The 144,179-nt window shown below is 43.5% G+C and overlaps 8 protein-coding genes and 1 long non-coding RNA gene across 9 annotated transcripts; 1 reads left to right on the plus strand and 8 right to left on the minus strand.

Moving 5' to 3' along the window:
* Positions 1-4,874: 4,874 nt before the first annotated feature.
* LOC310771234 (WD repeat-containing protein 76-like) lies at positions 4,875-10,037 on the minus strand (the record flags this gene model as incomplete). Its single annotated transcript, XM_083663890.1, has 4 exons — positions 9,053-10,037; positions 7,686-7,796; positions 5,216-5,331; positions 4,875-4,982 (listed from the first exon to the last, which is right to left on the minus strand). Coding segments are annotated over exons 1-4 (467 nt in total), but the record flags the coding sequence as incomplete, so codon positions are not given.
* Positions 10,038-14,683: 4,646 nt separating this feature from the next.
* On the minus strand, positions 14,684-28,747 carry LOC310771231 (WD repeat-containing protein 76-like). Its single transcript, XM_083663887.1, has 9 exons — positions 27,919-28,747; positions 26,552-26,713; positions 24,085-24,200; positions 23,744-23,851; positions 23,427-23,579; positions 23,278-23,331; positions 19,792-20,062; positions 18,490-18,652; positions 14,684-14,766 (listed from the first exon to the last, which is right to left on the minus strand). Exons 1-7 carry the CDS (start codon positions 28,048-28,050, stop codon positions 19,807-19,809), a joined length of 981 nt encoding a protein of 326 aa, XP_083520013.1. The 5' UTR covers positions 28,051-28,747; the 3' UTR covers positions 14,684-14,766; positions 18,490-18,652; positions 19,792-19,806.
* LOC310771236 (WD repeat-containing protein 76-like) lies at positions 28,078-38,784 on the minus strand (the record flags this gene model as incomplete). The annotated part of the gene is made up of 6 exons (XM_083663891.1): positions 38,656-38,784; positions 37,351-37,513; positions 35,984-36,094; positions 33,517-33,632; positions 33,176-33,283; positions 28,078-28,081 (listed from the first exon to the last, which is right to left on the minus strand). Exons 2-6 carry the CDS (start codon positions 37,480-37,482, stop codon positions 28,078-28,080), a joined length of 471 nt encoding a protein of 156 aa, XP_083520017.1. The 5' UTR covers positions 37,483-37,513; positions 38,656-38,784.
* A 4,201-nt stretch (positions 38,785-42,985) lies between these two features.
* LOC310771232 (WD repeat-containing protein 76-like) lies at positions 42,986-57,091 on the minus strand. The gene is made up of 9 exons (XM_083663888.1): positions 56,224-57,091; positions 54,855-55,016; positions 52,387-52,502; positions 52,046-52,153; positions 51,729-51,881; positions 51,580-51,633; positions 48,089-48,359; positions 46,787-46,949; positions 42,986-43,068 (listed from the first exon to the last, which is right to left on the minus strand). The coding sequence occupies exons 1-7, from the start codon at positions 56,353-56,355 to the stop codon at positions 48,104-48,106; spliced, it is 981 nt and encodes a 326-aa protein (XP_083520014.1). The 5' UTR covers positions 56,356-57,091; the 3' UTR covers positions 42,986-43,068; positions 46,787-46,949; positions 48,089-48,103.
* On the minus strand, positions 56,383-67,097 carry LOC310771237 (WD repeat-containing protein 76-like; the record flags this gene model as incomplete). The annotated part of the gene is made up of 6 exons (XM_083663892.1): positions 66,969-67,097; positions 65,664-65,826; positions 64,297-64,407; positions 61,827-61,942; positions 61,486-61,593; positions 56,383-56,386 (listed from the first exon to the last, which is right to left on the minus strand). The coding sequence occupies exons 2-6, from the start codon at positions 65,793-65,795 to the stop codon at positions 56,383-56,385; spliced, it is 471 nt and encodes a 156-aa protein (XP_083520018.1). The 5' UTR covers positions 65,796-65,826; positions 66,969-67,097.
* A 4,201-nt stretch (positions 67,098-71,298) lies between these two features.
* LOC310771233 (WD repeat-containing protein 76-like) lies at positions 71,299-85,535 on the minus strand. Its single transcript, XM_083663889.1, has 9 exons — positions 84,540-85,535; positions 83,173-83,334; positions 80,706-80,821; positions 80,365-80,472; positions 80,048-80,200; positions 79,899-79,952; positions 76,414-76,684; positions 75,109-75,271; positions 71,299-71,381 (listed from the first exon to the last, which is right to left on the minus strand). The coding sequence occupies exons 1-7, from the start codon at positions 84,669-84,671 to the stop codon at positions 76,429-76,431; spliced, it is 981 nt and encodes a 326-aa protein (XP_083520015.1). The 5' UTR covers positions 84,672-85,535; the 3' UTR covers positions 71,299-71,381; positions 75,109-75,271; positions 76,414-76,428.
* On the minus strand, positions 84,699-95,402 carry LOC310771238 (WD repeat-containing protein 76-like; the record flags this gene model as incomplete). Its single annotated transcript, XM_083663893.1, has 6 exons — positions 95,274-95,402; positions 93,969-94,131; positions 92,602-92,712; positions 90,137-90,252; positions 89,796-89,903; positions 84,699-84,702 (listed from the first exon to the last, which is right to left on the minus strand). Exons 2-6 carry the CDS (start codon positions 94,098-94,100, stop codon positions 84,699-84,701), a joined length of 471 nt encoding a protein of 156 aa, XP_083520019.1. The 5' UTR covers positions 94,101-94,131; positions 95,274-95,402.
* A 4,197-nt stretch (positions 95,403-99,599) lies between these two features.
* On the minus strand, positions 99,600-121,827 carry LOC310771239 (WD repeat-containing protein 76-like; the record flags this gene model as incomplete). Its single annotated transcript, XM_083663894.1, has 11 exons — positions 99,600-99,682; positions 103,419-103,581; positions 104,697-104,967; positions 108,182-108,235; positions 108,331-108,483; positions 108,648-108,755; positions 108,989-109,104; positions 111,510-111,671; positions 111,924-112,077; positions 117,749-117,789; positions 121,735-121,827. The coding sequence occupies 9 exons, from the start codon at positions 121,825-121,827 to the stop codon at positions 104,712-104,714; spliced, it is 1,137 nt and encodes a 378-aa protein (XP_083520020.1). The 3' UTR covers positions 99,600-99,682; positions 103,419-103,581; positions 104,697-104,711.
* A 16,138-nt stretch (positions 121,828-137,965) lies between these two features.
* LOC310771240 lies at positions 137,966-139,942 on the plus strand. Its single transcript, XR_014552398.1, has 3 exons — positions 137,966-138,168; positions 139,345-139,455; positions 139,802-139,942. It is a non-coding gene; the product is annotated as an uncharacterized lncRNA (long non-coding RNA).
* The last annotated feature ends 4,237 nt before the right edge of the window (positions 139,943-144,179 follow it).

Raw genomic sequence — 144,179 nt, forward strand, 5'->3', positions numbered from 1 at the left:
AGTCTCTAGTCGACTAGTCAACGGTGGGACTGTGAGCCGGGTCCCGCCTGCTCTCTGCAGCCCTGTGCAGGTGTTGCTCTCTGGTACAACACACAATCTCCAGCTCTTTCTACGGGTGCTGGTACTGTTCTTTATCAGCCAGCTGGTTGTTATCCAGCCAGGCGATGGCCTGGTGGCACCTCTCCGCACCTTCCTCTGGTCCTCCTCGCTAATCTTGCCCTTCACGTTGAAGGCGTATGACTCCAGGGATTTTTTTTTATTATTTTTTGTGCATTCGTGCAGGACTTCACCTGGGAGGATCGACAGGCAAGGGAACAACTGTGGCCGAAAATCAAGCAAGCCAGATCGCTGGGTAAGGTGGCTTTCTACAAAGGCCACGTCGCAGTAATTGATGGACGTACAGTAAAGGCTTAATGTATTAAATGCAAACAGCAGTCAAAAGAAACAAGAAAAAAAACATATAGACAATATTCCAAGGTTTGGCCTGCCATTAAGAGAACAGTATAAAACTCAATCAATTGCGACTCCAAGAATGAACAGTCTAAATTCTTCGCCATACGGTGCATTACGCAAAACAGCCAGAAGATGGCGATGTTGCCCAAGGCAAACAGCCTGGCAGATAGCTAAAACGTCTAAAACAAGCAGCTATTGACAGCTGTCTATTTTTGAAAGAGCAGTTGGAGTATCAGGATGTTGGAAATAGTCCTGAAAGTGAGACAAATAGTAAAGGGAGAAACTAGGTTTTCTGAAGCTTTGAACCAATTGTGAACCTGGGGACATCTGCTGGTCAAATTTGAAACAGGATGCCCCCTAAAAACAATGATTTAGTAGCCTAGTCTACATTATCCTGAAACAAATCCAATTTGTGGGACTTCATAATAGACATATGTAGGCATTTATAAATGGTGGCGTTGTTCGTGCACGTTTTGGTCCTGGTCTCAGTTGGTGAAGACATGCAGGCGTCCTGAGTTGTTGCCGCCCAGCAAAGCATTCCTTGTAGGATGGAAGGCTGTGATGGACAGCACCGTGCTGAGGTGGTGGTCGTCTCTGAAGGAGTGCTGCAGCTGGCCGCTTTTGTGGAAGACCTGCACCTGGCGAGGCCGCTCCATGCTTCCCACCACAAAGCAGTCCTCTTGTTTAGGGTCCCACACTGCTGATAGCTTCGTCAGCCATCGGCCTGTGTTCAGGTTATGTCTGAAAATAAATTTCAGACAACTTAGCATACAGTATAGTCTGATGAAGAATGTGTTACCCACTTCTAGTAAAATCTGACTGGACTCACTGTAGCAGGAGTAATGGCATGTAAACAATTGCATTGCCTTTTCATGTGGTTTTTTCTACCAAAGAAAAAGAAAAGGAAATCCGCACTGTTTTTTAAGCTCCCACGTGAGTTTTTTAATTACAAAAAAGCAACGGGTCTTCATCAGGCAGTACAGAGAACAAGCTCTCTGTGCATGGGCATATATATAACCTCACATGGGGTGGTGGTGCCCCAATCAGGTGACGACAGACACCTGTGATCATTACAAAATACATAATTGTTGAAAGAGTCCACAAGAATACAACTTTTTTTAAAGATCATATAATAACAGAGGTAAACAAATTCTAAAATACCCGATACAAAAGAAATACAAGAAGTAAAACATGCAGGTGAATATTATTATCCCTATCTATACCAATAAGAAACCAAAGAAATGTAAAAGTATAGTACGGTAGGCCAAGGTAGGTTCAGGCAGGGTTTGAACCCAGGACTCCCAGGTGAGAGTCGTACGTGCTACCCACATGACCGAAGAGCCAGGCACATGTCTACAATGGCCAAGGTGTATACATATAACAACAGAATATAATAAAGTTAAAACATCACAGCAATGGCTTGACGTCTAGTTCTTCATTGAGGCCATACGGTGCCAACGTGTTGAGTGTATATATGTGAAAAGCCACACGTTGTAAAAGTCATTGTTCGTGGTCACCTCCTCTAGGGGGCTTTTCAACCTTCTCTATCCCCATGTACCGGAGTGAGGAGATGCTGTGTCCTGCTTGTTTGAAGTGGACTGCAACAGGGTTACGTTCATCACCGCATCTGATGTTGCTGCAATGCTCGCTAATCCTAGTGCGGAGGGCTCTAGACATTTTCCCCACATAAGCTAATCCACAAGGACATTTTATCTTTAAAAAAGTTGTATTCTTGTGGAAAGACCTACTCTTTCAACAATTATGTATTTTGTAATGATCACAGGTGTCTGTCATCACCTGATTGGGGCACCACCACCCCATGTGAGGTTATATATATGCCCATGCACAGAGAGCTTGTTCTCTGTACTGCCTGATGAAGACCCGTGAGGGTCAAAATGTTGCTTTTTTGTAATTAAAAAACTAACCGTGGGAGCTTAAAAAACAGTGTGCGGATTTCCTTTTCTTTTTCTATACGCGTATTTTTTCCAGCACCTGTTGAAATAATCTTGGATGTGCGTGCACTCTACTCTTCTGCATATTTCTACCAAAGACACACAATTGTTAATTTTGGTTTGACATTTTTTTTATGTACGGTAATTTAAGTGCCGAGTTGGAAAGGCTTGTTGTCGCTGTGATACTGGCTTATAATAAAACTGTAATAAAAATAGAAACAGTGATAAGTATTATGATGACCTGAGATAAACCTTCTACTACCCAAAACTCAAATGTATCAATCACTGTGGCACTGATGAAGATCCGCCATTAGGCCCTCTCTGCACTTTCACACAGAACCAAGCAGCCCTGCCATACAGGAGTGTGCTTTAGATAGCATCCACCCCTCCCGGATTGAAATTAGGCGTGAACCATGGGCGTTAAGCTTATTATGTCTGAGGAGTCTATTTATTTAATTTTATTTTGCCTTTATATAAACAGGTAAATCAGTGCGACCTGAATTTAACGAGCAACTTTCAATATTCGTCTGATCGACTTTATGGATCACAAAGGCAGCATCATGTATTACAAGCTACACGTAACGGAAGGCTTTCTTACCTTTGGTTCCAGTTTTTTTATAAAGCATATACCCATGTTGTGAAGTAGCCTAATTAAGTCCGTTCTGAAAGCGTGTTGACTGGAAGAAAAAAAGTGTGAAACAGCTGCAGTCTGATTTTAATAACGTTATCGACGGCGTCATTATAGACCACTTGGTTTCTACTTCTGGTTATGTCACTTTCAGAAGAACAGAGCGAATCTCAGGCACAGTGGGCAACGCAAGGCACACACCTGCTCAAGTGACTCGGGCTATAGTAGGAGCACAGTCTGAATGCTAACATTAGTTGTTTTTCGTAAGGGAACGCACAACAGGCGAGACAGCCTGCAGATATGCTTCGGTTAACTTATTTCTGATCGGAGAACTTCAATCTGGAGGTTGTTTTCCCTCAGTCCTCCTGTCATTTCTTTATGAATGAGCCGAGATTGCCGTCTTCCCGCGGCTTAGCCTTTTAGACAGACGTCGATTCTGCGCTGATACTACCTCTACCGGGGGAACGAAAGGCGTAACAAAATGACACGCCATTCCGTTCTTGCGACTTTTATACAGGAGGCATCATTCTACAGGCGGCGCCCCCGCCAGGCCAGTAAAATAATTGCAATTTGTTTTTTTGTTTTTCTGCTCTCCCCAAAATTTAAATATACCTTTATGGCATATTATTACAATTACAATATAGCAATAATGGTGTTGACAGTAATAGAAGATGCCAAATCATTCAAAACAATCAGCATTTTGCTTTTAGGAGCATTGTGCCAGCGTGCGGCGCTGTTCCAAAACATGTAAACGTGTCGTTGCCTGCGAAACGCTCATCCCATAATACAAATGTTCGCATCGCATCCCATAATAGTATGATGATACTTGGGATGCCATTGCGAACATAGATGCGAACAGGTTAGCTAAAAGTTTAGCGTCACCAGCGAGGGGCCCCACCGTTGCGGTCGAGGTACATTTCGAAATCCCTCCAGGCCTGAAAATCTTTCTAGGGGAAACACTGCAGGAGGCGAGACATAACGCTGCAACGAACGCGGCTTTCACAGTCTGTGTTAAAGGGGCTATAGATTGAGACAGCTTTCCTGATTTCCCCTCCCCTGATCAGGTAACATAATGACTTTGGAAAAACAGTTAGCAAGCACGACTCCCATAAAGATATATAAAAAGTATACAGGTGCCTGGGTCGGAGGATACTAGTAGGTGACAGATGTCCCGGCACACGCGGTTTAAGAAAAAATATCTTATTTATTGTGGGCAAGCAAGGTGATGAACGTTTCGCCTAGAAGCCTTCTAGGCGAAACGTTCATCACCTTGCTTGTATAATAAGATATTTTTTCTTAAACCGTGTGTGCCGGGACATCTGTAACATAATGACTTTCCCACACTGAGAGGCTATGTTCAAGTGAGTGGATGTACCCGATGGAAGTCAGCAAAGGAGCTGTGGTGGTCATTGCTGAGGTGTCATATATCCTATGGAAAAAGAAAAGAAAATGCACATTCAATTTAGAGATGTAATTCCAAAACAAGTAGTGCAGTGCAAGTGCTTTAAGCTGTGTCAGCCCCACCTAATCGTGTTGTCCATACAGGAGCTGAGCACTCTGTTCCCTGTACTAGGGGAGAAATAAGCACTGGTTATGCTTAAAGAGTGGCCGTGCAGCTGGCAGACCGCCTGGCTCTCGGTCTTCTTCAGACAGCGGCTATCGTAAATACTCACAAGCCTGCAGAGAAGAAGGAAAATTAGTTTGGACTATTTATAGACTGGACAGACTACAGCTGAACTGACTACAAGCAGGCAATCCAATTTAACAACTTTAGAAAACAAATGATCAAAGTGATTACTGCTCTGGAGAAAATATAAATTAATCAAAGATATGAGTCATACCTGCTCTCGGCCACTGCAAAGTACTGCTTGTTTAGTGGATGGACGCTAACACAGTGAAGGCTCTTGGGGTTGAGGGTGTAGAGGGTGTGGAGGGACTCATGGGAGTTGCTGCAGAGAAATTAAAAACATTAAGAGATTAGAAGCAGCTTTGTACCAGTCTGGAAAACATTATGCATGTTTCTGACAATGTTGTTTATGATTAATAAAAAAAGAGAGCAGGCGGTTAGCACTCTTCATGCTTACTGACATTCAACATGATGAAGAGAGATGGTAAAGAATAGAGAAGTGCTGCATTTTTTAAATCATTAATACAACAGTTGAAGAAGATGGCAGTATGTTACCCTGGGGTGCGCCTATCCACAATGGCAACATCTCCACCAAATTGCCCGACAACTAGTGTCATACAGTCATGTGACAGGAAGTCAAAGGTTTTCAGGCCATCTTCAATAGAATACACCTGGTAGGAAGTAGAAAATGATTCAGATCAGCTGGTGAAGTAGGAATATCTTAAAACTGGAGTGGGTTTACAATTCATGCACGATTTTACATCAACTTAATGAGGACATGGAATGTTTTTTTAAACATCTCCACTGATTTATAAGTTTGTTGCAAAGCAGTAATGAGTAAGTCCAGAATATTTCAGCAAAATTAACAGATGTTGTGCTTGAGGGCGGCTGTTCCAACTACAGATTGTTTATTTTTTCTATATGCACACATCCAGGGAGAATCGAATTGAAAACCTTAACAAGCGTTAATGACCCATGCCAGCAGGCGGGGGAGGATTTCTCAATGCAGAAAATATATAGAGAATATATAGAGAAGGTAAACACTGTCCATCTGCTTATATTACGGAGATTGTAAACTGATGCAAAGTGGGTTGAAAATCGGCAAAGCCTTCCTTTAATTACACATAGCTGCATCAAGACTTGTTTGTGTAAAAACTGTTCCTGAAATGGAACTGTACACCTGTGATGTCAGCCCCAGCAGAATGTCCAGCAACAAGTGATGTCACAGGTGTTTAACACCCATTTAGAATCCTACCCTTTTCTCCATACTGTATTTCTGCCCTGGGGGCCTGTATCTTATTATAATATATATAGGGGGGGGGGGGGGTTCATAATGATCATGAGCCCAAAATGTAAATTCATTACCCCCGCCCCCCCCAAAAATAAAATAATAATAACACCGCGCTCTTCAAGTTAAAAGGTATTGGTTCAAACTGTACTTACTGGCTGAAATTATGATTATTATTATCATTATATATACAGTATATATATATTGTTACAGAGTGATATGTGATTGACATGTGATTGTCAGGGACCCCCTTGTTTAACTCATTGAGTGCCAATGACGTCGATCGACGTCAAATGCGTTTTTTGACGGTGGGACGTGGATCAAAGCCTCCTGCATCTCCTGTACAAATATTGTAGCTATTGGATGTGTATAACCTATTTTACGGACTCATTAGGTGGCGACAGTGCTCTCCAGATTAGAGAAAGGTCAGGAAAACAGTAGGAAAAAGCCCCGTGATGAAAGTGAAACCGCTCATGCTGCAGGCGGAGCCATATAGATTGCTCTGGCTGCAGCTGACGTTGGCTGCGAACAGCAGTCAATCCGCTCCCACAACTGAGCCCCTCTGCCTCTGTCTGTCTGTCTGCATAGTTTCTCCACACGATTAGCCGCCAGAAAAGCAGCACCCGACACTGAAAAGCCAAACAATTCTCAGCAGTCCGGTTTGGCTTTTCCGTGTCGCGCTGGGAGCCGGCGCACAAAAACGGAGCACTCCGAAAATAGACGCTGGGTGCGTGAGGCTGTGTGTTAGTGTGGGGAGGAGTTTGCAGCTGAGGGGGGGGGAGAGGGGGGTGGGGCACGCAGGGCACCACACAACTACACCACGTCACTACATCAGAAAATATTAGCTAGAGTCAGTGAATGTGCTTGAAATGCTTCATTTCACAAAAGGCTGAATAACTCAGCTTCTAATTTGAAACGCCTGAAAACGCTGAAAACAACCTATCTTCTCCGGCTCATAACTAAAGAACGGAAAATGGTATCAATAAACTTTTTTTTGCTGATGATACAATAGAGTCTCCTTGTTCTTTGTGCGTGTTCGGTGTTTACATAGTAATATCACACAATATTCTGTGGGCCTCGAGAAATCACTGAAAACGCTCTGAAACTCTGGCACTGGGAGCGTCCGTTCTCCAAAAGTGGCTGGCACTCAATGAGTTAATTATAATATGTCAATTTACGTCTTTGCATCAGAGGATCAAACAGGAAGTGGGAGTGGCTTAGAGATTATATCCGTGGCATTTCAGGTGCGCAGGCCCCCCCCCCCCCCTCTCTGCCATGTTGGTCTGCTAGTCTGATCAGGAAGCCATGTATCGCTCCTGTTCCCCAGTGCTCTATTGATCCCTCCGTTTCCACGTGTATGGGTGTGACTGTGTGTGTGAGATATTATTTTGAATTAGCGTCCCCAATCTACTGAACGGGAGCTGCTGATGGCCCGCTCCACACTACCGACTGAGCTGTCCACACAAGCCGGGCTGTCTAGGTGTCATCGCCCCATGCTGATAGCAGGTGAGCTGCTCCCATTCACTTTGTGACTTCTTGTTTGATATTTCTGTGCAAAGACGTTCTGTGTTGTTGTGGCAGGTGTGGACTGACTAGACACGAGCTTGATCCTATTTTGAGAGCCAGATCTGTCACAATATATATATATATATATATATATATAGTAAATTCGTAGATAGATGCCACTGGGGAAGGGGGGGTGATCAATAAAACTACATTTTATGGAACAAAATTTACATCTTCAAAGAGGGCCTTCTCTACATCCATGCAGCGTAGAGATCCATCGTAGCTGAGGGTCAGCAGGTGGCTAGGATGAGTCCTGGAGAACATCATGCAGCTCACTGGACGCTGAGAGTGGGGCTCAAAAAGCAGCACGCCATCATCACCGTAATCACCACCCTTAACTCATTGAATGCCATGGACGTCCTTCGACGTCCAATTAAATAGTGACGTAGAGTGCCACGGACGTCCTTCGACGTCCAATGCGTTTTTTGACGGTGGGACGTCGATCAAAGCCTTCCGCAGCTCCTGTACAACTATAGTAGCTATTGGAGGTCTATAACCTATTTTACAGAAGCCTTAGGTGGCGACAGTGCTCTCCAGATTACAGAAATGTCAGGAATACACAGCCTGAAATAGCCTTGATGAAAGAGAACCCGCTCATGCTGCAGTCCAGAGCCATGTAGATTGTTCTGGCTGCAACTGACGGTGCGTGCGAACACAGTCAATCCGCGCACACAACTGAGTCCTTCTGCCTCTGTCTGTCTGTCAGCATAGTTTCTCCACATGATTAGCCGCTAGAAAAGCAGCAGCGCGACACTGAAAAGCCAAACCTTTCACTGCAGTCCGCGTGTGGCTTCTCCATGTTGCGCTGCCTGGGAGGCGGCGCTTCCCAGGCTTCCTAGACGCTTGGTGCGAGGCTGTGTGTTACTAGTGTGGGGAGGAGTTTTCAGCTGAGGGGGGGGAGGGGGGGAGGGGGGGTGGGGCACGCAGGGCAGGACACAACTACACCACATCACTACATCAGAAAATATTACCGTATCTAGAGTCAGTGAATGTGCTTGAAATGCTGCATTTCACAAAAGGCTGAATATCTCAGCTTATAATTTGAAATGCCTGAAAACGCTGAAAACAACCTATCTTCTCCGGCTCATAACTAAAGAACGGAAAATGGTATCAATAAACTTTTTTTTGCTGATGATACAATAGAGTCTCCTTGTTCTTTTTGCGTGTTCGGTGTTTACATAGTAATATCACACAATATTCTGTGGGCCTCGAGAAATCACTGAAAACGCTCTGAAAACTCTGGCACTGGGAGCGTCCGTTCTCCAAAAGTGGCTGGCACTCAATGAGTTAAAGAGTAAATAATAAATCAATCAAGTTGTACTGTAACACTGTACTTTTCCCCTAAGTGTCCAGTCATTGATGTTTTACTTCAGGAACTAATTTCCTTGTCATTTTAGCGGACATCCACAGGCTGGCAAAAGTAGGAACCAAATTTATGTATTTTTTGTGTCACTGGAATACGATTCAGAACATCCAAACTCCCAAATTCTAAAAAGATGGTGTTAGCAAATGGTTATGATCAAAGCAAAGAAACTCACCAAGTTCCAGAGTCCTACATGCCCCCATTTATCTCCTGCAGCCATGAGCAGACTGCTAGTGCAGGGGTGGAAGGCAGCAGAGTATATGCGTTGTTGAACCACTTTGGCCACTTGATCTTCAGTTATCCTCATGGTCTTAAGGGAAGAGCGATACCTGCATCACCTGCAACCACAAAGATGAACTGTAAAAGACCACACAAAAATATATTGTATAGTCAATTCTATTTAAACGCCCAGCGATGCATCAACATTTTTTTTTTTTTACAAATGTCAGATGTCTAAATATTCAGACTTAAACATCATAAACAGTCAGGACACAAAGTGACAAACAGGAGTCATGAGGTAAAGTTGTTTGAAGCCACTGTAGTTATCATAGTCTGAAGTCTCTAGTCGACTTCCTCAACGGTGGGACTGTGAGCCGGCTCCCGCCTGCTCTCTGCAGCCCTGTGCAGGTGTTGCTCTCTGGTACAACACACAATCTCCAGCTCTTTCTACGGGTGCTGGTACTGTTCTTTATCAGCCAGCTGGTTGTTATCCAGCCAGGCGATGGCCTGGTGGCACCTCTCCGCACCTTCCTCTGGTCCTCCTCGCTAATCTTGCCCTTCACGTTGAAGGCGTATGACTCCAGGGATTTTTTTTTATTATTTTTTGTGCATTCGTGCAGGACTTCACCTGGGAGGATCGACAGGCAAGGGAACAACTGTGGCCGAAAATCAAGCAAGCCAGATCGCTGGGTAAGGTGGCTTTCTACAAAGGCCACGTCGCAGTAATTGATGGACGTACAGTAAAGGCTTAATGTATTAAATGCAAACAGCAGTCAAAAGAAACAAGAAAAAAAACATATAGACAATATTCCAAGGTTTGGCCTGCCATTAAGAGAACAGTATAAAACTCAATCAATTGCGACTCCAAGAATGAACAGTCTAAATTCTTCGCCATACGGTGCATTACGCAAAACAGCCAGAAGATGGCGATGTTGCCCAAGGCAAACAGCCTGGCAGATAGCTAAAACGTCTAAAACAAGCAGCTATTGACAGCTGTCTATTTTTGAAAGAGCAGTTGGAGTATCAGGATGTTGGAAATAGTCCTGAAAGTGAGACAAATAGTAAAGGGAGAAACTAGGTTTTCTGAAGCTTTGAACCAATTGTGAACCTGGGGACATCTGCTGGTCAAATTTGAAACAGGATGCCCCCTAAAAACAATGATTTAGTAGCCTAGTCTACATTATCCTGAAACAAATCCAATTTGTGGGACTTCATAATAGACATATGTAGGCATTTATAAATGGTGGCGTTGTTCGTGCACGTTTTGGTCCTGGTCTCAGTTGGTGAAGACATGCAGGCGTCCTGAGTTGTTGCCGCCCAGCAAAGCATTCCTTGTAGGATGGAAGGCTGTGATGGACAGCACCGTGCTGAGGTGGTGGTCGTCTCTGAAGGAGTGCTGCAGCTGGCCGCTTTCGTGGAAGACCTGCACCTGGCGAGGCCGCTCCATGCTTCCCACCACAAAGCAGTCCTCTTGTTTAGGGTCCCACACTGCTGATAGCTTCGTCAGCCATCGGCCTGTGTTCAGGTTATGTCTGAAAATAAATTTCAGACAACTTAGCATACAGTATAGTCTGATGAAGAATGTGTTACCCACTTCTAGTAAAATCTGACTGGACTCACTGTAGCAGGAGTAATGGCATGTAAACAATTGCATTGCCTTTTCATGTGGTTTTTTCTACCAAAGAAAAAGAAAAGGAAATCCGCACTGTTTTTTAAGCTCCCACGTGAGTTTTTTAATTACAAAAAAGCAACGGGTCTTCATCAGGCAGTACAGAGAACAAGCTCTCTGTGCATGGGCATATATATAACCTCACATGGGGTGGTGGTGCCCCAATCAGGTGACGACAGACACCTGTGATCATTACAAAATACATAATTGTTGAAAGAGTCCACAAGAATACAACTTTTTTTAAAGATCATATAATAACAGAGGTAAACAAATTCTAAAATACCCGATACAAAAGAAATACAAGAAGTAAAACATGCAGGTGAATATTATTATCCCTATCTATACCAATAAGAAACCAAAGAAATGTAAAAGTATAGTACGGTAGGCCAAGGTAGGTTCAGGCAGGGTTTGAACCCAGGACTCCCAGGTGAGAGTCGTACGTGCTACCCACATGACCGAAGAGCCAGGCACATGTCTACAATGGCCAAGGTGTATACATATAACAACAGAATATAATAAAGTTAAAACATCACAGCAATGGCTTGACGTCTAGTTCTTCATTGAGGCCATACGGTGCCAACGTGTTGAGTGTATATATGTGAAAAGCCACACGTTGTAAAAGTCATTGTTCGTGGTCACCTCCTCTAGGGGGCTTTTCAACCTTCTCTATCCCCATGTACCGGAGTGAGGAGATGCTGTGTCCTGCTTGTTTGAAGTGGACTGCAACAGGGTTACGTTCATCACCGCATCTGATGTTGCTGCAATGCTCGCTAATCCTAGTGCGGAGGGCTCTAGACATTTTCCCCACATAAGCTAATCCACAAGGACATTTTATCTTTAAAAAAGTTGTATTCTTGTGGAAAGACCTACTCTTTCAACAATTATGTATTTTGTAATGATCACAGGTGTCTGTCATCACCTGATTGGGGCACCACCACCCCATGTGAGGTTATATATATGCCCATGCACAGAGAGCTTGTTCTCTGTACTGCCTGATGAAGACCCGTGAGGGTCAAAATGTTGCTTTTTTGTAATTAAAAAACTAACCGTGGGAGCTTAAAAAACAGTGTGCGGATTTCCTTTTCTTTTTCTATACGCGTATTTTTTCCAGCACCTGTTGAAATAATCTTGGATGTGCGTGCACTCTACTCTTCTGCATATTTCTACCAAAGACACACGATTGTTAATTTTGGTTTGACATTTTTTTTATGTACGGTAATTTAAGTGCCGAGTTGGAAAGGCTTGTTGTCGCTGTGATACTGGCTTATAATAAAACTGTAATAAAAATAGAAACAGTGATAAGTATTATGATGACCTGAGATAAACCTTCTACTACCCAAAACTCAAATGTATCAATCACTGTGGCACTGATGAAGATCCGCCATTAGGCCCTCTCTGCACTTTCACACAGAACCAAGCAGCCCTGCCATACAGGAGTGTGCTTTAGATAGCATCCACCCCTCCCGGATTGAAATTAGGCGTGAACCATGGGCGTTAAGCTTATTATGTCTGAGGAGTCTATTTATTTAATTTTATTTTGCCTTTATATAAACAGGTAAATCAGTGCGACCTGAATTTAACGAGCAACTTTCAATATTCGTCTGATCGACTTTATGGATCACAAAGGCAGCATCATGTATTACAAGCTACACGTAACGGAAGGCTTTCTTACCTTTGGTTCCAGTTTTTTTTATAAAGTATATACCCATGTTGTGAAGTAGCCTAATTAAGTCCGTTCTGAAAGCGTGTTGACTGGAAGAAAAAAAGTGTGAAACAGCTGCAGTCTGATTTTAATAACGTTATCGACGGCGTCATTATAGACCACTTGGTTTCTACTTCTGGTTATGTCACTTTCAGAAGAACAGAGCAAATCTCAGGCACAGTGGGCAACGCAAGGCACACACCTGCTCAAGTGACTCGGGCTATAGTAGGAGCACAGTCTGAATGCTAACATTAGTTGTTTTTCGTAAGGGAACGCACAACAGGCGAGACAGCCTGCAGATATGCTTCGGTTAACTTATTTCTGATCGGAGAACTTCAATCTGGAGGTTGTTTTCCCTCAGTCCTCCTGTCATTTCTTTATGAATGAGCCGAGATTCCCGTCTTCCCGCGGATTAGCCTTTTAGACAGACGTCGATTCTGCGCTGATACTACCTCTACCGGGGGAACGAAAGGCGTAACAAAATGACACGCCATTCCGTTCTTGCGACTTTTATACAGGAGGCATCATTCTACAGGCGGCGCCCCCGCCAGGCCAGTAAAAGAATTGCAATTTGTTTTTTTGTTTTTCTGCTCTCCCCAAAATTTAAATATACCTTTATGGCATATTATTACAATTACAATATAGCAATAATGGTGTTGACAGTAATAGAAGATTCCAAATCATTCAAAACAATCAGCATTTTGCTTTTAGGAGCATTGTGCCAGCGTGCGGCGCTGTTCCAAAACATGTAAACGTGTCGTTGCCTGCGAAACGCTCATCCCATAATACAAATGTTCGCATCGCATCCCATAATAGTATGATGATACTTGGGATGCCATTGCGAACATAGATGCGAACAGGTTAGCTAAAAGTTTAGCGTCACCAGCGAGGGGCCCCACCGTTGCGGTCGAGGTACATTTCGAAATCCCTCCAGGCCTGAAAATCTTTCTAGGGGAAACACTGCAGGAGGCGAGACATAACGCTGCAACGAACGCGGCTTTCACAGTCTGTGTTAAAGGGGCTATAGATTGAGACAGCTTTCCTGATTTTCCCTCCCCTGATCAGGTAACATAATGACTTTGGAAAAACAGTTAGCAAGCACGACTCCCATAAAGATATATAAAAAGTATACGGGTGCCTGGGTCGGAGGATACTAGTAGGTGACAGATGTCCCGGCACACGCGGTTTAAGAAAAAATATCTTATTTATTGTGGGCAAGCAAGGTGATGAACGTTTCGCCTAGAAGCCTTCTAGGCGAAACGTTCATCACCTTGCTTGTATAATAAGATATTTTTTCTTAAACCGTGTGTGCCGGGACATCTGTAACATAATGACTTTCCCACACTGAGAGGCTATGTTCAAGTGAGTGGATGTACCCGATGGAAGTCAGCAAAGGAGCTGTGGTGGTCATTGCTGAGGTGTCATATATCCTATGGAAAAAGAAAAGAAAATGCACATTCAATTTAGAGATGTAATTCCAAAACAAGTAGTGCAGTGCAAGTGCTTTAAGCTGTGTCAGCCCCACCTAATCGTGTTGTCCATACAGGAGCTGAGCACTCTGTTCCCTGTACTAGGGGAGAAATAAGCACTGGTTATGCTTAAAGAGTGGCCGTGCAGCTGGCAGACCGCCTGGCTCTCGGTCTTCTTCAGACAGCGGCTATCGTAAATACTCACAAGCCTGCAGAGAAGAAGGAAAATTAGTTTGGACTATTTATAGACTGGACAGACTACAGCTGAACTGACTACAAGCAGGCAATCCAATTTAACAACTTTAGAAAACAAATGATCAAAGTGATTACTGCTCTGGAGAAAATATAAATTAATCAAAGATATGAGTCATACCTGCTCTCGGCCACTGCAAAGTACTGCTTGTTTAGTGGATGGACGCTAACACAGTGAAGGCTCTTGGGGTTGAGGGTGTAGAGGGTGTGGAGGGACTCATGGGAGTTGCTGCAGAGAAATTAAAAACATTAAGAGATTAGAAGCAGCTTTGTACCAGTCTGGAAAACATTATGCATGTTTCTGACAATGTTGTTTATGATTAATAAAAAAAGAGAGCAGGCGGTTAGCACTCTTCATGCTTACTGACATTCAACATGATGAAGAGAGATGGTAAAGAATAGAGAAGTGCTGCATTTTTTAAATCATTAATACAACAGTTGAAGAAGATGGCAGTATGTTACCCTGGGGTGCGCCTATCCACAATGGCAACATCTCCACCAAATTGCCCGACAACTAGTGTCATACAGTCATGTGACAGGAAGTCAAAGGTTTTCAGGCCATCTTCAATAGAATACACCTGGTAGGAAGTAGAAAATGATTCAGATCAGCTGGTGAAGTAGGAATATCTTAAAACTGGAGTGGGTTTACAATTCATGCACGATTTTACATCAACTTAATGAGGACATGGAATGTTTTTTTAAACATCTCCACTGATTTATAAGTTTGTTGCAAAGCAGTAATGAGTAAGTCCAGAATATTTCAGCAAAATTAACAGATGTTGTGCTTGAGGGCGGCTGTTCCAACTACAGATTGTTTATTTTTTCTATATGCACACATCCAGGGAGAATCGAATTGAAAACCTTAACAAGCGTTAATGACCCATGCCAGCAGGCGGGGGAGGATTTCTCAATGCAGAAAATATATAGAGAATATATAGAGAAGGTAAACACTGTCCATCTGCTTATATTACGGAGATTGTAAACTGATGCAAAGTGGGTTGAAAATCGGCAAAGCCTTCCTTTAATTACACATAGCTGCATCAAGACTTGTTTGTGTAAAAACTGTTCCTGAAATGGAACTGTACACCTGTGATGTCAGCCCCAGCAGAATGTCCAGCAACAAGTGATGTCACAGGTGTTTAACACCCATTTAGAATCCTACCCTTTTCTCCATACTGTATTTCTGCCCTGGGGGCCTGTATCTTATTATAATATATATAGGGGGGGGGGGGGGTTCATAATGATCATGAGCCCAAAATGTAAATTCATTACCCCCGCCCCCCCCAAAAATAAAATAATAATAACACCGCGCTCTTCAAGTTAAAAGGTATTGGTTCAAACTGTACTTACTGGCTGAAATTATGATTATTATTATCATTATATATACAGTATATATATATTGTTACAGAGTGATATGTGATTGACATGTGATTGTCAGGGACCCCCTTGTTTAACTCATTGAGTGCCAATGACGTCGATCGACGTCAAATGCGTTTTTTGACGGTGGGACGTGGATCAAAGCCTCCTGCATCTCCTGTACAAATATTGTAGCTATTGGATGTGTATAACCTATTTTACGGACTCATTAGGTGGCGACAGTGCTCTCCAGATTAGAGAAAGGTCAGGAAAACAGTAGGAAAAAGCCCCGTGATGAAAGTGAAACCGCTCATGCTGCAGGCGGAGCCATATAGATTGCTCTGGCTGCAGCTGACGTTGGCTGCGAACAGCAGTCAATCCGCTCCCACAACTGAGCCCCTCTGCCTCTGTCTGTCTGTCTGCATAGTTTCTCCACACGATTAGCCGCCAGAAAAGCAGCACCCGACACTGAAAAGCCAAACAATTCTCAGCAGTCCGGTTTGGCTTTTCCGTGTCGCGCTGGGAGCCGGCGCACAAAAACGGAGCACTCCGAAAATAGACGCTGGGTGCGTGAGGCTGTGTGTTAGTGTGGGGAGGAGTTTGCAGCTGAGGGGGGGGAGAGGGGGGTGGGGCACGCAGGGCACCACACAACTACACCACGTCACTACATCAGAAAATATTAGCTAGAGTCAGTGAATGTGCTTGAAATGCTTCATTTCACAAAAGGCTGAATAACTCAGCTTCTAATTTGAAACGCCTGAAAACGCTGAAAACAACCTATCTTCTCCGGCTCATAACTAAAGAACGGAAAATGGTATCAATAAACTTTTTTTTGCTGATGATACAATAGAGTCTCCTTGTTCTTTGTGCGTGTTCGGTGTTTACATAGTAATATCACACAATATTCTGTGGGCCTCGAGAAATCACTGAAAACGCTCTGAAACTCTGGCACTGGGAGCGTCCGTTCTCCAAAAGTGGCTGGCACTCAATGAGTTAATTATAATATGTCAATTTACGTCTTTGCATCAGAGGATCAAACAGGAAGTGGGAGTGGCTTAGAGATTATATCCGTGGCATTTCAGGTGCGCAGCCCCCCCCCCCCCCTCTCTGCCATGTTGGTCTGCTAGTCTGATCAGGAAGCCATGTATCGCTCCTGTTCCCCAGTGCTCTATTGATCCCTCCGTTTCCACGTGTATGGGTGTGACTGTGTGTGTGAGATATTATTTTGAATTAGCGTCCCCAATCTACTGAACGGGAGCTGCTGATGGCCCGCTCCACACTACCGACTGAGCTGTCCACACAAGCCGGGCTGTCTAGGTGTCATCGCCCCATGCTGATAGCAGGTGAGCTGCTCCCATTCACTTTGTGACTTCTTGTTTGATATTTCTGTGCAAAGACGTTCTGTGTTGTTGTGGCAGGTGTGGACTGACTAGACACGAGCTTGATCCTATTTTGAGAGCCAGATCTGTCACAATATATATATATATATATATATATATATATAGTAAATTCCTAGATAGATGCCACTGGGGAAGGGGGGGTGATCAATAAAACTACATTTTATGGAACAAAATTTACATCTTCAAAGAGGGCCTTCTCTACATCCATGCAGCGTAGAGATCCATCGTAGCTGAGGGTCAGCAGGTGGCTAGGATGAGTCCTGGAGAACATCATGCAGCTCACTGGACGCTGAGAGTGGGGCTCAAAAAGCAGCACGCCATCATCACCGTAATCACCACCCTTAACTCATTGAATGCCATGGACGTCCTTCGACGTCCAATTAAATAGTGACGTAGAGTGCCACGGACGTCCTTCGACGTCCAATGCGTTTTTTGACGGTGGGACGTCGATCAAAGCCTTCCGCAGCTCCTGTACAACTATAGTAGCTATTGGAGGTCTATAACCTATTTTACAGAAGCCTTAGGTGGCGACAGTGCTCTCCAGATTACAGAAATGTCAGGAATACACAGCCTGAAATAGCCTTGATGAAAGAGAACCCGCTCATGCTGCAGTCCAGAGCCATGTAGATTGTTCTGGCTGCAACTGACGGTGCGTGCGAACACAGTCAATCCGCGCACACAACTGAGTCCTTCTGCCTCTGTCTGTCTGTCAGCATAGTTTCTCCACATGATTAGCCGCTAGAAAAGCAGCAGCGCGACACTGAAAAGCCAAACCTTTCACTGCAGTCCGCGTGTGGCTTCTCCATGTTGCGCTGCCTGGGAGGCGGCGCTTCCCAGGCTTCCTAGACGCTTGGTGCGAGGCTGTGTGTTACTAGTGTGGGGAGGAGTTTTCAGCTGAGGGGGGGGAGGGGGGGAGGGGGGGTGGGGCACGCAGGGCAGGACACAACTACACCACATCACTACATCAGAAAATATTACCGTATCTAGAGTCAGTGAATGTGCTTGAAATGCTGCATTTCACAAAAGGCTGAATATCTCAGCTTATAATTTGAAATGCCTGAAAACGCTGAAAACAACCTATCTTCTCCGGCTCATAACTAAAGAACGGAAAATGGTATCAATAAACTTTTTTTTGCTGATGATACAATAGAGTCTCCTTGTTCTTTTTGCGTGTTCGGTGTTTACATAGTAATATCACACAATATTCTGTGGGCCTCGAGAAATCACTGAAAACGCTCTGAAAACTCTGGCACTGGGAGCGTCCGTTCTCCAAAAGTGGCTGGCACTCAATGAGTTAAAGAGTAAATAATAAATCAATCAAGTTGTACTGTAACACTGTACTTTTCCCCTAAGTGTCCAGTCATTGATGTTTTACTTCAGGAACTCATTTCCTTGTCATTTTAGCGGACATCCACAGGCTGGCAAAAGTAGGAACCAAATTTATGTATTTTTTGTGTCACTGGAATACGATTCAGAACATCCAAACTCCCAAATTCTAAAAAGATGGTGTTAGCAAATGGTTATGATCAAAGCAAAGAAACTCACCAAGTTCCAGAGTCCTACATGCCCCCATTTATCTCCTGCAGCCATGAGCAGACTGCTAGTGCAGGGGTGGAAGGCAGCAGAGTATATGCGTTGTTGAACCACTTTGGCCACTTGATCTTCAGTTATCCTCATGGTCTTAAGGGAAGAGCGATACCTGCATCACCTGCAACCACAAAGATGAACTGTAAAAGACCACACAAAAATATATTGTATAGTCAATTCTATTTAAACGCCCAGCGATGCATCAACATTTTTTTTTTTTTACAAATGTCAGATGTCTAAATATTCAGACTTAAACATCATAAACAGTCAGGACACAAAGTGACAAACAGGAGTCATGAGGTAAAGTTGTTTGAAGCCACTGTAGTTATCATAGTCTGAAGTCTGTCGACTTCCTCAACGGTGGGACTGTGAGCCGGCTCCCGCCTGCTCTCTGCAGCCCTGTGCAGGTGTTGCTCTCTGGTACAACACACAATCTCCAGCTCTTTCTACGGGTGCTGGTACTGTTCTTTATCAGCCAGCTGGTTGTTATCCAGCCAGGCGATGGCCTGGTGGCACCTCTCCGCACCTTCCTCTGGTCCTCCTCGCTAATCTTGCCCTTCACGTTGAAGGCGTATGACTCCAGGGATTTTTTTTTATTATTTTTTGTGCATTCGTGCAGGACTTCACCTGGGAGGATCGACAGGCAAGGGAACAACTGTGGCCGAAAATCAAGCAAGCCAGATCGCTGGGTAAGGTGGCTTTCTACAAAGGCCACGTCGCAGTAATTGATGGACGTACAGTAAAGGCTTAATGTATTAAATGCAAACAGCAGTCAAAAGAAACAAGAAAAAAAACATATAGACAATATTCCAAGGTTTTGCCTGCCATTAAGAGAACAGTATAAAACTCAATCAATTGTGACTCCAAGAATGAACAGTCTAAATTCTTCGCCATACGGTGCATTACGCAAAACAGCCAGAAGATGGCGATGTTGCCCAAGGCAAACAGCCTGGCAGATAGCTAAAACGTCTAAAACAAGCAGCTATTGACAGCTGTCTATTTTTGAAAGAGCAGTTGGAGTATCAGGATGTTGGAAATAGTCCTGAAAGTGAGACAAATAGTAAAGGGAGAAACTAGGTTTTCTGAAGCTTTGAACCAATTGTGAACCTGGGGACATCTGCTGGTCAAATTTGAAACAGGATGCCCCCTAAAAACAATGATTTAGTAGCCTAGTCTACATTATCCTGAAACAAATCCAATTTGTGGGACTTCATAATAGACATATGTAGGCATTTATAAATGGTGGCGTTGTTCGTGCACGTTTTGGTCCTGGTCTCAGTTGGTGAAGACATGCAGGCGTCCTGAGTTGTTGCCGCCCAGCAAAGCATTCCTTGTAGGATGGAAGGCTGTGATGGACAGCACCGTGCTGAGGTGGTGGTCGTCTCTGAAGGAGTGCTGCAGCTGGCCGCTTTCGTGGAAGACCTGCACCTGGCGAGGCCGCTCCATGCTTCCCACCACAAAGCAGTCCTCTTGTTTAGGGTCCCACACTGCTGATAGCTTCGTCAGCCATCGGCCTGTGTTCAGGTTATGTCTGAAAATAAATTTCAGACAACTTAGCATACAGTATAGTCTGATGAAGAATGTGTTACCCACTTCTAGTAAAATCTGACTGGACTCACTGTAGCAGGAGTAATGGCATGTAAACAATTGCATTGCCTTTTCATGTGGTTTTTTCTACCAAAGAAAAAGAAAAGGAAATCCGCACTGTTTTTTAAGCTCCCACGTGAGTTTTTTAATTACAAAAAAGCAACGGGTCTTCATCAGGCAGTACAGAGAACAAGCTCTCTGTGCATGGGCATATATATAACCTCACATGGGGTGGTGGTGCCCCAATCAGGTGACGACAGACACCTGTGATCATTACAAAATACATAATTGTTGAAAGAGTCCACAAGAATACAACTTTTTTTAAAGATCATATAATAACAGAGGTAAACAAATTCTAAAATACCCGATACAAAAGAAATACAAGAAGTAAAACATGCAGGTGAATATTATTATCCCTATCTATACCAATAAGAAACCAAAGAAATGTAAAAGTATAGTACGGTAGGCCAAGGTAGGTTCAGGCAGGGTTTGAACCCAGGACTCCCAGGTGAGAGTCGTACGTGCTACCCACATGACCGAAGAGCCAGGCACATGTCTACAATGGCCAAGGTGTATACATATAACAAGAGAATATAATAAAGTTAAAACATCACAGCAATGGCTTGATGTCTAGTTCTTCATTGAGGCCATACGGTGCCAACGTGTTGAGTGTATATATGTGAAAAGCCACACGTTGTAAAAGTCATTGTTCGTGGTCACCTCCTCTAGGGGGCTTTTCAACCTTCTCTATCCCCATGTACCGGAGTGAGGAGATGCTGTGTCCTGCTTGTTTGAAGTGGACTGCAACAGGGTTACGTTCATCACCGCATCTGATGTTGCTGCAATGCTCGCTAATCCTAGTGCGGAGGGCTCTAGACATTTTCCCCACATAAGCTAATCCACAAGGACATTTTATCTTTAAAAAAGTTGTATTCTTGTGGAAAGACCTACTCTTTCAACAATTATGTATTTTGTAATGATCACAGGTGTCTGTCATCACCTGATTGGGGCACCACCACCCCATGTGAGGTTATATATATGCCCATGCACAGAGAGCTTGTTCTCTGTACTGCCTGATGAAGACCCGTGAGGGTCAAAATGTTGCTTTTTTGTAATTAAAAAACTAACCGTGGGAGCTTAAAAAACAGTGTGCGGATTTCCTTTTCTTTTTCTATACGCGTATTTTTTCCAGCACCTGTTGAAATAATCTTGGATGTGCGTGCACTCTACTCTTCTGCATATTTCTACCAAAGACACACGATTGTTAATTTTGGTTTGACATTTTTTTTATGTACGGTAATTTAAGTGCCGAGTTGGAAAGGCTTGTTGTCGCTGTGATACTGGCTTATAATAAAACTGTAATAAAAATAGAAACAGTGATAAGTATTATAATGACCTGAGATAAACCTTCTACTACCCAAAACTCAAATGTATCAATCACTGTGGCACTGATGAAGATCCGCCATTAGGCCCTCTCTGCACTTTCACACAGAACCAAGCAGCCCTGCCATACAGGAGTGTGCTTTAGATAGCATCCACCCCTCCCGGATTGAAATTAGGCGTGAACCATGGGCGTTAAGCTTATTATGTCTGAGGAGTCTATTTATTTAATTTTATTTTGCCTTTATATAAACAGGTAAATCAGTGCGACCTGAATTTAACGAGCAACTTTCAATATTCGTCTGATCGACTTTATGGATCACAAAGGCAGCATCATGTATTACAAGCTACACGTAACGGAAGGCTTTCTTACCTTTGGTTCCAGTTTTTTTTATAAAGTATATACCCATGTTGTGAAGTAGCCTAATTAAGTCCGTTCTGAAAGCGTGTTGACTGGAAGAAAAAAAGTGTGAAACAGCTGCAGTCTGATTTTAATAACGTTATCGACGGCGTCATTATAGACCACTTGGTTTCTACTTCTGGTTATGTCACTTTCAGAAGAACAGAGCAAATCTCAGCCACAGTGGGCAACGCAAGGCACACACCTGCTCAAGTGACTCGGGCTATAGTAGGAGCACAGTCTGAATGCTAACATTAGTTGTTTTTCGTAAGGGAACGCACAACAGGCGAGACAGCCTGCAGATATGCTTCGGTTAACTTATTTCTGATCGGAGAACTTCAATCTGGAGGTTGTTTTCCCTCAGTCCTCCTGTCATTTCTTTATGAATGAGCCGAGATTCCCGTCTTCCCGCGGATTAGCCTTTTAGACAGACGTCGATTCTGCGCTGATACTACCTCTACCGGGGGAACGAAAGGCGTAACAAAATGACACGCCATTCCGTTCTTGCGACTTTTATACAGGAGGCATCATTCTACAGGCGGCGCCCCCGCCAGGCCAGTAAAAGAATTGCAATTTGTTTTTTTGTTTTTCTGCTCTCCCCAAAATTTAAATATACCTTTATGGCATATTATTACAATTACAATATAGCAATAATGGTGTTGACAGTAATAGAAGATTCCAAATCATTCAAAACAATCAGCATTTTGCTTTTAGGAGCATTGTGCCAGCGTGCGGCGCTGTTCCAAAACATGTAAACGTGTCGTTGCCTGCGAAACGCTCATCCCATAATACAAATGTTCGCATCGCATCCCATAATAGTATGATGATACTTGGGATGCCATTGCGAACATAGATGCGAACAGGTTAGCTAAAAGTTTAGCGTCACCAGCGAGGGGCCCCACCGTTGCGGTCGAGGTACATTTCGAAATCCCTCCAGGCCTGAAAATCTTTCTAGGGGAAACACTGCAGGAGGCGAGACATAACGCTGCAACGAACGCGGCTTTCACAGTCTGTGTTAAAGGGGCTATAGATTGAGACAGCTTTCCTGATTTTCCCTCCCCTGATCAGGTAACATAATGACTTTGGAAAAACAGTTAGCAAGCACGACTCCCATAAAGATATATAAAAAGTATACGGGTGCCTGGGTCGGAGGATACTAGTAGGTGACAGATGTCCCGGCACACGCGGTTTAAGAAAAAATATCTTATTTATTGTGGGCAAGCAAGGTGATGAACGTTTCGCCTAGAAGCCTTCTAGGCGAAACGTTCATCACCTTGCTTGTATAATAAGATATTTTTTCTTAAACCGTGTGTGCCGGGACATCTGTAACATAATGACTTTCCCACACTGAGAGGCTATGTTCAAGTGAGTGGATGTACCCGATGGAAGTCAGCAAAGGAGCTGTGGTGGTCATTGCTGAGGTGTCATATATCCTATGGAAAAAGAAAAGAAAATGCACATTCAATTTAGAGATGTAATTCCAAAACAAGTAGTGCAGTGCAAGTGCTTTAAGCTGTGTCAGCCCCACCTAATCGTGTTGTCCATACAGGAGCTGAGCACTCTGTTCCCTGTACTAGGGGAGAAATAAGCACTGGTTATGCTTAAAGAGTGGCCGTGCAGCTGGCAGACCGCCTGGCTCTCGGTCTTCTTCAGACAGCGGCTATCGTAAATACTCACAAGCCTGCAGAGAAGAAGGAAAATTAGTTTGGACTATTTATAGACTGGACAGACTACAGCTGAACTGACTACAAGCAGGCAATCCAATTTAACAACTTTAGAAAACAAATGATCAAAGTGATTACTGCTCTGGAGAAAATATAAATTAATCAAAGATATGAGTCATACCTGCTCTCGGCCACTGCAAAGTACTGCTTGTTTAGTGGATGGACGCTAACACAGTGAAGGCTCTTGGGGTTGAGGGTGTAGAGGGTGTGGAGGGACTCATGGGAGTTGCTGCAGAGAAATTAAAAACATTAAGAGATTAGAAGCAGCTTTGTACCAGTCTGGAAAACATTATGCATGTTTCTGACAATGTTGTTTATGATTAATAAAAAAAGAGAGCAGGCGGTTAGCACTCTTCATGCTTACTGACATTCAACATGATGAAGAGAGATGGTAAAGAATAGAGAAGTGCTGCATTTTTTAAATCATTAATACAACAGTTGAAGAAGATGGCAGTATGTTACCCTGGGGTGCGCCTATCCACAATGGCAACATCTCCACCAAATTGCCCGACAACTAGTGTCATACAGTCATGTGACAGGAAGTCAAAGGTTTTCAGGCCATCTTCAATAGAATACACCTGGTAGGAAGTAGAAAATGATTCAGATCAGCTGGTGAAGTAGGAATATCTTAAAACTGGAGTGGGTTTACAATTCATGCACGATTTTACATCAACTTAATGAGGACATGGAATGTTTTTTTAAACATCTCCACTGATTTATAAGTTTGTTGCAAAGCAGTAATGAGTAAGTCCAGAATATTTCAGCAAAATTAACAGATGTTGTGCTTGAGGGCGGCTGTTCCAACTACAGATTGTTTATTTTTTCTATATGCACACATCCAGGGAGAATCGAATTGAAAACCTTAACAAGCGTTAATGACCCATGCCAGCAGGCGGGGGAGGATTTCTCAATGCAGAAAATATATAGAGAATATATAGAGAAGGTAAACACTGTCCATCTGCTTATATTACGGAGATTGTAAACTGATGCAAAGTGGGTTGAAAATCGGCAAAGCCTTCCTTTAATTACACATAGCTGCATCAAGACTTGTTTGTGTAAAAACTGTTCCTGAAATGGAACTGTACACCTGTGATGTCAGCCCCAGCAGAATGTCCAGCAACAAGTGATGTCACAGGTGTTTAACACCCATTTAGAATCCTACCCTTTTCTCCATACTGTATTTCTGCCCTGGGGGCCTGTATCTTATTATAATATATATAGGGGGGGGGGGGGGTTCATAATGATCATGAGCCCAAAATGTAAATTCATTACCCCCGCCCCCCCCAAAAATAAAATAATAATAACACCGCGCTCTTCAAGTTAAAAGGTATTGGTTCAAACTGTACTTACTGGCTGAAATTATGATTATTATTATCATTATATATACAGTATATATATATTGTTACAGAGTGATATGTGATTGACATGTGATTGTCAGGGACCCCCTTGTTTAACTCATTGAGTGCCAATGACGTCGATCGACGTCAAATGCGTTTTTTGACGGTGGGACGTGGATCAAAGCCTCCTGCATCTCCTGTACAAATATTGTAGCTATTGGATGTGTATAACCTATTTTACGGACTAATTAGGTGGCGACAGTGCTCTCCAGATTAGAGAAAGGTCAGGAAAACAGTAGGAAAAAGCCCCGTGATGAAAGTGAAACCGCTCATGCTGCAGGCGGAGCCATATAGATTGCTCTGGCTGCAGCTGACGTTGGCTGCGAACAGCAGTCAATCCGCTCCCACAACTGAGCCCCTCTGCCTCTGTCTGTCTGTCTGCATAGTTTCTCCACACGATTAGCCGCCAGAAAAGCAGCACCCGACACTGAAAAGCCAAACAATTCTCAGCAGTCCGGTTTGGCTTTTCCATGTCGCGCTGGGAGCCGGCGCACAAAAACGGAGCACTCCGAAAATAGACGCTGGGTGCGTGAGGCTGTGTGTTAGTGTGGGGAGGAGTTTGCAGCTGAGGGGGGGGGAGAGGGGGGTGGGGCACGCAGGGCACCACACAACTACACCACGTCACTACATCAGAAAATATTAGCTAGAGTCAGTGAATGTGCTTGAAATGCTTCATTTCACAAAAGGCTGAATAACTCAGCTTCTAATTTGAAACGCCTGAAAACGCTGAAAACAACCTATCTTCTCCGGCTCATAACTAAAGAACGGAAAATGGTATCAATAAACTTTTTTTTGCTGATGATACAATAGAGTCTCCTTGTTCTTTGTGCGTGTTCGGTGTTTACATAGTAATATCACACAATATTCTGTGGGCCTCGAGAAATCACTGAAAACGCTCTGAAACTCTGGCACTGGGAGCGTCCGTTCTCCAAAAGTGGCTGGCACTCAATGAGTTAATTATAATATGTCAATTTACGTCTTTGCATCAGAGGATCAAACAGGAAGTGGGAGTGGCTTAGAGATTATATCCGTGGCATTTCAGGTGCGCAGGCCCCCCCCCCCCCTCTCTGCCATGTTGGTCTGCTAGTCTGATCAGGAAGCCATGTATCGCTCCTGTTCCCCAGTGCTCTATTGATCCCTCCGTTTCCACGTGTATGGGTGTGACTGTGTGTGTGAGATATTATTTTGAATTAGCGTCCCCAATCTACTGAACGGGAGCTGCTGATGGCCCGCTCCACACTACCGACTGAGCTGTCCACACAAGCCGGGCTGTCTAGGTGTCATCGCCCCATGCTGATAGCAGGTGAGCTGCTCCCATTCACTTTGTGACTTCTTGTTTGATATTTCTGTGCAAAGACGTTCTGTGTTGTTGTGGCAGGTGTGGACTGACTAGACACGAGCTTGATCCTATTTTGAGAGCCAGATCTGTCACAATATATATATATATATATATATATAGTAAATTCGTAGATAGATGCCACTGGGGAAGGGGGGGTGATCAATAAAACTACATTTTATGGAACAAAATTTACATCTTCAAAGAGGGCCTTCTCTACATCCATGCAGCGTAGAGATCCATCGTAGCTGAGGGTCAGCAGGTGGCTAGGATGAGTCCTGGAGAACATCATGCAGCTCACTGGACGCTGAGAGTGGGGCTCAAAAAGCAGCACGCCATCATCACCGTAATCACCACCCTTAACTCATTGAATGCCATGGACGTCCTTCGACGTCCAATTAAATAGTGACGTAGAGTGCCACGGACGTCCTTCGACGTCCAATGCGTTTTTTGACGGTGGGACGTCGATCAAAGCCTTCCGCAGCTCCTGTACAACTATAGTAGCTATTGGAGGTCTATAACCTATTTTACAGAAGCCTTAGGTGGCGACAGTGCTCTCCAGATTACAGAAATGTCAGGAATACACAGCCTGAAATAGCCTTGATGAAAGAGAACCCGCTCATGCTGCAGTCCAGAGCCATGTAGATTGTTCTGGCTGCAACTGACGGTGCGTGCGAACACAGTCAATCCGCGCACACAACTGAGTCCTTCTGCCTCTGTCTGTCTGTCAGCATAGTTTCTCCACATGATTAGCCGCTAGAAAAGCAGCAGCGCGACACTGAAAAGCCAAACCTTTCACTGCAGTCCGCGTGTGGCTTCTCCATGTTGCGCTGCCTGGGAGGCGGCGCTTCCCAGGCTTCCTAGACGCTTGGTGCGAGGCTGTGTGTTACTAGTGTGGGGAGGAGTTTTCAGCTGAGGGGGGGGAGGGGGGGAGGGGGGGTGGGGCACGCAGGGCAGGACACAACTACACCACATCACTACATCAGAAAATATTACCGTATCTAGAGTCAGTGAATGTGCTTGAAATGCTGCATTTCACAAAAGGCTGAATATCTCAGCTTATAATTTGAAATGCCTGAAAACGCTGAAAACAACCTATCTTCTCCGGCTCATAACTAAAGAACGGAAAATGGTATCAATAAACTTTTTTTTGCTGATGATACAATAGAGTCTCCTTGTTCTTTTTGCGTGTTCGGTGTTTACATAGTAATATCACACAATATTCTGTGGGCCTCGAGAAATCACTGAAAACGCTCTGAAAACTCTGGCACTGGGAGCGTCCGTTCTCCAAAAGTGGCTGGCACTCAATGAGTTAAAGAGTAAATAATAAATCAATCAAGTTGTACTGTAACACTGTACTTTTCCCCTAAGTGTCCAGTCATTGATGTTTTACTTCAGGAACTAATTTCCTTGTCATTTTAGCGGACATCCACAGGCTGGCAAAAGTAGGAACCAAATTTATGTATTTTTTGTGTCACTGGAATACGATTCAGAACATCCAAACTCCCAAATTCTAAAAAGATGGTGTTAGCAAATGGTTATGATCAAAGCAAAGAAACTCACCAAGTTCCAGAGTCCTACATGCCCCCATTTATCTCCTGCAGCCATGAGCAGACTGCTAGTGCAGGGGTGGAAGGCAGCAGAGTATATGCGTTGTTGAACCACTTTGGCCACTTGATCTTCAGTTATCCTCATGGTCTTAAGGGAAGAGCGATACCTGCATCACCTGCAACCACAAAGATGAACTGTAAAAGACCACACAAAAATATATTGTATAGTCAATTCTATTTAAACGCCCAGCGATGCATCAACATTTTTTTTTTTTTACAAATGTCAGATGTCTAAATATTCAGACTTAAACATCATAAACAGTCAGGACACAAAGTGACAAACAGGAGTCATGAGGTAAAGTTGTTTGAAGCCACTGTAGTTATCATAGTCTGAAGTCTCTAGTCGACTTCCTCAACGGTGGGACTGTGAGCCGGCTCCCGCCTGCTCTCTGCAGCCCTGTGCAGGTGTTGCTCTCTGGTACAACACACAATCTCCAGCTCTTTCTACGGGTGCTGGTACTGTTCTTTATCAGCCAGCTGGTTGTTATCCAGCCAGGCGATGGCCTGGTGGCACCTCTCCGCACCTTCCTCTGGTCCTCCTCGCTAATCTTGCCCTTCACGTTGAAGGCGTATGACTCCAGGGATTTTTTTTTATTATTTTTTGTGCATTCGTGCAGGACTTCACCTGGGAGGATCGACAGGCAAGGGAACAACTGTGGCCGAAAATCAAGCAAGCCAGATCGCTGGGTAAGGTGGCTTTCTACAAAGGCCACGTCGCAGTAATTGATGGACGTACAGTAAAGGCTTAATGTATTAAATGCAAACAGCAGTCAAAAGAAACAAGAAAAAAAACATATAGACAATATTCCAAGGTTTGGCCTGCCATTAAGAGAACAGTATAAAACTCAATCAATTGCGACTCCAAGAATGAACAGTCTAAATTCTTCGCCATACGGTGCATTACGCAAAACAGCCAGAAGATGGCGATGTTGCCCAAGGCAAACAGCCTGGCAGATAGCTAAAACGTCTAAAACAAGCAGCTATTGACAGCTGTCTATTTTTGAAAGAGCAGTTGGAGTATCAGGATGTTGGAAATAGTCCTGAAAGTGAGACAAATAGTAAAGGGAGAAACTAGGTTTTCTGAAGCTTTGAACCAATTGTGAACCTGGGGACATCTGCTGGTCAAATTTGAAACAGGATGCCCCCTAAAAACAATGATTTAGTAGCCTAGTCTACATTATCCTGAAACAAATCCAATTTGTGGGACTTCATAATAGACATATGTAGGCATTTATAAATGGTGGCGTTGTTCGTGCACGTTTTGGTCCTGGTCTCAGTTGGTGAAGACATGCAGGCGTCCTGAGTTGTTGCCGCCCAGCAAAGCATTCCTTGTAGGATGGAAGGCTGTGATGGACAGCACCGTGCTGAGGTGGTGGTCGTCTCTGAAGGAGTGCTGCAGCTGGCCGCTTTCGTGGAAGACCTGCACCTGGCGAGGCCGCTCCATGCTTCCCACCACAAAGCAGTCCTCTTGTTTAGGGTCCCACACTGCTGATAGCTTCGTCAGCCATCGGCCTGTGTTCAGGTTATGTCTGAAAATAAATTTCAGACAACTTAGCATACAGTATAGTCTGATGAAGAATGTGTTACCCACTTCTAGTAAAATCTGACTGGACTCACTGTAGCAGGAGTAATGGCATGTAAACAATTGCATTGCCTTTTCATGTGGTTTTTTCTACCAAAGAAAAAGAAAAGGAAATCCGCACTGTTTTTTAAGCTCCCACGTGAGTTTTTTAATTACAAAAAAGCAACGGGTCTTCATCAGGCAGTACAGAGAACAAGCTCTCTGTGCATGGGCATATATATAACCTCACATGGGGTGGTGGTGCCCCAATCAGGTGACGACAGACACCTGTGATCATTACAAAATACATAATTGTTGAAAGAGTCCACAAGAATACAACTTTTTTTAAAGATCATATAATAACAGAGGTAAACAAATTCTAAAATACCCGATACAAAAGAAATACAAGAAGTAAAACATGCAGGTGAATATTATTATCCCTATCTATACCAATAAGAAACCAAAGAAATGTAAAAGTATAGTACGGTAGGCCAAGGTAGGTTCAGGCAGGGTTTGAACCCAGGACTCCCAGGTGAGAGTCGTACGTGCTACCCACATGACCGAAGAGCCAGGCACATGTCTACAATGGCCAAGGTGTATACATATAACAACAGAATATAATAAAGTTAAAACATCACAGCAATGGCTTGACGTCTAGTTCTTCATTGAGGCCATACGGTGCCAACGTGTTGAGTGTATATATGTGAAAAGCCACACGTTGTAAAAGTCATTGTTCGTGGTCACCTCCTCTAGGGGGCTTTTCAACCTTCTCTATCCCCATGTACCGGAGTGAGGAGATGCTGTGTCCTGCTTGTTTGAAGTGGACTGCAACAGGGTTACGTTCATCACCGCATCTGATGTTGCTGCAATGCTCGCTAATCCTAGTGCGGAGGGCTCTAGACATTTTCCCCACATAAGCTAATCCACAAGGACATTTTATCTTTAAAAAAGTTGTATTCTTGTGGAAAGACCTACTCTTTCAACAATTATGTATTTTGTAATGATCACAGGTGTCTGTCATCACCTGATTGGGGCACCACCACCCCATGTGAGGTTATATATATGCCCATGCACAGAGAGCTTGTTCTCTGTACTGCCTGATGAAGACCCGTGAGGGTCAAAATGTTGCTTTTTTGTAATTAAAAAACTAACCGTGGGAGCTTAAAAAACAGTGTGCGGATTTCCTTTTCTTTTTCTATACGCGTATTTTTTCCAGCACCTGTTGAAATAATCTTGGATGTGCGTGCACTCTACTCTTCTGCATATTTCTACCAAAGACACACGATTGTTAATTTTGGTTTGACATTTTTTTTATGTACGGTAATTTAAGTGCCGAGTTGGAAAGGCTTGTTGTCGCTGTGATACTGGCTTATAATAAAACTGTAATAAAAATAGAAACAGTGATAAGTATTATGATGACCTGAGATAAACCTTCTACTACCCAAAACTCAAATGTATCAATCACTGTGGCACTGATGAAGATCCGCCATTAGGCCCTCTCTGCACTTTCACACAGAACCAAGCAGCCCTGCCATACAGGAGTGTGCTTTAGATAGCATCCACCCCTCCCGGATTGAAATTAGGCGTGAACCATGGGCGTTAAGCTTATTATGTCTGAGGAGTCTATTTATTTAATTTTATTTTGCCTTTATATAAACAGGTAAATCAGTGCGACCTGAATTTAACGAGCAACTTTCAATATTCGTCTGATCGACTTTATGGATCACAAAGGCAGCATCATGTATTACAAGCTACACGTAACGGAAGGCTTTCTTACCTTTGGTTCCAGTTTTTTTTATAAAGTATATACCCATGTTGTGAAGTAGCCTAATTAAGTCCGTTCTGAAAGCGTGTTGACTGGAAGAAAAAAAGTGTGAAACAGCTGCAGTCTGATTTTAATAACGTTATCGACGGCGTCATTATAGACCACTTGGTTTCTACTTCTGGTTATGTCACTTTCAGAAGAACAGAGCAAATCTCAGGCACAGTGGGCAACGCAAGGCACACACCTGCTCAAGTGACTCGGGCTATAGTAGGAGCACAGTCTGAATGCTAACATTAGTTGTTTTTCGTAAGGGAACGCACAACAGGCGAGACAGCCTGCAGATATGCTTCGGTTAACTTATTTCTGATCGGAGAACTTCAATCTGGAGGTTGTTTTCCCTCAGTCCTCCTGTCATTTCTTTATGAATGAGCCGAGATTCCCGTCTTCCCGCGGATTAGCCTTTTAGACAGACGTCGATTCTGCGCTGATACTACCTCTACCGGGGGAACGAAAGGCGTAACAAAATGACACGCCATTCCGTTCTTGCGACTTTTATACAGGAGGCATCATTCTACAGGCGGCGCCCCCGCCAGGCCAGTAAAAGAATTGCAATTTGTTTTTTTGTTTTTCTGCTCTCCCCAAAATTTAAATATACCTTTATGGCATATTATTACAATTACAATATAGCAATAATGGTGTTGACAGTAATAGAAGATTCCAAATCATTCAAAACAATCAGCATTTTGCTTTTAGGAGCATTGTGCCAGCGTGCGGTGCTGTTCCAAAACATGTAAACGTGTCGTTGCCTGCGAAACGCTCATCCCATAATACAAATGTTCGCATCGCATCCCATAATAGTATGATGATACTTGGGATGCCATTGCGAACATAGATGCGAACAGGTTAGCTAAAAGTTTAGCGTCACCAGCGAGGGGCCCCACCGTTGCAGTCGAGGTACATTTCGAAATCCCTCCAGGCCTGAAAATCTTTCTAGGGGAAACACTGCAGGAGGCGAGACATAACGCTGCAACGAACGCGGCTTTCACAGTCTGTGTTAAAGGGGCTATAGATTGAGACAGCTTTCCTGATTTTCCCTCCCCTGATCAGGTAACATAATGACTTTGGAAAAACAGTTAGCAAGCACGACTCCCATAAAGATATATAAAAAGTATACGGGTGCCTGGGTCGGAGGATACTAGTAGGTGACAGATGTCCCGGCACACGCGGTTTAAGAAAAAATATCTTATTTATTGTGGGCAAGCAAGGTGATGAACGTTTCGCCTAGAAGCCTTCTAGGCGAAACGTTCATCACCTTGCTTGTATAATAAGATATTTTTTCTTAAACCGTGTGTGCCGGGACATCTGTAACATAATGACTTTCCCACACTGAGAGGCTATGTTCAAGTGAGTGGATGTACCCGATGGAAGTCAGCAAAGGAGCTGTGGTGGTCATTGCTGAGGTGTCATATATCCTATGGAAAAAGAAAAGAAAATGCACATTCAATTTAGAGATGTAATTCCAAAACAAGTAGTGCAGTGCAAGTGCTTTAAGCTGTGTCAGCCCCACCTAATCGTGTTGTCCATACAGGAGCTGAGCACTCTGTTCCCTGTACTAGGGGAGAAATAAGCACTGGTTATGCTTAAAGAGTGGCCGTGCAGCTGGCAGACCGCCTGGCTCTCGGTCTTCTTCAGACAGCGGCTATCGTAAATACTCACAAGCCTGCAGAGAAGAAGGAAAATTAGTTTGGACTATTTATAGACTGGACAGACTACAGCTGAACTGACTACAAGCAGGCAATCCAATTTAACAACTTTAGAAAACAAATGATCAAAGTGATTACTGCTCTGGAGAAAATATAAATTAATCAAAGATATGAGTCATACCTGCTCTCGGCCACTGCAAAGTACTGCTTGTTTAGTGGATGGACGCTAACACAGTGAAGGCTCTTGGGGTTGAGGGTGTAGAGGGTGTGGAGGGACTCATGGGAGTTGCTGCAGAGAAATTAAAAACATTAAGAGATTAGAAGCAGCTTTGTACCAGTCTGGAAAACATTATGCATGTTTCTGACAATGTTGTTTATGATTAATAAAAAAAGAGAGCAGGCGGTTAGCACTCTTCATGCTTACTGACATTCAACATGATGAAGAGAGATGGTAAAGAATAGAGAAGTGCTGCATTTTTTAAATCATTAATACAACAGTTGAAGAAGATGGCAGTATGTTACCCTGGGGTGCGCCTATCCACAATGGCAACATCTCCACCAAATTGCCCGACAACTAGTGTCATACAGTCATGTGACAGGAAGTCAAAGGTTTTCAGGCCATCTTCAATAGAATACACCTGGTAGGAAGTAGAAAATGATTCAGATCAGCTGGTGAAGTAGGAATATCTTAAAACTGGAGTGGGTTTACAATTCATGCACGATTTTACATCAACTTAATGAGGACATGGAATGTTTTTTTAAACATCTCCACTGATTTATAAGTTTGTTGCAAAGCAGTAATGAGTAAGTCCAGAATATTTCAGCAAAATTAACAGATGTTGTGCTTGAGGGCGGCTGTTCCAACTACAGATTGTTTATTTTTTCTATATGCACACATCCAGGGAGAATCGAATTGAAAACCTTAACAAGCGTTAATGACCCATGCCAGCAGGCGGGGGAGGATTTCTCAATGCAGAAAATATATAGAGAATATATAGAGAAGGTAAACACTGTCCATCTGCTTATATTACGGAGATTGTAAACTGATGCAAAGTGGGTTGAAAATCGGCAAAGCCTTCCTTTAATTACACATAGCTGCATCAAGACTTGTTTGTGTAAAAACTGTTCCTGAAATGGAACTGTACACCTGTGATGTCAGCCCCAGCAGAATGTCCAGCAACAAGTGATGTCACAGGTGTTTAACACCCATTTAGAATCCTACCCTTTTCTCCATACTGTATTTCTGCCCTGGGGGCCTGTATCTTATTATAATATATATAGGGGGGGGGGGGGGGTTCATAATGATCATGAGCCCAAAATGTAAATTCATTACCCCCGCCCCCCCCAAAAATAAAATAATAATAACACCGCGCTCTTCAAGTTAAAAGGTATTGGTTCAAACTGTACTTACTGGCTGAAATTATGATTATTATTATCATTATATATACAGTATATATATATTGTTACAGAGTGATATGTGATTGACATGTGATTGTCAGGGACCCCCTTGTTTAACTCATTGAGTGCCAATGACGTCGATCGACGTCAAATGCGTTTTTTGACGGTGGGACGTGGATCAAAGCCTCCTGCATCTCCTGTACAAATATTGTAGCTATTGGATGTGTATAACCTATTTTACGGACTCATTAGGTGGCGACAGTGCTCTCCAGATTAGAGAAAGGTCAGGAAAACAGTAGGAAAAAGCCCCGTGATGAAAGTGAAACCGCTCATGCTGCAGGCGGAGCCATATAGATTGCTCTGGCTGCAGCTGACGTTGGCTGCGAACAGCAGTCAATCCGCTCCCACAACTGAGCCCCTCTGCCTCTGTCTGTCTGTCTGCATAGTTTCTCCACACGATTAGCCGCCAGAAAAGCAGCACCCGACACTGAAAAGCCAAACAATTCTCAGCAGTCCGGTTTGGCTTTTCCGTGTCGCGCTGGGAGCCGGCGCACAAAAACGGAGCACTCCGAAAATAGACGCTGGGTGCGTGAGGCTGTGTGTTAGTGTGGGGAGGAGTTTGCAGCTGAGGGGGGGGGAGAGGGGGGTGGGGCACGCAGGGCACCACACAACTACACCACGTCACTACATCAGAAAATATTAGCTAGAGTCAGTGAATGTGCTTGAAATGCTTCATTTCACAAAAGGCTGAATAACTCAGCTTCTAATTTGAAACGCCTGAAAACGCTGAAAACAACCTATCTTCTCCGGCTCATAACTAAAGAACGGAAAATGGTATCAATAAACTTTTTTTTGCTGATGATACAATAGAGTCTCCTTGTTCTTTGTGCGTGTTCGGTGTTTACATAGTAATATCACACAATATTCTGTGGGCCTCGAGAAATCACTGAAAACGCTCTGAAACTCTGGCACTGGGAGCGTCCGTTCTCCAAAAGTGGCTGGCACTCAATGAGTTAATTATAATATGTCAATTTACGTCTTTGCATCAGAGGATCAAACAGGAAGTGGGAGTGGCTTAGAGATTATATCCGTGGCATTTCAGGTGCGCAGGCCCCCCCCCCCCTCTCTGCCATGTTGGTCTGCTAGTCTGATCAGGAAGCCATGTATCGCTCCTGTTCCCCAGTGCTCTATTGATCCCTCCGTTTCCACGTGTATGGGTGTGACTGTGTGTGTGAGATATTATTTTGAATTAGCGTCCCCAATCTACTGAACGGGAGCTGCTGATGGCCCGCTCCACACTACCGACTGAGCTGTCCACACAAGCCGGGCTGTCTAGGTGTCATCGCCCCATGCTGATAGCAGGTGAGCTGCTCCCATTCACTTTGTGACTTCTTGTTTGATATTTCTGTGCAAAGACGTTCTGTGTTGTTGTGGCAGGTGTGGACTGACTAGACACGAGCTTGATCCTATTTTGAGAGCCAGATCTGTCACAATATATATATATATATATATATATAGTAAATTCGTAGATAGATGCCACTGGGGAAGGGGGGGTGATCAATAAAACTACATTTTATGGAACAAAATTTACATCTTCAAAGAGGGCCTTCTCTACATCCATGCAGCGTAGAGATCCATCGTAGCTGAGGGTCAGCAGGTGGCTAGGATGAGTCCTGGAGAACATCATGCAGCTCACTGGACGCTGAGAGTGGGGCTCAAAAAGCAGCACGCCATCATCACCGTAATCACCACCCTTAACTCATTGAATGCCATGGACGTCCTTCGACGTCCAATTAAATAGTGACGTAGAGTGCCACGGACGTCCTTCGACGTCCAATGCGTTTTTTGACGGTGGGACGTCGATCAAAGCCTTCCGCAGCTCCTGTACAACTATAGTAGCTATTGGAGGTCTATAACCTATTTTACAGAAGCCTTAGGTGGCGACAGTGCTCTCCAGATTACAGAAATGTCAGGAATACACAGCCTGAAATAGCCTTGATGAAAGAGAACCCGCTCATGCTGCAGTCCAGAGCCATGTAGATTGTTCTGGCTGCAACTGACGGTGCGTGCGAACACAGTCAATCCGCGCACACAACTGAGTCCTTCTGCCTCTGTCTGTCTGTCAGCATAGTTTCTCCACATGATTAGCCGCTAGAAAAGCAGCAGCGCGACACTGAAAAGCCAAACCTTTCACTGCAGTCCGCGTGTGGCTTCTCCATGTTGCGCTGCCTGGGAGGCGGCGCTTCCCAGGCTTCCTAGACGCTTGGTGCGAGGCTGTGTGTTACTAGTGTGGGGAGGAGTTTTCAGCTGAGGGGGGGGAGGGGGGGAGGGGGGGTGGGGCACGCAGGGCAGGACACAACTACACCACATCACTACATCAGAAAATATTACCGTATCTAGAGTCAGTGAATGTGCTTGAAATGCTGCATTTCACAAAAGGCTGAATATCTCAGCTTATAATTTGAAATGCCTGAAAACGCTGAAAACAACCTATCTTCTCCGGCTCATAACTAAAGAACGGAAAATGGTATCAATAAACTTTTTTTTGCTGATGATACAATAGAGTCTCCTTGTTCTTTTTGCGTGTTCGGTGTTTACATAGTAATATCACACAATATTCTGTGGGCCTCGAGAAATCACTGAAAACGCTCTGAAAACTCTAGCACTGGGAGCGTCCGTTCTCCAAAAGTGGCTGGCACTCAATGAGTTAAAGAGTAAATAATAAATCAATCAAGTTGTACTGTAACACTGTACTTTTCCCCTAAGTGTCCAGTCATTGATGTTTTACTTCAGGAACTCATTTCCTTGTCATTTTAGCGGACATCCACAGGCTGGCAAAAGTAGGAACCAAATTTATGTATTTTTTGTGTCACTGGAATACGATTCAGAACATCCAAACTCCCAAATTCTAAAAAGATGGTGTTAGCAAATGGTTATGATCAAAGCAAAGAAACTCACCAAGTTCCAGAGTCCTACATGCCCCCATTTATCTCCTGCAGCCATGAGCAGACTGCTAGTGCAGGGGTGGAAGGCAGCAGAGTATATGCGTTGTTGAACCACTTTGGCCACTTGATCTTCAGTTATCCTCATGGTCTTAAGGGAAGAGCGATACCTGCATCACCTGCAACCACAAAGATGAACTGTAAAAGACCACACAAAAATATATTGTATAGTCAATTCTATTTAAACGCCCAGCGATGCATCAACATTTTTTTTTTTTTACAAATGTCAGATGTCTAAATATTCAGACTTAAACATCATAAACAGTCAGGACACAAAGTGACAAACAGGAGTCATGAGGTAAAGTTGTTTGAAGCCACTGTAGTTATCATAGTCTGAAGTCTCTAGTCGACTTCCTCAACGGTGGGACTGTGAGCCGGCTCCCGCCTGCTCTCTGCAGCCCTGTGCAGGTGTTGCTCTCTGGTACAACACACAATCTCCAGCTCTTTCTACGGGTGCTGGTACTGTTCTTTATCAGCCAGCTGGTTGTTATCCAGCCAGGCGATGGCCTGGTGGCACCTCTCCGCACCTTCCTCTGGTCCTCCTCGCTAATCTTGCCCTTCACGTTGAAGGCGTATGACTCCAGGGATTTTTTTTTATTATTTTTTGTGCATTCGTGCAGGACTTCACCTGGGAGGATCGACAGGCAAGGGAACAACTGTGGCCGAAAATCAAGCAAGCCAGATCGCTGGGTAAGGTGGCTTTCTACAAAGGCCACGTCGCAGTAATTGATGGACGTACAGTAAAGGCTTAATGTATTAAATGCAAACAGCAGTCAAAAGAAACAAGAAAAAAAACATATAGACAATATTCCAACGTTTGGCCTGCCATTAAGAGAACAGTATAAAACTCAATCAATTGCGACTCCAAGAATGAACAGTCTAAATTCTTCGCCATACGGTGCATTACGCAAAACAGCCAGAAGATGGCGATGTTGCCCAAGGCAAACAGCCTGGCAGATAGCTAAAACGTCTAAAACAAGCAGCTATTGACAGCTGTCTATTTTTGAAAGAGCAGTTGGAGTATCAGGATGTTGGAAATAGTCCTGAAAGTGAGACAAATAGTAAAGGGAGAAACTAGGTTTTCTGAAGCTTTGAACCAATTGTGAACCTGGGGACATCTGCTGGTCAAATTTGAAACAGGATGCCCCCTAAAAACAATGATTTAGTAGCCTAGTCTACATTATCCTGAAACAAATCCAATTTGTGGGACTTCATAATAGACATATGTAGGCATTTATAAATGGTGGCGTTGTTCGTGCACGTTTTGGTCCTGGTCTCAGTTGGTGAAGACATGCAGGCGTCCTGAGTTGTTGCCGCCCAGCAAAGCATTCCTTGTAGGATGGAAGGCTGTGATGGACAGCACCGTGCTGAGGTGGTGGTCGTCTCTGAAGGAGTGCTGCAGCTGGCCGCTTTCGTGGAAGACCTGCACCTGGCGAGGCCGCTCCATGCTTCCCACCACAAAGCAGTCCTCTTGTTTAGGGTCCCACACTGCTGATAGCTTCGTCAGCCATCGGCCTGTGTTCAGGTTATGTCTGAAAATAAATTTCAGACAACTTAGCATACAGTATAGTCTGATGAAGAATGTGTTACCCACTTCTACAGTAGTAAAATCTGACTGGACTCACTGTAGCAGGAGTAATGGCATGTAAACAATTGCATTGCCTTTTCATGTGGTTTTTTCTACCAAAGAAAAAGAAAAGGAAATCCGCACTGTTTTTTAAGCTCCCACGTGAGTTTTTTAATTACAAAAAAGCAACGGGTCTTCATCAGGCAGTACAGAGAACAAGCTCTCTGTGCATGGGCATATATATAACCTCACATGGGGTGGTGGTGCCCCAATCAGGTGACGACAGACACCTGTGATCATTACAAAATACATAATTGTTGAAAGAGTCCACAAGAATACAACTTTTTTTAAAGATCATATAATAACAGAGGTAAACAAATTCTAAAATACCCGATACAAAAGAAATACAAGAAGTAAAACATGCAGGTGAATATTATTATCCCTATCTATACCAATAAGAAACCAAAGAAATGTAAAAGTATAGTACGGTAGGCCAAGGTAGGTTCAGGCAGGGTTTGAACCCAGGACTCCCAGGTGAGAGTCGTACGTGCTACCCACATGACCGAAGAGCCAGGCACATGTCTACAATGGCCAAGGTGTATACATATAACAACAGAATATAATAAAGTTAAAACATCACAGCAATGGCTTGACGTCTAGTTCTTCATTGAGGCCATACGGTGCCAACGTGTTGAGTGTATATATGTGAAAAGCCACACGTTGTAAAAGTCATTGTTCGTGGTCACCTCCTCTAGGGGGCTTTTCAACCTTCTCTATCCCCATGTACCGGAGTGAGGAGATGCTGTGTCCTGCTTGTTTGAAGTGGACTGCAACAGGGTTACGTTCATCACCGCATCTGATGTTGCTGCAATGCTCGCTAATCCTAGTGCGGAGGGCTCTAGACATTTTCCCCACATAAGCTAATCCACAAGGACATTTTATCTTTAAAAAAGTTGTATTCTTGTGGAAAGACCTACTCTTTCAACAATTATGTATTTTGTAATGATCACAGGTGTCTGTCATCACCTGATTGGGGCACCACCACCCCATGTGAGGTTATATATATGCCCATGCACAGAGAGCTTGTTCTCTGTACTGCCTGATGAAGACCCGTGAGGGTCAAAATGTTGCTTTTTTGTAATTAAAAAACTAACCGTGGGAGCTTAAAAAACAGTGTGCGGATTTCCTTTTCTTTTTCTATACGCGTATTTTTTCCAGCACCTGTTGAAATAATCTTGGATGTGCGTGCACTCTACTCTTCTGCATATTTCTACCAAAGACACACAATTGTTAATTTTGGTTTGACATTTTTTTTATGTACGGTAATTTAAGTGCCGAGTTGGAAAGGCTTGTTGTCGCTGTGATACTGGCTTATAATAAAACTGTAATAAAAATAGAAACAGTGATAAGTATTATGATGACCTGAGATAAACCTTCTACTACCCAAAACTCAAATGTATCAATCACTGTGGCACTGATGAAGATCCGCCATTAGGCCCTCTCTGCACTTTCACACAGAACCAAGCAGCCCTGCCATACAGGAGTGTGCTTTAGATAGCATCCACCCCTCCCGGATTGAAATTAGGCGTGAACCATGGGCGTTAAGCTTATTATGTCTGAGGAGTCTATTTATTTAATTTTATTTTGCCTTTATATAAACAGGTAAATCAGTGCGACCTGAATTTAACGAGCAACTTTCAATATTCGTCTGATCGACTTTATGGATCACAAAGGCAGCATCATGTATTACAAGCTACACGTAACGGAAGGCTTTCTTACCTTTGGTTCCAGTTTTTTTATAAAGCATATACCCATGTTGTGAAGTAGCCTAATTAAGTCCGTTCTGAAAGCGTGTTGACTGGAAGAAAAAAAGTGTGAAACAGCTGCAGTCTGATTTTAATAACGTTATCGACGGCGTCATTATAGACCACTTGGTTTCTACTTCTGGTTATGTCACTTTCAGAAGAACAGAGCGAATCTCAGGCACAGTGGGCAACGCAAGGCACACACCTGCTCAAGTGACTCGGGCTATAGTAGGAGCACAGTCTGAATGCTAACATTAGTTGTTTTTCGTAAGGGAACGCACAACAGGCGAGACAGCCTGCAGATATGCTTCGGTTAACTTATTTCTGATCGGAGAACTTCAATCTGGAGGTTGTTTTCCCTCAGTCCTCCTGTCATTTCTTTATGAATGAGCCGAGATTGCCGTCTTCCCGCAGCTTAGCCTTTTAGACAGACGTCGATTCTGCGCTGATACTACCTCTACCGGGGGAACGAAAGGCGTAACAAAATGACACGCCATTCCGTTCTTGCGACTTTTATACAGGAGGCATCATTCTACAGGCGGCGCCCCCGCCAGGCCAGTAAAATAATTGCAATTTGTTTTTTTGTTTTTCTGCTCTCCCCAAAATTTAAATATACCTTTATGGCATATTATTACAATTACAATATAGCAATAATGGTGTTGACAGTAATAGAAGATGCCAAATCATTCAAAACAATCAGCATTTTGCTTTTAGGAGCATTGTGCCAGCGTGCGGCGCTGTTCCAAAACATGTAAACGTGTCGTTGCCTGCGAAACGCTCATCCCATAATACAAATGTTCGCATCGCATCCCATAATAGTATGATGATACTTGGGATGCCATTGCGAACATAGATGCGAACAGGTTAGCTAAAAGTTTAGCGTCACCAGCGAGGGGCCCCACCGTTGCGGTCGAGGTACATTTCGAAATCCCTCCAGGCCTGAAAATCTTTCTAGGGGAAACACTGCAGGAGGCGAGACATAACGCTGCAACGAACGCGGCTTTCACAGTCTGTGTTAAAGGGGCTATAGATTGAGACAGCTTTCCTGATTTCCCCTCCCCTGATCAGGTAACATAATGACTTTGGAAAAACAGTTAGCAAGCACGACTCCCATAAAGATATATAAAAAGTATACAGGTGCCTGGGTCGGAGGATACTAGTAGGTGACAGATGTCCCGGCACACGCGGTTTAAGAAAAAATATCTTATTTATTGTGGGCAAGCAAGGTGATGAACGTTTCGCCTAGAAGCCTTCTAGGCGAAACGTTCATCACCTTGCTTGTATAATAAGATATTTTTTCTTAAACCGTGTGTGCCGGGACATCTGTAACATAATGACTTTCCCACACTGAGAGGCTATGTTCAAGTGAGTGGATGTACCCGATGGAAGTCAGCAAAGGAGCTGTGGTGGTCATTGCTGAGGTGTCATATATCCTATGGAAAAAGAAAAGAAAATGCACATTCAATTTAGAGATGTAATTCCAAAACAAGTAGTGCAGTGCAAGTGCTTTAAGCTGTGTCAGCCCCACCTAATCGTGTTGTCCATACAGGAGCTGAGCACTCTGTTCCCTGTACTAGGGGAGAAATAAGCACTGGTTATGCTTAAAGAGTGGCCGTGCAGCTGGCAGACCGCCTGGCTCTCGGTCTTCTTCAGACAGCGGCTATCGTAAATACTCACAAGCCTGCAGAGAAGAAGGAAAATTAGTTTGGACTATTTATAGACTGGACAGACTACAGCTGAACTGACTACAAGCAGGCAATCCAATTTAACAACTTTAGAAAACAAATGATCAAAGTGATTACTGCTCTGGAGAAAATATAAATTAATCAAAGATATGAGTCATACCTGCTCTCGGCCACTGCAAAGTACTGCTTGTTTAGTGGATGGACGCTAACACAGTGAAGGCTCTTGGGGTTGAGGGTGTAGAGGGTGTGGAGGGACTCATGGGAGTTGCTGCAGAGAAATTAAAAACATTAAGAGATTAGAAGCAGCTTTGTACCAGTCTGGAAAACATTATGCATGTTTCTAACAATGTTGTTTATGATTAATAAAAAAAGAGAGCAGGCGGTTAGCACTCTTCATGCTTACTGACATTCAACATGATGAAGAGAGATGGTAAAGAATAGAGAAGTGCTGCATTTTTTAAATCATTAATACAACAGTTGAAGAAGATGGCAGTATGTTACCCTGGGGTGCGCCTATCCACAATGGCAACATCTCCACCAAATTGCCCGACAACTAGTGTCATACAGTCATGTGACAGGAAGTCAAAGGTTTTCAGGCCATCTTCAATAGAATACACCTGGTAGGAAGTAGAAAATGATTCAGATCAGCTGGTGAAGTAGGAATATCTTAAAACTGGAGTGGGTTTACAATTCATGCACGATTTTACATCAACTTAATGAGGACATGGAATGTTTTTTTAAACATCTCCACTGATTTATAAGTTTGTTGCAAAGCAGTAATGAGTAAGTCCAGAATATTTCAGCAAAATTAACAGATGTTGTGCTTGAGGGCGGCTGTTCCAACTACAGATTGTTTATTTTTTCTATATGCACACATCCAGGGAGAATCGAATTGAAAACCTTAACAAGCGTTAATGACCCATGCCAGCAGGCGGGGGAGGATTTCTCAATGCAGAAAATATATAGAGAATATATAGAGAAGGTAAACACTGTCCATCTGCTTATATTACGGAGATTGTAAACTGATGCAAAGTGGGTTGAAAATCGGCAAAGCCTTCCTTTAATTACACATAGCTGCATCAAGACTTGTTTGTGTAAAAACTGTTCCTGAAATGGAACTGTACACCTGTGATGTCAGCCCCAGCAGAATGTCCAGCAACAAGTGATGTCACAGGTGTTTAACACCCATTTAGAATCCTACCCTTTTCTCCATACTGTATTTCTGCCCTGGGGGCCTGTATCTTATTATAATATATATAGGGGGGGGGGGGGTTCATAATGATCATGAGCCCAAAATGTAAATTCATTACCCCCGCCCCCCCCAAAAATAAAATAATAATAACACCGCGCTCTTCAAGTTAAAAGGTATTGGTTCAAACTGTACTTACTGGCTGAAATTATGATTATTATTATCATTATATATACAGTATATATATATTGTTACAGAGTGATATGTGATTGACATGTGATTGTCAGGGACCCCCTTGTTTAACTCATTGAGTGCCAATGACGTCGATCGACGTCAAATGCGTTTTTTGACGGTGGGACGTGGATCAAAGCCTCCTGCATCTCCTGTACAAATATTGTAGCTATTGGATGTGTATAACCTATTTTACGGACTCATTAGGTGGCGACAGTGCTCTCCAGATTAGAGAAAGGTCAGGAAAACAGTAGGAAAAAGCCCCGTGATGAAAGTGAAACCGCTCATGCTGCAGGCGGAGCCATATAGATTGCTCTGGCTGCAGCTGACGTTGGCTGCGAACAGCAGTCAATCCGCTCCCACAACTGAGCCCCTCTGCCTCTGTCTGTCTGTCTGCATAGTTTCTCCACACGATTAGCCGCCAGAAAAGCAGCACCCGACACTGAAAAGCCAAACAATTCTCAGCAGTCCGGTTTGGCTTTTCCGTGTCGCGCTGGGAGCCGGCGCATAAAAACGGAGCACTCCGAAAATAGACGCTGGGTGCGTGAGGCTGTGTGTTAGTGTGGGGAGGAGTTTGCAGCTGAGGGGGGGGGAGAGGGGGGTGGGGCACGCAGGGCACCACACAACTACACCACGTCACTACATCAGAAAATATTAGCTAGAGTCAGTGAATGTGCTTGAAATGCTTCATTTCACAAAAGGCTGAATAACTCAGCTTCTAATTTGAAACGCCTGAAAACGCTGAAAACAACCTATCTTCTCCGGCTCATAACTAAAGAACGGAAAATGGTATCAATAAACTTTTTTTTGCTGATGATACAATAGAGTCTCCTTGTTCTTTGTGCGTGTTCGGTGTTTACATAGTAATATCACACAATATTCTGTGGGCCTCGAGAAATCACTGAAAACGCTCTGAAACTCTGGCACTGGGAGCGTCCGTTCTCCAAAAGTGGCTGGCACTCAATGAGTTAATTATAATATGTCAATTTACGTCTTTGCATCAGAGGATCAAACAGGAAGTGGGAGTGGCTTAGAGATTATATCCGTGGCATTTCAGGTGCGCAGGCCCCCCCCCCCCCCTCTCTGCCATGTTGGTCTGCTAGTCTGATCAGGAAGCCATGTATCGCTCCTGTTCCCCAGTGCTCTATTGATCCCTCCGTTTCCACGTGTATGGGTGTGACTGTGTGTGTGAGATATTATTTTGAATTAGCGTCCCCAATCTACTGAACGGGAGCTGCTGATGGCCCGCTCCACACTACCGACTGAGCTGTCCACACAAGCCGGGCTGTCTAGGTGTCATCGCCCCATGCTGATAGCAGGTGAGCTGCTCCCATTCACTTTGTGACTTCTTGTTTGATATTTCTGTGCAAAGACGTTCTGTGTTGTTGTGGCAGGTGTGGACTGACTAGACACGAGCTTGATCCTATTTTGAGAGCCAGATCTGTCACAATATATATATATATATATATATATAGTAAATTCGTAGATAGATGCCACTGGGGAAGGGGGGGTGATCAATAAAACTACATTTTATGGAACAAAATTTACATCTTCAAAGAGGGCCTTCTCTACATCCATGCAGCGTAGAGATCCATCGTAGCTGAGGGTCAGCAGGTGGCTAGGATGAGTCCTGGAGAACATCATGCAGCTCACTGGACGCTGAGAGTGGGGCTCAAAAAGCAGCACGCCATCATCACCGTAATCACCACCCTTAACTCATTGAATGCCATGGACGTCCTTCGACGTCCAATTAAATAGTGACGTAGAGTGCCACGGACGTCCTTCGACGTCCAATGCGTTTTTTGACGGTGGGACGTCGATCAAAGCCTTCCGCAGCTCCTGTACAACTATAGTAGCTATTGGAGGTCTATAACCTATTTTACAGAAGCCTTAGGTGGCGACAGTGCTCTCCAGATTACAGAAATGTCAGGAATACACAGCCTGAAATAGCCTTGATGAAAGAGAACCCGCTCATGCTGCAGTCCAGAGCCATGTAGATTGTTCTGGCTGCAACTGACGGTGCGTGCGAACACAGTCAATCCGCGCACACAACTGAGTCCTTCTGCCTCTGTCTGTCTGTCAGCATAGTTTCTCCACATGATTAGCCGCTAGAAAAGCAGCAGCGCGACACTGAAAAGCCAAACCTTTCACTGCAGTCCGCGTGTGGCTTCTCCATGTTGCGCTGCCTGGGAGGCGGCGCTTCCCAGGCTTCCTAGACGCTTGGTGCGAGGCTGTGTGTTACTAGTGTGGGGAGGAGTTTTCAGCTGAGGGGGGGGAGGGGGGGAGGGGGGGTGGGGCACGCAGGGCAGGACACAACTACACCACATCACTACATCAGAAAATATTACCGTATCTAGAGTCAGTGAATGTGCTTGAAATGCTGCATTTCACAAAAGGCTGAATATCTCAGCTTATAATTTGAAATGCCTGAAAACGCTGAAAACAACCTATCTTCTCCGGCTCATAACTAAAGAACGGAAAATGGTATCAATAAACTTTTTTTTGCTGATGATACAATAGAGTCTCCTTGTTCTTTTTGCGTGTTCGGTGTTTACATAGTAATATCACACAATATTCTGTGGGCCTCGAGAAATCACTGAAAACGCTCTGAAAACTCTGGCACTGGGAGCGTCCGTTCTCCAAAAGTGGCTGGCACTCAATGAGTTAAAGAGTAAATAATAAATCAATCAAGTTGTACTGTAACACTGTACTTTTCCCCTAAGTGTCCAGTCATTGATGTTTTACTTCAGGAACTCATTTCCTTGTCATTTTAGCGGACATCCACAGGCTGGCAAAAGTAGGAACCAAATTTATGTATTTTTTGTGTCACTGGAATACGATTCAGAACATCCAAACTCCCAAATTCTAAAAAGATGGTGTTAGCAAATGGTTATGATCAAAGCAAAGAAACTCACCAAGTTCCAGAGTCCTACATGCCCCCATTTATCTCCTGCAGCCATGAGCAGACTGCTAGTGCAGGGGTGGAAGGCAGCAGAGTATATGCGTTGTTGAACCACTTTGGCCACTTGATCTTCAGTTATCCTCATGGTCTTAAGGGAAGAGCGATACCTGCATCACCTGCAACCACAAAGATGAACTGTAAAAGACCACACAAAAATATATTGTATAGTCAATTCTATTTAAACGCCCAGCGATGCATCAACATTTTTTTTTTTTTACAAATGTCAGATGTCTAAATATTCAGACTTAAACATCATAAACAGTCAGGACACAAAGTGACAAACAGGAGTCATGAGGTAAAGTTGTTTGAAGCCACTGTAGTTATCATAGTCTGAAGTCTGTCGACTTCCTCAACGGTGGGACTGTGAGCCGGCTCCCGCCTGCTCTCTGCAGCCCTGTGCAGGTGTTGCTCTCTGGTACAACACACAATCTCCAGCTCTTTCTACGGGTGCTGGTACTGTTCTTTATCAGCCAGCTGGTTGTTATCCAGCCAGGCGATGGCCTGGTGGCACCTCTCCGCACCTTCCTCTGGTCCTCCTCGCTAATCTTGCCCTTCACGTTGAAGGCGTATGACTCCAGGGATTTTTTTTTATTATTTTTTGTGCATTCGTGCAGGACTTCACCTGGGAGGATCGACAGGCAAGGGAACAACTGTGGCCGAAAATCAAGCAAGCCAGATCGCTGGGTAAGGTGGCTTTCTACAAAGGCCACGTCGCAGTAATTGATGGACGTACAGTAAAGGCTTAATGTATTAAATGCAAACAGCAGTCAAAAGAAACAAGAAAAAAAACATATAGACAATATTCCAAGGTTTGGCCTGCCATTAAGAGAACAGTATAAAACTCAATCAATTGCGACTCCAAGAATGAACAGTCTAAATTCTTCGCCATACGGTGCATTACGCAAAACAGCCAGAAGATGGCGATGTTGCCCAAGGCAAACAGCCTGGCAGATAGCTAAAACGTCTAAAACAAGCAGCTATTGACAGCTGTCTATTTTTGAAAGAGCAGTTGGAGTATCAGGATGTTGGAAATAGTCCTGAAAGTGAGACAAATAGTAAAGGGAGAAACTAGGTTTTCTGAAGCTTTGAACCAATTGTGAACCTGGGGACATCTGCTGGTCAAATTTGAAACAGGATGCCCCCTAAAAACAATGATTTAGTAGCCTAGTCTACATTATCCTGAAACAAATCCAATTTGTGGGACTTCATAATAGACATATGTAGGCATTTATAAATGGTGGCGTTGTTCGTGCACGTTTTGGTCCTGGTCTCAGTTGGTGAAGACATGCAGGCGTCCTGAGTTGTTGCCGCCCAGCAAAGCATTCCTTGTAGGATGGAAGGCTGTGATGGACAGCACCGTGCTGAGGTGGTGGTCGTCTCTGAAGGAGTGCTGCAGCTGGCCGCTTTCGTGGAAGACCTGCACCTGGCGAGGCCGCTCCATGCTTCCCACCACAAAGCAGTCCTCTTGTTTAGGGTCCCACACTGCTGATAGCTTCGTCAGCCATCGGCCTGTGTTCAGGTTATGTCTGAAAATAAATTTCAGACAACTTAGCATACAGTATAGTCTGATGAAGAATGTGTTACCCACTTCTACAGTAGTAAAATCTGACTGGACTCACTGTAGCAGGAGTAATGGCATGTAAACAATTGCATTGCCTTTTCATGTGGTTTTTTCTACCAAAGAAAAAGAAAAGGAAATCCGCACTGTTTTTTAAGCTCCCACGTGAGTTTTTTAATTACAAAAAAGCAACGGGTCTTCATCAGGCAGTACAGAGAACAAGCTCTCTGTGCATGGGCATATATATAACCTCACATGGGGTGGTGGTGCCCCAATCAGGTGACGACAGACACCTGTGATCATTACAAAATACATAATTGTTGAAAGAGTCCACAAGAATACAACTTTTTTTAAAGATCATATAATAACAGAGGTAAACAAATTCTAAAATACCCGATACAAAAGAAATACAAGAAGTAAAACATGCAGGTGAATATTATTATCCCTATCTATACCAATAAGAAACCAAAGAAATGTAAAAGTATAGTACGGTAGGCCAAGGTAGGTTCAGGCAGGGTTTGAACCCAGGACTCCCAGGTGAGAGTCGTACGTGCTACCCACATGACCGAAGAGCCAGGCACATGTCTACAATGGCCAAGGTGTATACATATAACAACAGAATATAATAAAGTTAAAACATCACAGCAATGGCTTGACGTCTAGTTCTTCATTGAGGCCATACGGTGCCAACGTGTTGAGTGTATATATGTGAAAAGCCACACGTTGTAAAAGTCATTGTTCGTGGTCACCTCCTCTAGGGGGCTTTTCAACCTTCTCTATCCCCATGTACCGGAGTGAGGAGATGCTGTGTCCTGCTTGTTTGAAGTGGACTGCAACAGGGTTACGTTCATCACCGCATCTGATGTTGCTGCAATGCTCGCTAATCCTAGTGCGGAGGGCTCTAGACATTTTCCCCACATAAGCTAATCCACAAGGACATTTTATCTTTAAAAAAGTTGTATTCTTGTGGAAAGACCTACTCTTTCAACAATTATGTATTTTGTAATGATCACAGGTGTCTGTCATCACCTGATTGGGGCACCACCACCCCATGTGAGGTTATATATATGCCCATGCACAGAGAGCTTGTTCTCTGTACTGCCTGATGAAGACCCGTGAGGGTCAAAATGTTGCTTTTTTGTAATTAAAAAACTAACCGTGGGAGCTTAAAAAACAGTGTGCGGATTTCCTTTTCTTTTTCTATACGCGTATTTTTTCCAGCACCTGTTGAAATAATCTTGGATGTGCGTGCACTCTACTCTTCTGCATATTTCTACCAAAGACACACGATTGTTAATTTTGGTTTGACATTTTTTTTATGTACGGTAATTTAAGTGCCGAGTTGGAAAGGCTTGTTGTCGCTGTGATACTGGCTTATAATAAAACTGTAATAAAAATAGAAACAGTGATAAGTATTATGATGACCTGAGATAAACCTTCTACTACCCAAAACTCAAATGTATCAATCACTGTGGCACTGATGAAGATCCGCCATTAGGCCCTCTCTGCACTTTCACACAGAACCAAGCAGCCCTGCCATACAGGAGTGTGCTTTAGATAGCATCCACCCATCCCGGATTGAAATTAGGCGTGAACCATGGGCGTTAAGCTTATTATGTCTGAGGAGTCTATTTATTTAATTTTATTTTGCCTTTATATAAACAGGTAAATCAGTGCGACCTGAATTTAACGAGCAACTTTCAATATTCGTCTGATCGACTTTATGGATCACAAAGGCAGCATCATGTATTACAAGCTACACGTAACGGAAGGCTTTCTTACCTTTGGTTCCAGTTTTTTTTATAAAGTATATACCCATGTTGTGAAGTAGCCTAATTAAGTCCGTTCTGAAAGCGTGTTGACTGGAAGAAAAAAAGTGTGAAACAGCTGCAGTCTGATTTTAATAACGTTATCGACGGCGTCATTATAGACCACTTGGTTTCTACTTCTGGTTATGTCACTTTCAGAAGAACAGAGCAAATCTCAGGCACAGTGGGCAACGCAAGGCACACACCTGCTCAAGTGACTCGGGCTATAGTAGGAGCACAGTCTGAATGCTAACATTAGTTGTTTTTCGTAAGGGAACGCACAACAGGCGAGACAGCCTGCAGATATGCTTCGGTTAACTTATTTCTGATCGGAGAACTTCAATCTGGAGGTTGTTTTCCCTCAGTCCTCCTGTCATTTCTTTATGAATGAGCCGAGATTCCCGTCTTCCCGCGGATTAGCCTTTTAGACAGACGTCGATTCTGCGCTGATACTACCTCTACCGGGGGAACGAAAGGCGTAACAAAATGACACGCCATTCCGTTCTTGCGACTTTTATACAGGAGGCATCATTCTACAGGCGGCGCCCCCGCCAGGCCAGTAAAAGAATTGCAATTTGTTTTTTTGTTTTTCTGCTCTCCCCAAAATTTAAATATACCTTTATGGCATATTATTACAATTACAATATAGCAATAATGGTGTTGACAGTAATAGAAGATTCCAAATCATTCAAAACAATCAGCATTTTGCTTTTAGGAGCATTGTGCCAGCGTGCGGCGCTGTTCCAAAACATGTAAACGTGTCGTTGCCTGCGAAACGCTCATCCCATAATACAAATGTTCGCATCGCATCCCATAATAGTATGATGATACTTGGGATGCCATTGCGAACATAGATGCGAACAGGTTAGCTAAAAGTTTAGCGTCACCAGCGAGGGGCCCCACCGTTGCGGTCGAGGTACATTTCGAAATCCCTCCAGGCCTGAAAATCTTTCTAGGGGAAACACTGCAGGAGGCGAGACATAACGCTGCAACGAACGCGGCTTTCACAGTCTGTGTTAAAGGGGCTATAGATTGAGACAGCTTTCCTGATTTTCCCTCCCCTGATCAGGTAACATAATGACTTTGGAAAAACAGTTAGCAAGCACGACTCCCATAAAGATATATAAAAAGTATACGGGTGCCTGGGTCGGAGGATACTAGTAGGTGACAGATGTCCCGGCACACGCGGTTTAAGAAAAAATATCTTATTTATTGTGGGCAAGCAAGGTGATGAACGTTTCGCCTAGAAGCCTTCTAGGCGAAACGTTCATCACCTTGCTTGTATAATAAGATATTTTTTCTTAAACCGTGTGTGCCGGGACATCTGTAACATAATGACTTTCCCACACTGAGAGGCTATGTTCAAGTGAGTGGATGTACCCGATGGAAGTCAGCAAAGGAGCTGTGGTGGTCATTGCTGAGGTGTCATATATCCTATGGAAAAAGAAAAGAAAATGCACATTCAATTTAGAGATGTAATTCCAAAACAAGTAGTGCAGTGCAAGTGCTTTAAGCTGTGTCAGCCCCACCTAATCGTGTTGTCCATACAGGAGCTGAGCACTCTGTTCCCTGTACTAGGGGAGAAATAAGCACTGGTTATGCTTAAAGAGTGGCCGTGCAGCTGGCAGACCGCCTGGCTCTCGGTCTTCTTCAGACAGCGGCTATCGTAAATACTCACAAGCCTGCAGAGAAGAAGGAAAATTAGTTTGGACTATTTATAGACTGGACAGACTACAGCTGAACTGACTACAAGCAGGCAATCCAATTTAACAACTTTAGAAAACAAATGATCAAAGTGATTACTGCTCTGGAGAAAATATAAATTAATCAAAGATATGAGTCATACCTGCTCTCGGCCACTGCAAAGTACTGCTTGTTTAGTGGATGGACGCTAACACAGTGAAGGCTCTTGGGGTTGAGGGTGTAGAGGGTGTGGAGGGACTCATGGGAGTTGCTGCAGAGAAATTAAAAACATTAAGAGATTAGAAGCAGCTTTGTACCAGTCTGGAAAACATTATGCATGTTTCTGACAATGTTGTTTATGATTAATAAAAAAAGAGAGCAGGCGGTTAGCACTCTTCATGCTTACTGACATTCAACATGATGAAGAGAGATGGTAAAGAATAGAGAAGTGCTGCATTTTTTAAATCATTAATACAACAGTTGAAGAAGATGGCAGTATGTTACCCTGGGGTGCGCCTATCCACAATGGCAACATCTCCACCAAATTGCCCGACAACTAGTGTCATACAGTCATGTGACAGGAAGTCAAAGGTTTTCAGGCCATCTTCAATAGAATACACCTGGTAGGAAGTAGAAAATGATTCAGATCAGCTGGTGAAGTAGGAATATCTTAAAACTGGAGTGGGTTTACAATTCATGCACGATTTTACATCAACTTAATGAGGACATGGAATGTTTTTTTAAACATCTCCACTGATTTATAAGTTTGTTGCAAAGCAGTAATGAGTAAGTCCAGAATATTTCAGCAAAATTAACAGATGTTGTGCTTGAGGGCGGCTGTTCCAACTACAGATTGTTTATTTTTTCTATATGCACACATCCAGGGAGAATCGAATTGAAAACCTTAACAAGCGTTAATGACCCATGCCAGCAGGCGGGGGAGGATTTCTCAATGCAGAAAATATATAGAGAATATATAGAGAAGGTAAACACTGTCCATCTGCTTATATTACGGAGATTGTAAACTGATGCAAAGTGGGTTGAAAATCGGCAAAGCCTTCCTTTAATTACACATAGCTGCATCAAGACTTGTTTGTGTAAAAACTGTTCCTGAAATGGAACTGTACACCTGTGATGTCAGCCCCAGCAGAATGTCCAGCAACAAGTGATGTCACAGGTGTTTAACACCCATTTAGAATCCTACCCTTTTCTCCATACTGTATTTCTGCCCTGGGGGCCTGTATCTTATTATAATATATATAGGGGGGGGGGGGGGTTCATAATGATCATGAGCCCAAAATGTAAATTCATTACCCCCGCCCCCCCCAAAAATAAAATAATAATAACACCGCGCTCTTCAAGTTAAAAGGTATTGGTTCAAACTGTACTTACTGGCTGAAATTATGATTATTATTATCATTATATATACAGTATATATATATTGTTACAGAGTGATATGTGATTGACATGTGATTGTCAGGGACCCCCTTGTTTAACTCATTGAGTGCCAATGACGTCGATCGACGTCAAATGCGTTTTTTGACGGTGGGACGTGGATCAAAGCCTCCTGCATCTCCTGTACAAATATTGTAGCTATTGGATGTGTATAACCTATTTTACGGACTAATTAGGTGGCGACAGTGCTCTCCAGATTAGAGAAAGGTCAGGAAAACAGTAGGAAAAAGCCCCGTGATGAAAGTGAAACCGCTCATGCTGCAGGCGGAGCCATATAGATTGCTCTGGCTGCAGCTGACGTTGGCTGCGAACAGCAGTCAATCCGCTCCCACAACTGAGCCCCTCTGCCTCTGTCTGTCTGTCTGCATAGTTTCTCCACACGATTAGCCGCCAGAAAAGCAGCACCCGACACTGAAAAGCCAAACAATTCTCAGCAGTCCGGTTTGGCTTTTCCATGTCGCGCTGGGAGCCGGCGCACAAAAACGGAGCACTCCGAAAATAGACGCTGGGTGCGTGAGGCTGTGTGTTAGTGTGGGGAGGAGTTTGCAGCTGAGGGGGGGGGAGAGGGGGGTGGGGCACGCAGGGCACCACACAACTACACCACGTCACTACATCAGAAAATATTAGCTAGAGTCAGTGAATGTGCTTGAAATGCTTCATTTCACAAAAGGCTGAATAACTCAGCTTCTAATTTGAAACGCCTGAAAACGCTGAAAACAACCTATCTTCTCCGGCTCATAACTAAAGAACGGAAAATGGTATCAATAAACTTTTTTTTGCTGATGATACAATAGAGTCTCCTTGTTCTTTGTGCGTGTTCGGTGTTTACATAGTAATATCACACAATATTCTGTGGGCCTCGAGAAATCACTGAAAACGCTCTGAAACTCTGGCACTGGGAGCGTCCGTTCTCCAAAAGTGGCTGGCACTCAATGAGTTAATTATAATATGTCAATTTACGTCTTTGCATCAGAGGATCAAACAGGAAGTGGGAGTGGCTTAGAGATTATATCCGTGGCATTTCAGGTGCGCAGGCCCCCCCCCCCCCCTCTCTGCCATGTTGGTCTGCTAGTCTGATCAGGAAGCCATGTATCGCTCCTGTTCCCCAGTGCTCTATTGATCCCTCCGTTTCCACGTGTATGGGTGTGACTGTGTGTGTGAGATATTATTTTGAATTAGCGTCCCCAATCTACTGAACGGGAGCTGCTGATGGCCCGCTCCACACTACCGACTGAGCTGTCCACACAAGCCGGGCTGTCTAGGTGTCATCGCCCCATGCTGATAGCAGGTGAGCTGCTCCCATTCACTTTGTGACTTCTTGTTTGATATTTCTGTGCAAAGACGTTCTGTGTTGTTGTGGCAGGTGTGGACTGACTAGACACGAGCTTGATCCTATTTTGAGAGCCAGATCTGTCACAATATATATATATATATATATATATAGTAAATTCGTAGATAGATGCCACTGGGGAAGGGGGGGTGATCAATAAAACTACATTTTATGGAACAAAATTTACATCTTCAAAGAGGGCCTTCTCTACATCCATGCAGCGTAGAGATCCATCGTAGCTGAGGGTCAGCAGGTGGCTAGGATGAGTCCTGGAGAACATCATGCAGCTCACTGGACGCTGAGAGTGGGGCTCAAAAAGCAGCACGCCATCATCACCGTAATCACCACCCTTAACTCATTGAATGCCATGGACGTCCTTCGACGTCCAATTAAATAGTGACGTAGAGTGCCACGGACGTCCTTCGACGTCCAATGCGTTTTTTGACGGTGGGACGTCGATCAAAGCCTTCCGCAGCTCCTGTACAACTATAGTAGCTATTGGAGGTCTATAACCTATTTTACAGAAGCCTTAGGTGGCGACAGTGCTCTCCAGATTACAGAAATGTCAGGAATACACAGCCTGAAATAGCCTTGATGAAAGAGAACCCGCTCATGCTGCAGTCCAGAGCCATGTAGATTGTTCTGGCTGCAACTGACGGTGCGTGCGAACACAGTCAATCCGCGCACACAACTGAGTCCTTCTGCCTCTGTCTGTCTGTCAGCATAGTTTCTCCACATGATTAGCCGCTAGAAAAGCAGCAGCGCGACACTGAAAAGCCAAACCTTTCACTGCAGTCCGCGTGTGGCTTCTCCATGTTGCGCTGCCTGGGAGGCGGCGCTTCCCAGGCTTCCTAGACGCTTGGTGCGAGGCTGTGTGTTACTAGTGTGGGGAGGAGTTTTCAGCTGAGGGGGGGGGAGGGGGGGGAGGGGGGGTGGGGCACGCAGGGCAGGACACAACTACACCACATCACTACATCAGAAAATATTACCGTATCTAGAGTCAGTGAATGTGCTTGAAATGCTGCATTTCACAAAAGGCTGAATATCTCAGCTTATAATTTGAAATGCCTGAAAACGCTGAAAACAACCTATCTTCTCCGGCTCATAACTAAAGAACGGAAAATGGTATCAATAAACTTTTTTTTGCTGATGATACAATAGAGTCTCCTTGTTCTTTTTGCGTGTTCGGTGTTTACATAGTAATATCACACAATATTCTGTGGGCCTCGAGAAATCACTGAAAACGCTCTGAAAACTCTGGCACTGGGAGCGTCCGTTCTCCAAAAGTGGCTGGCACTCAATGAGTTAAAGAGTAAATAATAAATCAATCAAGTTGTACTGTAACACTGTACTTTTCCCCTAAGTGTCCAGTCATTGATGTTTTACTTCAGGAACTAATTTCCTTGTCATTTTAGCGGACATCCACAGGCTGGCAAAAGTAGGAACCAAATTTATGTATTTTTTGTGTCACTGGAATACGATTCAGAACATCCAAACTCCCAAATTCTAAAAAGATGGTGTTAGCAAATGGTTATGATCAAAGCAAAGAAACTCACCAAGTTCCAGAGTCCTACATGCCCCCATTTATCTCCTGCAGCCATGAGCAGACTGCTAGTGCAGGGGTGGAAGGCAGCAGAGTATATGCGTTGTTGAACCACTTTGGCCACTTGATCTTCAGTTATCCTCATGGTCTTAAGGGAAGAGCGATACCTGCATCACCTGCAACCACAAAGATGAACTGTAAAAGACCACACAAAAATATATTGTATAGTCAATTCTATTTAAACGCCCAGCGATGCATCAACATTTTTTTTTTTTTACAAATGTCAGATGTCTAAATATTCAGACTTAAACATCATAAACAGTCAGGACACAAAGTGACAAACAGGAGTCATGAGGTAAAGTTGTTTGAAGCCACTGTAGTTATCATAGTCTGAAGTCTCTAGTCGACTTCCTCAACGGTGGGACTGTGAGCCGGCTCCCGCCTGCTCTCTGCAGCCCTGTGCAGGTGTTGCTCTCTGGTACAACACACAATCTCCAGCTCTTTCTACGGGTGCTGGTACTGTTCTTTATCAGCCAGCTGGTTGTTATCCAGCCAGGCGATGGCCTGGTGGCACCTCTCCGCACCTTCCTCTGGTCCTCCTCGCTAATCTTGCCCTTCACGTTGAAGGCGTATGACTCCAGGGATTTTTTTTTATTATTTTTTGTGCATTCGTGCAGGACTTCACCTGGGAGGATCGACAGGCAAGGGAACAACTGTGGCCGAAAATCAAGCAAGCCAGATCGCTGGGTAAGGTGGCTTTCTACAAAGGCCACGTCGCAGTAATTGATGGACGTACAGTAAAGGCTTAATGTATTAAATGCAAACAGCAGTCAAAAGAAACAAGAAAAAAAACATATAGACAATATTCCAAGGTTTGGCCTGCCATTAAGAGAACAGTATAAAACTCAATCAATTGCGACTCCAAGAATGAACAGTCTAAATTCTTCGCCATACGGTGCATTACGCAAAACAGCCAGAATATGGCGATGTTGCCCAAGGCAAACAGCCTGGCAGATAGCTAAAACGTCTAAAACAAGCAGCTATTGACAGCTGTCTATTTTTGAAAGAGCAGTTGGAGTATCAGGATGTTGGAAATAGTCCTGAAAGTGAGACAAATAGTAAAGGGAGAAACTAGGTTTTCTGAAGCTTTGAACCAATTGTGAACCTGGGGACATCTGCTGGTCAAATTTGAAACAGGATGCCCCCTAAAAACAATGATTTAGTAGCCTAGTCTACATTATCCTGAAACAAATCCAATTTGTGGGACTTCATAATAGACATATGTAGGCATTTATAAATGGTGGCGTTGTTCGTGCACGTTTTGGTCCTGGTCTCAGTTGGTGAAGACATGCAGGCGTCCTGAGTTGTTGCCGCCCAGCAAAGCATTCCTTGTAGGATGGAAGGCTGTGATGGACAGCACCGTGCTGAGGTGGTGGTCGTCTCTGAAGGAGTGCTGCAGCTGGCCGCTTTCGTGGAAGACCTGCACCTGGCGAGGCCGCTCCATGCTTCCCACCACAAAGCAGTCCTCTTGTTTAGGGTCCCACACTGCTGATAGCTTCGTCAGCCATCGGCCTGTGTTCAGGTTATGTCTGAAAATAAATTTCAGACAACTTAGCATACAGTATAGTCTGATGAAGAATGTGTTACCCACTTCTACAGTAGTAAAATCTGACTGGACTCACTGTAGCAGGAGTAATGGCATGTAAACAATTGCATTGCCTTTTCATGTGGTTTTTTCTACCAAAGAAAAAGAAAAGGAAATCCGCACTGTTTTTTAAGCTCCCACGTGAGTTTTTTAATTACAAAAAAGCAACGGGTCTTCATCAGGCAGTACAGAGAACAAGCTCTCTGTGCATGGGCATATATATAACCTCACATGGGGTGGTGGTGCCCCAATCAGGTGACGACAGACACCTGTGATCATTACAAAATACATAATTGTTGAAAGAGTCCACAAGAATACAACTTTTTTTAAAGATCATATAATAACAGAGGTAAACAAATTCTAAAATACCCGATACAAAAGAAATACAAGAAGTAAAACATGCAGGTGAATATTATTATCCCTATCTATACCAATAAGAAACCAAAGAAATGTAAAAGTATAGTACGGTAGGCCAAGGTAGGTTCAGGCAGGGTTTGAACCCAGGACTCCCAGGTGAGAGTCGTACGTGCTACCCACATGACCGAAGAGCCAGGCACATGTCTACAATGGCCAAGGTGTATACATATAACAACAGAATATAATAAAGTTAAAACATCACAGCAATGGCTTGACGTCTAGTTCTTCATTGAGGCCATACGGTGCCAACGTGTTGAGTGTATATATGTGAAAAGCCACACGTTGTAAAAGTCATTGTTCGTGGTCACCTCCTCTAGGGGGCTTTTCAACCTTCTCTATCCCCATGTACCGGAGTGAGGAGATGCTGTGTCCTGCTTGTTTGAAGTGGACTGCAACAGGGTTACGTTCATCACCGCATCTGATGTTGCTGCAATGCTCGCTAATCCTAGTGCGGAGGGCTCTAGACATTTTCCCCACATAAACTAATCCACAAGGACATTTTATCTTTAAAAAAGTTGTATTCTTGTGGAAAGACCTACTCTTTCAACAATTATGTATTTTGTAATGATCACAGGTGTCTGTCATCACCTGATTGGGGCACCACCACCCCATGTGAGGTTATATATATGCCCATGCACAGAGAGCTTGTTCTCTGTACTGCCTGATGAAGACCCGTGAGGGTCAAAATGTTGCTTTTTTGTAATTAAAAAACTAACCGTGGGAGCTTAAAAAACAGTGTGCGGATTTCCTTTTCTTTTTCTATACGCGTATTTTTTCCAGCACCTGTTGAAATAATCTTGGATGTGCGTGCACTCTACTCTTCTGCATATTTCTACCAAAGACACACGATTGTTAATTTTGGTTTGACATTTTTTTTATGTACGGTAATTTAAGTGCCGAGTTGGAAAGGCTTGTTGTCGCTGTGATACTGGCTTATAATAAAACTGTAATAAAAATAGAAACAGTGATAAGTATTATGATGACCTGAGATAAACCTTCTACTACCCAAAACTCAAATGTATCAATCACTGTGGCACTGATGAAGATCCGCCATTAGGCCCTCTCTGCACTTTCACACAGAACCAAGCAGCCCTGCCATACAGGAGTGTGCTTTAGATAGCATCCACCCCTCCCGGATTGAAATTAGGCGTGAACCATGGGCGTTAAGCTTATTATGTCTGAGGAGTCTATTTATTTAATTTTATTTTGCCTTTATATAAACAGGTAAATCAGTGCGACCTGAATTTAACGAGCAACTTTCAATATTCGTCTGATCGACTTTATGGATCACAAAGGCAGCATCATGTATTACAAGCTACACGTAACGGAAGGCTTTCTTACCTTTGGTTCCAGTTTTTTTTATAAAGTATATACCCATGTTGTGAAGTAGCCTAATTAAGTCCGTTCTGAAAGCGTGTTGACTGGAAGAAAAAAAGTGTGAAACAGCTGCAGTCTGATTTTAATAACGTTATCGACGGCGTCATTATAGACCACTTGGTTTCTACTTCTGGTTATGTCACTTTCAGAAGAACAGAGCAAATCTCAGGCACAGTGGGCAACGCAAGGCACACACCTGCTCAAGTGACTCGGGCTATAGTAGGAGCACAGTCTGAATGCTAACATTAGTTGTTTTTCGTAAGGGAACGCACAACAGGCGAGACAGCCTGCAGATATGCTTCGGTTAACTTATTTCTGATCGGAGAACTTCAATCTGGAGGTTGTTTTCCCTCAGTCCTCCTGTCATTTCTTTATGAATGAGCCGAGATTCCCGTCTTCCCGCGGATTAGCCTTTTAGACAGACGTCGATTCTGCGCTGATACTACCTCTACCGGGGGAACGAAAGGCGTAACAAAATGACACGCCATTCCGTTCTTGCGACTTTTATACAGGAGGCATCATTCTACAGGCGGCGCCCCCGCCAGGCCAGTAAAAGAATTGCAATTTGTTTTTTTGTTTTTCTGCTCTCCCCAAAATTTAAATATACCTTTATGGCATATTATTACAATTACAATATAGCAATAATGGTGTTGACAGTAATAGAAGATTCCAAATCATTCAAAACAATCAGCATTTTGCTTTTAGGAGCATTGTGCCAGCGTGCGGCGCTGTTCCAAAACATGTAAACGTGTCGTTGCCTGCGAAACGCTCATCCCATAATACAAATGTTCGCATCGCATCCCATAATAGTATGATGATACTTGGGATGCCATTGCGAACATAGATGCGAACAGGTTAGCTAAAAGTTTAGCGTCACCAGCGAGGGGCCCCACCGTTGCGGTCGAGGTACATTTCGAAATCCCTCCAGGCCTGAAAATCTTTCTAGGGGAAACACTGCAGGAGGCGAGACATAACGCTGCAACGAACGCGGCTTTCACAGTCTGTGTTAAAGGGGCTATAGATTGAGACAGCTTTCCTGATTTTCCCTCCCCTGATCAGGTAACATAATGACTTTGGAAAAACAGTTAGCAAGCACGACTCCCATAAAGATATATAAAAAGTATACGGGTGCCTGGGTCGGAGGATACTAGTAGGTGACAGATGTCCCGGCACACGCGGTTTAAGAAAAAATATCTTATTTATTGTGGGCAAGCAAGGTGATGAACGTTTCGCCTAGAAGCCTTCTAGGCGAAACGTTCATCACCTTGCTTGTATAATAAGATATTTTTTCTTAAACCGTGTGTGCCGGGACATCTGTAACATAATGACTTTCCCACACTGAGAGGCTATGTTCAAGTGAGTGGATGTACCCGATGGAAGTCAGCAAAGGAGCTGTGGTGGTCATTGCTGAGGTGTCATATATCCTATGGAAAAAGAAAAGAAAATGCACATTCAATTTAGAGATGTAATTCCAAAACAAGTAGTGCAGTGCAAGTGCTTTAAGCTGTGTCAGCCCCACCTAATCGTGTTGTCCATACAGGAGCTGAGCACTCTGTTCCCTGTACTAGGGGAGAAATAAGCACTGGTTATGCTTAAAGAGTGGCCGTGCAGCTGGCAGACCGCCTGGCTCTCGGTCTTCTTCAGACAGCGGCTATCGTAAATACTCACAAGCCTGCAGAGAAGAAGGAAAATTAGTTTGGACTATTTATAGACTGGACAGACTACAGCTGAACTGACTACAAGCAGGCAATCCAATTTAACAACTTTAGAAAACAAATGATCAAAGTGATTACTGCTCTGGAGAAAATATAAATTAATCAAAGATATGAGTCATACCTGCTCTCGGCCACTGCAAAGTACTGCTTGTTTAGTGGATGGACGCTAACACAGTGAAGGCTCTTGGGGTTGAGGGTGTAGAGGGTGTGGAGGGACTCATGGGAGTTGCTGCAGAGAAATTAAAAACATTAAGAGATTAGAAGCAGCTTTGTACCAGTCTGGAAAACATTATGCATGTTTCTGACAATGTTGTTTATGATTAATAAAAAAAGAGAGCAGGCGGTTAGCACTCTTCATGCTTACTGACATTCAACATGATGAAGAGAGATGGTAAAGAATAGAGAAGTGCTGCATTTTTTAAATCATTAATACAACAGTTGAAGAAGATGGCAGTATGTTACCCTGGGGTGCGCCTATCCACAATGGCAACATCTCCACCAAATTGCCCGACAACTAGTGTCATACAGTCATGTGACAGGAAGTCAAAGGTTTTCAGGCCATCTTCAATAGAATACACCTGGTAGGAAGTAGAAAATGATTCAGATCAGCTGGTGAAGTAGGAATATCTTAAAACTGGAGTGGGTTTACAATTCATGCACGATTTTACATCAACTTAATGAGGACATGGAATGTTTTTTTAAACATCTCCACTGATTTATAAGTTTGTTGCAAAGCAGTAATGAGTAAGTCCAGAATATTTCAGCAAAATTAACAGATGTTGTGCTTGAGGGCGGCTGTTCCAACTACAGATTGTTTATTTTTTCTATATGCACACATCCAGGGAGAATCGAATTGAAAACCTTAACAAGCGTTAATGACCCATGCCAGCAGGCGGGGGAGGATTTCTCAATGCAGAAAATATATAGAGAATATATAGAGAAGGTAAACACTGTCCATCTGCTTATATTACGGAGATTGTAAACTGATGCAAAGTGGGTTGAAAATCGGCAAAGCCTTCCTTTAATTACACATAGCTGCATCAAGACTTGTTTGTGTAAAAACTGTTCCTGAAATGGAACTGTACACCTGTGATGTCAGCCCCAGCAGAATGTCCAGCAACAAGTGATGTCACAGGTGTTTAACACCCATTTAGAATCCTACCCTTTTCTCCATACTGTATTTCTGCCCTGGGGGCCTGTATCTTATTATAATATATATAGGGGGGGGGGGGGGGGTTCATAATGATCATGAGCCCAAAATGTAAATTCATTACCCCCGCCCCCCCCAAAAATAAAATAATAATAACACCGCGCTCTTCAAGTTAAAAGGTATTGGTTCAAACTGTACTTACTGGCTGAAATTATGATTATTATTATCATTATATATACAGTATATATATATTGTTACAGAGTGATATGTGATTGACATGTGATTGTCAGGGACCCCCTTGTTTAACTCATTGAGTGCCAATGACGTCGATCGACGTCAAATGCGTTTTTTGACGGTGGGACGTGGATCAAAGCCTCCTGCATCTCCTGTACAAATATTGTAGCTATTGGATGTGTATAACCTATTTTACGGACTCATTAGGTGGCGACAGTGCTCTCCAGATTAGAGAAAGGTCAGGAAAACAGTAGGAAAAAGCCCCGTGATGAAAGTGAAACCGCTCATGCTGCAGGCGGAGCCATATAGATTGCTCTGGCTGCAGCTGACGTTGGCTGCGAACAGCAGTCAATCCGCTCCCACAACTGAGCCCCTCTGCCTCTGTCTGTCTGTCTGCATAGTTTCTCCACACGATTAGCCGCCAGAAAAGCAGCACCCGACACTGAAAAGCCAAACAATTCTCAGCAGTCCGGTTTGGCTTTTCCGTGTCGCGCTGGGAGCCGGCGCACAAAAACGGAGCACTCCGAAAATAGACGCTGGGTGCGTGAGGCTGTGTGTTAGTGTGGGGAGGAGTTTGCAGCTGAGGGGGGGGGAGAGGGGGGTGGGGCACGCAGGGCACCACACAACTACACCACGTCACTACATCAGAAAATATTAGCTAGAGTCAGTGAATGTGCTTGAAATGCTTCATTTCACAAAAGGCTGAATAACTCAGCTTCTAATTTGAAACGCCTGAAAACGCTGAAAACAACCTATCTTCTCCGGCTCATAACTAAAGAACGGAAAATGGTATCAATAAACTTTTTTTTGCTGATGATACAATAGAGTCTCCTTGTTCTTTGTGCGTGTTCGGTGTTTACATAGTAATATCACACAATATTCTGTGGGCCTCGAGAAATCACTGAAAACGCTCTGAAACTCTGGCACTGGGAGCGTCCGTTCTCCAAAAGTGGCTGGCACTCAATGAGTTAATTATAATATGTCAATTTACGTCTTTGCATCAGAGGATCAAACAGGAAGTGGGAGTGGCTTAGAGATTATATCCGTGGCATTTCAGGTGCGCAGGCCCCCCCCCCCCCCTCTCTGCCATGTTGGTCTGCTAGTCTGATCAGGAAGCCATGTATCGCTCCTGTTCCCCAGTGCTCTATTGATCCCTCCGTTTCCACGTGTATGGGTGTGACTGTGTGTGTGAGATATTATTTTGAATTAGCGTCCCCAATCTACTGAACGGGAGCTGCTGATGGCCCGCTCCACACTACCGACTGAGCTGTCCACACAAGCCGGGCTGTCTAGGTGTCATCGCCCCATGCTGATAGCAGGTGAGCTGCTCCCATTCACTTTGTGACTTCTTGTTTGATATTTCTGTGCAAAGACGTTCTGTGTTGTTGTGGCAGGTGTGGACTGACTAGACACGAGCTTGATCCTATTTTGAGAGCCAGATCTGTCACAATATATATATATATATATATATATAGTAAATTCGTAGATAGATGCCACTGGGGAAGGGGGGGTGATCAATAAAACTACATTTTATGGAACAAAATTTACATCTTCAAAGAGGGCCTTCTCTACATCCATGCAGCGTAGAGATCCATCGTAGCTGAGGGTCAGCAGGTGGCTAGGATGAGTCCTGGAGAACATCATGCAGCTCACTGGACGCTGAGAGTGGGGCTCAAAAAGCAGCACGCCATCATCACCGTAATCACCACCCTTAACTCATTGAATGCCATGGACGTCCTTCGACGTCCAATTAAATAGTGACGTAGAGTGCCACGGACGTCCTTCGACGTCCAATGCGTTTTTTGACGGTGGGACGTCGATCAAAGCCTTCCGCAGCTCCTGTACAACTATAGTAGCTATTGGAGGTCTATAACCTATTTTACAGAAGCCTTAGGTGGCGACAGTGCTCTCCAGATTACAGAAATGTCAGGAATACACAGCCTGAAATAGCCTTGATGAAAGAGAACCCGCTCATGCTGCAGTCCAGAGCCATGTAGATTGTTCTGGCTGCAACTGACGGTGCGTGCGAACACAGTCAATCCGCGCACACAACTGAGTCCTTCTGCCTCTGTCTGTCTGTCAGCATAGTTTCTCCACATGATTAGCCGCTAGAAAAGCAGCAGCGCGACACTGAAAAGCCAAACCTTTCACTGCAGTCCGCGTGTGGCTTCTCCATGTTGCGCTGCCTGGGAGGCGGCGCTTCCCAGGCTTCCTAGACGCTTGGTGCGAGGCTGTGTGTTACTAGTGTGGGGAGGAGTTTTCAGCTGAGGGGGGGGAGGGGGGGAGGGGGGGTGGGGCACGCAGGGCAGGACACAACTACACCACATCACTACATCAGAAAATATTACCGTATCTAGAGTCAGTGAATGTGCTTGAAATGCTGCATTTCACAAAAGGCTGAATATCTCAGCTTATAATTTGAAATGCCTGAAAACGCTGAAAACAACCTATCTTCTCCGGCTCATAACTAAAGAACGGAAAATGGTATCAATAAACTTTTTTTTGCTGATGATACAATAGAGTCTCCTTGTTCTTTTTGCGTGTTCGGTGTTTACATAGTAATATCACACAATATTCTGTGGGCCTCGAGAAATCACTGAAAACGCTCTGAAAACTCTGGCACTGGGAGCGTCCGTTCTCCAAAAGTGGCTGGCACTCAATGAGTTAAAGAGTAAATAATAAATCAATCAAGTTGTACTGTAACACTGTACTTTTCCCCTAAGTGTCCAGTCATTGATGTTTTACTTCAGGAACTCATTTCCTTGTCATTTTAGCGGACATCCACAGGCTGGCAAAAGTAGGAACCAAATTTATGTATTTTTTGTGTCACTGGAATACGATTCAGAACATCCAAACTCCCAAATTCTAAAAAGATGGTGTTAGCAAATGGTTATGATCAAAGCAAAGAAACTCACCAAGTTCCAGAGTCCTACATGCCCCCATTTATCTCCTGCAGCCATGAGCAGACTGCTAGTGCAGGGGTGGAAGGCAGCAGAGTATATGCGTTGTTGAACCACTTTGGCCACTTGATCTTCAGTTATCCTCATGGTCTTAAGGGAAGAGCGATACCTGCATCACCTGCAACCACAAAGATGAACTGTAAAAGACCACACAAAAATATATTGTATAGTCAATTCTATTTAAACGCCCAGCGATGCATCAACATTTTTTTTTTTTTACAAATGTCAGATGTCTAAATATTCAGACTTAAACATCATAAACAGTCAGGACACAAAGTGACAAACAGGAGTCATGAGGTAAAGTTGTTTGAAGCCACTGTAGTTATCATAGTCTGAAGTCTCTAGTCGACTTCCTCAACGGTGGGACTGTGAGCCGGCTCCCGCCTGCTCTCTGCAGCCCTGTGCAGGTGTTGCTCTCTGGTACAACACACAATCTCCAGCTCTTTCTACGGGTGCTGGTACTGTTCTTTATCAGCCAGCTGGTTGTTATCCAGCCAGGCGATGGCCTGGTGGCACCTCTCCGCACCTTCCTCTGGTCCTCCTCGCTAATCTTGCCCTTCACGTTGAAGGCGTATGACTCCAGGGATTTTTTTTTATTATTTTTTGTGCATTCGTGCAGGACTTCACCTGGGAGGATCGACAGGCAAGGGAACAACTGTGGCCGAAAATCAAGCAAGCCAGATCGCTGGGTAAGGTGGCTTTCTACAAAGGCCACGTCGCAGTAATTGATGGACGTACAGTAAAGGCTTAATGTATTAAATGCAAACAGCAGTCAAAAGAAACAAGAAAAAAAACATATAGACAATATTCCAAGGTTTGGCCTGCCATTAAGAGAACAGTATAAAACTCAATCAATTGCGACTCCAAGAATGAACAGTCTAAATTCTTCGCCATACGGTGCATTACGCAAAACAGCCAGAAGATGGCGATGTTGCCCAAGGCAAACAGCCTGGCAGATAGCTAAAACGTCTAAAACAAGCAGCTATTGACAGCTGTCTATTTTTGAAAGAGCAGTTGGAGTATCAGGATGTTGGAAATAGTCCTGAAAGTGAGACAAATAGTAAAGGGAGAAACTAGGTTTTCTGAAGCTTTGAACCAATTGTGAACCTGGGGACATCTGCTGGTCAAATTTGAAACAGGATGCCCCCTAAAAACAATGATTTAGTAGCCTAGTCTACATTATCCTGAAACAAATCCAATTTGTGGGACTTCATAATAGACATATGTAGGCATTTATAAATGGTGGCGTTGTTCGTGCACGTTTTGGTCCTGGTCTCAGTTGGTGAAGACATGCAGGCGTCCTGAGTTGTTGCCGCCCAGCAAAGCATTCCTTGTAGGATGGAAGGCTGTGATGGACAGCACCGTGCTGAGGTGGTGGTCGTCTCTGAAGGAGTGCTGCAGCTGGCCGCTTTCGTGGAAGACCTGCACCTGGCGAGGCCGCTCCATGCTTCCCACCACAAAGCAGTCCTCTTGTTTAGGGTCCCACACTGCTGATAGCTTCGTCAGCCATCGGCCTGTGTTCAGGTTATGTCTGAAAATAAATTTCAGACAACTTAGCATACAGTATAGTCTGATGAAGAATGTGTTACCCACTTCTACAGTAGTAAAATCTGACTGGACTCACTGTAGCAGGAGTAATGGCATGTAAACAATTGCATTGCCTTTTCATGTGGTTTTTTCTACCAAAGAAAAAGAAAAGGAAATCCGCACTGTTTTTTAAGCTCCCACGTGAGTTTTTTAATTACAAAAAAGCAACGGGTCTTCATCAGGCAGTACAGAGAACAAGCTCTCTGTGCATGGGCATATATATAACCTCACATGGGGTGGTGGTGCCCCAATCAGGTGACGACAGACACCTGTGATCATTACAAAATACATAATTGTTGAAAGAGTCCACAAGAATACAACTTTTTTTAAAGATCATATAATAACAGAGGTAAACAAATTCTAAAATACCCGATACAAAAGAAATACAAGAAGTAAAACATGCAGGTGAATATTATTATCCCTATCTATACCAATAAGAAACCAAAGAAATGTAAAAGTATAGTACGGTAGGCCAAGGTAGGTTCAGGCAGGGTTTGAACCCAGGACTCCCAGGTGAGAGTCGTACGTGCTACCCACATGACCGAAGAGCCAGGCACATGTCTACAATGGCCAAGGTGTATACATATAACAACAGAATATAATAAAGTTAAAACATCACAGCAATGGCTTGACGTCTAGTTCTTCATTGAGGCCATACGGTGCCAACGTGTTGAGTGTATATATGTGAAAAGCCACACGTTGTAAAAGTCATTGTTCGTGGTCACCTCCTCTAGGGGGCTTTTCAACCTTCTCTATCCCCATGTACCGGAGTGAGGAGATGCTGTGTCCTGCTTGTTTGAAGTGGACTGCAACAGGGTTACGTTCATCACCGCATCTGATGTTGCTGCAATGCTCGCTAATCCTAGTGCGGAGGGCTCTAGACATTTTCCCCACATAAGCTAATCCACAAGGACATTTTATCTTTAAAAAAGTTGTATTCTTGTGGAAAGACCTACTCTTTCAACAATTATGTATTTTGTAATGATCACAGGTGTCTGTCATCACCTGATTGGGGCACCACCACCCCATGTGAGGTTATATATATGCCCATGCACAGAGAGCTTGTTCTCTGTACTGCCTGATGAAGACCCGTGAGGGTCAAAATGTTGCTTTTTTGTAATTAAAAAACTAACCGTGGGAGCTTAAAAAACAGTGTGCGGATTTCCTTTTCTTTTTCTATACGCGTATTTTTTCCAGCACCTGTTGAAATAATCTTGGATGTGCGTGCACTCTACTCTTCTGCATATTTCTACCAAAGACACACAATTGTTAATTTTGGTTTGACATTTTTTTTATGTACGGTAATTTAAGTGCCGAGTTGGAAAGGCTTGTTGTCGCTGTGATACTGGCTTATAATAAAACTGTAATAAAAATAGAAACAGTGATAAGTATTATGATGACCTGAGATAAACCTTCTACTACCCAAAACTCAAATGTATCAATCACTGTGGCACTGATGAAGATCCGCCATTAGGCCCTCTCTGCACTTTCACACAGAACCAAGCAGCCCTGCCATACAGGAGTGTGCTTTAGATAGCATCCACCCCTCCCGGATTGAAATTAGGCGTGAACCATGGGCGTTAAGCTTATTATGTCTGAGGAGTCTATTTATTTAATTTTATTTTGCCTTTATATAAACAGGTAAATCAGTGCGACCTGAATTTAACGAGCAACTTTCAATATTCGTCTGATCGACTTTATGGATCACAAAGGCAGCATCATGTATTACAAGCTACACGTAACGGAAGGCTTTCTTACCTTTGGTTCCAGTTTTTTTATAAAGCATATACCCATGTTGTGAAGTAGCCTAATTAAGTCCGTTCTGAAAGCGTGTTGACTGGAAGAAAAAAAGTGTGAAACAGCTGCAGTCTGATTTTAATAACGTTATCGACGGCGTCATTATAGACCACTTGGTTTCTACTTCTGGTTATGTCACTTTCAGAAGAACAGAGCGAATCTCAGGCACAGTGGGCAACGCAAGGCACACACCTGCTCAAGTGACTCGGGCTATAGTAGGAGCACAGTCTGAATGCTAACATTAGTTGTTTTTCGTAAGGGAACGCACAACAGGCGAGACAGCCTGCAGATATGCTTCGGTTAACTTATTTCTGATCGGAGAACTTCAATCTGGAGGTTGTTTTCCCTCAGTCCTCCTGTCATTTCTTTATGAATGAGCCGAGATTGCCGTCTTCCCGCGGCTTAGCCTTTTAGACAGACGTCGATTCTGCGCTGATACTACCTCTACCGGGGGAACGAAAGGCGTAACAAAATGACACGCCATTCCGTTCTTGCGACTTTTATACAGGAGGCATCATTCTACAGGCGGCGCCCCCGCCAGGCCAGTAAAATAATTGCAATTTGTTTTTTTGTTTTTCTGCTCTCCCCAAAATTTAAATATACCTTTATGGCATATTATTACAATTACAATATAGCAATAATGGTGTTGACAGTAATAGAAGATGCCAAATCATTCAAAACAATCAGCATTTTGCTTTTAGGAGCATTGTGCCAGCGTGCGGCGCTGTTCCAAAACATGTAAACGTGTCGTTGCCTGCGAAACGCTCATCCCATAATACAAATGTTCGCATCGCATCCCATAATAGTATGATGATACTTGGGATGCCATTGCGAACATAGATGCGAACAGGTTAGCTAAAAGTTTAGCGTCACCAGCGAGGGGCCCCACCGTTGCGGTCGAGGTACATTTCGAAATCCCTCCAGGCCTGAAAATCTTTCTAGGGGAAACACTGCAGGAGGCGAGACATAACGCTGCAACGAACGCGGCTTTCACAGTCTGTGTTAAAGGGGCTATAGATTGAGACAGCTTTCCTGATTTCCCCTCCCCTGATCAGGTAACATAATGACTTTGGAAAAACAGTTAGCAAGCACGACTCCCATAAAGATATATAAAAAGTATACAGGTGCCTGGGTCGGAGGATACTAGTAGGTGACAGATGTCCCGGCACACGCGGTTTAAGAAAAAATATCTTATTTATTGTGGGCAAGCAAGGTGATGAACGTTTCGCCTAGAAGCCTTCTAGGCGAAACGTTCATCACCTTGCTTGTATAATAAGATATTTTTTCTTAAACCGTGTGTGCCGGGACATCTGTAACATAATGACTTTCCCACACTGAGAGGCTATGTTCAAGTGAGTGGATGTACCCGATGGAAGTCAGCAAAGGAGCTGTGGTGGTCATTGCTGAGGTGTCATATATCCTATGGAAAAAGAAAAGAAAATGCACATTCAATTTAGAGATGTAATTCCAAAACAAGTAGTGCAGTGCAAGTGCTTTAAGCTGTGTCAGCCCCACCTAATCGTGTTGTCCATACAGGAGCTGAGCACTCTGTTCCCTGTACTAGGGGAGAAATAAGCACTGGTTATGCTTAAAGAGTGGCCGTGCAGCTGGCAGACCGCCTGGCTCTCGGTCTTCTTCAGACAGCGGCTATCGTAAATACTCACAAGCCTGCAGAGAAGAAGGAAAATTAGTTTGGACTATTTATAGACTGGACAGACTACAGCTGAACTGACTACAAGCAGGCAATCCAATTTAACAACTTTAGAAAACAAATGATCAAAGTGATTACTGCTCTGGAGAAAATATAAATTAATCAAAGATATGAGTCATACCTGCTCTCGGCCACTGCAAAGTACTGCTTGTTTAGTGGATGGACGCTAACACAGTGAAGGCTCTTGGGGTTGAGGGTGTAGAGGGTGTGGAGGGACTCATGGGAGTTGCTGCAGAGAAATTAAAAACATTAAGAGATTAGAAGCAGCTTTGTACCAGTCTGGAAAACATTATGCATGTTTCTGACAATGTTGTTTATGATTAATAAAAAAAGAGAGCAGGCGGTTAGCACTCTTCATGCTTACTGACATTCAACATGATGAAGAGAGATGGTAAAGAATAGAGAAGTGCTGCATTTTTTAAATCATTAATACAACAGTTGAAGAAGATGGCAGTATGTTACCCTGGGGTGCGCCTATCCACAATGGCAACATCTCCACCAAATTGCCCGACAACTAGTGTCATACAGTCATGTGACAGGAAGTCAAAGGTTTTCAGGCCATCTTCAATAGAATACACCTGGTAGGAAGTAGAAAATGATTCAGATCAGCTGGTGAAGTAGGAATATCTTAAAACTGGAGTGGGTTTACAATTCATGCACGATTTTACATCAACTTAATGAGGACATGGAATGTTTTTTTAAACATCTCCACTGATTTATAAGTTTGTTGCAAAGCAGTAATGAGTAAGTCCAGAATATTTCAGCAAAATTAACCGATGTTGTGCTTGAGGGCGGCTGTTCCAACTACAGATTGTTTATTTTTTCTATATGCACACATCCAGGGAGAATCGAATTGAAAACCTTAACAAGCGTTAATGACCCATGCCAGCAGGCGGGGGAGGATTTCTCAATGCAGAAAATATATAGAGAATATATAGAGAAGGTAAACACTGTCCATCTGCTTATATTACGGAGATTGTAAACTGATGCAAAGTGGGTTGAAAATCGGCAAAGCCTTCCTTTAATTACACATAGCTGCATCAAGACTTGTTTGTGTAAAAACTGTTCCTGAAATGGAACTGTACACCTGTGATGTCAGCCCCAGCAGAATGTCCAGCAACAAGTGATGTCACAGGTGTTTAACACCCATTTAGAATCCTACCCTTTTCTCCATACTGTATTTCTGCCCTGGGGGCCTGTATCTTATTATAATATATATAGGGGGGGGGGGGGGTTCATAATGATCATGAGCCCAAAATGTAAATTCATTACCCCCGCCCCCCCCAAAAATAAAATAATAATAACACCGCGCTCTTCAAGTTAAAAGGTATTGGTTCAAACTGTACTTACTGGCTGAAATTATGATTATTATTATCATTATATATACAGTATATATATATTGTTACAGAGTGATATGTGATTGACATGTGATTGTCAGGGACCCCCTTGTTTAACTCATTGAGTGCCAATGACGTCGATCGACGTCAAATGCGTTTTTTGACGGTGGGACGTGGATCAAAGCCTCCTGCATCTCCTGTACAAATATTGTAGCTATTGGATGTGTATAACCTATTTTACGGACTCATTAGGTGGCGACAGTGCTCTCCAGATTAGAGAAAGGTCAGGAAAACAGTAGGAAAAAGCCCCGTGATGAAAGTGAAACCGCTCATGCTGCAGGCGGAGCCATATAGATTGCTCTGGCTGCAGCTGACGTTGGCTGCGAACAGCAGTCAATCCGCTCCCACAACTGAGCCCCTCTGCCTCTGTCTGTCTGTCTGCATAGTTTCTCCACACGATTAGCCGCCAGAAAAGCAGCACCCGACACTGAAAAGCCAAACAATTCTCAGCAGTCCGGTTTGGCTTTTCCGTGTCGCGCTGGGAGCCGGCGCACAAAAACGGAGCACTCCGAAAATAGACGCTGGGTGCGTGAGGCTGTGTGTTAGTGTGGGGAGGAGTTTGCAGCTGAGGGGGGGGGAGAGGGGGGTGGGGCACGCAGGGCACCACACAACTACACCACGTCACTACATCAGAAAATATTAGCTAGAGTCAGTGAATGTGCTTGAAATGCTTCATTTCACAAAAGGCTGAATAACTCAGCTTCTAATTTGAAACGCCTGAAAACGCTGAAAACAACCTATCTTCTCCGGCTCATAACTAAAGAACGGAAAATGGTATCAATAAACTTTTTTTTGCTGATGATACAATAGAGTCTCCTTGTTCTTTGTGCGTGTTCGGTGTTTACATAGTAATATCACACAATATTCTGTGGGCCTCGAGAAATCACTGAAAACGCTCTGAAACTCTGGCACTGGGAGCGTCCGTTCTCCAAAAGTGGCTGGCACTCAATGAGTTAATTATAATATGTCAATTTACGTCTTTGCATCAGAGGATCAAACAGGAAGTGGGAGTGGCTTAGAGATTATATCCGTGGCATTTCAGGTGCGCAGGCCCCCCCCCCCCCCTCTCTGCCATGTTGGTCTGCTAGTCTGATCAGGAAGCCATGTATCGCTCCTGTTCCCCAGTGCTCTATTGATCCCTCCGTTTCCACGTGTATGGGTGTGACTGTGTGTGTGAGATATTATTTTGAATTAGCGTCCCCAATCTACTGAACGGGAGCTGCTGATGGCCCGCTCCACACTACCGACTGAGCTGTCCACACAAGCCGGGCTGTCTAGGTGTCATCGCCCCATGCTGATAGCAGGTGAGCTGCTCCCATTCACTTTGTGACTTCTTGTTTGATATTTCTGTGCAAAGACGTTCTGTGTTGTTGTGGCAGGTGTGGACTGACTAGACACGAGCTTGATCCTATTTTGAGAGCCAGATCTGTCACAATATATATATATATATATATATATAGTAAATTCGTAGATAGATGCCACTGGGGAAGGGGGGGTGATCAATAAAACTACATTTTATGGAACAAAATTTACATCTTCAAAGAGGGCCTTCTCTACATCCATGCAGCGTAGAGATCCATCGTAGCTGAGGGTCAGCAGGTGGCTAGGATGAGTCCTGGAGAACATCATGCAGCTCACTGGACGCTGAGAGTGGGGCTCAAAAAGCAGCACGCCATCATCACCGTAATCACCACCCTTAACTCATTGAATGCCATGGACGTCCTTCGACGTCCAATTAAATAGTGACGTAGAGTGCCACGGACGTCCTTCGACGTCCAATGCGTTTTTTGACGGTGGGACGTCGATCAAAGCCTTCCGCAGCTCCTGTACAACTATAGTAGCTATTGGAGGTCTATAACCTATTTTACAGAAGCCTTAGGTGGCGACAGTGCTCTCCAGATTACAGAAATGTCAGGAATACACAGCCTGAAATAGCCTTGATGAAAGAGAACCCGCTCATGCTGCAGTCCAGAGCCATGTAGATTGTTCTGGCTGCAACTGACGGTGCGTGCGAACACAGTCAATCCGCGCACACAACTGAGTCCTTCTGCCTCTGTCTGTCTGTCAGCATAGTTTCTCCACATGATTAGCCGCTAGAAAAGCAGCAGCGCGACACTGAAAAGCCAAACCTTTCACTGCAGTCCGCGTGTGGCTTCTCCATGTTGCGCTGCCTGGGAGGCGGCGCTTCCCAGGCTTCCTAGACGCTTGGTGCGAGGCTGTGTGTTACTAGTGTGGGGAGGAGTTTTCAGCTGAGGGGGGGGAGGGGGGGAGGGGGGGAGGGGGGGTGGGGCACGCAGGGCAGGACACAACTACACCACATCACTACATCAGAAAATATTACCGTATCTAGAGTCAGTGAATGTGCTTGAAATGCTGCATTTCACAAAAGGCTGAATATCTCAGCTTATAATTTGAAATGCCTGAAAACGCTGAAAACAACCTATCTTCTCCGGCTCATAACTAAAGAACGGAAAATGGTATCAATAAACTTTTTTTTGCTGATGATACAATAGAGTCTCCTTGTTCTTTTTGCGTGTTCGGTGTTTACATAGTAATATCACACAATATTCTGTGGGCCTCGAGAAATCACTGAAAACGCTCTGAAAACTCTGGCACTGGGAGCGTCCGTTCTCCAAAAGTGGCTGGCACTCAATGAGTTAAAGAGTAAATAATAAATCAATCAAGTTGTACTGTAACACTGTACTTTTCCCCTAAGTGTCCAGTCATTGATGTTTTACTTCAGGAACTCATTTCCTTGTCATTTTAGCGGACATCCACAGGCTGGCAAAAGTAGGAACCAAATTTATGTATTTTTTGTGTCACTGGAATACGATTCAGAACATCCAAACTCCCAAATTCTAAAAAGATGGTGTTAGCAAATGGTTATGATCAAAGCAAAGAAACTCACCAAGTTCCAGAGTCCTACATGCCCCCATTTATCTCCTGCAGCCATGAGCAGACTGCTAGTGCAGGGGTGGAAGGCAGCAGAGTATATGCGTTGTTGAACCACTTTGGCCACTTGATCTTCAGTTATCCTCATGGTCTTAAGGGAAGAGCGATACCTGCATCACCTGCAACCACAAAGATGAACTGTAAAAGACCACACAAAAATATATTGTATAGTCAATTCTATTTAAACGCCCAGCGATGCATCAACATTTTTTTTTTTTTACAAATGTCAGATGTCTAAATATTCAGACTTAAACATCATAAACAGTCAGGACACAAAGTGACAAACAGGAGTCATGAGGTAAAGTTGTTTGAAGCCACTGTAGTTATCATAGTCTGAAGTCTCTAGTCGACTTCCTCAACGGTGGGACTGTGAGCCGGCTCCCGCCTGCTCTCTGCAGCCCTGTGCAGGTGTTGCTCTCTGGTACAACACACAATCTCCAGCTCTTTCTACGGGTGCTGGTACTGTTCTTTATCAGCCAGCTGGTTGTTATCCAGCCAGGCGATGGCCTGGTGGCACCTCTCCGCACCTTCCTCTGGTCCTCCTCGCTAATCTTGCCCTTCACGTTGAAGGCGTATGACTCCAGGGATTTTTTTTTATTATTTTTTGTGCATTCGTGCAGGACTTCACCTGGGAGGATCGACAGGCAAGGGAACAACTGTGGCCGAAAATCAAGCAAGCCAGATCGCTGGGTAAGGTGGCTTTCTACAAAGGCCACGTCGCAGTAATTGATGGACGTACAGTAAAGGCTTAATGTATTAAATGCAAACAGCAGTCAAAAGAAACAAGAAAAAAAACATATAGACAATATTCCAAGGTTTGGCCTGCCATTAAGAGAACAGTATAAAACTCAATCAATTGCGACTCCAAGAATGAACAGTCTAAATTCTTCGCCATACGGTGCATTACGCAAAACAGCCAGAAGATGGCGATGTTGCCCAAGGCAAACAGCCTGGCAGATAGCTAAAACGTCTAAAACAAGCAGCTATTGACAGCTGTCTATTTTTGAAAGAGCAGTTGGAGTATCAGGATGTTGGAAATAGTCCTGAAAGTGAGACAAATAGTAAAGGGAGAAACTAGGTTTTCTGAAGCTTTGAACCAATTGTGAACCTGGGGACATCTGCTGGTCAAATTTGAAACAGGATGCCCCCTAAAAACAATGATTTAGTAGCCTAGTCTACATTATCCTGAAACAAATCCAATTTGTGGGACTTCATAATAGACATATGTAGGCATTTATAAATGGTGGCGTTGTTCGTGCACGTTTTGGTCCTGGTCTCAGTTGGTGAAGACATGCAGGCGTCCTGAGTTGTTGCCGCCCAGCAAAGCATTCCTTGTAGGATGGAAGGCTGTGATGGACAGCACCGTGCTGAGGTGGTGGTCGTCTCTGAAGGAGTGCTGCAGCTGGCCGCTTTCGTGGAAGACCTGCACCTGGCGAGGCCGCTCCATGCTTCCCACCACAAAGCAGTCCTCTTGTTTAGGGTCCCACACTGCTGATAGCTTCGTCAGCCATCGGCCTGTGTTCAGGTTATGTCTGAAAATAAATTTCAGACAACTTAGCATACAGTATAGTCTGATGAAGAATGTGTTACCCACTTCTAGTAAAATCTGACTGGACTCACTGTAGCAGGAGTAATGGCATGTAAACAATTGCATTGCCTTTTCATGTGGTTTTTTCTACCAAAGAAAAAGAAAAGGAAATCCGCACTGTTTTTTAAGCTCCCACGTGAGTTTTTTAATTACAAAAAAGCAACGGGTCTTCATCAGGCAGTACAGAGAACAAGCTCTCTGTGCATGGGCATATATATAACCTCACATGGGGTGGTGGTGCCCCAATCAGGTGACGACAGACACCTGTGATCATTACAAAATACATAATTGTTGAAAGAGTCCACAAGAATACAACTTTTTTTAAAGATCATATAATAACAGAGGTAAACAAATTCTAAAATACCCGATACAAAAGAAATACAAGAAGTAAAACATGCAGGTGAATATTATTATCCCTATCTATACCAATAAGAAACCAAAGAAATGTAAAAGTATAGTACGGTAGGCCAAGGTAGGTTCAGGCAGGGTTTGAACCCAGGACTCCCAGGTGAGAGTCGTACGTGCTACCCACATGACCGAAGAGCCAGGCACATGTCTACAATGGCCAAGGTGTATACATATAACAACAGAATATAATAAAGTTAAAACATCACAGCAATGGCTTGACGTCTAGTTCTTCATTGAGGCCATACGGTGCCAACGTGTTGAGTGTATATATGTGAAAAGCCACACGTTGTAAAAGTCATTGTTCGTGGTCACCTCCTCTAGGGGGCTTTTCAACCTTCTCTATCCCCATGTACCGGAGTGAGGAGATGCTGTGTCCTGCTTGTTTGAAGTGGACTGCAACAGGGTTACGTTCATCACCGCATCTGATGTTGCTGCAATGCTCGCTAATCCTAGTGCGGAGGGCTCTAGACATTTTCCCCACATAAGCTAATCCACAAGGACATTTTATCTTTAAAAAAGTTGTATTCTTGTGGAAAGACCTACTCTTTCAACAATTATGTATTTTGTAATGATCACAGGTGTCTGTCATCACCTGATTGGGGCACCACCACCCCATGTGAGGTTATATATATGCCCATGCACAGAGAGCTTGTTCTCTGTACTGCCTGATGAAGACCCGTGAGGGTCAAAATGTTGCTTTTTTGTAATTAAAAAACTAACCGTGGGAGCTTAAAAAACAGTGTGCGGATTTCCTTTTCTTTTTCTATACGCGTATTTTTTCCAGCACCTGTTGAAATAATCTTGGATGTGCGTGCACTCTACTCTTCTGCATATTTCTACCAAAGACACACAATTGTTAATTTTGGTTTGACATTTTTTTTATGTACGGTAATTTAAGTGCCGAGTTGGAAAGGCTTGTTGTCGCTGTGATACTGGCTTATAATAAAACTGTAATAAAAATAGAAACAGTGATAAGTATTATGATGACCTGAGATAAACCTTCTACTACCCAAAACTCAAATGTATCAATCACTGTGGCACTGATGAAGATCCGCCATTAGGCCCTCTCTGCACTTTCACACAGAACCAAGCAGCCCTGCCATACAGGAGTGTGCTTTAGATAGCATCCACCCCTCCCGGATTGAAATTAGGCGTGAACCATGGGCGTTAAGCTTATTATGTCTGAGGAGTCTATTTATTTAATTTTATTTTGCCTTTATATAAACAGGTAAATCAGTGCGACCTGAATTTAACGAGCAACTTTCAATATTCGTCTGATCGACTTTATGGATCACAAAGGCAGCATCATGTATTACAAGCTACACGTAACGGAAGGCTTTCTTACCTTTGGTTCCAGTTTTTTTATAAAGCATATACCCATGTTGTGAAGTAGCCTAATTAAGTCCGTTCTGAAAGCGTGTTGACTGGAAGAAAAAAAGTGTGAAACAGCTGCAGTCTGATTTTAATAACGTTATCGACGGCGTCATTATAGACCACTTGGTTTCTACTTCTGGTTATGTCACTTTCAGAAGAACAGAGCGAATCTCAGGCACAGTGGGCAACGCAAGGCACACACCTGCTCAAGTGACTCGGGCTATAGTAGGAGCACAGTCTGAATGCTAACATTAGTTGTTTTTCGTAAGGGAACGCACAACAGGCGAGACAGCCTGCAGATATGCTTCGGTTAACTTATTTCTGATCGGAGAACTTCAATCTGGAGGTTGTTTTCCCTCAGTCCTCCTGTCATTTCTTTATGAATGAGCCGAGATTGCCGTCTTCCCGCGGCTTAGCCTTTTAGACAGACGTCGATTCTGCGCTGATACTACCTCTACCGGGGGAACGAAAGGCGTAACAAAATGACACGCCATTCCGTTCTTGCGACTTTTATACAGGAGGCATCATTCTACAGGCGGCGCCCCCGCCAGGCCAGTAAAATAATTGCAATTTGTTTTTTTGTTTTTCTGCTCTCCCCAAAATTTAAATATACCTTTATGGCATATTATTACAATTACAATATAGCAATAATGGTGTTGACAGTAATAGAAGATGCCAAATCATTCAAAACAATCAGCATTTTGCTTTTAGGAGCATTGTGCCAGCGTGCGGCGCTGTTCCAAAACATGTAAACGTGTCGTTGCCTGCGAAACGCTCATCCCATAATACAAATGTTCGCATCGCATCCCATAATAGTATGATGATACTTGGGATGCCATTGCGAACATAGATGCGAACAGGTTAGCTAAAAGTTTAGCGTCACCAGCGAGGGGCCCCACCGTTGCGGTCGAGGTACATTTCGAAATCCCTCCAGGCCTGAAAATCTTTCTAGGGGAAACACTGCAGGAGGCGAGACATAACGCTGCAACGAACGCGGCTTTCACAGTCTGTGTTAAAGGGGCTATAGATTGAGACAGCTTTCCTGATTTCCCCTCCCCTGATCAGGTAACATAATGACTTTGGAAAAACAGTTAGCAAGCACGACTCCCATAAAGATATATAAAAAGTATACAGGTGCCTGGGTCGGAGGATACTAGTAGGTGACAGATGTCCCGGCACACGCGGTTTAAGAAAAAATATCTTATTTATTGTGGGCAAGCAAGGTGATGAACGTTTCGCCTAGAAGCCTTCTAGGCGAAACGTTCATCACCTTGCTTGTATAATAAGATATTTTTTCTTAAACCGTGTGTGCCGGGACATCTGTAACATAATGACTTTCCCACACTGAGAGGCTATGTTCAAGTGAGTGGATGTACCCGATGGAAGTCAGCAAAGGAGCTGTGGTGGTCATTGCTGAGGTGTCATATATCCTATGGAAAAAGAAAAGAAAATGCACATTCAATTTAGAGATGTAATTCCAAAACAAGTAGTGCAGTGCAAGTGCTTTAAGCTGTGTCAGCCCCACCTAATCGTGTTGTCCATACAGGAGCTGAGCACTCTGTTCCCTGTACTAGGGGAGAAATAAGCACTGGTTATGCTTAAAGAGTGGCCGTGCAGCTGGCAGACCGCCTGGCTCTCGGTCTTCTTCAGACAGCGGCTATCGTAAATACTCACAAGCCTGCAGAGAAGAAGGAAAATTAGTTTGGACTATTTATAGACTGGACAGACTACAGCTGAACTGACTACAAGCAGGCAATCCAATTTAACAACTTTAGAAAACAAATGATCAAAGTGATTACTGCTCTGGAGAAAATATAAATTAATCAAAGATATGAGTCATACCTGCTCTCGGCCACTGCAAAGTACTGCTTGTTTAGTGGATGGACGCTAACACAGTGAAGGCTCTTGGGGTTGAGGGTGTAGAGGGTGTGGAGGGACTCATGGGAGTTGCTGCAGAGAAATTAAAAACATTAAGAGATTAGAAGCAGCTTTGTACCAGTCTGGAAAACATTATGCATGTTTCTGACAATGTTGTTTATGATTAATAAAAAAAGAGAGCAGGCGGTTAGCACTCTTCATGCTTACTGACATTCAACATGATGAAGAGAGATGGTAAAGAATAGAGAAGTGCTGCATTTTTTAAATCATTAATACAACAGTTGAAGAAGATGGCAGTATGTTACCCTGGGGTGCGCCTATCCACAATGGCAACATCTCCACCAAATTGCCCGACAACTAGTGTCATACAGTCATGTGACAGGAAGTCAAAGGTTTTCAGGCCATCTTCAATAGAATACACCTGGTAGGAAGTAGAAAATGATTCAGATCAGCTGGTGAAGTAGGAATATCTTAAAACTGGAGTGGGTTTACAATTCATGCACGATTTTACATCAACTTAATGAGGACATGGAATGTTTTTTTAAACATCTCCACTGATTTATAAGTTTGTTGCAAAGCAGTAATGAGTAAGTCCAGAATATTTCAGCAAAATTAACCGATGTTGTGCTTGAGGGCGGCTGTTCCAACTACAGATTGTTTATTTTTTCTATATGCACACATCCAGGGAGAATCGAATTGAAAACCTTAACAAGCGTTAATGACCCATGCCAGCAGGCGGGGGAGGATTTCTCAATGCAGAAAATATATAGAGAATATATAGAGAAGGTAAACACTGTCCATCTGCTTATATTACGGAGATTGTAAACTGATGCAAAGTGGGTTGAAAATCGGCAAAGCCTTCCTTTAATTACACATAGCTGCATCAAGACTTGTTTGTGTAAAAACTGTTCCTGAAATGGAACTGTACACCTGTGATGTCAGCCCCAGCAGAATGTCCAGCAACAAGTGATGTCACAGGTGTTTAACACCCATTTAGAATCCTACCCTTTTCTCCATACTGTATTTCTGCCCTGGGGGCCTGTATCTTATTATAATATATATAGGGGGGGGGGGGGGTTCATAATGATCATGAGCCCAAAATGTAAATTCATTACCCCCGCCCCCCCCAAAAATAAAATAATAATAACACCGCGCTCTTCAAGTTAAAAGGTATTGGTTCAAACTGTACTTACTGGCTGAAATTATGATTATTATTATCATTATATATACAGTATATATATATTGTTACAGAGTGATATGTGATTGACATGTGATTGTCAGGGACCCCCTTGTTTAACTCATTGAGTGCCAATGACGTCGATCGACGTCAAATGCGTTTTTTGACGGTGGGACGTGGATCAAAGCCTCCTGCATCTCCTGTACAAATATTGTAGCTATTGGATGTGTATAACCTATTTTACGGACTCATTAGGTGGCGACAGTGCTCTCCAGATTAGAGAAAGGTCAGGAAAACAGTAGGAAAAAGCCCCGTGATGAAAGTGAAACCGCTCATGCTGCAGGCGGAGCCATATAGATTGCTCTGGCTGCAGCTGACGTTGGCTGCGAACAGCAGTCAATCCGCTCCCACAACTGAGCCCCTCTGCCTCTGTCTGTCTGTCTGCATAGTTTCTCCACACGATTAGCCGCCAGAAAAGCAGCACCCGACACTGAAAAGCCAAACAATTCTCAGCAGTCCGGTTTGGCTTTTCCGTGTCGCGCTGGGAGCCGGCGCACAAAAACGGAGCACTCCGAAAATAGACGCTGGGTGCGTGAGGCTGTGTGTTAGTGTGGGGAGGAGTTTGCAGCTGAGGGGGGGGGAGAGGGGGGTGGGGCACGCAGGGCACCACACAACTACACCACGTCACTACATCAGAAAATATTAGCTAGAGTCAGTGAATGTGCTTGAAATGCTTCATTTCACAAAAGGCTGAATAACTCAGCTTCTAATTTGAAACGCCTGAAAACGCTGAAAACAACCTATCTTCTCCGGCTCATAACTAAAGAACGGAAAATGGTATCAATAAACTTTTTTTTGCTGATGATACAATAGAGTCTCCTTGTTCTTTGTGCGTGTTCGGTGTTTACATAGTAATATCACACAATATTCTGTGGGCCTCGAGAAATCACTGAAAACGCTCTGAAACTCTGGCACTGGGAGCGTCCGTTCTCCAAAAGTGGCTGGCACTCAATGAGTTAATTATAATATGTCAATTTACGTCTTTGCATCAGAGGATCAAACAGGAAGTGGGAGTGGCTTAGAGATTATATCCGTGGCATTTCAGGTGCGCAGGCCCCCCCCCCCCCTCTCTGCCATGTTGGTCTGCTAGTCTGATCAGGAAGCCATGTATCGCTCCTGTTCCCCAGTGCTCTATTGATCCCTCCGTTTCCACGTGTATGGGTGTGACTGTGTGTGTGAGATATTATTTTGAATTAGCGTCCCCAATCTACTGAACGGGAGCTGCTGATGGCCCGCTCCACACTACCGACTGAGCTGTCCACACAAGCCGGGCTGTCTAGGTGTCATCGCCCCATGCTGATAGCAGGTGAGCTGCTCCCATTCACTTTGTGACTTCTTGTTTGATATTTCTGTGCAAAGACGTTCTGTGTTGTTGTGGCAGGTGTGGACTGACTAGACACGAGCTTGATCCTATTTTGAGAGCCAGATCTGTCACAATATATATATATATATATATATATAGTAAATTCGTAGATAGATGCCACTGGGGAAGGGGGGGTGATCAATAAAACTACATTTTATGGAACAAAATTTACATCTTCAAAGAGGGCCTTCTCTACATCCATGCAGCGTAGAGATCCATCGTAGCTGAGGGTCAGCAGGTGGCTAGGATGAGTCCTGGAGAACATCATGCAGCTCACTGGACGCTGAGAGTGGGGCTCAAAAAGCAGCACGCCATCATCACCGTAATCACCACCCTTAACTCATTGAATGCCATGGACGTCCTTCGACGTCCAATTAAATAGTGACGTAGAGTGCCACGGACGTCCTTCGACGTCCAATGCGTTTTTTGACGGTGGGACGTCGATCAAAGCCTTCCGCAGCTCCTGTACAACTATAGTAGCTATTGGAGGTCTATAACCTATTTTACAGAAGCCTTAGGTGGCGACAGTGCTCTCCAGATTACAGAAATGTCAGGAATACACAGCCTGAAATAGCCTTGATGAAAGAGAACCCGCTCATGCTGCAGTCCAGAGCCATGTAGATTGTTCTGGCTGCAACTGACGGTGCGTGCGAACACAGTCAATCCGCGCACACAACTGAGTCCTTCTGCCTCTGTCTGTCTGTCAGCATAGTTTCTCCACATGATTAGCCGCTAGAAAAGCAGCAGCGCGACACTGAAAAGCCAAACCTTTCACTGCAGTCCGCGTGTGGCTTCTCCATGTTGCGCTGCCTGGGAGGCGGCGCTTCCCAGGCTTCCTAGACGCTTGGTGCGAGGCTGTGTGTTACTAGTGTGGGGAGGAGTTTTCAGCTGAGGGGGGGGAGGGGGGGAGGGGGGGTGGGGCACGCAGGGCAGGACACAACTACACCACATCACTACATCAGAAAATATTACCGTATCTAGAGTCAGTGAATGTGCTTGAAATGCTGCATTTCACAAAAGGCTGAATATCTCAGCTTATAATTTGAAATGCCTGAAAACGCTGAAAACAACCTATCTTCTCCGGCTCATAACTAAAGAACGGAAAATGGTATCAATAAACTTTTTTTTGCTGATGATACAATAGAGTCTCCTTGTTCTTTTTGCGTGTTCGGTGTTTACATAGTAATATCACACAATATTCTGTGGGCCTCGAGAAATCACTGAAAACGCTCTGAAAACTCTGGCACTGGGAGCGTCCGTTCTCCAAAAGTGGCTGGCACTCAATGAGTTAAAGAGTAAATAATAAATCAATCAAGTTGTACTGTAACACTGTACTTTTCCCCTAAGTGTCCAGTCATTGATGTTTTACTTCAGGAACTCATTTCCTTGTCATTTTAGCGGACATCCACAGGCTGGCAAAAGTAGGAACCAAATTTATGTATTTTTTGTGTCACTGGAATACGATTCAGAACATCCAAACTCCCAAATTCTAAAAAGATGGTGTTAGCAAATGGTTATGATCAAAGCAAAGAAACTCACCAAGTTCCAGAGTCCTACATGCCCCCATTTATCTCCTGCAGCCATGAGCAGACTGCTAGTGCAGGGGTGGAAGGCAGCAGAGTATATGCGTTGTTGAACCACTTTGGCCACTTGATCTTCAGTTATCCTCATGGTCTTAAGGGAAGAGCGATACCTGCATCACCTGCAACCACAAAGATGAACTGTAAAAGACCACACAAAAATATATTGTATAGTCAATTCTATTTAAACGCCCAGCGATGCATCAACATTTTTTTTTTTTTACAAATGTCAGATGTCTAAATATTCAGACTTAAACATCATAAACAGTCAGGACACAAAGTGACAAACAGGAGTCATGAGGTAAAGTTGTTTGAAGCCACTGTAGTTATCATAGTCTGAAGTCTCTAGTCGACTTCCTCAACGGTGGGACTGTGAGCCGGCTCCCGCCTGCTCTCTGCAGCCCTGTGCAGGTGTTGCTCTCTGGTACAACACACAATCTCCAGCTCTTTCTACGGGTGCTGGTACTGTTCTTTATCAGCCAGCTGGTTGTTATCCAGCCAGGCGATGGCCTGGTGGCACCTCTCCGCACCTTCCTCTGGTCCTCCTCGCTAATCTTGCCCTTCACGTTGAAGGCGTATGACTCCAGGGATTTTTTTTTATTATTTTTTGTGCATTCGTGCAGGACTTCACCTGGGAGGATCGACAGGCAAGGGAACAACTGTGGCCGAAAATCAAGCAAGCCAGATCGCTGGGTAAGGTGGCTTTCTACAAAGGCCACGTCGCAGTAATTGATGGACGTACAGTAAAGGCTTAATGTATTAAATGCAAACAGCAGTCAAAAGAAACAAGAAAAAAAACATATAGACAATATTCCAAGGTTTGGCCTGCCATTAAGAGAACAGTATAAAACTCAATCAATTGCGACTCCAAGAATGAACAGTCTAAATTCTTCGCCATACGGTGCATTACGCAAAACAGCCAGAAGATGGCGATGTTGCCCAAGGCAAACAGCCTGGCAGATAGCTAAAACGTCTAAAACAAGCAGCTATTGACAGCTGTCTATTTTTGAAAGAGCAGTTGGAGTATCAGGATGTTGGAAATAGTCCTGAAAGTGAGACAAATAGTAAAGGGAGAAACTAGGTTTTCTGAAGCTTTGAACCAATTGTGAACCTGGGGACATCTGCTGGTCAAATTTGAAACAGGATGCCCCCTAAAAACAATGATTTAGTAGCCTAGTCTACATTATCCTGAAACAAATCCAATTTGTGGGACTTCATAATAGACATATGTAGGCATTTATAAATGGTGGCGTTGTTCGTGCACGTTTTGGTCCTGGTCTCAGTTGGTGAAGACATGCAGGCGTCCTGAGTTGTTGCCGCCCAGCAAAGCATTCCTTGTAGGATGGAAGGCTGTGATGGACAGCACCGTGCTGAGGTGGTGGTCGTCTCTGAAGGAGTGCTGCAGCTGGCCGCTTTCGTGGAAGACCTGCACCTGGCGAGGCCGCTCCATGCTTCCCACCACAAAGCAGTCCTCTTGTTTAGGGTCCCACACTGCTGATAGCTTCGTCAGCCATCGGCCTGTGTTCAGGTTATGTCTGAAAATAAATTTCAGACAACTTAGCATACAGTATAGTCTGATGAAGAATGTGTTACCCACTTCTAGTAAAATCTGACTGGACTCACTGTAGCAGGAGTAATGGCATGTAAACAATTGCATTGCCTTTTCATGTGGTTTTTTCTACCAAAGAAAAAGAAAAGGAAATCCGCACTGTTTTTTAAGCTCCCACGTGAGTTTTTTAATTACAAAAAAGCAACGGGTCTTCATCAGGCAGTACAGAGAACAAGCTCTCTGTGCATGGGCATATATATAACCTCACATGGGGTGGTGGTGCCCCAATCAGGTGACGACAGACACCTGTGATCATTACAAAATACATAATTGTTGAAAGAGTCCACAAGAATACAACTTTTTTTAAAGATCATATAATAACAGAGGTAAACAAATTCTAAAATACCCGATACAAAAGAAATACAAGAAGTAAAACATGCAGGTGAATATTATTATCCCTATCTATACCAATAAGAAACCAAAGAAATGTAAAAGTATAGTACGGTAGGCCAAGGTAGGTTCAGGCAGGGTTTGAACCCAGGACTCCCAGGTGAGAGTCGTACGTGCTACCCACATGACCGAAGAGCCAGGCACATGTCTACAATGGCCAAGGTGTATACATATAACAACAGAATATAATAAAGTTAAAACATCACAGCAATGGCTTGACGTCTAGTTCTTCATTGAGGCCATACGGTGCCAACGTGTTGAGTGTATATATGTGAAAAGCCACACGTTGTAAAAGTCATTGTTCGTGGTCACCTCCTCTAGGGGGCTTTTCAACCTTCTCTATCCCCATGTACCGGAGTGAGGAGATGCTGTGTCCTGCTTGTTTGAAGTGGACTGCAACAGGGTTACGTTCATCACCGCATCTGATGTTGCTGCAATGCTCGCTAATCCTAGTGCGGAGGGCTCTAGACATTTTCCCCACATAAGCTAATCCACAAGGACATTTTATCTTTAAAAAAGTTGTATTCTTGTGGAAAGACCTACTCTTTCAACAATTATGTATTTTGTGATGATCACAGGTGTCTGTCATCACCTGATTGGGGCACCACCACCCCATGTGAGGTTATATATATGCCCATGCACAGAGAGCTTGTTCTCTGTACTGCCTGATGAAGACCCGTGAGGGTCAAAATGTTGCTTTTTTGTAATTAAAAAACTAACCGTGGGAGCTTAAAAAACAGTGTGCGGATTTCCTTTTCTTTTTCTATACGCGTATTTTTTCCAGCACCTGTTGAAATAATCTTGGATGTGCGTGCACTCTACTCTTCTGCATATTTCTACCAAAGACACACAATTGTTAATTTTGGTTTGACATTTTTTTTATGTACGGTAATTTAAGTGCCGAGTTGGAAAGGCTTGTTGTCGCTGTGATACTGGCTTATAATAAAACTGTAATAAAAATAGAAACAGTGATAAGTATTATGATGACCTGAGATAAACCTTCTACTACCCAAAACTCAAATGTATCAATCACTGTGGCACTGATGAAGATCCGCCATTAGGCCCTCTCTGCACTTTCACACAGAACCAAGCAGCCCTGCCATACAGGAGTGTGCTTTAGATAGCATCCACCCCTCCCGGATTGAAATTAGGCGTGAACCATGGGCGTTAAGCTTATTATGTCTGAGGAGTCTATTTATTTAATTTTATTTTGCCTTTATATAAACAGGTAAATCAGTGCGACCTGAATTTAACGAGCAACTTTCAATATTCGTCTGATCGACTTTATGGATCACAAAGGCAGCATCATGTATTACAAGCTACACGTAACGGAAGGCTTTCTTACCTTTGGTTCCAGTTTTTTTATAAAGCATATACCCATGTTGTGAAGTAGCCTAATTAAGTCCGTTCTGAAAGCGTGTTGACTGGAAGAAAAAAAGTGTGAAACAGCTGCAGTCTGATTTTAATAACGTTATCGACGGCGTCATTATAGACCACTTGGTTTCTACTTCTGGTTATGTCACTTTCAGAAGAACAGAGCGAATCTCAGGCACAGTGGGCAACGCAAGGCACACACCTGCTCAAGTGACTCGGGCTATAGTAGGAGCACAGTCTGAATGCTAACATTAGTTGTTTTTCGTAAGGGAACGCACAACAGGCGAGACAGCCTGCAGATATGCTTCGGTTAACTTATTTCTGATCGGAGAACTTCAATCTGGAGGTTGTTTTCCCTCAGTCCTCCTGTCATTTCTTTATGAATGAGCCGAGATTGCCGTCTTCCCGCGGCTTAGCCTTTTAGACAGACGTCGATTCTGCGCTGATACTACCTCTACCGGGGGAACGAAAGGCGTAACAAAATGACACGCCATTCCGTTCTTGCGACTTTTATACAGGAGGCATCATTCTACAGGCGGCGCCCCCGCCAGGCCAGTAAAATAATTGCAATTTGTTTTTTTGTTTTTCTGCTCTCCCCAAAATTTAAATATACCTTTATGGCATATTATTACAATTACAATATAGCAATAATGGTGTTGACAGTAATAGAAGATGCCAAATCATTCAAAACAATCAGCATTTTGCTTTTAGGAGCATTGTGCCAGCGTGCGGCGCTGTTCCAAAACATGTAAACGTGTCGTTGCCTGCGAAACGCTCATCCCATAATACAAATGTTCGCATCGCATCCCATAATAGTATGATGATACTTGGGATGCCATTGCGAACATAGATGCGAACAGGTTAGCTAAAAGTTTAGCGTCACCAGCGAGGGGCCCCACCGTTGCGGTCGAGGTACATTTCGAAATCCCTCCAGGCCTGAAAATCTTTCTAGGGGAAACACTGCAGGAGGCGAGACATAACGCTGCAACGAACGCGGCTTTCACAGTCTGTGTTAAAGGGGCTATAGATTGAGACAGCTTTCCTGATTTCCCCTCCCCTGATCAGGTAACATAATGACTTTGGAAAAACAGTTAGCAAGCACGACTCCCATAAAGATATATAAAAAGTATACAGGTGCCTGGGTCGGAGGATACTAGTAGGTGACAGATGTCCCGGCACACGCGGTTTAAGAAAAAATATCTTATTTATTGTGGGCAAGCAAGGTGATGAACGTTTCGCCTAGAAGCCTTCTAGGCGAAACGTTCATCACCTTGCTTGTATAATAAGATATTTTTTCTTAAACCGTGTGTGCCGGGACATCTGTAACATAATGACTTTCCCACACTGAGAGGCTATGTTCAAGTGAGTGGATGTACCCGATGGAAGTCAGCAAAGGAGCTGTGGTGGTCATTGCTGAGGTGTCATATATCCTATGGAAAAAGAAAAGAAAATGCACATTCAATTTAGAGATGTAATTCCAAAACAAGTAGTGCAGTGCAAGTGCTTTAAGCTGTGTCAGCCCCACCTAATCGTGTTGTCCATACAGGAGCTGAGCACTCTGTTCCCTGTACTAGGGGAGAAATAAGCACTGGTTATGCTTAAAGAGTGGCCGTGCAGCTGGCAGACCGCCTGGCTCTCGGTCTTCTTCAGACAGCGGCTATCGTAAATACTCACAAGCCTGCAGAGAAGAAGGAAAATTAGTTTGGACTATTTATAGACTGGACAGACTACAGCTGAACTGACTACAAGCAGGCAATCCAATTTAACAACTTTAGAAAACAAATGATCAAAGTGATTACTGCTCTGGAGAAAATATAAATTAATCAAAGATATGAGTCATACCTGCTCTCGGCCACTGCAAAGTACTGCTTGTTTAGTGGATGGACGCTAACACAGTGAAGGCTCTTGGGGTTGAGGGTGTAGAGGGTGTGGAGGGACTCATGGGAGTTGCTGCAGAGAAATTAAAAACATTAAGAGATTAGAAGCAGCTTTGTACCAGTCTGGAAAACATTATGCATGTTTCTGACAATGTTGTTTATGATTAATAAAAAAAGAGAGCAGGCGGTTAGCACTCTTCATGCTTACTGACATTCAACATGATGAAGAGAGATGGTAAAGAATAGAGAAGTGCTGCATTTTTTAAATCATTAATACAACAGTTGAAGAAGATGGCAGTATGTTACCCTGGGGTGCGCCTATCCACAATGGCAACATCTCCACCAAATTGCCCGACAACTAGTGTCATACAGTCATGTGACAGGAAGTCAAAGGTTTTCAGGCCATCTTCAATAGAATACACCTGGTAGGAAGTAGAAAATGATTCAGATCAGCTGGTGAAGTAGGAATATCTTAAAACTGGAGTGGGTTTACAATTCATGCACGATTTTACATCAACTTAATGAGGACATGGAATGTTTTTTTAAACATCTCCACTGATTTATAAGTTTGTTGCAAAGCAGTAATGAGTAAGTCCAGAATATTTCAGCAAAATTAACCGATGTTGTGCTTGAGGGCGGCTGTTCCAACTACAGATTGTTTATTTTTTCTATATGCACACATCCAGGGAGAATCGAATTGAAAACCTTAACAAGCGTTAATGACCCATGCCAGCAGGCGGGGGAGGATTTCTCAATGCAGAAAATATATAGAGAATATATAGAGAAGGTAAACACTGTCCATCTGCTTATATTACGGAGATTGTAAACTGATGCAAAGTGGGTTGAAAATCGGCAAAGCCTTCCTTTAATTACACATAGCTGCATCAAGACTTGTTTGTGTAAAAACTGTTCCTGAAATGGAACTGTACACCTGTGATGTCAGCCCCAGCAGAATGTCCAGCAACAAGTGATGTCACAGGTGTTTAACACCCATTTAGAATCCTACCCTTTTCTCCATACTGTATTTCTGCCCTGGGGGCCTGTATCTTATTATAATATATATAGGGGGGGGGGGGGTTCATAATGATCATGAGCCCAAAATGTAAATTCATTACCCCCGCCCCCCCCAAAAATAAAATAATAATAACACCGCGCTCTTCAAGTTAAAAGGTATTGGTTCAAACTGTACTTACTGGCTGAAATTATGATTATTATTATCATTATATATACAGTATATATATATTGTTACAGAGTGATATGTGATTGACATGTGATTGTCAGGGACCCCCTTGTTTAACTCATTGAGTGCCAATGACGTCGATCGACGTCAAATGCGTTTTTTGACGGTGGGACGTGGATCAAAGCCTCCTGCATCTCCTGTACAAATATTGTAGCTATTGGATGTGTATAACCTATTTTACGGACTCATTAGGTGGCGACAGTGCTCTCCAGATTAGAGAAAGGTCAGGAAAACAGTAGGAAAAAGCCCCGTGATGAAAGTGAAACCGCTCATGCTGCAGGCGGAGCCATATAGATTGCTCTGGCTGCAGCTGACGTTGGCTGCGAACAGCAGTCAATCCGCTCCCACAACTGAGCCCCTCTGCCTCTGTCTGTCTGTCTGCATAGTTTCTCCACACGATTAGCCGCCAGAAAAGCAGCACCCGACACTGAAAAGCCAAACAATTCTCAGCAGTCCGGTTTGGCTTTTCCGTGTCGCGCTGGGAGCCGGCGCACAAAAACGGAGCACTCCGAAAATAGACGCTGGGTGCGTGAGGCTGTGTGTTAGTGTGGGGAGGAGTTTGCAGCTGAGGGGGGGGGAGAGGGGGGTGGGGCACGCAGGGCACCACACAACTACACCACGTCACTACATCAGAAAATATTAGCTAGAGTCAGTGAATGTGCTTGAAATGCTTCATTTCACAAAAGGCTGAATAACTCAGCTTCTAATTTGAAACGCCTGAAAACGCTGAAAACAACCTATCTTCTCCGGCTCATAACTAAAGAACGGAAAATGGTATCAATAAACTTTTTTTTGCTGATGATACAATAGAGTCTCCTTGTTCTTTGTGCGTGTTCGGTGTTTACATAGTAATATCACACAATATTCTGTGGGCCTCGAGAAATCACTGAAAACGCTCTGAAACTCTGGCACTGGGAGCGTCCGTTCTCCAAAAGTGGCTGGCACTCAATGAGTTAATTATAATATGTCAATTTACGTCTTTGCATCAGAGGATCAAACAGGAAGTGGGAGTGGCTTAGAGATTATATCCGTGGCATTTCAGGTGCGCAGCCCCCCCCCCCCCTCTCTGCCATGTTGGTCTGCTAGTCTGATCAGGAAGCCATGTATCGCTCCTGTTCCCCAGTGCTCTATTGATCCCTCCGTTTCCACGTGTATGGGTGTGACTGTGTGTGTGAGATATTATTTTGAATTAGCGTCCCCAATCTACTGAACGGGAGCTGCTGATGGCCCGCTCCACACTACCGACTGAGCTGTCCACACAAGCCGGGCTGTCTAGGTGTCATCGCCCCATGCTGATAGCAGGTGAGCTGCTCCCATTCACTTTGTGACTTCTTGTTTGATATTTCTGTGCAAAGACGTTCTGTGTTGTTGTGGCAGGTGTGGACTGACTAGACACGAGCTTGATCCTATTTTGAGAGCCAGATCTGTCACAATATATATATATATATATATATATAGTAAATTCGTAGATAGATGCCACTGGGGAAGGGGGGGTGATCAATAAAACTACATTTTATGGAACAAAATTTACATCTTCAAAGAGGGCCTTCTCTACATCCATGCAGCGTAGAGATCCATCGTAGCTGAGGGTCAGCAGGTGGCTAGGATGAGTCCTGGAGAACATCATGCAGCTCACTGGACGCTGAGAGTGGGGCTCAAAAAGCAGCACGCCATCATCACCGTAATCACCACCCTTAACTCATTGAATGCCATGGACGTCCTTCGACGTCCAATTAAATAGTGACGTAGAGTGCCACGGACGTCCTTCGACGTCCAATGCGTTTTTTGACGGTGGGACGTCGATCAAAGCCTTCCGCAGCTCCTGTACAACTATAGTAGCTATTGGAGGTCTATAACCTATTTTACAGAAGCCTTAGGTGGCGACAGTGCTCTCCAGATTACAGAAATGTCAGGAATACACAGCCTGAAATAGCCTTGATGAAAGAGAACCCGCTCATGCTGCAGTCCAGAGCCATGTAGATTGTTCTGGCTGCAACTGACGGTGCGTGCGAACACAGTCAATCCGCGCACACAACTGAGTCCTTCTGCCTCTGTCTGTCTGTCAGCATAGTTTCTCCACATGATTAGCCGCTAGAAAAGCAGCAGCGCGACACTGAAAAGCCAAACCTTTCACTGCAGTCCGCGTGTGGCTTCTCCATGTTGCGCTGCCTGGGAGGCGGCGCTTCCCAGGCTTCCTAGACGCTTGGTGCGAGGCTGTGTGTTACTAGTGTGGGGAGGAGTTTTCAGCTGAGGGGGGGGAGGGGGGGAGGGGGGGTGGGGCACGCAGGGCAGGACACAACTACACCACATCACTACATCAGAAAATATTACCGTATCTAGAGTCAGTGAATGTGCTTGAAATGCTGCATTTCACAAAAGGCTGAATATCTCAGCTTATAATTTGAAATGCCTGAAAACGCTGAAAACAACCTATCTTCTCCGGCTCATAACTAAAGAACGGAAAATGGTATCAATAAACTTTTTTTTGCTGATGATACAATAGAGTCTCCTTGTTCTTTTTGCGTGTTCGGTGTTTACATAGTAATATCACACAATATTCTGTGGGCCTCGAGAAATCACTGAAAACGCTCTGAAAACTCTAGCACTGGGAGCGTCCGTTCTCCAAAAGTGGCTGGCACTCAATGAGTTAAAGAGTAAATAATAAATCAATCAAGTTGTACTGTAACACTGTACTTTTCCCCTAAGTGTCCAGTCATTGATGTTTTACTTCAGGAACTCATTTCCTTGTCATTTTAGCGGACATCCACAGGCTGGCAAAAGTAGGAACCAAATTTATGTATTTTTTGTGTCACTGGAATACGATTCAGAACATCCAAACTCCCAAATTCTAAAAAGATGGTGTTAGCAAATGGTTATGATCAAAGCAAAGAAACTCACCAAGTTCCAGAGTCCTACATGCCCCCATTTATCTCCTGCAGCCATGAGCAGACTGCTAGTGCAGGGGTGGAAGGCAGCAGAGTATATGCGTTGTTGAACCACTTTGGCCACTTGATCTTCAGTTATCCTCATGGTCTTAAGGGAAGAGCGATACCTGCATCACCTGCAACCACAAAGATGAACTGTAAAAGACCACACAAAAATATATTGTATAGTCAATTCTATTTAAACGCCCAGCGATGCATCAACATTTTTTTTTTTTTACAAATGTCAGATGTCTAAATATTCAGACTTAAACATCATAAACAGTCAGGACACAAAGTGACAAACAGGAGTCATGAGGTAAAGTTGTTTGAAGCCACTGTAGTTATCATAGTCTGAAGTCTCTAGTCGACTTCCTCAACGGTGGGACTGTGAGCCGGCTCCCGCCTGCTCTCTGCAGCCCTGTGCAGGTGTTGCTCTCTGGTACAACACACAATCTCCAGCTCTTTCTACGGGTGCTGGTACTGTTCTTTATCAGCCAGCTGGTTGTTATCCAGCCAGGCGATGGCCTGGTGGCACCTCTCCGCACCTTCCTCTGGTCCTCCTCGCTAATCTTGCCCTTCACGTTGAAGGCGTATGACTCCAGGGATTTTTTTTTATTATTTTTTGTGCATTCGTGCAGGACTTCACCTGGGAGGATCGACAGGCAAGGGAACAACTGTGGCCGAAAATCAAGCAAGCCAGATCGCTGGGTAAGGTGGCTTTCTACAAAGGCCACGTCGCAGTAATTGATGGACGTACAGTAAAGGCTTAATGTATTAAATGCAAACAGCAGTCAAAAGAAACAAGAAAAAAAACATATAGACAATATTCCAAGGTTTGGCCTGCCATTAAGAGAACAGTATAAAACTCAATCAATTGCGACTCCAAGAATGAACAGTCTAAATTCTTCGCCATACGGTGCATTACGCAAAACAGCCAGAAGATGGCGATGTTGCCCAAGGCAAACAGCCTGGCAGATAGCTAAAACGTCTAAAACAAGCAGCTATTGACAGCTGTCTATTTTTGAAAGAGCAGTTGGAGTATCAGGATGTTGGAAATAGTCCTGAAAGTGAGACAAATAGTAAAGGGAGAAACTAGGTTTTCTGAAGCTTTGAACCAATTGTGAACCTGGGGACATCTGCTGGTCAAATTTGAAACAGGATGCCCCCTAAAAACAATGATTTAGTAGCCTAGTCTACATTATCCTGAAACAAATCCAATTTGTGGGACTTCATAATAGACATATGTAGGCATTTATAAATGGTGGCGTTGTTCGTGCACGTTTTGGTCCTGGTCTCAGTTGGTGAAGACATGCAGGCGTCCTGAGTTGTTGCCGCCCAGCAAAGCATTCCTTGTAGGATGGAAGGCTGTGATGGACAGCACCGTGCTGAGGTGGTGGTCGTCTCTGAAGGAGTGCTGCAGCTGGCCGCTTTCGTGGAAGACCTGCACCTGGCGAGGCCGCTCCATGCTTCCCACCACAAAGCAGTCCTCTTGTTTAGGGTCCCACACTGCTGATAGCTTCGTCAGCCATCGGCCTGTGTTCAGGTTATGTCTGAAAATAAATTTCAGACAACTTAGCATACAGTATAGTCTGATGAAGAATGTGTTACCCACTTCTAGTAAAATCTGACTGGACTCACTGTAGCAGGAGTAATGGCATGTAAACAATTGCATTGCCTTTTCATGTGGTTTTTTCTACCAAAGAAAAAGAAAAGGAAATCCGCACTGTTTTTTAAGCTCCCACGTGAGTTTTTTAATTACAAAAAAGCAACGGGTCTTCATCAGGCAGTACAGAGAACAAGCTCTCTGTGCATGGGCATATATATAACCTCACATGGGGTGGTGGTGCCCCAATCAGGTGACGACAGACACCTGTGATCATTACAAAATACATAATTGTTGAAAGAGTCCACAAGAATACAACTTTTTTTAAAGATCATATAATAACAGAGGTAAACAAATTCTAAAATACCCGATACAAAAGAAATACAAGAAGTAAAACATGCAGGTGAATATTATTATCCCTATCTATACCAATAAGAAACCAAAGAAATGTAAAAGTATAGTACGGTAGGCCAAGGTAGGTTCAGGCAGGGTTTGAACCCAGGACTCCCAGGTGAGAGTCGTACGTGCTACCCACATGACCGAAGAGCCAGGCACATGTCTACAATGGCCAAGGTGTATACATATAACAACAGAATATAATAAAGTTAAAACATCACAGCAATGGCTTGACGTCTAGTTCTTCATTGAGGCCATACGGTGCCAACGTGTTGAGTGTATATATGTGAAAAGCCACACGTTGTAAAAGTCATTGTTCGTGGTCACCTCCTCTAGGGGGCTTTTCAACCTTCTCTATCCCCATGTACCGGAGTGAGGAGATGCTGTGTCCTGCTTGTTTGAAGTGGACTGCAACAGGGTTACGTTCATCACCGCATCTGATGTTGCTGCAATGCTCGCTAATCCTAGTGCGGAGGGCTCTAGACATTTTCCCCACATAAGCTAATCCACAAGGACATTTTATCTTTAAAAAAGTTGTATTCTTGTGGAAAGACCTACTCTTTCAACAATTATGTATTTTGTAATGATCACAGGTGTCTGTCATCACCTGATTGGGGCACCACCACCCCATGTGAGGTTATATATATGCCCATGCACAGAGAGCTTGTTCTCTGTACTGCCTGATGAAGACCCGTGAGGGTCAAAATGTTGCTTTTTTGTAATTAAAAAACTAACCGTGGGAGCTTAAAAAACAGTGTGCGGATTTCCTTTTCTTTTTCTATACGCGTATTTTTTCCAGCACCTGTTGAAATAATCTTGGATGTGCGTGCACTCTACTCTTCTGCATATTTCTACCAAAGACACACAATTGTTAATTTTGGTTTGACATTTTTTTTATGTACGGTAATTTAAGTGCCGAGTTGGAAAGGCTTGTTGTCGCTGTGATACTGGCTTATAATAAAACTGTAATAAAAATAGAAACAGTGATAAGTATTATGATGACCTGAGATAAACCTTCTACTACCCAAAACTCAAATGTATCAATCACTGTGGCACTGATGAAGATCCGCCATTAGGCCCTCTCTGCACTTTCACACAGAACCAAGCAGCCCTGCCATACAGGAGTGTGCTTTAGATAGCATCCACCCCTCCCGGATTGAAATTAGGCGTGAACCATGGGCGTTAAGCTTATTATGTCTGAGGAGTCTATTTATTTAATTTTATTTTGCCTTTATATAAACAGGTAAATCAGTGCGACCTGAATTTAACGAGCAACTTTCAATATTCGTCTGATCGACTTTATGGATCACAAAGGCAGCATCATGTATTACAAGCTACACGTAACGGAAGGCTTTCTTACCTTTGGTTCCAGTTTTTTTTATAAAGTATATACCCATGTTGTGAAGTAGCCTAATTAAGTCCGTTCTGAAAGCGTGTTGACTGGAAGAAAAAAAGTGTGAAACAGCTGCAGTCTGATTTTAATAACGTTATCGACGGCGTCATTATAGACCACTTGGTTTCTACTTCTGGTTATGTCACTTTCAGAAGAACAGAGCAAATCTCAGGCACAGTGGGCAACGCAAGGCACACACCTGCTCAAGTGACTCGGGCTATAGTAGGAGCACAGTCTGAATGCTAACATTAGTTGTTTTTCGTAAGGGAACGCACAACAGGCGAGACAGCCTGCAGATATGCTTCGGTTAACTTATTTCTGATCGGAGAACTTCAATCTGGAGGTTGTTTTCCCTCAGTCCTCCTGTCATTTCTTTATGAATGAGCCGAGATTCCCGTCTTCCCGCGGATTAGCCTTTTAGACAGACGTCGATTCTGCGCTGATACTACCTCTACCGGGGGAACGAAAGGCGTAACAAAATGACACGCCATTCCGTTCTTGCGACTTTTATACAGGAGGCATCATTCTACAGGCGGCGCCCCCGCCAGGCCAGTAAAAGAATTGCAATTTGTTTTTTTGTTTTTCTGCTCTCCCCAAAATTTAAATATACCTTTATGGCATATTATTACAATTACAATATAGCAATAATGGTGTTGACAGTAATAGAAGATTCCAAATCATTCAAAACAATCAGCATTTTGCTTTTAGGAGCATTGTGCCAGCGTGCGGCGCTGTTCCAAAACATGTAAACGTGTCGTTGCCTGCGAAACGCTCATCCCATAATACAAATGTTCGCATCGCATCCCATAATAGTATGATGATACTTGGGATGCCATTGCGAACATAGATGCGAACAGGTTAGCTAAAAGTTTAGCGTCACCAGCGAGGGGCCCCACCGTTGCGGTCGAGGTACATTTCGAAATCCCTCCAGGCCTGAAAATCTTTCTAGGGGAAACACTGCAGGAGGCGAGACATAACGCTGCAACGAACGCGGCTTTCACAGTCTGTGTTAAAGGGGCTATAGATTGAGACAGCTTTCCTGATTTTCCCTCCCCTGATCAGGTAACATAATGACTTTGGAAAAACAGTTAGCAAGCACGACTCCCATAAAGATATATAAAAAGTATACGGGTGCCTGGGTCGGAGGATACTAGTAGGTGACAGATGTCCCGGCACACGCGGTTTAAGAAAAAATATCTTATTTATTGTGGGCAAGCAAGGTGATGAACGTTTCGCCTAGAAGCCTTCTAGGCGAAACGTTCATCACCTTGCTTGTATAATAAGATATTTTTTCTTAAACCGTGTGTGCCGGGACATCTGTAACATAATGACTTTCCCACACTGAGAGGCTATGTTCAAGTGAGTGGATGTACCCGATGGAAGTCAGCAAAGGAGCTGTGGTGGTCATTGCTGAGGTGTCATATATCCTATGGAAAAAGAAAAGAAAATGCACATTCAATTTAGAGATGTAATTCCAAAACAAGTAGTGCAGTGCAAGTGCTTTAAGCTGTGTCAGCCCCACCTAATCGTGTTGTCCATACAGGAGCTGAGCACTCTGTTCCCTGTACTAGGGGAGAAATAAGCACTGGTTATGCTTAAAGAGTGGCCGTGCAGCTGGCAGACCGCCTGGCTCTCGGTCTTCTTCAGACAGCGGCTATCGTAAATACTCACAAGCCTGCAGAGAAGAAGGAAAATTAGTTTGGACTATTTATAGACTGGACAGACTACAGCTGAACTGACTACAAGCAGGCAATCCAATTTAACAACTTTAGAAAACAAATGATCAAAGTGATTACTGCTCTGGAGAAAATATAAATTAATCAAAGATATGAGTCATACCTGCTCTCGGCCACTGCAAAGTACTGCTTGTTTAGTGGATGGACGCTAACACAGTGAAGGCTCTTGGGGTTGAGGGTGTAGAGGGTGTGGAGGGACTCATGGGAGTTGCTGCAGAGAAATTAAAAACATTAAGAGATTAGAAGCAGCTTTGTACCAGTCTGGAAAACATTATGCATGTTTCTGACAATGTTGTTTATGATTAATAAAAAAAGAGAGCAGGCGGTTAGCACTCTTCATGCTTACTGACATTCAACATGATGAAGAGAGATGGTAAAGAATAGAGAAGTGCTGCATTTTTTAAATCATTAATACAACAGTTGAAGAAGATGGCAGTATGTTACCCTGGGGTGCGCCTATCCACAATGGCAACATCTCCACCAAATTGCCCGACAACTAGTGTCATACAGTCATGTGACAGGAAGTCAAAGGTTTTCAGGCCATCTTCAATAGAATACACCTGGTAGGAAGTAGAAAATGATTCAGATCAGCTGGTGAAGTAGGAATATCTTAAAACTGGAGTGGGTTTACAATTCATGCACGATTTTACATCAACTTAATGAGGACATGGAATGTTTTTTTAAACATCTCCACTGATTTATAAGTTTGTTGCAAAGCAGTAATGAGTAAGTCCAGAATATTTCAGCAAAATTAACAGATGTTGTGCTTGAGGGCGGCTGTTCCAACTACAGATTGTTTATTTTTTCTATATGCACACATCCAGGGAGAATCGAATTGAAAACCTTAACAAGCGTTAATGACCCATGCCAGCAGGCGGGGGAGGATTTCTCAATGCAGAAAATATATAGAGAATATATAGAGAAGGTAAACACTGTCCATCTGCTTATATTACGGAGATTGTAAACTGATGCAAAGTGGGTTGAAAATCGGCAAAGCCTTCCTTTAATTACACATAGCTGCATCAAGACTTGTTTGTGTAAAAACTGTTCCTGAAATGGAACTGTACACCTGTGATGTCAGCCCCAGCAGAATGTCCAGCAACAAGTGATGTCACAGGTGTTTAACACCCATTTAGAATCCTACCCTTTTCTCCATACTGTATTTCTGCCCTGGGGGCCTGTATCTTATTATAATATATATAGGGGGGGGGGGGGGGGTTCATAATGATCATGAGCCCAAAATGTAAATTCATTACCCCCGCCCCCCCCAAAAATAAAATAATAATAACACCGCGCTCTTCAAGTTAAAAGGTATTGGTTCAAACTGTACTTACTGGCTGAAATTATGATTATTATTATCATTATATATACAGTATATATATATTGTTACAGAGTGATATGTGATTGACATGTGATTGTCAGGGACCCCCTTGTTTAACTCATTGAGTGCCAATGACGTCGATCGACGTCAAATGCGTTTTTTGACGGTGGGACGTGGATCAAAGCCTCCTGCATCTCCTGTACAAATATTGTAGCTATTGGATGTGTATAACCTATTTTACGGACTCATTAGGTGGCGACAGTGCTCTCCAGATTAGAGAAAGGTCAGGAAAACAGTAGGAAAAAGCCCCGTGATGAAAGTGAAACCGCTCATGCTGCAGGCGGAGCCATATAGATTGCTCTGGCTGCAGCTGACGTTGGCTGCGAACAGCAGTCAATCCGCTCCCACAACTGAGCCCCTCTGCCTCTGTCTGTCTGTCTGCATAGTTTCTCCACACGATTAGCCGCCAGAAAAGCAGCACCCGACACTGAAAAGCCAAACAATTCTCAGCAGTCCGGTTTGGCTTTTCCGTGTCGCGCTGGGAGCCGGCGCACAAAAACGGAGCACTCCGAAAATAGACGCTGGGTGCGTGAGGCTGTGTGTTAGTGTGGGGAGGAGTTTGCAGCTGAGGGGGGGGGAGAGGGGGGTGGGGCACGCAGGGCACCACACAACTACACCACGTCACTACATCAGAAAATATTAGCTAGAGTCAGTGAATGTGCTTGAAATGCTTCATTTCACAAAAGGCTGAATAACTCAGCTTCTAATTTGAAACGCCTGAAAACGCTGAAAACAACCTATCTTCTCCGGCTCATAACTAAAGAACGGAAAATGGTATCAATAAACTTTTTTTTGCTGATGATACAATAGAGTCTCCTTGTTCTTTGTGCGTGTTCGGTGTTTACATAGTAATATCACACAATATTCTGTGGGCCTCGAGAAATCACTGAAAACGCTCTGAAACTCTGGCACTGGGAGCGTCCGTTCTCCAAAAGTGGCTGGCACTCAATGAGTTAATTATAATATGTCAATTTACGTCTTTGCATCAGAGGATCAAACAGGAAGTGGGAGTGGCTTAGAGATTATATCCGTGGCATTTCAGGTGCGCAGGCCCCCCCCCCCCCCCTCTCTGCCATGTTGGTCTGCTAGTCTGATCAGGAAGCCATGTATCGCTCCTGTTCCCCAGTGCTCTATTGATCCCTCCGTTTCCACGTGTATGGGTGTGACTGTGTGTGTGAGATATTATTTTGAATTAGCGTCCCCAATCTACTGAACGGGAGCTGCTGATGGCCCGCTCCACACTACCGACTGAGCTGTCCACACAAGCCGGGCTGTCTAGGTGTCATCGCCCCATGCTGATAGCAGGTGAGCTGCTCCCATTCACTTTGTGACTTCTTGTTTGATATTTCTGTGCAAAGACGTTCTGTGTTGTTGTGGCAGGTGTGGACTGACTAGACACGAGCTTGATCCTATTTTGAGAGCCAGATCTGTCACAATATATATATATATATATATATATATAGTAAATTCCTAGATAGATGCCACTGGGGAAGGGGGGGTGATCAATAAAACTACATTTTATGGAACAAAATTTACATCTTCAAAGAGGGCCTTCTCTACATCCATGCAGCGTAGAGATCCATCGTAGCTGAGGGTCAGCAGGTGGCTAGGATGAGTCCTGGAGAACATCATGCAGCTCACTGGACGCTGAGAGTGGGGCTCAAAAAGCAGCACGCCATCATCACCGTAATCACCACCCTTAACACGTTAAGTGCCATAGCCGAGATAATTCGTCTTACATAATCCAACGCTTGAGTGCCAGAGCCGAGTTTACTCGTCTTACATAAACATTTTTTTTTTTTGACGGTGGGACATCAATCAACAACTTTTACATCTTCGAGATCACTATTGGAGCAAGAGAATGTGTATAATCTATTTTACCGACCCACTAAGTGTTGACAGTGCTCCCCCAGACGACCGAAATCAAAGAAAAAACTGCCGCGGGAGCAAGCCATTCAAGGAAATGGCGAGGCGATTTTACAGTAATCCATTTCAGACTTGTCTTGCCGAGAGCGGCCGCGCGCAGGCAGCAGCACACAGAGAGCGGAAAGCGATTTGCAAAATAGATTATAGGTGAAACACACTTTGAAACACCTCAGAAAGGCCAGAATCAACATCTGCCCATCGCCCACGCATTCCCCGGCCCATCTTGACTCGCACAAGGAGCGTCCGCACGCAGGCAAGCAGGCAGGCAGGCACGCAGGCAGGCAGGCAGGCAGCAGCAACGCGCTTCTGACACGCCCGCCAGGAGGAAGGAGGAGAAGACACACGGAGGGAGGAGTTTGAATGAGAGGGGTGTTTCCTGTTGTTATGGAGGAAATTACTGTTCAAAACTATTGTTTAGAATGTCTGACGGTCTTACTGATGCCAAAAATGAATGGTTAAAGTGACTGTTTCACAAAAAGCCATTTATCTCTGAATAAATTTCCAGACGCTGAAACCATGCTGTACTCAACGGCTAATATCTACATAACTACTAACTCTGCAAACTAACTCTTTTAGACAGAGAAAGCACACATTCTATTAGTTATTTTTAGATGATTGGTGTTCATGAATTCTTAACAGAAAATAATCCTCGGCTGTTGTAAAATGAGCCAGAATCGTCAAAAACACCCCTGGCACAAGTTACCTACAGGATTGAAAACATGGCTGGCACTCAATGTGTTAAAGAGTAAATAATAAATAAATCAAGTTGTACTGTAACACTGTACTTTTCCCCTAAGTGTCCAGTCATTGATGTTTTACTTCAGGAACTCATTTCCTTGTCATTTTAGCGGACATCCACAGGCTGGCAAAAGTAGGAACCAAATTTATGTATTTTTTGTGTCACTGGAATACGATTCAGAACATCCAAACTCCCAAATTCTAAAAAGATGGTGTTAGCAAATGGTTATGATCAAAGCAAAGAAACTCACCAAGTTCCAGAGTCCTACATGCCCCCATTTATCTCCTGCAGCCATGAGCAGACTGCTAGTGCAGGGGTGGAAGGCAGCAGAGTATATGCGTTGTTGAACCACTTTGGCCACTTGATCTTCAGTTATCCTCATGGTCTTAAGGGAAGAGCGATACCTGCATCACCTGCAACCACAAAGATGAACTGTAAAAGACCACACAAAAATATATTGTATAGTCAATTCTATTTAAACGCCCAGCGATGCATCAACATTTTTTTTTTTTTACAAATGTCAGATGTCTAAATATTCAGACTTAAACATCATAAACAGTCAGGACACAAAGTGACAAACAGGAGTCATGAGGTAAAGTTGTTTGAAGCCACTGTAGTTATCATAGTCTGAAGTCTCTAGTCGACTTCCTCAACGGTGGGACTGTGAGCGGGCTCCCGCCTGCTCTCTGCAGCCCTGTGCAGGTGTTGCTCTCTGGTACAACACACAATCTCCAGCTCTTTCTACGGGTGCTGGTACTGTTCTTTATCAGCCAGCTGGTTGTTATCCAGCCAGGCGATGGCCTGGTGGCACCTCTCCGCACCTTCCTCTGGTCCTCCTCGCTAATCTTGCCCTTCACGTTGAAGGCGTATGACTCCAGGGATTTTTTTTTATTATTTTTTGTGCATTCGTGCAGGACTTCACCTGGGAGGATCGACAGGCAAGGGAACAACTGTGGCCGAAAATCAAGCAAGCCAGATCGCTGGGTAAGGTGGCTTTCTACAAAGGCCACGTTGCAGTAATTGATGGACGTACAGTAAAGGCTTAATGTATTAAATGCAAACAGCAGTCAAAAGAAACAAGAAAAAAAACATATAGACAATATTCCAAGGTTTGGCCTGCCATTAAGAGAACAGTATAAAACTCAATCAATTGTGACTCCAAGAATGAACAGTCTAAATTATTCGCCATACGGTGCATTACGCAAAACAGCCAGAAGATGGCGATGTTGCCCAAGGCAAACAGCCTGGCAGATAGCTAAAACGTCTATTTTTGAAAGAGCAGTTGGAGTATCAGGATGTTGGAAATAGTCCTGAAAGTGAGACAAATAGTAAAGGGAGAAACTAGGTTTTCTGAAGCTTTGAACCAATTGTGAACCTGGGGACATCTGCTGGTCAAATTTGAAACAGGATGCCCCCTAAAAACAATGATTTAGTAGCCTAGTCTACATTATCCTGAAACAAATCCAATTTGTGGGACTTCATAATAGACATATGTAGGCATTTATAAATGGTGGCGTTGTTCGTGCACGTTTTGGTCCTGGTCTCAGTTGGTGAAGACATGCAGGCGTCCTGAGTTGTTGCCGCCCAGCAAAGCATTCCTTGTAGGATGGAAGGCTGTGATGGACAGCACCGTGCTGAGGTGGTGGTCGTCTCTGAAGGAGTGCTGCAGCTGGCCGCTTTCGTGGAAGACCTGCACCTGGCGAGGCCGCTCCATGCTTCCCACCACAAAGCAGTCCTCTTGTTTAGGGTCCCACACTGCTGATAGCTTCGTCAGCCATCGGCCTGTGTTCAGGTTATGTCTGAAAATAAATTTCAGACAACTTAGCATACAGTATAGTCTGATGAAGAATGTGTTACCCACTTCTAGTAAAATCTGACTGGACTCACTGTAGCAGGAGTAATGGCATGTAAACAATTGCATTGCCTTTTCATGTGGTTTTTTCTACCAAAGAAAAAGAAAAGGAAATCCGCACTGTTTTTTAAGCTCCCACGTGAGTTTTTTAATTACAAAAAAGCAACGGGTCTTCATCAGGCAGTACAGAGAACAAGCTCTCTGTGCATGGGCATATATATAACCTCACATGGGGTGGTGGTGCCCCAATCAGGTGACGACAGACACCTGTGATCATTACAAAATACATAATTGTTGAAAGAGTCCACAAGAATACAACTTTTTTTAAAGATCATATAATAACAGAGGTAAACAAATTCTAAAATACCCGATACAAAAGAAATACAAGAAGTAAAACATGCAGGTGAATATTATTATCCCTATCTATACCAATAAGAAACCAAAGAAATGTAAAAGTATAGTACGGTAGGCCAAGGTAGGTTCAGGCAGGGTTTGAACCCAGGACTCCCAGGTGAGAGTCGTACGTGCTACCCACATGACCGAAGAGCCAGGCACATGTCTACAATGGCCAAGGTGTATACATATAACAACAGAATATAATAAAGTTAAAACATCACAGCAATGGCTTGACGTCTAGTTCTTCATTGAGGCCATACGGTGCCAACGTGTTGAGTGTATATATGTGAAAAGCCACACGTTGTAAAAGTCATTGTTCGTGGTCACCTCCTCTAGGGGGCTTTTCAACCTTCTCTATCCCCATGTACCGGAGTGAGGAGATGCTGTGTCCTGCTTGTTTGAAGTGGACTGCAACAGGGTTACGTTCATCACCGCATCTGATGTTGCTGCAATGCTCGCTAATCCTAGTGCGGAGGGCTCTAGACATTTTCCCCACATAAGCTAATCCACAAGGACATTTTATCTTTAAAAAAGTTGTATTCTTGTGGAAAGACCTACTCTTTCAACAATTATGTATTTTGTAATGATCACAGGTGTCTGTCATCACCTGATTGGGGCACCACCACCCCATGTGAGGTTATATATATGCCCATGCACAGAGAGCTTGTTCTCTGTACTGCCTGATGAAGACCCGTGAGGGTCAAAATGTTGCTTTTTTGTAATTAAAAAACTAACCGTGGGAGCTTAAAAAACAGTGTGCGGATTTCCTTTTCTTTTTCTATACGCGTATTTTTTCCAGCACCTGTTGAAATAATCTTGGATGTGCGTGCACTCTACTCTTCTGCATATTTCTACCAAAGACACACGATTGTTAATTTTGGTTTGACATTTTTTTTATGTACGGTAATTTAAGTGCCGAGTTGGAAAGGCTTGTTGTCGCTGTGATACTGGCTTATAATAAAACTGTAATAAAAATAGAAACAGTGATAAGTATTATGATGACCTGAGATAAACCTTCTACTACCCAAAACTCAAATGTATCAATCACTGTGGCACTGATGAAGATCCGCCATTAGGCCCTCTCTGCACTTTCACACAGAACCAAGCAGCCCTGCCATACAGGAGTGTGCTTTAGATAGCATCCACCCCTCCCGGATTGAAATTAGGCGTGAACCATGGGCGTTAAGCTTATTATGTCTGAGGAGTCTATTTATTTAATTTTATTTTGCCTTTATATAAACAGGTAAATCAGTGCGACCTGAATTTAACGAGCAACTTTCAATATTCGTCTGATCGACTTTATGGATCACAAAGGCAGCATCATGTATTACAAGCTACACGTAACGGAAGGCTTTCTTACCTTTGGTTCCAGTTTTTTTATAAAGCATATACCCATGTTGTGAAGTAGCCTAATTAAGTCCGTTCTGAAAGCGTGTTGACTGGAAGAAAAAAAGTGTGAAACAGCTGCAGTCTGATTTTAATAACATTATCGACGGCGTCATTATAGACCACTTGGTTTCTACTTCTGGTTATGTCACTTTCAGAAGAACAGAGCGAATCTCAGGCACAGTGGGCAACGCAAGGCACACACCTGCTCAAGTGACTCGGGCTATAGTAGGAGCACAGTCTGAATGCTAACATTAGTTGTTTTTCGTAAGGGAACGCACAACAGGCGAGACAGCCTGCAGATATGCTTCGGTTAACTTATTTCTGATCGGAGAACTTCAATCTGGAGGTTGTTTTCCCTCAGTCCTCCTGTCATTTCTTTATGAATGAGCCGAGATTCCCGTCTTCCCGCGGCTTAGCCTTTTAGACAGACGTCGATTCTGCGCTGATACTACCTCTACCGGGGGAACGAAAGGCGTAACAAAATGACACGCCATTCCGTTCTTGCGACTTTTATACAGGAGGCATCATTCTACAGGCGGCGCCCCCGCCAGGCCAGTAAAAGAATTGCAATTTGTTTTTTTGTTTTTCTGCTCTCCCCAAAATTTAAATATACCTTTATGGCATATTATTACAATTACAATATAGCAATAATGGTGTTGACAGTAATAGAAGATGCCAAATCATTCAAAACAATCAGCATTTTGCTTTTAGGAGCATTGTGCCAGCGTGCGGCGCTGTTCCAAAACATGTAAACGTGTCGTTGCCTGCGAAACGCTCATCCCATAATACAAATGTTCGCATCGCATCCCATAATAGTATGATGATACTTGGGATGCCATTGCGAACATAGATGCGAACAGGTTAGCTAAAAGTTTAGCGTCACCAGCGAGGGGCCCCACCGTTGCGGTCGAGGTACATTTCGAAATCCCTCCAGGCCTGAAAATCTTTCTAGGGGAAACACTGCAGGAGGCGAGACATAACGCTGCAACGAACGCGGCTTTCACAGTCTGTGTTAAAGGGGCTATAGATTGAGACAGCTTTCCTGATTTCCCCTCCCCTGATCAGGTAACATAATGACTTTGGAAAAACAGTTAGCAAGCACGACTCCCATAAAGATATATAAAAAGTATACGGGTGCCTGGGTCGGAGGATACTAGTAGGTGACAGATGTCCCGGCACACGCGGTTTAAGAAAAAATATCTTATTTATTGTGGGCAAGCAAGGTGATGAACGTTTCGCCTAGAAGCCTTCTAGGCGAAACGTTCATCACCTTGCTTGTATAATAAGATATTTTTTCTTAAACCGTGTGTGCCGGGACATCTGTCACATAATGACTTTCCCACACTGAGAGGCTATGTTCAAGTGAGTGGATGTACCTGATGGAAGTCAGCAAAGGAGCTGTGGTGGTCATTGCTGAGGTGTCATATATCCTATGGAAAAAGAAAAGAAAATGCACATTCAATTTAGAGATGTAATTCCAAAACAAGTAGTGCAGTGCAAGTGCTTTAAGCTGTGTCAGCCCCACCTAATCGTGTTGTCCATACAGGAGCTGAGCACTCTGTTCCCTGTACTAGGGGAGAAATAAGCACTGGTTATGCTTAAAGAGTGGCCGTGCAGCTGGCAGACCGCCTGGCTCTCGGTCTTCTTCAGACAGCGGCTATCGTAAATACTCACAAGCCTGCAGAGAAGAAGGAAAATTAGTTTGGACTATTTATAGACTGGACAGACTACAGCTGAACTGACTACAAGCAGGCAATCCAATTTAACAACTTTAGAAAAGAAATGATCAAAGTGATTACTGCTCTGGAGAAAATATAAATTAATCAAAGATATGAGTCATACCTGCTCTCGGCCACTGCAAAGTACTGCTTGTTTAGTGGATGGACGCTAACACAGTGAAGGCTCTTGGGGTTGAGGGTGTAGAGGGTGTGGAGGGACTCATGGGAGTTGCTGCAGAGAAATTAAAAACATTAAGAGATTAGAAGCAGCTTTGTACCAGTCTGGAAAACATTATGCATGTTTCTGACAATGTTGTTTATGATTAATAAAAAAAGAGAGCAGGCGGTTAGCACTCTTCATGCTTACTGACATTCAACATGATGAAGAGAGATGGTAAAGAATAGAGAAGTGCTGCATTTTTTAAATCATTAATACAACAGTTGAAGAAGATGGCAGTATGTTACCCTGGGGTGCGCCTATCCACAATGGCAACATCTCCACCAAATTGCCCGACAACTAGTGTCATACAGTCATGTGACAGGAAGTCAAAGGTTTTCAGGCCATCTTCAATAGAATACACCTGGTAGGAAGTAGAAAATGATTCAGATCAGCTGGTGAAGTAGGAATATCTTAAAACTGGAGTGGGTTTACAATTCATGCACGATTTTACATCAACTTAATGAGGACATGGAATGTTTTTTTAAACATCTCCACTGATTTATAAGTTTGTTGCAAAGCAGTAATGAGTAAGTCCAGAATATTTCAGCAAAATTAACCGATGTTGTGCTTGAGGGCGGCTGTTCCAACTACAGATTGTTTATTTTTTCTATATGCACACATCCAGGGAGAATCGAATTGAAAACCTTAACAAGCGTTAATGACCCATGCCAGCAGGCGGGGGAGGATTTCTCAATGCAGAAAATATATAGAGAATATATAGAGAAGGTAAACACTGTCCATCTGCTTATATTACGGAGATTGTAAACTGATGCAAAGTGGGTTGAAAATCGGCAAAGCCTTCCTTTAATTACACATAGCTGCATCAAGACTTGTTTGTGTAAAAACTGTTCCTGAAATGGAACTGTACACCTGTGATGTCAGCCCCAGCAGAATGTCCAGCAACAAGTGATGTCACAGGTGTTTAACACCCATTTAGAATCCTACCCTTTTCTCCATACTGTATTTCTGCCCTGGGGGCCTGTATCTTATTATAATATATATAGGGGGGGGGGGGGGGGGGGGGGGGGGGGGGGGGGGGGGGTTCATAATGATCATGAGCCCAAAATGTAAATTCATTACCCCCGCCCCCCAAAAAAATAAAATAATAATAACACCGCGCTCTTCAAGTTAAAAGGTATTGGTTCAAACTGTACTTACTGGCTGAAATTATGATTATTATTATCATTATATATACAGTATATATATATTGTTACAGAGTGATATGTGATTGACATGTGATTGTCAGGGACCCCCTTGTTTAACTCATTGAGTGCCAATGACGTCGATCGACGTCAAATGCGTTTTTTGACGGTGGGACGTGGATCAAAGCCTCCTGCATCTCCTGTACAAATATTGTAGCTATTGGATGTGTATAACCTATTTTACGGACTCATTAGGTGGCGACAGTGCTCTCCAGATTAGAGAAAGGTCAGGAAAACAGTAGGAAAAAGCCCCGTGATGAAAGTGAAACCGCTCATGCTGCAGGCGGAGCCATATAGATTGCTCTGGCTGCAGCTGACGTTGGCTGCGAACAGCAGTCAATCCGCTCCCACAACTGAGCCCCTCTGCCTCTGTCTGTCTGTCTGCATAGTTTCTCCACACGATTAGCCGCCAGAAAAGCAGCACCCGACACTGAAAAGCCAAACAATTCTCAGCAGTCCGGTTTGGCTTTTCCGTGTCGCGCTGGGAGCCGGCGCACAAAAACGGAGCACTCCGCTGGGTGCGTGAGGCTGTGTGTTAGTGTGGGGAGGAGTTTGCAGCTGAGGGGGGGGGAGAGGGGGGTGGGGCACGCAGGGCACCACACAACTACACCACGTCACTACATCAGAAAATATTAGCTAGAGTCAGTGAATGTGCTTGAAATGCTTCATTTCACAAAAGGCTGAATAACTCAGCTTCTAATTTGAAACGCCTGAAAACGCTGAAAACAACCTATCTTCTCCGGCTCATAACTAAAGAACGGAAAATGGTATCAATAAACTTTTTTTTGCTGATGATACAATAGAGTCTCCTTGTTCTTTGTGCGTGTTCGGTGTTTACATAGTAATATCACACAATATTCTGTGGGCCTCGAGAAATCACTGAAAACGCTCTGAAACTCTGGCACTGGGAGCGTCCGTTCTCCAAAAGTGGCTGGCACTCAATGAGTTAATTATAATATGTCAATTTACGTCTTTGCATCAGAGGATCAAACAGGAAGTGGGAGTGGCTTAGAGATTATATCCGTGGCATTTCAGGTGCGCAGCCCCCCCCCCCCCTCTCTGCCATGTTGGTCTGCTAGTCTGATCAGGAAGCCATGTATCGCTCCTGTTCCCCAGTGCTCTATTGATCCCTCCGTTTCCACGTGTATGGGTGTGACTGTGTGTGTGAGATATTATTTTGAATTAGCGTCCCCAATCTACTGAACGGGAGCTGCTGATGGCCCGCTCCACACTACCGACTGAGCTGTCCACACAAGCCGGGCTGTCTAGGTGTCATCGCCCCATGCTGATAGCAGGTGAGCTGCTCCCATTCACTTTGTGACTTCTTGTTTGATATTTCTGTGCAAAGACGTTCTGTGTTGTTGTGGCAGGTGTGGACTGACTAGACACGAGCTTGATCCTATTTTGAGAGCCAGATCTGTCACAATATATATATATATATATATATATATATATATATATATATATATATATATATATATATATATATAGTAAATTCCTAGATAGATGCCACTGGGGAAGGGGGGGTGATCAATAAAACTACATTTTATGGAACAAAATTTACATCTTCAAAGAGGGCCTTCTCTACATCCATGCAGCGTAGAGATCCATCGTAGCTGAGGGTCAGCAGGTGGCTAGGATGAGTCCTGGAGAACATCATGCAGCTCACTGGACGCTGAGAGTGGGGCTCAAAAAGCAGCACGCCATCATCACCGTAATCACCACCCTTAAAGAGTAAATAATAAATAAATCAAGTTGTACTGTAACACTGTACTTTTCCCCTAAGTGTCCAGTCATTGATGTTTTACTTCAGGAACTCATTTCCTTGTCATTTTAGCGGACATCCACAGGCTGGCAAAAGTAGGAACCAAATTTATGTATTTTTTGTGTCACTGGAATACGATTCAGAACATCCAAACTCCCAAATTCTAAAAAGATGGTGTTAGCAAATGGTTATGATCAAAGCAAAGAAACTCACCAAGTTCCAGAGTCCTACATGCCCCCATTTATCTCCTGCAGCCATGAGCAGACTGCTAGTGCAGGGGTGGAAGGCAGCAGAGTATATGCGTTGTTGAACCACTTTGGCCACTTGATCTTCAGTTATCCTCATGGTCTTAAGGGAAGAGCGATACCTGCATCAAGACAACAGCCCATATTTTAACAAGACTAGGTCAAAACCTGTGTGTGATGTGTTCATACTAACACTAAGTCTGTTGACTTAAAGTACATAGCTGGACTGTGTGTGATGTGTTCATACTAACACTAAGTCTGTTGACTTAAAGTACATAGCTGGACTGTGTGTGATGTGTTCATACTAACACTAAGTCTGTTGACTAGTACATAGCTGGACTGTGTGTGATGTGTTCATACTAACACTAAGTCTGTTGACTAGTACATATTTGATTTGATTTTGATTTGATTTATTTCTGGGTAAAAAAACAAATACAAACATCACAGGATGCAGGTATTGCCCAAAGGATAGCACATCAAAGTATTTACACACTTGTTTCCAATGTGGTCCTTGGTGTCAAGACAGTACATTGAATGACATACAGTACATGCAGCCAGTAAAATCTACAAAAAACACACAAAAAAAACATAAAACATAGACGAGAATATACTCTAAGAAATAATAGCTCTAATCATTAATTGACCTCCACAAGAGCTGCTTCACATGCTTTCTATACACACCTCTGCTCTGGCACTGTTTAATCTGTAGGGGAAGGCTATTCCATAGGGTAATGCCAGTGTAGAAAAAGGTCACTCTGCCAGTATTATTCACACGGGGAATTTTGCAAGACATTACGCTTGCCCGTGTATTGTGGCTGTGCTGATTGTGTACCATTTCTATATGAGTATCCAGGTACCTTGGTGCATGTCCATTTATAATGTCATACATTTTCATTAGTTTCAGCTGCTCGACTCTGCCCTCTACTGGTAACAGGCCAACTCGCCGGAATTCATGTGAGCCAACATGAGTCCTCGGCGGAGCATTTAACAGGAACCTGACCATGTTGTTTTGCATCACCTGCATTCTGCTTTTGAGCTGCCGGGACAGGCCACTGTACCAAGACACACAGGCATAGTCAAAGTGGCACTGAATAAGTGCTAAAACTAAAGATTTTTTGACTTCCATACTAAAACACCTTGTATTACGGTATAGAAATTTTAATTTGCTAGAAGTCTTTTTAAATATTTCAGCAGCAACCAGTTCACCAGAGAGACATTGATCCAGAGAAACCCCAAGATATTTAACACTTGTCCTTGCTTCAATGGCGTTACCTGCACAATATACTTTTAATTTGTCTGCCTTTTGTAGTCTACGCTTTGTACCAAATAAAATAGACTCCGTCTTCCCCAAGTGTAAGGAGAGCTTATTATCTACAAGCCATTGTCCAACAGAGTCCATCTCCCTACTTAGTGTATGTTGTATTTGACTAGTGTCTCTTCCTGACACAAGCAGAGCTGAGTCATCAGCATATAAAAGAAGTTTGCACTTCACTGCAGCTGCCATGTCATTGACATATATCAGAAACAAGAGAGGGCCCAATATAGATCCTTGGGGTACACCACAGTTAAGCTCTCTTGCCCCCGATGTTGTGTCTCCTACACTGCATACTTGCTCTCTACCAGTCAGGTAGGACTGGAACCAGTTTACTGCTACCTCATTGAGACCCATGCATTTCAATTTCATCAGCAGAATACTATGGTCTACAGTATCAAACGCCTTCTGCAAATCTAATAAAACCATTCCAGTGTAGTTACCCCTCTCACTCTCCATCCTGATGTGATCAAACAGATGGATAAGACAAGTATCAGTGGAGTGTGCCGTTCTAAACCCAGACTGAAATTCATAGAGCAGTTTATGTTCCAGGAGGTATTGTTCTAGCTGATTAAAAACCAGTCTCTCGAAAACCTTTGATATAGAGCTAAGAATTGAAACAGGCCTATAATTGCCTACATCCGTTTTGCTGCCTTTCTTATAGAGTGGAACCACTCTTGCCCTTTTTAAATCTTTGGGGAAAGTACCATTTCTTATGGACATATTAAATATATAAGTTAAAACCTTTGCTGTAGCAAAGGCACTGTCCTTGATGAACCTGGCAGAAAGGTCATCAAGACCAGTCGCTTTCCTAGAATTCATTGAACACAGTAGTTTGACTACTGAGTCCTCTGTTTCCTCGCGCAGCACAAACATGTCCTTAGAGATGTTATTATCACTATAAAATCTCTCCAAGAAAGAAGGACCATAGTGACTGGAGCCTGTTGGTAACTTTGCAACAAGAGATGAAGCCACAGTAGTAAAAAATGTGTTAAACTGGTTAGCTACCTCTAACTTATCATGGCATACATCATCACCTATCTGTAAGCTAATGTTACAGGATTTCGCCCTAGTTTTGGATGAAGTACCCAGTTCCTTTAAAACCTTCCATAATTTGTGGGGCTGGTGTAAATTATCATTAACAGCATCTTTATAATACTGGGTTTTGGCTTTGTCAACTTTGTATCTTACTTGGTTTCTGTATTTTATATATTCTTCATAGTCTTGTTTTGACTGGGACCTGCTATATTTAGCTAAAAATGTATCTCTTATCATGAGAAAGTTTAGAATCTCACTCGTCATCCATTTGCTTGTTCTCTGTTTAATCCGTATCTGTTTTGTTGGAGCCATTGAGTCAAGAACAGATAGGAATAATTCTTTAAAACGATTCCAGCTTTTATCAACATCTTCACAGCGTACATAGCTGGACTGTGTGTGATGTGTTCATACTAACACTAAGTCTGTTGACTAGTACATAGCTGGACTGTGTGATGTGTTCATACTAACACTAAGTCTGTTGACTAGTACATAGCTGGACTGTGTGTGATGTGTTCATACTAACACTAAGTCTGTTGACTAGTACATAGCTGGACTGTGTGTGATGTGTTCATACTAACACTAAGTCTGTTGACTTAAAGTACATAGCTGGACTGTGTGTGATGTGTTCATACTAACACTAAGTCTGTTGACTAGTACATAGCTGGACTGTGTGTGATGTGTTCATACTAACACTAAGTCTGTTGACTAGTACATAGCTGGACTGTGTGTGATGTGTTCATACTAACACTAAGTCTGTTGACTTCAAGTACATAGCTGGACTGTGTGTGATGTGTTCATACTAACACTAAGTCTGTTGACTTAAAGTACATAGCTGGACTGTGTGTGATGTGTTCATACTAACACTAAGTCTGTTGACTTAAAGTACATAGCTGGACTGTGTGTGATGTGTTCATACTAACACTAAGTCTGTTGACTTAAAGTACATAGCTGGACTGTGTGTGATGTGTTCATACTAACACTAAGTCTGTTGACTAGTACATAGCTGGACTGTGTGTGATGTGTTCATACTAACACTAAGTCTGTTGACTTAAAGTACATAGCTGGACTGTGTGATGTGTTCATACTAACACTAAGTCTGTTGACTAGTACATAGCTGGACTGTGTGTGATGTGTTCATACTAACACTAAGTCTGTTGACTAGTACATAGCTGGACTGTGTGATGTGTTCATACTAACACTAAGTCTGTTGACTAGTACATAGCTGGACTGTGTGATGTGTTCATACTAACACTAAGTCTGTTGACTTAAAGTACATAGCTGGACTGTGTGATGTGTTCATACTAACACTAAGTCTGTTGACTAGTACATAGCTGGACTGTGTGTGATGTGCTCATACTAACACTAAGTCTGTTGACTTAAAATACATAGCTGGACTGTGTGTGATGTGTTCATACTAACACTAAGTCTGTTGACTAGTACATAGCTGGACTGTGTGTGATGTGTTCATACTAACACTAAGTCTGTTGACTAGTACATAGCTGGACTGTGTGTGATGTGTTCATACTAACACTAAGTCTGTTGACTAGTACATAGCTGGACTGTGTGTGATGTGCTCATACTAACACTAAGTCTGTTGACTTAAAGTACATAGCTGGACTGTGTGTGATGTGTTCATACTAACACTAAGTCTGTTGACTAGTACATAGCTGGACTGTGTGATGTGTTCATACTAACACTAAGCCTGTTGACTAGTACATAGCTGGACTGTGTGTGATGTGTTCATACTAACACTAAGTCTGTTGACTAGTACATAGCTGGACTGTGTGTGATGTGTTCATACTAACACTAAGTCTGTTGACTAGTACATAGCTGGACTGTGTGTGATGTGTTCATACTAACACTAAGTCTGTTGACTTAAAGTACATAGCTGGACTGTGTGATGTGTTCATACTAACACTAAGTCTGTTGACTAGTACATAGCTGGACTGTGTGTGATGTGTTCATACTAACACTAAGTCTGTTGACTTAAAGGGTTCTTTGTACGTTTAATCGGGTAGGGAGCAACACTGAGGCAAACAAGGGGCCAAAACCATAAGATGAGTCATCAAGAGTTAATTAACAAAAAGTAATAGATACAATATTAAAATAATTTAAAATACAATACAAATATAAAATACTAAAACTATAAAAAGTTAAGAAGCTCTAGTGTCCCTTCAGTAATTGCAGGTAATGCTGGTGTTATCCATGAGCGTGGCTTGTTTATCAGTCGCCTGCTTGCGCGTCCTTCGCGGGGCCACTGACCTCAGGTGGGCCACGACGTCCGCTGCTTACTGGTGTGGTCGCCTGCTGGCTGACCTGTGGTCCTTGTGTCATCTCCCTGTCATTGTTCCTCTCTGTCGTTTTCCCTTCTTTTCTGCTGGATGCTGCGCTCTCCTCATCCGCTCCAGGCAGCCACAGAGTGTGCAGGAGAACAGAGCGTCAAGGAGAGCACAGTGTCCAGTGAGCCTAACCGCTTCCCCCCCTCTTGATTACATAATTTGGCACTGTCCGCAGGATCCGGTTTTGGGAACAGCTGCGATAACCACTAGCTGATCGGTTAGCAGCTAGCAAGCTGTAGCTATCAGACTCTGCTGGTTTAACTAGCAGTGCTTACGCCTACATTCCACTAGGTCCGTGTTCGGTCCGTCTGCGCTGCGGTACGGCATTGGAGCCGATACGTTTCCACTCTAATCATTGTGTCAACTCCCACCTACTCCGCTGCGTTGCGTGTCTACTCCGTCCCAGCTCCGAAAAAGATACGCAAGGGTTCTATTTTTCACGGATGACGGAGCAAAGCCGCAGCAAGTTGGGCGGAGCCAGGCATGAAATCAACAGGGCAGAGGTGTTTACAGCATTCAATATCAAGCCAGAGGACAAATATGTATGAGGAAAAGTTCATAATTGAAGTGGAAAACCACAAAATAATATATGACACAACACATCCTTTTTACAAGGACAACACCAAGCAAGCCCACCCCTCCTCTGCTCCTCCAGTTGGGAACAATGATCTTCTGCCTGTTTGTCGTTGTATTTATCCCACATACAAATTGTCTCGCTCGATTTTACCGTGATAACCTGTGGGTCTCGTCACTCTAGCTGTCTGGCGGAGCAGAGCCGTGACGTGCTCTGCATGCAGCCGGTTAGTGTTGGCGCAGCACAGAGCACGGAGCAAAACCGGAGAACAGCTGCAACGCAACGCAATGCAACCAGTGCAATCCCGGCGTTACAGTGCCGCGCATGAGCCAACTGTCCTTATGTTACACCGTGTATGGGTGTGCCACGTCCCACCTCCACGGCCAACCAATGGTGTCATTTCACCATTCAGCCATTCGTATTTGTAGGGCTGGCCCTGCTGATGCGGTCCAACCAAAAATCTATCTCTACCAAGAATGCAGTGACCAAAAGATCAAACTGTTTTGCATGAGAAATCTTAGAAAACTTACTCTTTCAGATCAGGCTGCATCTTTTCTTCTTTTGTGGGGTCCTGTGAAAAGAATTACACAATTTCAAAAATGTACCAAATAGACCAGGGGCCGGTTGCACCAACTGGTCTTAACTATGCCTGGTCATAACTCCTACGTTGGTCTTAGTTAAGACCAGTCTTTAGAGTGGACTTACGCCTGTTGCACCGACAGGGCTTACGTCTGGTCTTAACTACGCCGGTCGTAGCGATGCGCGTCCATGTGAAAGCCACATTTCACGATGTATGTCTGAGTGGGCAGGTGGTTAAATTACACTTTACAAACCATTAACTCATTGGCTGCCAGCCACTTCTGGAAAACGGATGCTCCCAGTGCCAGCCCTTTCAGAGCGTTTTCAGTGATTTCTCAAGACCCACAGAATATTGTGTGATATTACTATGTAAACACCGAACACGCCCAAAGAACGATGAGACTCTCTTGTATCATCAGCAAAAAAAAGTTTATTGATATCATTTTCCATTCTTTAGTTATGAGCAGTAGGGCTGTTGAAACGAATTTTGATATTCGAATATTATTCGAATTTAAAGTCCCTGGAAACCAGAAATATTTCTTTATTATTTAGCATTTTGAGTTCATCACATCACAGGAGCCTATGTTAATAAGCCACCAGCCAAATTTGAACGATGATGAACGTCGCAAAGTATATAAATTTAGGTTTGACAGTCGTGGCAAAAGCAATGAAAATCTATTCGATTTGAGAGTGTCCTTTTTCCCGCGGACTGTGTGGGCGTGTCCACAATTCTCAAGTGCGAGAGGAGCAGGGGAGGGGGCGAGGGGGGGAGGGGGCTAGTCTGCGACAACGAAACGCTGGGCGGTTCCAGCGGCAGGGGGCGCGAGGTTGAAATGGACCAATCAGACACGGAAATAGAGCAAGACAGCCTATCAAGATGCAGCTCAAAGCGGCTTTGAGCTGCTTTCCTCTCTCCTCTGCTCCGAGAGGGAGAGAGGAGAGAGAGAGAAAAGAAGGAAATAAAGTGTGTGTGTGTGTGTGTGTGTGTGTGTGTGTGTGAGTGTGTGTGTTCGCGCGTTGCTCCGCGGCTCTGTCTCTCTCTCTCTCTCTCTCTAGAGAGAGAGAGAGAGAGAGAGAGAGAGAGAGAGAGGTGTCGGGTTTCAGGCCATTCTCTGAGTGTGTGTGTTCGCGAGTTGCTCCGCAGCTCTGTCTCTCTCTCTCTCTCTCTCTCTCTCTCTCTCTAGAGAGAGAGAGAGAGAGAGAGAGAGAGAGACAGAGAGAGAGAGAGAGAGAGAGAGAGAGAGAGAATGGCCTGAAACCCGACACCTTGCTAATCTCACAAGCATAGGCACACAGAGGAGACGGACAGCGAGGGAGCGCTGTCACTGGGGGCAAAGAACGGACTTGCCATCAGGGCCGTAGCCAGGGTTCCGAAATAGGGGAGGTCCAGCAAGGGGAGGCGGATTCGGCGGCGCCCCAACGGGCGCCGCCGGAAAAAAATTGAGTTTTTTTTTTTCCCTTTTTAAGCCATATTTAGAGTAATATATCATTTTAAATCAACATTAGGATTATACTGTTGTGATGTCATTATTCAGTATATTCTCTTTCATGTCACCACCTGCTCAGCTCTCCTGTCAACATAATTGTAACTAACAAACACAAACTGTTTTAGCCAAATTCATATCAAAATGACACCTACAAACACAGGTACACAACACAAGCCGTACACAACACACAAAGTCATCATCGATAATAAAAAAAACATACAGAGGGACATTTATTTATTCCTGATAGGAACGATTGAAAAATAAAATAAAATATATTATGTTGTTTTTACCTTTACACCACCTCTTTTTGTTACTTATTGGGTCATGAAACTGAAACCATGCATATAGCCACCTGCATACCTGACTTCGGGAGCTTGGCAATTGGCATCATGCATGATTAGCCAGTAGCATCCCAACGTGTCACACAGGTAACATTACTTAAGAGACAGACTAAACACTTACTTTCTTGGTTGTTGCTAAAAAATCTGTCAGTGTCACTCACTGTCTGTCGTTCACTCGCTCACTGTCTCGCAGCTCGCTCACCTTCAATTATCTCGCCAGGCAGACAGACAGTCATCACTCACCACCAGGGGCGGACTGGGATCATAATTCAGGCCGGGCATTAGATACCAAGCAGGCCAGGCCGATACGGGCCGACGCGCGTGAAAAAATTTGGGGCGTTTGAAGCTCAATTTGGGCCGTTTGAAGCCCAATTTGGGCCGTTTGAAGCCAGATTTGAGCCGTTTGAAGCCCTATTTGGGTCGTTTAATGCCAGATTTGGGCCGTTTGAAGCCTGATTTGGGCCGTTTGAAGCCCAATTTGGGCCAAGTCCAATTTTACAATGAGATGCACCCACTTTAAACCTGAATAAAGTAATAAAACCACTAGTAAACCAGTAGGCGGCGCCTGGCCTGCTGTTCAGTGAGTGGCCTGGCCTGGCCTGCAAAAAAAAAAAAAAAAAAAAAAAAAATTTTTTTTTGGCAGGCTGAAATATTAGGGGAGGTCCGGACCTCCCCGTCCTCATAGCTAGCTACGGCCCTGCTTGCCATAGGTGGGTGCGGATTGCGCGCGTGTACAAAGGTTATATAGAGCTTATGACGTCATAAGCTCCTGCGTTTTAGCACCTCACGCACTGCTGTCTTCAATGAGGAAGTACTTTTTAGAATCTTGTAGAAAAGTGGCGATTTTAAGGCTTTGGGTTGAAAGTAATGTATAATAATTTCGGAGGCACAAAATTACTAACATAAGACCCTAAATAACATAGTTAGAACGTTTTTGTGGATTTTGGTTTCCAGGGACTTTAATAATTATGAACGAAATTCGATTATTATTATTTTTTTAAAACGATTTTTTTTTTTTTTTTTTTAGAACACTAGAACAGTGACAAGTTCTGACAACATACTTGAAGAAAAGAGTGTTAACTGAAGTTGACTGTTGAAGCTGCTATACTGATGTAAACCTACCTGTAGCTCTTAAAATGTATGTTCATTCATTGTTAATGTCGTGCTATTTAATCATAGCATAAAGTAAAAGTTGAATCGTTTCTCTCCCCCCCCCATCTGCCAGTTTGAAACCTCTCAATCAGCTCCTCGTCATTATACATGTCCAATGGATTGCTTCTGTCCCCAATTACTCTCTCCCGTCTAAATGCCCGCTCATTGTAGAGACGATACACAAGACAACGTGCCATTTTCAAGCTGCGCTGTCACTATACTGCACCTTAAGGCCTAAACATGGTCGACCTCAAGAGGTTCCTAACAATTTTGTCTGAAATTTGCTGGATAATTAGTTCTTTGCCCAAGGATCAGTTGATTAGGTTTTGGTGGTGATTGGGATGTGGAATTTCCACCATATAACATGATAATTTTCATGTTTTAGCCCCAGCTATTATTTTATATGTGCTGGTGGTGGGAAAGTACATCTGGGACTACCATTTTTGGTTGCCATGTGCCATTTTCCCACCATTTTGCTTCGAAATAATTTCTCATAATTATTCACATTATTATTTCATAATATGGTGAATGCGCGAGTCACAACATGTACATAGGAGTACAAATGGATGTCCCGAGCAACATTACATTATTTGACTCCATTTGATCAGTTTACAAGCACACGACTTCTCCATGTCACCGCCCCTTGTGCACGAAGGGCCGCACTATTGGTTCTGCGATGCAGTTTTTTTTTACTCTCAAATTGTTTCCACCCAGTTTTAACAAGGAAAGCCGAGAGAAAGTTCCATCTCTGGTTGACCAACGCAGATATAGAGACTGAGAACTGAGTCTATGTGAGGACAATCTAGAGAGCCACCAGGTTGATGGCACATTGAACATGGAGCTTACATTTCAGGGCTGTGATGAACATGAAACATATGAATCCCATAATATCTGAAAAATAAAAAAGATGAAAAGTCACCAGCTCAGCACAACTGAAAGTAGAAGGCAAAGTCATACCTCAGAGCAGAGCTCAAGCAGCTGTGGAGGCAGTCGACTGCCCTCTTCCATGTTCACTGGAACCATGGGCAGCTTCTTAGGCAACCGAGACATTCATGTGAGGGAGAAACAGCAAAATAAGAGCAACAAAGGAAGAAAGACAGAAAGAAAGAAAGTGAGCAAAAGACAAGAGAAAAACAATAAACTAAACCTTGGGAATGGAGCAGCACTCATGAAGTGAATGATATTAGGGATGGGCATTGTAAGGGATTTAAATTTTAAATACTCGAGTACTCTCCTTCTGTTATGAAAGAGTACTCGAGTACTCGAGTACTCCCCCCCCCCCCCCCCCCCGGGGGAACGACACACACACATGAAAGATCCTAAGTTTGGCTATGTTAAGCAGTTATCATTAGCATTCGCCAAATGCCTGTGATGAGAGCAGGGGTGATCTGCTTTGTCTGGGGCTGTTCACAGCAACTTCACACACATTACCAATTTTGCATGGAAAAAGCGCTGCCTGGTGCACTTTTTAGTTTTTACAGATTGACTGTGATAAGGTGATCCGGTGAGCCGGAACAACTGGCGACCATATAACTGGCGACCGTCAGCCAATTGCATCTGTGGTTTCCACAGCTACGCCAGCTGTTGAAAGGACGCAACAGAATACGTAGCTGTCCTTGTGAATGCCTCCGTTTCGTTTCCCAAATAACATATCAAAACATACCTGTCTGACTGAGTCGTCTCATTAGTCCAACCGTGTCACGCAGGCTAAACACTCAGTCGCATTCTGAACTGACGATGTTTTGTTGTTGAAAACAGGAAGAGCACGCACTCAGCACAGGTTGGCCACGCCCACAGATCATCCTGCGACCAGGCCTGCGACCAATCAACCACCAATCTCAATGGAAAAATACCCTCAATCGCCAAACATACTACAAGATGCAATACAATGCAAGATTATATTTGATTTTAATATTGTTTTCTATTTGATCACAATTCTGTAATTGCTCAGTATTGATTTTGTAATGTAATGACTGAATGCCAGACTGTGTTAACAGAAAAAAAGTCTTAACACATTTCCTCTTCCAAGATACATTATTTACTTTGTTGCCTACTATGAAGAACATATAAATATGACAAACGCATACATATGAATTACTGTAGGCTATATTTTATCCCATTTGTATGCATTGTGTCTCTTGTATAGTGTGCTGTTTACCTTGGTGGAGTTGGAGTGTCCTGTTGATAGTATTGTGTTTCTCGTACTCTGTGACTTGTCCTGGGTTTTACCATTGTGAATTTGCTGCTGTAACAACTGCTATTCACCTCAGGACATATATCATCTTTGTAACACAAGAGATGAGCAGTTGTAGGAAACCCACTATATGGGCAGAAGTATGAACACCTAAACATACTGTGATTGTTGAGCATCTCTTAAAAAAACATGGGCATTAACATGTGTCCAATAGAGAGCCAAATGACAAAGTCAACAGAATGCTTCTAAAAATAAGTTTAACTTGGTCAAACCAAGCGATTCAGCTATATTTAGACACCAGAACATTTCACTCGGACCAAAACGTCAACAAAAAGTCTAAAAAAACATCTTTAACTTGCTTTTTTCTTTGCTTTTTAGGTCTGAGTCAAATGTTATATGGCCCCTCGGCCCCTCCTGATTCCAATTCTAAATACTGTATAGCTGAATCACTTGGTTTGACCAAATCAAACTAGGCTACTTTTAGCATTTCATGAAATGTCCATGGAAAAAAGAATTGCAGATGAAATCCCTTGGTTCGTGTGCCTAAACCAGTTGGATCACACACAAATTAATGGAGCAAATGTTTGATTCAACCACACGGAAATAGTGGAGTTTTAAGATCCTGCATCAGCTGGACAACAATGTTGACAAGACCAAAAATGCATTATAGAATTGAGCCCCCCCCACACACACACACACAAGTTATTTTAATGAGGGCAGGCCTAAATCAAATACTGTCCCTCAGAGCTAAACTAAGCAAGTAGCCTAAGCTAGGTGGAGGTATATTGCATCTTTTTCCAAGCTTGGGTGTCCATGACCCCAGTGTCCCATCAGGTCATCTACTGCAGTGGTTCCCAACCTTTTTTGTCTTATGTACCCCTTGAGCTGTTTTGCCATGCCAATAGTAGCCTACCCCCTCACTCATGCCTGTTGATGATGCTCCTAAATTTGTTCTATAACTTTTAGTGTAATAATATGCAGACGTACAAAGAAATCCATACAAAATATATGTTTCACTGAACTGACGTGTTTGGGATTGGCCTCCTTTTTCCTTTTATAACCAGGCTCTCCTAAATCTGAATCTGGAGCGACAGCAACTGGACGTTTTTGAGCCATTTATCAGTCATGTAACAGTTGACACCTGTCGGGGGGAACTAGTGCATGTGCGTGCATGTGCCATTTTAACAATGGGCTTATGAAATTACTTTTGAAATTATTTTTCTCCCATCATTTTGGAAATAAATTGTAATGCCAAATCTTTCCAAGTACCCCCTGCAAGCTGCTCAAGTAGCCTACCCCTAGGGGTACACGTACTCCTGGTTGGGAAACACTGATCTACTGTATATGCTCCAATTTCACAGCGGGTAGTACAAATGTTTTAAACGGCTGCTATTAGTGTTGGGAACAAGTGGATATACATGGAAACCATTGACAGTGTTTTTTTCTGTTAACAAAGTCTGGCATTTCCAGTCATTAGTGATCATACATTACAAATTCAAGACAAGAAGAGCAATTTAAAAAAAAATATAGAAAATAAATTAGAATTCAAACTAATTATAAATAAAATACATAACAAATGAGTCAGAGGTCTAATCAGAAATCAAAATAGCCTATATGTTTTGGAAATCACTCAAGGCGTGTCTGGTTTGTACACATTTCACTGCTTTCTTGAAATTAATAATCTCATTCATGAGGACTAAAAACACTGGTCTGGCATTCTGAATCTATACATCTGTGGATAAATTAGCCATAATAATTAAACTATTGTACATCATTTCATTTTTTGTCTTGTTTTCATTTATTGTTTATTTGAGTAGAGACAGAGACATATAGCCTACATAGGACATTTAAACAAGAAACGGTCTGATGTCATATATCATAACATTTATAGCCTAAGCTAATTTGCTGTTTGTCCCTAGATGTTATTAAAGCAAATATTAAAAGCAAATATAATCTTCCATTGTAACTGTGTTGGTCGCAGGATGATCTGTGGGCGTGGCCAACCTGTGCTGAGTGCGTGCTCTTCCTGTTTTCAACAACAAAACATCGTCAGTTCAGAATGCGACTGAGTGTTTAGCCTGCGTGACACGGTTCCTCAGGTCTCATGAGACATCTCAGTCAGACAGGTATGTTTTGATATGTTATTTGGGGAACGAAACGGAGGCATTCACAAGGACAGCTACGTATTCTGTTGCGTCCTTTCAACAGCTGGCGTAGCTGTGGAAACCACAGACGCAATTGGCTGACGGTCGCCAGTTATATGGTCGCCAGTTGTTCCGGCTCACCGGTGTTAGCCGTTAGCCTCCCTCAGTAAAAGTAATTCCCAATACATGTCGGTAATCATTCCATACTGCTTCTTGATCACTGTTAAGTAAATCCACTTATTAAAAACTCTGGTGTTCTGCCAAAAAGTGATAACTGCAAACATGATAACTGCAAACAGTAATAATGTTCGCTAACGTTAACCGCAAAAACCACCAACGACATCCGAGTGATGGTCCCCGCCCGTGGTGAAACACGGAACGTTTGGCTATGGTAAACAAAGTTACTGTCAGGGGTCCGTTAGTCAAAGTGGTCCGTCCGAGTAAAAAACATCTAACGTTAACATCTTTGCTTGCACATCTATATATAAATTGGCCATGAACGGAAAACAACTGCAATCAAATCTTGTTTATTTTACATCTGCTGAATATAGATTGCGTTAATATACATGGACGTCTGTGTTGCTGGCGATTCGCCAGACGCTGTTAACGTTAGATCGGCCATTTTTATAGGGGAGGGGGGTGGGCGAGTACCCGGACAGCGGAAATGGTACTCGAGTACTCTCGTTACAAACGAGTACTCGAGTACCCGAGTGTCTCCCTGACCATATGATATTGGTATATTGGTTATTGTTATGTAAAGCACAGTGTATAATCATCAGGATTTTCCACGAGGATTTGGGTTTGCACTAATTGAGAGGTGATTCTAGACACCTATAAGAACACATTGGTGAAGAAAGCTATTGGTAGTAAATTTTTTCACAGATGGTCCAAGCATTTTGCTAAAATTCTCTAACTATTGGTATGACTCGGCCGGGGATCGAACTCACAACCTCCCAGTCTCAGGGCGGACACTCGGACCACAAGGCCAATGAGCTGGTGAGGGTGACCAGATGTCCTGCTTTGTGCAGGACTGCACCGCATTTTCATCACTTTTCACGCGTCCCGCAAATTGAGACGATGTCCCACATTTGCGTGAGACCGAGGCAGATAGAAAGGGAGAGCGAGGGGGAGAGCGAGATAAAGAGAGGGAGCGCGAGAGAGAGAGCACAGGGCTTGCACCCAGCGCCTGCTCGTTAACTTCACTTAACGACACTACTGCAGCCGTGAGTAGGCTACTCCCAGTAAAAAATACCAATACCAATAGAGAGCCGCAGAAATGAGTCCGGAAAACATCGATGCTAACTAGGGCTGCACGATATGAGGAAAAGCTGCGATGTGCGATAACACTGTTCAATATTGCGATGACGATATGACCTGCGATGAATAAAAAAATGCTATAAAAAAATATATTAATGGGGGGGTGCTCCGATCCGGCTAAGCCACGATCCGATTCCGATTCCTGGGGTCACGATCCGATTCCAGAATCGATTCTCGATTCCAACGATTCTCGATTCCAGAATCTAGAATCGATTCTCAATTATGTAGTTTTATATTGCAATAACACACAAAGGTAAATCTAAGACAAAAAATGACAAATGTATTAATGCTGAACTTCAAATTCAACTTCTGAAGTATTACAGTGAGGGCCTAAATTCATTTTGCAATATGAGTGTGTTAATTTAAGCATACGTATCAGTAAGTGGCACGGGATTCTCAAAGCCTGTGTTGAGGGTCATGAACAATAATGCACTCTTGAAGCTAAAGAAAATCCAAAACCAACAAGTTAATTATTTACATTTTTACTTCAATGTAGAACAGTCATTTGTTACACATGAGATTACTTTTAGCCTTTTAGTCATAACGATTATTGAAAGATATTCCATATTCCAGACTGAAATGTTATAACAGAAGTGGAGTATTGGCCAGAATGACATGAACATTTGGACACTTATTCAGCCGGTATTTTTTTTTTTTTTTTTGCGATAACACGGGACTTTTGCGATGTGTTAATCGTGCATTTGCATATCGCGATGACGATGAAAATACGATAAATCGTGCAGCCCTAAAGCTTCTGGCATACTCTTCGCACCCAGCCAAGCGCATAGGGCGCACGGCGATTATGACGACATCGCACGGGGCGTGTCGGGGGGCGAGGCCTGAGCGCAGCGCGGCGCGTCCATGGAGATTTTTCTATCAGCGCGTCAGTTTTGCTGCCTGTGCCTGAGATCTCCGTGGTAGGCTATCAGCGGATATCTGCTGTGATTGAGTCCTCACCGTCGTAAAGTCGCCTTCAAAGCATGCTGTTCGATTATAACGAACTAGTTGTGTGGCTTAGCCTTCCCAAATGTGGAGGGGTCGTTTTTTATAATTTAATACATAGAATTGGGAACGTTACATTCAATTTCATTCAGACTGCCTGGAGCCTGGAGCTGCGCACTGAGTATGTTCTGTTTTGGCCCGCGCAGAGTGCGCGCGCCCTCCTCTGAGCCCCGCCTCCAGCGCGTGCGCGAAGAGTATGCCAGAAGCTTTATGCTAACACTTCCGGGTTCTTCACTGTTTCTGCCTATCGGATTTTTGAATGGGTTTTTGGCGCGATGCTTCAAATGAGGTCTGTGGTTAACGCAAGCTTATTCAAACGCGAACCAGTGTTCAGCAGGATAATCTTCACACATGAGGGCCACTTTTATGAGTTTTTAAGCTTTTACGTGCCGTTAAAAGGGCGGCTAGCTAGCAAACGGCTAAATGAGACTACACTGTTGAGTCGACGGGGATATTATACGTCAATAACATCATCACTTCAAAGGACGAACACGGAAATTCTCTTTCCCTCACCTGGTTCAGCAAAGGGTAATCAGTGCACAGCAGCGCACACAACAACACTACAGGTTGAATTTGGCTGTGGTGATGTGACGTGGAAGCCTATGCGACACTGTGTGTAGTTCTGGAATAGCTTAGCATGAGCTTTTTACTTCTCGGGCTCGCATTTACGCTTCAAAACTCATAAAAGTGGTCCTCATGTGTGAAGATTATCTCGCTGAACACAGGTTCGCGTTTGATTAAGCTTGCGTTGCCCACAGACTTTATTTGAAGCATCGCGCCAAAAGCCCATTCAAAAATCCCATAGGCAGAAACAGTGAAGAACCCGGAAGTCCGGGACTTCCGCATTCCGACTACAAAAATACGTCATTTTATTTTACGTAGTGGAAGTGGTCCCTGGGGAATTTGGTTTGGTACGTAGTGGTACTTGGTCGGAAAAGTTTGGGAACCCCTGCTCTATGTCATGCAAATATAGGCTACTTAACCATAAAATAGGATACCAATATTAATGCAACAGTATCTTCTTTGCACAAAGCTCTCCAATGTTGTTTTAGCAAATTGAAGACAGCCTCAAATATTTCTCAACAGCATCCTGTCTTTGAGATGTCATTTGCAGATATTTAGTCTCTACACTGCTGCTACAAAGGACATTTATAAATTTCATGAGCTGCTCTTATTCTTAATGTTTTGTTCAAATGAACCAGTAATGTAGCCTAGGCTACTACAGTTACAGTATGGTTCTACTTCAGTATAAGCTATACTACTATAGTACTTAATGCTATGGTTGGAAGGCACAAACATGTCTTTCATATCTGAACAGAAGCCATCAATCCCATATCAGCAACCTGTCCTGTTTTATTGGAGCCTACACACTTTAGTCAGATGTGTTGCTTGCTTACTGTATTTACCTAGCCTGCGAGTTGGGACAGTTGAGAATCAACCAGTGGGCAAAGCATGGAGACGGGAGAATATAGAAATGTTCATTTCTGTATGTTAGATAGACATTTTATAATTGCGGGGGAGGGGGGTCCGGGGGCATGCCCACCCTGCAATTTTCTTTTTACATATGCACCAATTTGGTGCACTGTTTTATGGGGACAACGGATGGAAATTAGCCTCGTGCTAAATCTGGCAATTTTTACACTTTTACTATGTTCCAGGTTTTATTATCTGTTCTATGGTTTCTGTGTTCATTAATTTTGCACTGTCCCGTCCAAATAAACAAATAAATAAAAAATAAATACTCTGAGGGCAAAATTAAGAGGCTAGATCTATGAAAAGAAAAACTACACACATCCCTCAATACATGCCTTTTAGACACCACCTCCTCCAACTCATCAGAGTTCTGATATGAAAGCAGTTGACATGAACAAGGCATAGAACAATACTGATGTGAAACCAGAGCCATATTGAAATCACGTTGGTTGTATTATTATTATTGTACTTTATTTTAAATTCAACCATGTTCACTGCTTACAATGTTCACTCCTTCCTCTCATTATCAAGAAAGCAAAATCACATCATTATATATATATATATATATCTATATGTATATATATATATATTATGATGTGATGTGTATATATATATATATATATATATATCTCAATTTTAGACTACCTCGCAGGTTGGCTGGGATCTGTCACCCTCACTCTCTCTGCCGGTTTATTTTGGAGACGTACGGATTTGCGAGGAGGCAGCACTTCTCTCACAGCAGCCTTTGACCTGCCACAATGAAAAGTAGTGTTACAGTGACATCAAGAACAACACTTAAAGGGTAATTTTGATATTTTTCAACCTGGACCCTATTTTGTATATTTTTATGTAGTGCTGCACGATTAATCGAATCGCAATCGCGATGTCAGCACATGTGATTACATAACCCCAAAAGGGTGCGATTATTTAAAAAAAGTGTCAGTGTGTGTGCCTCGTCTAACGTTACACAGCAAATAAACATGTTTCTCTGCCATCACACTGGACATCAACACTAGCGGGAGACTTTTCCCACTCCCGCAAATATACAGTAATGTTATGCGTAACGTTAACATAATCTTACCAAGGGAGCATGAGCAACCATCGCTAACACAACTCAGAAAAGCATGTAAACAGCCGTGTGATTAGTGAGAAAGTTGGTATGTTTAAGTGTACAGCAGCTAATGAGCCGCTGTGATGAAGAATATAGTGACATCAACCGGGGCTGAGAGCAGAGAAAACACTCGCAGCTGCAGCAGCACCTCTAGTATGCTCATGACGCCTTCAGGGTCTGCACGTAAAGTCTTGCGTCACGTGAGTGTGGCATTTTAGGCCACCTGTAATCTGTAAAGAAATAAACTGGGTGTGTATTACTCATTGTATTACTGGACAGACATGTAACTAACTTTGCAGTCTGAGCCATCTTACACAACCTCAGAGAGTTCCCCAAACTTTTGAGTAGCCAGTCAGATTGAAAAAGTAGCCGGATCATGTTCGCGGCGTTTGTTCCAGTGGTCCTTTTCCCAATTAATAAACAAAACTCAAATATGTATCCATGAGTGTGACAATTGAAATAATACAAATAAACATTCTTATAAAGGCCCAATGCTCAATTTAATTATAAATAAAACAATATCCATATTGCAAAACACAAACAGGCAATGTATATTTTTAAGAAGAGAGAAAATACTAATAACTATGTTTCCCACAGGATTTGGAGAGATTGTGGTGGGTAGACCTTGCTTGGACCCTCTTGGGGGGTTCGGGGGGCCATGCGCCCTGTAAGAACTAAACTAAAATGCATGAATCTGGTTCACTTTGAGAACCAATTTAAGAGGCTAGATCAGCGGTGGGCAATTATTTTTCATGGGGGGCCACATGAGAAACCCAGATTGTTGCCGGGGGCCGAACAAATATTGTCATGCCGTAACCCAGGAATGTCCTCGCCACCAGAGGCCCAGATTTTGCTAAGCGTTGGGGGCCGAATGGCGTGGAAAAATTTTGGGCATTTGAAGTCAGGTTTAGGGGAATAACTAATTTTAAATTAACAGTTGTGATGTAATTATTCAGTCTTAACACATTGAGTGCCACAGCGCTTCAGTAAAATTGTCTGGAGCCTGTGCCAGATTCACTTCCATTCAGTTGAAAACAGCTATAGAATTTTTTCTATTAGGGCTATATGGACAGGGCTGGACTCTAATGAAACATTGGACACTCCTGCTTCTTTCAAAGAAGAAATTTTGTTTCTAGACAGTTCCATTATGAAATGACAGCCTCTGAAAGAAGAGCACTTTCAAGGGTTTTCTGCTGTCTTTTTTTACTTTTCAAGATAAAGTCACTTTTATGAATACTTTTTGCACTCATGATTATTATTATTATTATTTTTCTCCTGCTTCTTTTTATTATTAGACATTACATTACATTACATTACGGCCTTTGGCAGACGCTTTTATTCAAATCGACTTACAATATCAGAACTTACAATATCACATTTTAGTCTAACACTAACGCTAGTCTAATTTCAAGCACATTCACTGACTGAGCTAATATTTTCTGATGCCCCACCCCCCCTCTCCCCCCCTGAGCTGCAAACTCCTCCCCACACGCACACAGTCTATTTTCGGAGTCTCCGTTTTTGCGCCGGGCGGCTGACGGTGGCTCCCGGGCGGATCCCAGCGCGACAAGGAAATGCCAAACGGGACTGCAGGAAAAGGTTTGGCTGTTCGGCATCGGGTGCTGCCTTTCGTGTGGAGAAACTATATGCAGACAGATAGACAGAGGCAGAGGAGCTCAGTTGTGGGCACGGATCGCAGCCAACTGTCAGCTGCAGACAGAGCAATCTATATGGCTCTGGCTGCAGCATGCATCGGTTCCTCTTTGATCACGGCTTTCTCCTGCACAAAGTAAAGGATCTGAGCGCCAAGGTTTCAAGGTGGCGCAGCTGCCGTGTAGATTTTTAAGGTGGCGCCGTGTGATCCCTTGAAGGGATTCATGCTCACTGGCTGGGTACGACCTTAAACAGCAGAATTATGGAATAATATGAATTATGATATTGGGACGTCCACAGACGTCCTTGGCACTTCTCGTTACTTTTTTTTAGGACGTCCACAGACGTCCTTGGCACTCAATGTGTTAAACACCAATATTTGATCCTTTTCTCACTCACTCCTATGTCACCACTTGCTCTCCCTGCAGGGCTTGAAATTAGTTTTGACCACCTGCCAATATGGCTGCTAGAAGTTACCAGCCAATTAGAATTTCCACTGGCCAAAATGTTTTTCTTGAAATAAACCAGAATATGAGTGGATTAATTTAAGCATAAGTATCAGTAAGTGGCCCGGGATTCCCATAGCCTGTGTTGAGCGTCACACGAACAACAATGCACTCTTGAAGCTAAATAAATCCAAAACCAACACGTTTATTATTTACATGTTTTACCTCAATGTAGAACAGTCATTGATATTCCATATTCCAGACTGAAATGTTATAACAGAAGTGGAGTATTGGCCAGAATGACAGAACATTTGGACACTTATTCAGCAGGTATCTTGTTGTATCTTGTCTTTTTTTGACAGTGTTTTTAAGTGTAAGTAACTGGTAGGCCAGAGGCCAGTAGGCGGAGAAATTGCCGGCTACCGGGGCTTGGGGAACTCCCTGCAACCCATGTGCTGCAATTTATATTTTTCTGTTGTGTTTCTTTTTTTCTATGTTTGAGACAGGCAAACGTCTCAAACATAGACCGATATCACAGGATTGTTGTGAAGAGGACATGGCTATATAATTTGTAAAGATTTTATTATAAACTAGAAGGACCGCAACGCGGACTTATGCCTCCGCCATTAGTTCATTCTTGAGTCCAAATCGCCATTTGAGGCAAATTGGAAGAAATTCCGTCAAGGCGCTCCTGTGATGTTGCGCTACAGAGCTTGGAAATTGGGTGTGTGAGGTCACAGTGACCTTGAACTTTGACCACCAAAATATAATCAGTTCATCCTTGAGTCCAAGTGGACGCTTGAGGCAAATTCGAAGAAATTCCATCAAGACATTCCTGAGATATTGCGTTAACAAGCTTGAAAATGGCATTCGAGAGGTCACAGTGACCTTGACCTTTGATAACCAAAATGGAATCAGTTCATCCTTGCGTCCAAGTCGATGTTTGAGCCAAATCAGAAGAAATTCTATCAAGCCGTTCTTGAGATATTGCATTAACCAATTTGGGAATGGCGTTCGTGAGGTCACAGTGACCTTGAAGTTTGACCACCAAAATGTAATCAGTTCATCCTTGAGGCCAAGTTAATGTTTGAGGCAAATTTGATGAAATTCCATCAAGGCATTCCTGAGATATTGCGTTAACAAGCTTGAAAATGGCATTGGAGAGGTCACAGTGACCTTGACCTTTGATCACCAAAATGTAATCCATTCATTCTTGCGCCCAAGTCGACGTTTGAGCCAAATTGGCAGAAATTCCATCAAGCCGTTCTTGAGATATCGCTTTAACGAACTTGGGAATGGCATTCGTGAGGTCACAGTGACCTTGACCTTTGACCACGAAAATCTAATCAGTTCATCCTTGAGTCCAAGTCGATGGTTGAGACAAGTTTGATTAAATTCCGTCAAGGCATTCCTGAGATATCGTGTTAACAAGCTTGAAAATGGCGTTCGAGAGGTCACAGTGAGCTTGACCTTTGACCACCAAAATCTAATCAGATCATCCTTGAGTCGAAGTCGATGTTTGAGGCAAATTTGATGAAATTCCGTCAAGGCATTCGTGAGATATCGCGTTAACAAGCTGGAAAATGGCATTTGAGAGGTCACAGCGACCTTGACCTTTGACCACCAAAATCTAATCAGTTCATCCTTGAGTCCAAGTCGATGTTTGAGACAAGTTTGATTAAATTCCGTCAAGGCTTTCCTCAGATATCGCGTTAACAAACATCGTACGGACGTACGTACGGACAACCCGGATCCATAATGCTTCCGGCCTGGCTATCGCCGGCGGAGGCATAAAAATATATATGCTGTATTATGTTCCTTAGTCTGTGATACCGTGAATCGGTTTTATTTTTGTCCAAGGTTATCATACCGTCAAAAACCCATACCGGCACATCGCTGGATACCATTTATTTATTATATCACAAATCGCAATATTGTCCACAATAATCTCATATCGCACCTTTGCCCCAAATCGTGCAGCACTATTTTTGTGTTTATTTTTGTGCTTATTGTGTGTATATTTTGTGCTATTTTGTGCCCTGTTGTACCCATAATTATGCTAAAGAATTCCCTCTTGTGTATTACTGCTAAATTATATTTCAGATTTTCTGTTTAGCAAAGTATTCAGTCACAAAACATAAAGTGATCTTAACTCATTGAGTGCCAGCCACTTTTGGAGAACGGACGCTCCCAGTGCCAGAGTTTCAGAGCGTTTTCATATATATATATATATATATATATATATATATATATATATATATATATATATTGTGACAGATCTGGCTCTCAAAATAGGATCAAGCTCGTGTCTAGTCAGTCCACACCTGCCACAACAACACAGAACGTCTTTGCACAGAAATATCAAACAAGAAGTCACAAAGTGAATGGGAGCAGCTCACCTGCTATCAGCATGGGGCGATGACACCTAGACAGCCCGGCTTGTGTGGACAGCTCAGTCGGTAGTGTGGAGCGGGCCATCAGCAGCTCCCGTTCAGTAGATTGGGGACGCTAATTCAAAATAATATCTCACACACACAGTCACACCCATACACGTGGAAACGGAGGGATCAATAGAGCACTGGGGAACAGGAGCGATACATGGCTTCCTGATCAGACTAGCAGACCAACATGGCAGAGAGGGGGGGGGGGGGCCTGCGCACCTGAAATGCCACGGATATAATCTCTAAGCCACTCCCACTTCCTGTTTGATCCTCTGATGCAAAGACGTAAATTGACATATTATAATTAAGAGATATCCTTGTCAGTGGATGGCTGTTAAACACTGTCTGAAATTAAAAGACTACAGTTACCTTAGCAGGGGGCAGCTTCCGCTTCACTGCTCCTCCCTTTCCTCTGTCTTCACTTCCGGAATCAGAATCCACCTCGCTTGCCGAGTCAGCTTTCTGAGGCACCACAGCTTCTTGCTCCTCCTCCTCCTCGCTGCCTCCGCCAGCGTTACTGCCCTCGCTGTCAGACGAGCTGGCAGGCTGCAGATGAATCTGGATAAGGAGAGATGAGTACGTATGAATTTTCTCATTAAAACATACTGATATCTTAAAACCGTAGGTCCCTGGCACATCTGTCACCAAGTATTGTAGTCGACAAATGTCGACAAAATGTGTAACCCCCCCCCAGACACACACACACACACACACACACACACAGTGTCTCACACTTGCAATTGCAACATTTCAATAGGAAGAAATTCACAAGTTGATGTACAGTTGTTTTGCTAATGAGTTCTACAACAACGGACATGACGCAGACTACCACAGACATCACAGATTTCGACCAAATGATTATAGAAATGAGGATGATAAACGACAAAAGATCAACAGGCAGGTGAAAAATCTGTGGATAATACAGGATGACACCTGAAGGGAGAGTAACTGCTAAATCGATAGCAAAGGAATCTATCAGATTCTGTTTCAATTTACAAATATGCATATTTCCCTACTAGTAAACAAAGTTAGCCGGTGTGACAGCCTAACTGGTCGCTCCACTATCCTGTCTCCATACAATATGCGTGCGTGTGATTGTTGTTTACTGTGCGTGTGATTGTTGTTTACTTCCTGCAGCAGCTGTTGTGCACTTCTGTCCGCATATTCAACAACTCCACAATGAAACACTGAAGTCTCCGGCGGATGAAAACTACCCTTCTTTGCTTTTTTACCATCTTTTAATCTCCACTGTGCCTGTCCAACAAATAAATAAACTTAGGCTGTCACACCAGGGCTAGAGTCAGACACTCACGCCTCGCGCCACTTGGCGCTAATGGAACTAGGTTCCATTGCCGTTGCCACCCAGTGACGCGGTTTGTTTACCAAAATACTGCTCGGCTGATCCCTCGTATAGCACTTGTCTTAGTGACAAGCAAGACAACAGTAAACGGACAGGTTTTGGCATTGAGTTTGGCGTTAAGAGAGCGAGCTCCGACCCCCAGTAAAACAGCAGGAGTAACGTTAACTCTAGCCCCATAACATGACGCCACTGTACTTACTGTAGCCTACAGCAGTCAGTAAGTACAGTAAGTGGCGTCACGTTAACTCCAGAGTGTCCCTACTTAAGCTTAAGCTTAGTTTTCATTACATGTAGCAGCATTTAAATACAGTACTGCAAAATGCTGCTGATTAAACTGGTAGCTTGTTGGCTACCCCGCTAGCCGGGCGCTTCAGTATGAGTGAGAAACGCTCAGACTCGATAACCTTACCTTTAGTAATTGTATCTTCACTATGGCTCGTTTCATAATGTAGCGTTGTGATAAACCAGGCGGAGTCCGGATATAGTTACCACACTTTATTCCGTAAAACACAGAGGGGAACTACTGTTGGCCGTAGCCCACGCCAAAACAAACCCGAGCAATAATAGTCTCTCTCCAAGAACACACACCCGTCTCCTTCAACTCTCACTGGCACTCTCCCGCTTCCTCATTCAGCACACCAAAACAATCCCTCCCTCTCTCTCTTAGCCAATCCCCGGCGGGCTTCTTCCCGCGACCCGCTCTCATAGGTGCTAACATGACTGACAGGCCTCTCAGCCTCTAGTTTACCGTTAATCCCCGTAACGTTCAAGTCCCTCCAAAACTCGTAATAAAGTGCATGCACAGAACATTGCATTAACGTGTCAGACTTAACCATAGCAGTTATCCCATAACTCAGTCCGTTACAATAACTTCTGTCGCCATTTCAGGACAATGCTAAGTTACCAACGAAAATACATAAATAAAGTAAAAAGTTGCCAACGCCTGCAGCCTGTCCACGCCAAGCAAACACTAGCAGTGCACTCCCACAACAAGAAACCTCGCGCCAAGCGCCACACGGCTTGTTTTGTAACTAGCTACTCCCCTCTGCGTTGTAACAAAATTCTAACAGCTCATTGGTTGATATTTCCATGTGACACACTTTAGGTCATGCGGAAGCAGTTGCGGAAACCATAGATATGGCGGAAACCAGTTCGAGGCATGGCCGCTCTGTCCTGCGTAGCGTACGGGAGCGTCAGCGTACCTGATCTCTCCTTTGACAGAGGAGAGCCCATGCGGAGCCCATGGGGGAGATGCGTTACTGAGGCAGGAAGTCAGAAGAAGACCCGCCCCCGTCTTCCGGTGGCCTGTGCTGCAGTGTTTTCGTTCCCCCACAGAAATGCAACAGTAGGCAGTCGCTACGATTTAGAGAAAAAATAAGAAGCATGGCCATACCAAACGAAGTTTTTTTTTTTTTAGCTAACGTTACCCAGCAAACATCGTCTTGACCGCGACGTCACCAGACGATATAATTGTGGTTTGGCATCTTACTCGCGTCGCCCATGTTTTCTAAACGGAACACAAAATTGAGCGGAATATTTTTCCTGGAGCACAGCACGGTCTTCCGCCCATAGCCGGAAAACTCGGAGTCGGAGCAAGGTTTTTCCATCCAGGCTACGTGAAACAGAAAGCAGTGGGTAACCGTGCATTCCTTTGCACTTGGAATTTTGAAACAAGACCTATGACAGGGAGAAGTGCAATTCAAGACGGAATTCCGAGTGGGAAACTTGGGCAGCAACACTCTGACGTCACAATCAACATGGCGGCGCACAAAGAGACACACACGGTGATAAGTAAGCAGTTACTTTTTCACAAATGTTTCACTTTGTGTTATGAAACAACTTAGTTGCCATTTCGATTCCCATATAGTTGATTTGTGCTTGATCGAAGCATGCACAGCGGTAGCCTTCTAGCGTCCATGTTTGCAGGCATCCACGCAGTTGGAACGCAGAGCGGAACATGGATATTCCGACCCCCGACTTTGAATGGAAGGCAGCAGCATGTGACCATGACGTCCTGTGCCAATACAGGAAGTAGCCGAGCAGCTGCTAGCCCGCTACCGCTACTAGTCATAACAATAATGATTATGATGAGTAACATTAAGTTAATCAACGAGGTGAATTAAACGATTTTGCGTGTCATAAACGTGGATTATTGTTGATGCTGCGCGAATCGGTAAAAAAACGAATGTTACCATTATGGCAAAAGCTGTCATGATCATCATTTTATCAGTCATTTTCTTGTCATCGAAGGTAAGTTGAAAGAGGAATAACGTCAAGTCAAACTCGGTCGACAGGCCTAACGCCTGAGAGTACTAATAGCTAGCTACTGTTAGCTGGTTAACTAGACTTTAAATCCAAATGTTCTGCCTGTTGTCATTTTTGTTTATGTTGTATGCATGGTTTTTTGAGTACGGTTAGTGAAACGTTAGGGTTTCCTGGAAACCTGAAAAAAATCATGGCATTTCAAAATCTTTGTTTTCCAGGCACTTTAAAAGTCATGGAATTAGTCAAATCCTTGAACCCGTAGGGAAAGTAATGGGATTTTGTTGTGACTGCACATGAGTGCTTCTTGTATTTTATGCTATTTTTTTAATGGAAAAATTCACGTTTTGTTTGAATAGCGTCCATGTGAGGCAGTGACTCTAAGCACTAAAATCCAATATAAAGAGGTAGCCCTCAGGCTCTTTCCATGTTCATCTCAAAACTTCACTGTAGTAAGAGCCCTCACACTGAAAGAAAATAAAGTGGTGTGTCCTATTTGTCCAGTGTAGTAATAATTTTAATTTCTATTTATTCAGAGCCACCTCACATTACATGGAAATTCGATTATGGCTCCTGGAAAAGTCATGGAAAAGTAGAAATGTTATCCATGAAAATGTGTGGCAACCCTTAAAGTAGTTTTACATTACATGCCAAACTGAAAACACCATTCACATTCGCATTCAACTTTTCTGACTATTTCAAATTAAACTAACATGGTTTATATGTAGCCTCAACATTCGACTACCAGTCGTAGGAGTGATACAAGTTTATTACTTTCAGGTGAAACAAATGATAAATTTTTATCACATACAATTTTACAAGGCTTACAAGGCTTTCACAAGGCTACAAGGAAACATGACATGAAATCGAATACATTATTCACTTAGTACATGTATCTAAGGAAAAACAGCTAATCGGGGACAACAAACGTCTACTGGAAACTTCAATGATGTCATCTTTGTGGCTTCAGTGATTTGAAATATGTGTGAAGTAATTTTTTTATCTGCCATATCAGCTTCCCAGCATCAGCTCTTGTTCACACACTTAGCACCCATATAGTCAGATACTTCCACTTTTTTTTTATCTCAGTAGGTTGGCTTACGTTCAAGTGTAAACACTCAATTTCATGTTGACTTTTACAAAATTATATTTGTCATCCAACAGATAAACTGCCAAGAGGCAATCTTGCACATTTCAAATGGAAGTACAAGTATGGAGTACTGCATTGTTCACAATCGCTCCTGGACCCCCCTGAACGAGACTCTGGACACTGCTGTAAGTTGTTCCATAAGCCTTTGGAAGCCTTCACAGTCACCATACTACATAATGCTGTGTTTCATTAAGTAGTTCCACTTCCCCTCAGTCACTTCCCATCAGCCCTTGGTATGTCATAACAGCATAAGTCCATAGACCGTATCTCGCATGGAGGCCACAGGGAAGGTGGGGGGGGGGGCAGGTGATTGAAATCGAAAGCACCTATTCTTGTAACATAAACAAGCACTATTGTGGGGCCTACTAACATTACTAGTGGTAAATGAAGTGACACTAAGAAAGAAAATTAAGGAAAACCGCTAATTGTATATTTTTTTTAATTGCCCACTTTTGTGTCTATACTTTTCAGGTGCAGTATCCGCTGGTGAATCTGACATCCACTGTGCTGTGTGACAGGTCTGGGGTGAGCCCAGAGGCGGTCAGGGGCAAAGCGCTGGTGGTGATGCGAGGGGGCTGTGATTTCAGCCAGAAAGCACTGGTTGCTCAGGACCTTCGGGCTACAGCTTTGCTCATTGCCAGCAACACAAATTTGGTATTGCATCTACATTTATCTTTCCTATGTTTAGCGATGCAGCATGCAGGAATGTGATTTTCCTTCCCCCCCTTTAGCATCTCAGTTTTTTTTTATACACAACTTGGATTCATTACAGTTGATCACTTTCCTATAGCCATTATGTCCTGCTTTTTGTGTTGCCCTGATCACAACTCGTTTTATAGAGTATCAATATGCACTGATCTAACATGATAGAGCTACAGAGAGAACTGAGGGGGGTGGGGTGGAGGAAATGCCATGCCAGCTGAGTAGACTTAAAAATTCCCCTCCAAATATAGATTTGACTGTATCAGTAAACCAAATCTAACTACATGTCACTCAGTAGAGCGCATACCTCCGCCAATGCTATACAGGTTGACCTTCCACCAGGGAGCAGTGGGCATCAGTTATTTATGACGAATCCAGGACCTTCTTGCTGTGAGGCAGTAGTGCGAGCACTGAATCCAGCACCTTCTTGCTGTGAGGCAGTAGTGCGAGCACTGAATCCAGCACCTTCTTGCTGTGAGGCAGTAGTGCGAGCACTGAATCCAGCACCTTCTTGCTGTGAGGCAGTAGTGCGAGCACTGAATCCAGCACCTTCTTGCTGTGAGGCAGTAGTGCGAGCACTGAATCCAGCACCTTCTTGCTGTGAGGCAGTAATGCGAGCACTGGATCCAGCACCTTCTTGCTGTGAGGCAGTAGTGCGAGCACTGAATCCAGCACCTTCTTGCTGTGAGGCAGTAGTGCGAGCACTGGATCCAGCACCTTCTTGCTGTGAGGCAGTAGTGCGAGCACTGAATCCAGCACCTTCTTGCTGTGAGGCAGTAGTGCGAGCACTGGATCCAGCACCTTCTTGCTGTGAGGCAGTAGTGCGAGCACTGCGCCACTGCCACACGCAGTGACATCACTGACTATCACAACACCACATGGTCAATCAGCTCTCCCTTTCCTTGGACTCTTCACTTATAATTTCCCCCCGTCAGACATCAAGGAAAATGAATGAGAAAGTAGTCCACCTCAGCGCCATTTCCTGATTCTCACTTGTAGTGTGTGCATGTCATATTTGAGCTGTCATTGGTTGTCAAGTCAGTGGCAGGTCGGCCCTGGTGGGCTGAACCATGGGCTGTCCGAGTTTAGCCCAAATGGCCCGAAGACGGCCGCAGCTCAAGGGGGACGTGCCAGACACTTGTCAATCACTTATAACGAAGGTGATTGAAGGCTGAGGGGAGTGTGTTTGGGCTCAGCAAAACTAGCCCATTGCAATGATTTTCTTGTGACTATAGATGGCGCTGTTGCTGCTCTAATAGGTTCCACCAACATAAAACAACCAATTCTAAGTTTGTTTAATGTAATTTAAGTAGAGAATAAATAATAATAATAATGTTCTCATTTTATTGGAAATGATAGGGGGGGCTTAGCCCCCCTAGCCCACTGATACCAGCCGTCCCTGATCTACCGGTATTTGCTATTTTATCAGACTGAACAAAAAGGCAGTGAATTTTAACAAAGAACTTTATTTCACAACTGTGGTGAACAAGTACTACAATGGCAAAATAATATCCATGCTCAGTGACGGATAGCTAGCTGCGTTGAACTGAGAGCACATAAATCAAAAATCAGGACAGCTGAGCTGTATGAGCGAGAAACACACAAACAGAACGGAAAAACATTGACCCGACAAAAAATGCCCAGTGTCACCGGTAACACCGGTGTTATCACGACTATGCTACAGTATCTAGCATGGAACTACTTTTTTAGGGTCTGAGGCTATCTGAACCAGGTTATGTCAGGTTTCTCAGGTGAATCAGAACAGTTAACAGTTCGATCTGCTTCACTAAACACATTTAAATATTAATTTCCTGCTGTTCTTTTTCTGCCCGTTTAATTCAGAACTTTCCTCAGCTGTTCAGTTAGAAACAGGCTTAACAATGGGCCTAGCTAGATCTACATGATCTAATTAACATAGAACAGAATTATATAATGAATACACACACTGTATGTACCAGGGAAACGGAGCAATTAAGGTGTTTCTCTCCTGTGTGGCAAGTCATGTTACCGTTCAAATTTCCATAGGGTTAGGGTTCCAGCTTTTAACACAGATGGCAATTAAATGGTTACTCTGCTGTGTGGATCTCCGTGTGATTCCTCAGGCTTGATGAGTGACTGAAACTTTTGCCACAGACTGAGCAGTTAAATGGCTTCTCTCCTGTGTGGACTACCATGTGTGTCTTCAGGTTTGTTGATTGACTGAAACTTTTACCACAGACTGAGCAGTTAAATGGCTTCTGTCCTGTGTGGACTACCATGTGATTCCTCAGGCTTGATGAGTGACTGAAACTTTTACCAGACTGAGCAGTTAAATGACTTCTCTCCTGTGTGGACTACCATGTGTGTCTTCAGGTTTGTTGATTGACTGAAACTTTTGCCACAGACTGAGCAGTTAAATGGCCTCTCTCCTGTGTGGACTACCATGTGTTTCTTCAGGTTTGATAATTGACTGAAACTTTTACCACAGACTGAGCAGTCAAATAACTTCTCTCCTGTGTGGACTACCATGTGTTTCTTCAGGCTTGATGAGTGACTGAAACTTTTACCACAGACTGAGCATTTAAATGGCTTCTCTCCTGTGTGGACTACCATGTGTTCCTTCAGGTTTGTTGATCGACTGAAACTTTTGCCACAGACTGAGCAGTTAAATGGCTTCTGTCCTGTGTGGACTACCATGTGTGTCTTCAGGCTTGTTGATAGACTGAAACTTTTACCACAGACTGAGCAGTTAAATGGCTTCTCTCCTGTGTGGACTACCATGTGTTGCTTCAGGTGTGTTGATCGACTGAAACTTTTGCCACAGACTGAGCAGTTCAATGGCTTCTCTCCTGTGTGGACTACCATGTGTCTCTTCAGGCTTGATGATCTACTGAAACTTTTACCACAGAGTGAGCAGTCACATGGCTTCTCTCCTGTGTGGACTACCATGTGTTGCTTCAGGACCTTTTTAAAACCAAAACTTTTACCACAGAGTGAGCAGTTAAATGGCTTCTCTCCTGTGTGGACTACCTTGTGTGTCTTCAGGTTTGAAGATTTACTGAAACTTTTACCACAGAGTGAGCAGTTAAATTTTTTCTGTCCTGTGTGGACTCTCTTGTGTCTCTTCAATCTTGAATCGTGTGTCTCTTCAATTCCCTCTTCAATGTGTGGGGGCTCTGGGTCCTTCTGGTGCAGACTGGAGCTCCGCTCCTCCTGCTCAGTGGGAACCTCTTCTTTACTGACCAACATGAGGGCTGCTGGTGTGACTGAAATAGAGACATACACACATGAATGAAGACTGTGAATGCAAGTCAATAGCTGTGGCTGTGTGGGAAACCCCTGGTCTCGCGCTCGCTGCTTCTAGCTCAGAAAAAGGAGTGATGGCAATGGTCAAAATGCCAAACTCGAGGCTTAAAGACGGGAGTCCATTACCCAATTGGTGATGCCACAGTGGCTCCGCCCATATTTTTATACAGTCTATGGGTGGACCCAGAGTCATATATATAGAAGAGTCGCGACATCTCCTTTCACTCCAATGGACCAGTTTTTTACTCTCATGAGTTCCCGGAAGTAAGGTTCTGGATTAAGCAGCGCTGTCGAGTTGCAGCAAAATGGACCGTTTGTGATGTACTTTGAAAGGGTCAGACGTTTAAAAAATAGCGTGAGCCTCCTTCCTGGCTGTTCATTGGCTACTGAGTCACGCATTTTGGACCTCCGCTGATGCCAATCTCTTACTAGATTCAGATTGCTCTGGGTGGACCTAAACAAATGATTGAGGGGTACCAAATACTGTTGACTGTAGCTTACTGTTGATTGCTGACCCCAAAACTGAATGACAATAGCTCCCTGAATCTGAATGACTGAATCAGCGGTAGGGATGTAACGATAACCGGTTTTAATGATAACTGTGATAAAATTCCTTACGATAACCGTACCGTTTCAAATTGTCATTATCATTCAAACCGTGGTACCATGATTACCGTATTACCGTGATTACAGTGCTTTGAAAAACATGGTAAATACTGTCCATCATCAGCCAAAGTTGGCAACCGTCTCCCAGATGCAGACGCGCAGCCTTGGAGAACTGATTTCAGTGAGTGTATCAATCCTTTTTGGGTCAGAGTTTTCAATATAAAACTTGGTTAAATGATCTCTGTGAGTGTATTAG

The sequence above is a fragment of the Poromitra crassiceps genome (assembly GCF_964638095.1).
Source record: "Poromitra crassiceps genome assembly, contig: HAP1_SCAFFOLD_452, whole genome shotgun sequence".
Lineage (NCBI taxonomy): Eukaryota > Metazoa > Chordata > Actinopteri > Beryciformes > Melamphaidae > Poromitra > Poromitra crassiceps.

What these genes read in the sequence shown, in the direction of transcription:
- LOC310771232 (XM_083663888.1), bottom strand. Translation starts at nt 56,355, where the DNA reads ATGAGGATAACTGAAGATCAAGTGGCCAAAGTGGTTCAACAACGCATA. An exon ending in ATGTAGGACTCTGGAACTTG is followed by an intron (nt 55,017 to 56,223) that starts GTGAGTTTCTTT and finishes CAATGAGTTAAG; the next exon opens with GGTGGTGATTACGGTGATGA. An exon ending in CCTTTGCTGACTTCCATCGG is followed by an intron (nt 48,360 to 51,579) that starts GTACATCCACTC and finishes ATTTATTTTCAG; the next exon opens with ACATAACCTGAACACAGGCC.
- LOC310771233 (XM_083663889.1), bottom strand. Translation starts at nt 84,671, where the DNA reads ATGAGGATAACTGAAGATCAAGTGGCCAAAGTGGTTCAACAACGCATA. An exon ending in AGAAGGCCCTCTTTGAAGAT is followed by an intron (nt 80,822 to 83,172) that starts GTAAATTTTGTT and finishes ACTTCCTACCAG; the next exon opens with GTGTATTCTATTGAAGATGG. An exon ending in TTTGCAGTGGCCGAGAGCAG is followed by an intron (nt 80,201 to 80,364) that starts GTATGACTCATA and finishes TCTTCTCTGCAG; the next exon opens with GCTTGTGAGTATTTACGATA.
- LOC310771231 (XM_083663887.1), bottom strand. Translation starts at nt 28,050, where the DNA reads ATGAGGATAACTGAAGATCAAGTGGCCAAAGTGGTTCAACAACGCATA. An exon ending in AGAAGGCCCTCTTTGAAGAT is followed by an intron (nt 24,201 to 26,551) that starts GTAAATTTTGTT and finishes ACTTCCTACCAG; the next exon opens with GTGTATTCTATTGAAGATGG. An exon ending in TTTGCAGTGGCCGAGAGCAG is followed by an intron (nt 23,580 to 23,743) that starts GTATGACTCATA and finishes TCTTCTCTGCAG; the next exon opens with GCTTGTGAGTATTTACGATA.